The sequence below is a fragment of the Gymnoscopelus braueri genome (assembly GCF_963280865.1).
Source record: "Gymnoscopelus braueri genome assembly, chromosome: 11".
Lineage (NCBI taxonomy): Eukaryota > Metazoa > Chordata > Actinopteri > Myctophiformes > Myctophidae > Gymnoscopelus > Gymnoscopelus braueri.
The window spans coordinates 28,632,231-28,747,023 of record NC_137613.1 but is presented as its reverse complement, the minus strand read 5'-3'; the positions used below and the strand labels follow the sequence as shown (position 1 = coordinate 28,747,023).

At 40.7% G+C, this 114,793-nt stretch overlaps 9 protein-coding genes across 11 annotated transcripts; 4 read left to right on the top strand and 5 right to left on the bottom strand.

Moving 5' to 3' along the window:
• The first annotated feature begins 13,993 nt into the window (after window positions 1–13,993).
• On the top strand, window positions 13,994–28,961 carry laptm4b (lysosomal protein transmembrane 4 beta). The gene is made up of 7 exons (XM_080442477.1): window positions 13,994–14,288; window positions 16,358–16,475; window positions 19,222–19,295; window positions 19,497–19,619; window positions 20,251–20,349; window positions 23,788–23,883; window positions 26,293–28,961. The coding sequence occupies exons 1-7, from the start codon at window positions 14,196–14,198 to the stop codon at window positions 26,365–26,367; spliced, it is 678 nt and encodes a 225-aa protein (XP_080298603.1). The 5' UTR covers window positions 13,994–14,195; the 3' UTR covers window positions 26,368–28,961.
• Window positions 28,962–34,886: 5,925 nt separating this feature from the next.
• On the bottom strand, window positions 34,887–38,219 carry rpl30 (ribosomal protein L30). 2 transcript variants are annotated; one of them, XM_080442045.1, is made up of 5 exons: window positions 38,156–38,219; window positions 37,997–38,045; window positions 36,881–37,026; window positions 35,671–35,801; window positions 34,887–34,987 (listed from the first exon to the last, which is right to left on the bottom strand). In XM_080442045.1, exons 2-5 carry the CDS (start codon window positions 38,015–38,017, stop codon window positions 34,935–34,937), a joined length of 351 nt encoding a protein of 116 aa, XP_080298171.1. In that variant the 5' UTR covers window positions 38,018–38,045; window positions 38,156–38,219; the 3' UTR covers window positions 34,887–34,934. The 2 variants fall into 2 exon arrangements, with proteins under 2 accessions (XP_080298171.1, XP_080298170.1); XM_080442044.1 differs by having other exon boundaries at window positions 38,161–38,195.
• Window positions 38,220–39,971: 1,752 nt separating this feature from the next.
• On the top strand, window positions 39,972–50,678 carry LOC308096046 (uncharacterized protein). The gene is made up of 4 exons (XM_080443312.1): window positions 39,972–40,323; window positions 44,459–44,794; window positions 49,744–49,797; window positions 49,900–50,678. Exons 1-4 carry the CDS (start codon window positions 40,236–40,238, stop codon window positions 49,908–49,910), a joined length of 489 nt encoding a protein of 162 aa, XP_080299438.1. The 5' UTR covers window positions 39,972–40,235; the 3' UTR covers window positions 49,911–50,678.
• A 757-nt stretch (window positions 50,679–51,435) lies between these two features.
• On the bottom strand, window positions 51,436–59,213 carry LOC308096047 (2-iminobutanoate/2-iminopropanoate deaminase-like; the record flags this gene model as incomplete). Its single annotated transcript, XM_080443313.1, has 6 exons — window positions 51,436–51,506; window positions 52,333–52,388; window positions 55,492–55,560; window positions 55,926–55,980; window positions 56,628–56,733; window positions 59,149–59,213. The coding sequence occupies 6 exons, from the start codon at window positions 59,211–59,213 to the stop codon at window positions 51,450–51,452; spliced, it is 408 nt and encodes a 135-aa protein (XP_080299439.1). The 3' UTR covers window positions 51,436–51,449.
• A 1,921-nt stretch (window positions 59,214–61,134) lies between these two features.
• Window positions 61,135–74,277, bottom strand: stk3 (serine/threonine kinase 3). The gene is made up of 11 exons (XM_080441585.1): window positions 74,119–74,277; window positions 72,502–72,582; window positions 71,810–71,938; window positions 71,134–71,248; window positions 70,178–70,342; window positions 69,264–69,431; window positions 68,740–68,877; window positions 66,683–66,808; window positions 66,329–66,530; window positions 65,713–65,906; window positions 61,135–64,044 (listed from the first exon to the last, which is right to left on the bottom strand). Exons 1-11 carry the CDS (start codon window positions 74,139–74,141, stop codon window positions 63,886–63,888), a joined length of 1,500 nt encoding a protein of 499 aa, XP_080297711.1. The 5' UTR covers window positions 74,142–74,277; the 3' UTR covers window positions 61,135–63,885.
• Window positions 74,278–79,569: 5,292 nt separating this feature from the next.
• LOC308095276 (actin nucleation-promoting factor WASL-like) lies at window positions 79,570–82,890 on the top strand. Its single transcript, XM_080442273.1, has one exon. It carries the CDS (start codon window positions 79,870–79,872, stop codon window positions 81,427–81,429), a length of 1,560 nt encoding a protein of 519 aa, XP_080298399.1. The 5' UTR covers window positions 79,570–79,869; the 3' UTR covers window positions 81,430–82,890.
• A 4,113-nt stretch (window positions 82,891–87,003) lies between these two features.
• On the bottom strand, window positions 87,004–91,717 carry LOC308094749 (uncharacterized protein). 2 transcript variants are annotated; one of them, XM_080441562.1, is made up of 5 exons: window positions 91,472–91,717; window positions 89,799–89,927; window positions 89,430–89,554; window positions 88,580–88,666; window positions 87,004–88,170 (listed from the first exon to the last, which is right to left on the bottom strand). In XM_080441562.1, exons 1-5 carry the CDS (start codon window positions 91,714–91,716, stop codon window positions 87,389–87,391), a joined length of 1,368 nt encoding a protein of 455 aa, XP_080297688.1. In that variant the 5' UTR covers window position 91,717; the 3' UTR covers window positions 87,004–87,388. The 2 variants fall into 2 exon arrangements, with proteins under 2 accessions (XP_080297688.1, XP_080297689.1); XM_080441563.1 differs by having other exon boundaries at window positions 88,580–88,654.
• Window positions 91,718–92,626: 909 nt separating this feature from the next.
• Window positions 92,627–95,079, top strand: polr2k (RNA polymerase II, I and III subunit K). The gene is made up of 4 exons (XM_080442819.1): window positions 92,627–92,696; window positions 93,519–93,610; window positions 94,121–94,213; window positions 94,824–95,079. Exons 2-4 carry the CDS (start codon window positions 93,547–93,549, stop codon window positions 94,844–94,846), a joined length of 180 nt encoding a protein of 59 aa, XP_080298945.1. The 5' UTR covers window positions 92,627–92,696; window positions 93,519–93,546; the 3' UTR covers window positions 94,847–95,079.
• A 987-nt stretch (window positions 95,080–96,066) lies between these two features.
• Window positions 96,067–96,960, bottom strand: LOC308095571 (cell division cycle-associated 7-like protein; the record flags this gene model as incomplete). Its single annotated transcript, XM_080442625.1, has 1 exon — window positions 96,067–96,960. The coding sequence occupies one exon, from the start codon at window positions 96,958–96,960 to the stop codon at window positions 96,067–96,069; it is 894 nt and encodes a 297-aa protein (XP_080298751.1).
• Window positions 96,961–114,793: the final 17,833 nt, after the last annotated feature.

Genomic DNA, 114,793 nt, shown 5'->3' with positions numbered 1-114,793 from the left:
CAGCTTTTAACCAAACGTTGTGCAAATTGGTACACAGTATCTCTAGTCATGTGATCAACCCGGATCTGTCCGATTTCCCATATTCCATCCTCATTGGCTAAGATTGGCTTCCAAAGTTTGCAGGATTGGTCCGTTTTGAACAAACTGCCTCAAATCATGAACGCCGCTTGCCATTTCCATACAATTGCACACGCACATTCCCACTAGGCCGAGGAAGAAATGCCACTTGAAAATGTTCATATCAGCCTCATGGTGGCGCTATAACAGGCCGATTTGCATTTTTAACTATAACTGCACCGATCTGCGTGAAACTTTGCACGCACACTCCCTTGAGGCCAAGGAAAAACATCTGCACTGTATTTTTCACATCTGCTTTTTACAGGGCCACCAGGAGGCCGACTTATTGGAGATTATTCCTTCAGATTCTGTCCAAAAAACACGCAAATTGGTACACAGTATCTCCATAGTCATGTGATTCTGATGGATCTGTCCGATATTTCATATTCCATCCTATTTGTCTTCTTTTTATAGTGTCTTACACTATAAAAACTTCAAGAGTACGAAGAGACATACGATGGGAGTGGCTGAGAGATGGTGTAGCGGTCTAAAGATCAGACTCTCAGCATGGAGATAACATGCTCAAATCCGAGTCATTCTATGATTCATTGCTTTTCAACTTTACTAACTGAAGGCTGACATATAAACACTTCAAGACTACAAGATTTATGATGGGAGTGGCTTAGAGATGGGGAAGTGGTCTAAAGTTCGGTGTCTCAGCTCAGAGATTCCATGTTCAAATCCCAGTTGTCCCATACTTCAAAGTTGTAGTACTTTGACATTTTCAAGGCCAAAATACAAAGAAGCAAGTCAAAGTCACAAAGAGACATGTGAAGGGAGTGGCTGAGAGATGGGGTAGTGGTCTAAAGCATAGACATATAAAGGTATTCGGCTCTGAAGCGTCTGTATCTCGGGCGCGCTTCCTGCTTCCGCAGGGCTGCCGTGTGCGTCACACACGCGGAAGTTCGGTAGGACAATCAGAGGCAGGTGGGGGCGGGTCTTTTTGTAACCCAGCTCTTAACCCTTTGAGAGGCAGCAGCTGACAGCTGTGCGCAGCATCTAGTTAGTTGGAACTTGGCAAACTCCACACTCTATTTGTGAAATTCAAATAAGAGACTGGTCCTTTTTCATATCAAGGTCCATTATTTATTCAGCATTTGAGTCACGGAACACCGTTTGATAAGCTTTAGCCTCTCACACCCAAAACATAGAATATGTTATCGTTCGATAAGCTGTTGTCAAAATAACAATTGTTTACGTTCTCTAATTGTGTACTTGTTTAGTAAGTAATGCAGATGTTTAACAATTTGACTCTTGACAGTGTGAAATGTTATACTCAAGATTTAAAGATCTATAAGGGTCCATTTGGTTATTATCAACTCTCCATCATTTAGCTGGGTACCACCTGGAACCCCCTCAATGACCACTGGTGGTTCCCGGACCACTGGTTGAGAACCATTGCACTGACAAGTCCCGGAAAAGACGCACTGTGATTGGCCAGTAGTCAACGCACTGTGAGCGCTGTGATTGGCCAGTAGTCACTTTGAGTGACAGGTTCCCTGCGGAAGACGGAAGAGCCGCCGTGTATTGCGATACAAGTCGCCCCAATGAACTGCAGAGGCCAATGAGGTATCTAGGTTTCTAATATCTATGGTCTAAAGGTCGGATTCTCAGCACAGAGGTTTCATGTTTAAATCCCAGTCGTCCCATACTTCAAAGTTGTAGTACTTTGAAGTTTTCAAGGCCAAAATATAAAAAAGCAAGTCAAAGTCACAAAGAGACATGTGAAGGGAGTGGCTGAGATATGGGGTAGTGGTCTATAGGTTGGACTCTCAGCACAGAGGTTCCATGTTCAAATCCCAATCGTCCCATACTTCAAAGTTGTAGCACTTTAGGCCAAAATACAAAAAAGCAAGTCAAAAGCACGAAGAGACACCTGCTGAGGGCCCAAAGGTGCGTTGGCGCAGTGGTGTGGTGTGCTTGATCAGTTCCCTCTGCTACAGACAGTTCGCAGGTTCAAGTCCCATGTCCTCAACGTACTGGAGGACCATCGGGGGGACTGCGTCCCTCCCCTGTTTCCTGATAGTTAAAGGTGGGGGGTTATGTCTGAAAGAACTCTGCCCAGCTGAGGTTTTACAGAAAGACACTCCAACTCATTCAGTGCCTCAAAGGCTCCGAGTGCCTCTGATGTGTGTCTTTGGCGTTTTCAGTGCTTTCAGTGTTTATCCACCAGATGGCCCTGTTCGCAAACCAGCGATACCATACAAGGCAGCAAAACCATTTGATCCCCCAAAAAACATCCTGCTGGAGGGGGTCGGGAGTGTAATCAGCTCTATAACTTCACGAGACCCAAAATGTCTTTCTCTAAAACGTTAGCTGGGCAGAGTTCTTTCAGACATAACCCCCCACCTTTAACTATCAGGAAACAGGGGAGGGACGCAGTCCCCCCGATGGTCCTCCAGTACGTTGAGGACATGGGACTTGAACCTGCGAACTGTCTGTAGCAGAGGGAACCGATCAAGCACACCACACCACTGCACCAATGCACCTTTGGGCCCTCAGCAGGTGTCTCTTCGTACACAACTAGTACTACAACTTTGAAGTATGGGACGACTGGGTTTTGAACATGGAACCTGTGTGCTAAGAGTCTGACCTTCAGACCACTACACCATCTCTCAGTCACTCCCTTCACATGTCTCTTCGTGTTTTTGACTTGCTTTTTTGTATTTTGGCTTTGAAAATTTCAAAGTACTTTGAAGTATGGGACAACTGGGATTTGAACATGGAACCTCTGTGCTGAGAGTACAACCTTCAGACCACTACCCCATCTCTCAGCCACTACCTTCACATGTCTCTTTGTGCTTTTGACTTTCTTTTTTGTATTTTGACCTTGAAAATGTCAAAGTACTACAACATTGAAGTATGGGAAAACTGGGTTTTGAACATGGAACTTCTGTGCTGAGAGTCCGACCTTTAGACCACTACCCAATCTCTCAGCCACTCCCTTCACATGTCTCTTTGTGCATTTGACTTTCCTTTTGGCCTTGAAAATTTCAAAGTACTACAACTTTGAAGTATGGGACGACTGGGCTTTGAACATGGAACCTCTGTGCTGAGAGTCTGACCTTTAGACCACTGCCCCATCTCTCAGCCGCTCCCTTCACATGTCTCTTTGTGGTTTTGACTTGCTTTTTTGTATTTTGGCCTTGAATATTTCAAAAAGTATGGGACGACTGGGATTTGAACATGGAACCTCTGTGCTGAGAGTTTGATCACTATCCCACTACGCCATCTCTCACTGACTAACAGCAGATGTCTCTTAGTACTGTTGAAGTGTTCTTTTATATGTCAGCCTTCAGTTTGTAAAGTTGAAAAGCAATGAACCATAGAAGGGCTGGGATTTGAACATGGAATCTCTGTGCTGAGAGTCCGACCTTTAGACCACTGCACCATCTCTCAAGAGTCCCTTCACATGTATCTTTGTGCTTTTGACTTTCTGTTTTGTATTTTGGCCTTGAAAAATCTCTCAGCCACTCCCATAATATGTCTCTTTATACTCTTGAAGTGTTTATGTTACAGGGAAATTGGCATTCCAGGGAAAATGAAAGGGGTACGCTTGTTTTCACCACCCCTCAGGCAATTCTGTAGAATCAACGCTAGAGGGCAATGCAAGCCAGACATGAGCCCCACACCACACACGCATGCACAAACGAGCACGCACACACGCATGCGCACGCGCACACACACACACACACACACACACACACACACACACACACACACACACACACACACACACACACAGCCTCATTCCATGCAGTTGAAGCACAAGGGGGCGGGCCTGGCGGGCTATGTTAGTGCAGTGAGTGGCACTTGGGGCAAACGCAGTCCCCACAACATCATTTACGATTCTGTGCCTATCGGTACATAACTCGGACGGCGCTTAAGTCGACTAGCAGACCATCGGCCGGTCGTCGCGGGCACTCGCGCCCGGAGGCGCTCGGGCGCGACTCCTCGGCCTTAAGGTCTGCTAAGGCGGCGCGCCTCCGTCAGGTCCAAAACTATACTTTATCAGCGAAAAAAAAGTAGTCCGCGGTTGTTTGAAAAAGTAATGTCCCGAGCGGGAGTCAAACCCCGGCTCCCAGTGGTAGTGGGTGGGGAGTCCAATGATTATCGAAGTGCGCCACTGAGCCTTGTAATAGTGGTGTAAAGTAACAAAGTAGATTTACTCAAGTACAATTTTGAGGTATTCGTACTTTACTTGAGTATTTCTCTCATATTATCCATTTTATTTTCAGCGTTCCCCTATTGTAGCTTCCTGGTTGTTATATTGTTGTTGTGGTCGTCGTCCTCGCATCAAAGCCCCGCCTCGCAGCACCGCCCCGCGCCTATAAAAGTAGCGCTCCCCTGTCAATTTCCCTGGACTGCCAATTTCCCTGTGACATTTATATGTCAGCCTTCAGTTAGTAAAGTTGAAAAGCAATGAACGGGATTTGAACACGGCATCTCCATGCTGAGAGTCTGATCTTTAGACTGCTACACCATCTCTCAACCACCCCCATCATATGTCTCTCTGTACTCTTGAAGTGTTTATATGTCAGCCTTTAGTTTGTAAAGTTGAAAAGCAATGAACCATAGAATGACTGGGACTTGAACATGGCATCTCAATACTGAGAGTCTGATCTTTAGACCGCTACACCATCTTTCAGCCACTTCATCACATGTCTCTTCATACTCTTGAAGTGTTTATATGTCAGCCTTCAGTTAGTAAAGTTGAAAAGCAATGAACCATAGAATGACTGGGATTTGAACATGGAATCTCCATGCTGAGAGTCTGATCTTTAGACTGCTACACCATCTCTCAACCACCCCCATCATATGTCTCTCCGTACTCTTGAAGTGTTTATATGTCAGCCTTTAGTTAGTAAAGTTGAAAAGCAATGAACCATAGAATGACTGGGACTTGAATATGGCATCTCAATACTGAGAGTCTGATCTTTAGACCGCTACACCTTCTCTCAACCACCCCCATCATATGTCTCTCCGTACTCTTGAAGTGTTTATATGTCAGCCTTCAGTTAGTAAAGTTGAAAAGCAATGAACCATAGAATGACTGGGACTTGAACATGGCATCTCAATGCTGAGAGTCTGATCTTTAGACCGCTACACCATCTTTCAGCCACTTCCATCACATGTCTCTTTATACTCTTGAAGTGTTTATATGTCAGCCTTCAGTTAGTAAAGTTGAAAAGCAATGAACCATAGAATGAATGGGATTTGAACATGGCATCTCCATGCTGAGAGTCTGATCTTTAGACTGCTACACCATCTCTCAACCACCCCCATCATATGTCTCGCCGTACTCTTGAAGTGTTTATATGTCAGTCTTTAGTTAGTAAAGTTGAAAAGCAATGAACCATAGAATGACTGAGACTTGAACATGGCATCTCAATACTGAGAGTCTGATCTTTAGACCGCTACACCATCTTTCAGCCACTTCCATCCCATGTCTCTTCATAGTCTTGAAGTGTTTATATGTCAGCCTTCAGTTAGTAAAGTTGAAAAGCAATGAACCATAGAATGACTGGGATTTGAACATGGAATCTCTGCACTGAGACATCATCTCTCAGCCACTCCCATCATATGTCTCTTTGTACTCTTGAAGTGTTTATATGTCAGCCTTCAGTTAGTAAAGTTGAAATACGTCAGCATATAGAGCTTCATCATGTAACTTTACTATTCTACCCCGAATTTGTCTTTTAGTGCTTTTTAGTTATTTTTTTGTAGTTTAGCTGGCAAAACTTGACAATTGAAACTCTCTGCTGAAAGACTGAGTATTACTACACCATTACTCAGTACTTTTGAAGTTTATAATTTCACATTCAACTACAGTAGGTCTGGGACTGAACATGGAAACCCAGTGCTGAGAGTTTGCGCATTAGTCCACTACACCATCACATGTCTAATGTATAGATGTAGTCTTCCAGTGCTTTAAAGTGTTCTTTTGGACTGACCAGCAAAGACTGACCAGCAAAGCCCAGCTTCCCAGATTGGCTTTGCTGGTCATTCCAGCCAGCCAGCTAGTGCCTTTACACCACTGTTGTTCTTTAAATCTAAATATTTTGCTTGAAGAATTCTGTCACTATAGTGAAATGTGTTGTTTTTAATGTCAATAATTAAAGTAGCTATTCTTCTTCATAATATTTTTTTTTCAAAGTGATATACGGTAGTAGCAGTGACTGAGACAAAAAAAAAGAAAAACAATGCTGGATAACTGAATGCGTGTGAGCGTGCATGCGCATCCGCAACTGGTTGCGGCCCACATGAAGTCACCTTTTGACCAATGTGGCCCACACCCCAAAATGAGTTCGACACCCCTGCTATACAGGGTATCTGCACATTTGTAAAGTGACAGACTATACATTAAAATTGGCAAACATTGGCAAAATTGTCTTCTGTCATTCACAGGGGGAAAACTCTAAATGATAAAATTAGATTAATTGGAATGATTGGATTTGTTTTGACATTTTTTCCCTTTACACCTACAGCTTTTGACCAAACGTCATGCAAATCGGTACACAGTATCTCTATAGTCATGTGATCAACCCGGATCTGTCCGATTTCCCATATTGCATCCTCATTGGCTAAGGTTGGCTTCCAAAGTTTGCAGGATTGGTCCGTTTTGAACAAACTGCCTCAAATCATGAACGCAGCTTGCCATTTCCATACAATTGCACACGCACATTCCCACTAGGCCGAGAAAGAAATGCCACTTGAAATTTTCAAATCAGCCTCATGGTGGCGCTATAACAGGCGATTTGCATTTTTAACTATAACTGCACCATCTGCGTGAAACTTTGCATGCAGACTCCCTAGAGGTCAAGGAAAAACAACTGGACTGCATTTTTCACATCTGCTTTTTACAGCGCCACCAGGAGGCCGACTTATGTAAAATACATCTTTGGAGATTATTCCTTCAGATTCTGTCCAAAAAACACGCAAATTGGTAGACTGTATCTCCATAGTCATGTGATTCTGATGGATCTGTCCGAATATTTCATATTCCATCCTATTTGGCTTACAGTGGCTTCCAAAGTTTGCAGAATTGGTCAGTTTTGAACAAAATGCCTCAAAACATGAACGCAGCGTGCGATTGAAAGGCCTAAGAAGAAATGCCACCCTTTTCACATTGGCCTATTATAGCGCCACCAGGAGGCCACAATAACCTACCTGACCTGGCGGAGACCTGTGCTCCGAGGAGCACTTTTTCTAGTTATATTATATTATTCCTCATTTTGCTGGTTTCCCCTGAAACCCCTTTACTGTTACAGAGTAGAACTGCCTTAGAATCTCTGCTGATGATGTCACAGGTAGTTAATAGCAATCATATCTTAGCTTTATTGAATTTAGAGGGGGTGGGGGGGATTCTACCATTTCATAATTCATTGTCAGTAATCCATCCTATCAGCGTTTTGCGACGACGTCGATACAACATATGCTTTACCCACTGGGCACACACAATACAACGCCCATACGCCGTGCATACGGCGTCCATACGACGTCCGAGTCAGACCTCAGTCAGCTGCTGTTTTGCAAAAAATACGTTGAAACGACGCCGACACACGTCTGACTCGGACGTCGTATGTACGGCGTATGCACGGCGTATGGGCGTTGTTGTATCCCAGTGGATAGAGACGTCTGTTGAAAAGACACGTCTTTGTGCAACTTGAATATGGATTTTTGATTGCATTTTAAGTTTTAGATGGCTTTTCCCAACCCCGTAGCTTAAGTGAACGCTGAGCACCAGTGATATTGTAAGTTTATTAAGTGGAATTCATAATTCATAATTGTCAATTATTTTTTCCCTCCTACCTATAAATGTAAGGCAAGTTTTAGATTCATCACGCGCAAACCTTACATTTCCCCACCAACATAGAAAGAATGCTATCAGTAATTTATCTACATAATGTATATACACAATAAAAATATGCAATGAATTTGTGTTTATAACGATTATTAATAATAATAATAATCATAATACCAGCTAATGTCCCTGCCTGGTTGACATCCTTATTTTTGAACTCTATGGTTGACATAATCATTTTAGCCTGCTTTACTTTATGTTCTTTAGTTAGGTAGTTTAACAGCAATCATATCATCTTAGCTTTATTGAATTTAGAGGGAGGGGAAGGAAAGGATTCTACCATTTCGTAATTCATTGTCAGCGTTGCGACGACGTTGTATGGACGTCTTTTGGACGTCTTTTGGACGTCGTATGTGTGCCCAGTGGGGTAGACTGGTAGACCTCCACCTTACTGTGGACATGTATGCTTGAGATTTTTACTTTGAAATAATGTGTAGTTTTTGAAATATTTAACTTTAAGCGCCCAGTGCATTGTCAATGGCGAAAAAAGTCAGTAAATCCGTGGGAGTCAGATTGCTCAGATGCCGAGGTTCCTGTGCTGGGATTAGATTCCATGACCTTGTGGTCTGAAGTCAAGAGCTATTCCGACTGAGCTACCCAGGCACATTAAACTAAACACTTACAAACTCCACTATTTTGAACCTGCGTGGATCCTGGAAATGGCCAATCAGCATGTGTCTGTCTCCCTGGGGTCTAGTGCTGTAATAGGGATAGACTCCTGTGTTCTTGGCTGTTGCTGACAATAAGCCCACTTGTAAAGTGCATGAGCTAAATGCTTTTAATTAATTTGGGGGAATGACCCATCACGTTCATGTAATGTCAATGTACAAAACATAGTGTGCTTGGTTAGCTCTGTCGGAAGACCTCTGACCTTCAGACCAGAAGGTCATGGGATCAAATCCCAGCACCGGGACCTCTGTATTTGAGCAATCTGCCTCCCACGGGTCTAATAACTTTTTGCCATTGACAATGCATTGTGCGCTTAAAGTTAAATATTTCAAAAACTACACATGATTTCAAAGTAAAAATCTCAAACATGCATGTCCACAGTAAGGTGGAATTTTTAAATTGTGAATCAGGTTTATAGGTTAAAGTATGAAGGAACAGCGAGGTGCCAAAGTTTTCAGATGTACGTTTTAAAAGTTAAAAATCTCAAAAACTACAAAACAGTTCTCAAAGTAAAAAGTTCAAGTATTTGTGTCCACAGTAAGATTAATTATAAAAAGTGTGAATGGAGTTTCTAGGTGGAAGTGTTTTTTGAAAGGTGATATTTGGTCAGCTTTATGTTTTTTTCCTTCAACATACTGTACAGTCCAGCTTTTAAACATATGTCAATCTGGTCCCTGTGTACACAGTACACAGTAAAATCCTCAGTGTCCTCAACTGGACCCCTATATGTCATGGGTCAATATTATTTGGGTCAATGTTCCATTTGTATTCTTTCAGAGTTAAATTAGCACTCAGTATTTTAAAGCATAGTGGCAAATCATGGCAGGAGAGGAAAATCCCCTGATGTGATGATAATGCTGCCTACCTACCAGGGCTTAATCCTGATTTATACTTTTTGCGCCACTGTCTCGTACCAAAAACAGCAGATCTACAAGCTCACAACGTGTCACCATGTGACGTGTTGTGAGTTTGTAGATCTGCTGTTTTTCTAGCATGACAGCGTACAACCAAGCATAAATCAGGCACTAGAACTGCAGGGACTGGACCATCTGTGAGGCTTGGCCTGTAAAATGAACATTTTTACTTTTATCTCTGATGAGGCGGAACCAGTAAGCCATTACATTTTTACAGCAAGGCTTTATAATAATGTCTGTAATTCTGTTTGTTTCACAGCTGTCTAAATAGGCCATTTTATGAAATGTATTTAGACAGCTGTGGAAAAGTCTGATCTATGTCACAACAGATTTAAATTCTATTCTATTGTCGAGTTCTCTGGGTTATCGCAAAATTCATTATGACTTTATTGTTTAAATATTTCCTCCTAGACTGTAGGACTTGGCTTTTGCCAACTTACATATCCAGTCTAGAGAGAATCAGCGGATTCAGAAATGGTCTTTCACAAGGTCACGTTAACCTTGCCATTAGCTGAGCCAAAGTTTAGCTTGCTCAGCAAATACCTCAGGCGTCTGAAAAAGCTTGGCATGGGACCTATGGTTCTTTACAGGCCTTCTACAGCTAGACACCACTGAGAGCATCCTAGCTGGTTGCATCACAGCCTGTTATATACTGACCAGACCTCCACCTTACTGCTTTGCAGAAGGTTGTGAAGACAAGTCTAGCACATCAGTGGATGTGAGCTTCCCTCCATCCAAGACATATACGACAGTGTTGTCGTCAACTGACCCCTAATATAGTATGTTTGATCTCTGCTGCCAAAGCAACCTTGATGTTGTCAGAACTGTCCCGCACCAACTTGGGTGAGTTTGGGGATATAAATAAATATGTCACAGTTTAGACCTTGTAGACTTGGTTCTGTAGTGGGAATCGAAGCACTGGAAGAATGTTTTATGTTGTGTTAGGCATTGGAGTTGTGTTCACTGTTGGTGTCGTGGCACTGGCAGCAGCAGCACTTATCAACCATACTTACTCTTACAGGAACAAAAAAACTAAAAGAGAAGACCTGATGGGCATGGAGGAACTTTACCCAATCTTCACGAAGAAGAATGAATGGGAGTCGAAAAGAAAAATTGAATGAAAGGCTCCTCACCTCTCCGTCTGAGAACAACAGAAAGGTGACACGTGATAGAGAATCAGTCATATCCTCATCATCCAGAATCAGAATATACTTTATTGTCACATCACATGTTTACAGGTGTAAAGCTCCATGGTTTTTGTTGTTTTAAGAAAAGAAGAGGGGGCAGGGAGAGCAAAGGAGAAAAAACTGAAAAGAAAAACATGTCAAGGAGAGACAAAAATCAAAGTTATCTACATATACAGTATACATAGCATAAACCAGCAGGTACATGTACTGTACATGAGGTGGTGGTGACACTTCGGCATAGGTCCACATCAGCAGCAGGTATGTACTTGAGATTATATATTAAGGTGAAGAAGAGTATCAACGCATTGTACATTAAATTAGACATTATATATAAGGTGAAAAACAGTATCACGGCATTGTCAAGTTCACATACTGTAGATTGGAAATCCACATGGTAGATTAAAAAACCTAACAAGGAAAGGTAAAGTTCATGGCCAGCCTAGTGACAGGCGGTGGTCAGGCCTTATTCAACAGTCTAGCCGGGTGGAAGCTGTTCAGAAACCTGGTGGTCTTGCCATTGGCCGTTGTAGGGGTGTGAAATATTTGTGGCTGGGGTGGTGCATGTCCTTGATGACTTCACACCTTGTACAGTTCCTGGAGGGAATGAAGCTCACCTCCCATTATGCACTCGGTGGACCGCAGCACCTGCTGTAGGTATTTCTGTTCGCGGCCGTTGCAGTTTCCGAACGCTTTCAATGGAGCCTGAGGATGCGGGGGCCTACTTCGAACATCCTCAGGCGACAAAACCAGAATAGATGCTGCTGAGACTTTTTCCCCACATGCGTGGTGTGTGTCCCATTTGAGGACCTGCTCGATGTGTAGCCTACTCCAAGGAACTTGACCCTTTCCACTGTCTGAATGGATGCTGTTACTGGGAGGGAGTGGATGGGTTTCTGTAGCAGTGACATACAAGAGGATGTAATGACAGTCTGTTTGGAAAGAATGACAAGTCCTGGAGTATGGAATGTGGATTGGTCTCTGTGGTAACATTTACACTGTCACAATGGGAAATGAACTGTTGTCTCTGTCCTTCCCTCTGACTCCAACAGAGTAGAGTAGGATCTACAGTATCTAGACTGTCCTGCTGGCCTTCTGTCTTTCTGGTCACTGTCTCTGATCATCACTGAAACACCTGTACACCTTCCAGTCCATATTCACTGTCTCTGATCATCACTGAAACACCTGTACACCTTCCAGTCCATATTCACTGTCTCTGATCATCACTGAAACACCTGTACACCTTCCAGTCCATATTCACTGAACCCCTCTCCCCCAGATCTGGATTGACTCCTGTTAATATCCTGTTATATTTTTATACAACTAGATTCTGCCAAGTCCCGGAAAAGTCGTGCTGTGATTGGCCAGTAGTCAGGAAGTGTGCCTCCTCAAATATGGCGGCGCGATACAAACGCCCCAAAGTTGGAGGAGGCGTCTATCTTTATGTCTATGGTCCAAGCCCATTCAATGAATTTGTATCCAGGCGATTGGTAGGCGTGGTGATTCTGGCCCAGGTGCTTGTGTAGGACGGCATGGCTATAGGCTTCACTTGGCAAAATGTGTATTTGGACAATTGCATCAGAAACCTAGGAAGAGTGCATACCTCCTCCGACACTGTGCACCTGTTGAGATAGATTTACACCTTAAATATGAGAGTAATCTTGCACTTGTGAATCAATCGTCTTCATGTGGCCAATCTTTGTTGTCTATGACGTATCTATGATGTATCACTCCATATTGGGCTTCACTTGACTTTCATCATAAATTTTAAAGTTAAATGATTCAAAAAGTATAGAGCATAATGTGGGGAGATTTTTGCCACAGATAATCTGTGAGATTAGCTCCATACAAACACACACTCTTGTAGACGCCTAGCCATGAAGTAAAATGATATAACATCATTAGATGGGACAGTGTGATGCCACAAGTGATGTAATCATTTGCCAGATGTGACTTGCAGATAGCAAATGGTTACATCATTTGTTTCTTAATTTCTGATGTTTTTTTTTTGTGTTTTGACCTTGATTGTGACCTTGACCCTCTTTGTTACTTTCAACCCCAAAGTTAATCATCTCTTTGTGGCCCCTGATCATTCCCTCCAGGTGTCATGAAAATTCACCCACCCGTTCTTGAGTTATTTTGAAAAAAAGACGACAAGACAAACAGAATGGGGCAAAAATATAACTACAACATGCATTATACACTGTAACTGCCTAACAAAATAACCTCTTCAACATGCAGTGCAAAGTTGTCTAAAATAATTAGCCTAATAAATAACCTCTTCAACATACAGTGCAACATTAAATAAAATAACAAACATAATTATAAGTTCCAGAGCCCTAATTAATGAACCATACTGCAGAAAGCCTGATGTTGCTAGGTTAATTACATTCATTAGTAATGTATTAATTAATATGATTACTTATCAATTAATTCATATTAATCATGTAATTATAGCAATAAAAACAACGCTTTTGTTAAACCTGTTAGGCTTACTGCCATATTATCTCGTGGGTACATAGACCAATTTAGACCATTCAAATAAAAAATGTCCATCGCCATCTGATGTAGGTCGAAATCAATCCTCCTTGGTCACGTGTCCCGTTGTGGCACTGAAATGAGTACCCTATCGAATTCTGCGTCTCCAGAGGTCAATCTGTTCGCTGCGAAATGTTTTGGTTGTGTTTTATTTGGGGTTGTTTTTATAGGCCTTTAAATATAGGGTAGCCAACATAAAATATCGAATTAATCTAATGTTTTAATATGTATAAAATGTCTAGGCCTATATACAATACAACTAAGCAGTCGTCGACTCGTCATTGAAATAGAGCGCAACCACGTTCCAATTCAGCATTGCAACACTGTTTACACCACTGCTTAGTTAGGCGGCCCAGAAATTTTATACATATTAAAACATTAGATTAATTAGATATTTTATGTTGGCTATCCTATTCCTATACACTTTTGATGACAATTTTGTACTTTTACTCAAGTAACATTTTGAACACAGGCCTTTTACTTGTAACAGAGTATTTCAACACAGCGGTATTGATACTTTTAATCAAGTAAAACATTCGAGTACTTTTTCCACCACTGCAACATTAGAAACATTTTCCACCTCGATTTATCTCAACATGATTATTATGCTCAAACAATGTACCAATTGCAACAACAGCGACCTCACGAGGCACGGTATTCACTAGGGTCACCAATTTCCCCGTGACACCGGGATGAACCAGATTAACGGTCGCGCCACTGTTTGCCAGTCAGTCGGAAATAATAACCGTAGATCTTCAACACAACACACAGCGAATGTGTCGGTCGTGACACACAACCAAGGCTCCACTGATTCATTTCAGGATACAGTAGCCTTTGTTTTTGTTCCTTTTTTTTCTCGCATTCATGAACTAGCTTTTGGTATTTTTTGGGATAATAAAGAATAAAACAATGATTTCCCCGTGGGACCGGTGGTACTCGACCAGCTGCTGCCTCTGCTGTCACGTACGGACGGGCACCATTATTCTGGGAATATGGTATATGGTAAGAAACGTTATGTCAAATCTGCAGATGTAGATTTTTTTTGGATTTTTTTTTTTACCAGTGGTGGAAAGTAACTAAGTACATTTACTCAAGTACTGTACTTAAGTACAATTTTGAGGTATTGTTTTTTACTTTACTGGACCTATTTCCACTTTTCTATACTTTTACTTCTACTCCACTACATGCATCTCTGAGGACAATATTGTACTTGTACTCCACTACAATTATTTGAAAACTTTAGTTACCTAGTTACTTTGTAGATTTAGATTAGGCCATTTGAAAATTGCCGATCTACAAGCTCACAATGCAATGGCATTGTGAGCCTTGTGGATCTGCTATTTTCTAAAGATTTTATATACATTTTGAACTTGAGAAATGGGAAATTCTGCTTAATGACTACTTTTACTTTTGGTACCTTAAGTATATTTTGATGCCAACATTTTTGTACTTTTACTCAAGTACATTTTGAATACAGGACATTTACTTGTAACAGAGTATATCTACCTAGCACTATTGATACTTTTACTTAAGTAAAACATTTGAGTACTTTTTCCACCACTGATTTTTACAGATTTTTAAACTATTTCAAAAATACATCCATGTTGGGGAAAGAGGGGAGGGGTTCCCCCTGTTGTATTTCAGCAGTTCCTCCATTCTTCTTCTGGCCATTAATGTCCAGTGAATCTCTAAAAAAAACGGATTTAGCCTGTACTTAAATATTTAGCAAATAATTAGCTAATAAATGCATTAAGCATTAGAATGACAAGCAGTAAATGTGTTTCTAAATGAGAGTTTTGCTTCTAAAAATCAGTCTAAAAGCAGACTGGGATAACCCCTGAGTCTTAAAAAGAGTGCATTAATCCAGGTAAATCCTTGACCTTTACGTCACTACACATCCTGTTTTGGGATTCTATTAATATTGGTCAGCAATGTCCTCAGGTTGAGGGCAGAAAAAAGCAGAGAGTAAAGCTTCTCTCATCATAACAAGTGTGGCCTAACATACAACAAACATTCACTGATCTATGTTCATGTTGGGCAGTTTCCATTCCCATGCAGGCTTGTGGGCAGAAACTGTCATTAATATATTTTATATAATATTTCATTTTGGATTTTGGATATGGCATAATTGTCCTTTCCTGATTGTGAAAGTGATGTAATTTTCTGAATTTACCTGGCTGTTTTAAGCTGCTATATTATTTATCTTTATCCACTTAGTTATTATATAGGAATTACTGATGATTATTTTATCAAAAGTCTCATTGTGAAAGCGCCAACACTTCATCACAATATTGATATCAAGGTATGAGGTGGGAAAAAAATCATATTTGATTTTGTCCCTCACCCAGACCCAGCCCTACCTACCTCAAATCATCACACAGCTCAATTGCAGTAGGCTAGCTTTACTTCTACTGAAATTAAATCCATGATTATAAGATCTGTCATTTGACTCTCTTCTGTTCATTGTAAGCTTTACATATTTTTCATCACTAAAGGTAATGCTTGAATGAATCCATGTGTGTGAGACTGTTAGGCTATATATCAGCCTACTACCGAAAACAGCAGATTTTCAAACCAAAAACACAAAGCATTTTGAACGAGTGACATACAATAATGACAAAATGTAAATTAGGTCCAATAATGAATTAACCACCTATTTTACTTCATCGTATTGGTGTTATGTGGTGAAAATAGCAGATCCATCAGACCATCAATGAGACAAAGTGAATAACTTATAATGAGCATTAGTGAGGAACAATTATATGAAGATAGATTGAAAATGGGTGAAGTGGTCCTTTAAGTTATTATTTATTTAAAAAAATGTTTTGCTTATGATAACATTCCCCAAAAAGGTATGGCAGGTTGAAAGTAGTTCAACTGAACAAATGAACTATATCCCTCCTATTCTGGGGGCAAACATTCGGCGAAAATAGCCTCGTCTACAAGCACACAACGGAAGGCCTAGTATAGACCCCTGGGGGACTCCAGTCATCTAAGTATATGCGTTGATGTGGTTAAAGAGTTATTCCACTCCTTTTGACTTCACTACATTTTCTTCACTATTCCCACAGCTCATAAATGCAGTGGTCCTAATTATCCTGTTGTCGGCTCTCAACGACCCAGTCCAGTACCGCTACCATCTGACCAGCACCGAGTTGGGCACCGACATAGATGTTATGGATGATGCAAGTGAGTGTCTCTAATCCCATGCTTGTCAAATGTCAGATCAAGATTAGATTAGGTAAAGAATAATAGCAATCATAATAATAATAGTGTTAATAGTCATTTTAAAGGTCTCCATGATTTATTGTGCAACAAGCTCAAGTTATTGCAGAAATAAAACACCCTACCCAAGTTGTATTGATACTAGAATTCTTGATGAATGTACCAGTGCATGGTTTATGAGTCTGCTTAATGAGTTTCCTAATTGCTTATGAAGGGTACAGTGAAGCATTTTAATGTGTAATAGCAGATTTAACTTAAGAAGTGACTTGGGGCTCTTATTTTATTTGTATTCTTTTCATGTATTTATTCATTTATTTAATGTAGGCCTACATGTGGCTAGGTATGTGTATATGTGGGTCACTGTGGCATGGAATCTGTGCCCTCATTATTGTATACATAACACTCTCTAATATCTCTTCTATTTTGGGACCCATTTTTGGGTCGTGGACCTATTTTTATGAGCCACGACTCACGAGTAAATGTCCCTTTATTTTTACTTCACTACATTTAATTATTATTATTATTTCAAAAGATGTTCAACTTTTCATACATTAAAAACAAATTCAACGTTTTTTCAAAATAATTTCATAAATGAATAAAAATAATAATAATATTCAATGTAAACATTTTGGGGATCACTGGACTAAACCAACTGCCAGCAGTCCAGCTCGCAATACTCCTGATGGCGCTTTAGCCAGAGGGTTGAGAGGAAGACCAGAGGGAGAAAGAGAGTGATGACGTAGTATCTTGGTTTTGTGAAAGGCAGACGTCAGTAATACTCATGATTCAATCACTGTGTTTGCGTGTGCGTGTGTGTGTGTGCGTGCGTGTGCGTGTGCGTGTGCGTGTGCGTGTGTGTGCGTGTGCGTGTGTGTGTGTGTGTGTGCGTGCGTGTGTCTCTGTGCATGCATGTATACATAATAGGAGATTAAGACAGAGGCATATTGTTGCTTTCGGACAGAAACCTCCATATCTCCATATTTCATATTTTTTCATAAATTGTCCTATTTTTTCACTTTATTTAATAGCAGAACATTTTCACCTTTAATGACATGTACCAAAATAGGGACCCCAGGTTGAAAGTGGTTAAGTCAGACTGCGTTTTATAAATATTTAACCAGTATTAACAAGACTAAATAATAACTAAACTGTATCCATTGGAACACAGGTTCTTTTTTCCATTTCCTGAAAACAAACGGTTTTGGACATACAAGGTTTCCTCTTAACAGCAACAAATATCATCATTGGCTCTTGGCAAAGTGTCAGTTCTGTAATTATCACAGTTGTAAGCAGAGGTGGAAGAATGCTCAGAGTTTTTACGTAAAAGTAGTAAATGTAGCAATACCGCAATATAAATACTCTATCTAAGTAAAAGTCCTGTATTAAAAATTTCACCTGAGTAAAAATACAAACGTATTGGCATTAAAATATACTTACAGTATCAAAATAGCAGATCTACATGCTCACAGCTAGTATCTAAAGCTGTCCAATAATTGTAGTGATTTTAAAAAGTACAACATTTGCCTCTGAGAGGTAGTGGGGGTAAAAGTATAAAGTATTAAGAAAATGTAATACTCAAGTAAAGTAAAAGTACCTCAGAGTTGTATTTAAGTACAGTACTTGAGTAAGTGTATTTAGTTACTTTACACCACTGCTTGTAAGGAGGGGTCATGGACTGGTTGGTTCAGTTAGCGCGCATGTGAGTGGGCAACTATTGTCGTTACATAAAGACTGCGATGGATTTGCTCAAATTGTCGACGAGTCCTTATGTTTAGCACACGCAAAACGTCACATATATCGAAACCCATATTTATTTATTTTTTTCTTCTTTTTAATACTTTTTTTATTGGAATTTCCAGTAATATGATAAACACATCAGAGTATAAACGACTATAAAATATAAAACAAGAAAAGACTGACAAAAAAAAAAAAAAATTATAATAGATTTTTCATAAACATATCTACCCCGAGGTAGATATGCATTACGTCATAGATCGCCATCTGATAAGATTGTTATCTCTTGGACCCTAATCTACACTGTAAAATCCTCAGTGTTACTTTAACTCTGAGAGTGTATTGCTATGGGTCCACTTGGTTCCTTTTGTACACTCAGATGTACACTCCTATTATCAATCATTTACCTGAAGGCCCCCTGGAACCCCCCAATGACCCCATGGGGTCCCCGGGCCACATGTTGAAAACTAGCGATCATACTGATCAACATGACTTACTGAACCATACAGTAAGACTATTAGTTAAGGGTCACTGGACACAATTGATTGAGATTTCTGTATATAGAAAGATCAAACATCATTCTAGCAGTGGGACAGCAGGCCGATAATAGCGGATTTCTGAAGACATTACAGATGGCACCTACGTACCTACCTAGTGTCAAATGTTGCACTGTGTGATGTAGAAATCCAATTATGTCTTGGTATCCATAGAAACAGCTCTGTGTGCTGATTTGTTAAACATGTGCAGTACCAAGGCTTACGGGAAGAAAGGTTGCAGATTCACTCAGACAGTTTAGAAAACAGAGGGGTGCCATTAAATGTACTGTAGTCCCTCCTGCATAACAATTATTCACTGTGCCAACTGTGAAATGTCTCTGTTTTTTCCCAAGACAGTTTGAGAGCTACAGTAATAATAGCAAAACAGTTTATGTTTCCTAACATTATTATTATTTTTGCTTTGCTTCTTTCCCCTACAGACATATGCATAGCCACCGCAATATCTTTGCTGATGATCCTTATATGTGGCATGGCAACATATGGCGCATACAAGGTAATGAAAAACACCATAGAAATGTGCAACTTGAATCAAATGCAGATGAAGTTGACCAAACAGATTCTGTAATATCTCTCTCTCTCTCTCTCTCTCTCTCTCTCTCTCTCTCTCTCTCTCTCTCTCTCTCTCTCTCTCTCTCTCTCTCTCTCTCTCTCTCTCTCTCTCTATCTCTCTCTCTCTCTCTCTCTCTCTCCACAGCAACATGCGGCCTGGATCATTCCATTCTTCTGCTACCAAGTCTTTGACTTTGCCCTTAACACATTGGTTGCCATTAGCGTGGTGGTTTATCCCAACACAGTACAGGACTACCTACAGCAGCTGGTGAGTGAGACATTATAAATGATTTAGGTCTAGGTTAATGTGATCTGCACAGTAACTGGCACAATGACCCAGGGTCCCTGAGAACAATGTATGAATAGGTCTGCAATTGATTATCTTCTTAGCAATTATTCTATCGATTACCTTTTCGATTAATCGAATAATTGAGAAGCGCTTTTTAAAATTTTAATATGTTATATATCAACGAATCGAAATCTATTCGAAAGAATTTGAATAGATTTGTTTTAAATGGACTAAATCGATTAGTTTGATTAACCACTTAAGCCCTATTTCATACTTTGGTGTACAATAGTGTTGCGCACAAATAGCGGATCTACAAGTTCCCAATGCATATTTTTGCTATTCTTCTCTATTTCAGTATTCTTTGGAAAATCGGTTATTTATTACAATTTATCATTTCTTAATTATATTTGATTAAAATCTATTAGCTCGATTAACTACTACCCCCCCCATCTGAGAGTAACTCTGAGAGTGCATAAATGTACACTCTCAGAGTTAAATTAACACTCTAGGCTAAGGAAGACTCTTACATTGAGCTGCATTTCATTTAATTTATTGTCTGACAAATCTCTCTCCTTTTCTCTCTCTCTTCCTTAACCATTGTCCGTCCCAGCCGGGGACGTTCCCTTACAAAGAGGACATCATGTCCACCAACAACGTGTGCCTAGTCTTTGCAGTGCTGCTTTTCGTGGGCTGCATCCTTTCCTTCAAGGTAATTAAGTCTCTTCAACCCCCTGCTGTTCAAACCCATCACAGACCTGGATTGTATAATTGCTTATATAATTGTACGTGCGCTTACACACACACACACACACACACACACACACTCAGTCAAGTTTTAATCAATATTATTCCAATACGAACCAAGCAGTCAAATCTCATGCCGTGCCCAATGCCCATCTGGAAGGAACATAAGCCATACAGTGCAGATGATGAATCCGCCGTTGCACCCGCGCCTGTCATCGGTTGCTTTTAATAGGATGAACACAGTACAGTCAAGAGAGCCGGCACAGCAATGACAACAGGAAACACACTCCAGTCAGGCTGATTCCTCTTAATACATGCGTGACTCGCCAGTCACAACTCTGCGCAGGGGGATGGAGATGTGACAGGAATTCGCAGTCATCTGTACAAATCAAATCAAGTCACTTCTCATCGCTGTCCTTCTCGAGTTGAGTTAGAAAATGTTCAATGCAATATTGTCCAACGTCAGAGCTAAGGTTAGGTTGTGATAGGAGATGACCACAGGAAAATAAAAGACGTAGAAAAGACGGCATGGAAAGGTCTATGTCACACAAAGCATAAAAGGAGACCTTTTTAATTGCTCATCGGCTGAAATATCAGCATTAAACATGTTGTCAAAACAACTTTCCTAAAATCTTTAAAAAATATATAAACTGAAATTGAAAACAAAAAGTCTAAACGAAATAAAAACGTATGAAAAATGCAAAACTATAATAACCATGGTACTGTCAGCAATGGGACATCACTGATACCAAAGCGCAACACATAGAAGAAATGAACAACAGAGCCCTGTTTTGGTCTGAGCTGAGTGTGGCTCAGCTGTGAATGCTAAGCAGTGGTGGACAGTAACGAAGTACATTTACTTGAGTACTATACTTAAGTAATTTTTTTCCTCATCCTGGACCATAAACAGCAGTAGTGGACAAAGTACTCAAGTAAAATACAAAGTAAAATTTCTTGTTAATATCAATGCACTGCTGTATTGAAATTTCCCAAACAAACACAGACATTTCAAAATGTTGTGAGCTTACGGTCTGCTATTTTCACTGTATTTCAAATAGTAGTTCATTCATAATATATTTTTGAAAGTTTGGGTCCCAAGAGTCCCTTCCTAGAAATTTAGCAGAGTCAAAAGTACAATATTTCTATTTGAAATGTAACGGACTGAAAGTCTTGAGCTTTAGCTTTATTAAAGGTAGGGTAAGTGATATTTTTGGATTAAAACAAAAAGTATTTTGTTTAAAGGTTAAAGCACTATATTCTGATTGTAATCATTGCTAGAGTGTTTGTTCAGTAACAGGAGTCTCCCCGTCTCTCCAGCTCTTTAATAAACAGAAAATACATTTTCCGGTAGGTGTCAAAATCTCAGCCAATCAGGAGAAAGTACCCATTTTTAAGCTTCATTTTTATAGTGTTCCAGTTCCAATTTTGCCTGCTCATTTCTTAGTGTCATCACTTCCAATTTCACTTGTTTAATCTATATCCTGATTGAGTTCTCTATTCTGATTGTATAAAATTGGAAATGAAACTGAAACTGAAACGAAAATGCATTTTCTGTTTTATAAAGAGCTGGAGAGACAAGGAGACTCCTTTTACTGAACAAACACTATGGCAATGAGTACTATCAGAATATAGAACACTTACCCTACTCTTAAAAAATAAATAAATGAGCATACTCAAAATTTACTTAAGTACTGTACTCGAGTAAGCTACTTAGTTACTGTCCACCACTAATAAACAGACACGGAACCTCGAGGAAGGCCTGGCTGTCAGCACACTTAACTGAACCACAACCAGATCATCTTCCAGCTGACCGCTGAACGCTGATCTAGAAACAGCCTCTGGCCAGGAAGGAGAAATGGAGACAGGAGGGGACATAATGATAAAATAAAATAAGATAAATCTTTCTTGAACCCCATGTGGAAAATTCAGAGCAGCAACAGCATTAATGCCTAATTTATGCTCCGTCGCATGATGGCATCGAACGTCGACCATATCAGACCGACAAGTATGAATCGGTCTTCAGAATAACACACATGATAGGTACAGGTAAGAGTAGAATAGAGCCAAGCCAAGATAGAAGGAGATGCTAAATCAAGGAGCTATTAATGCCTGGATTAGTGAAGAGAAGTATAGTGAAAGAAAGGTAGAGAATAATGCAGAGAGAGGAAAAGAGTGAGAGAGTGAAATATTAAACAGGCTAGATAATGCAGCTCCAAAAGCAGTAGCACTTTGCATTATTATGTCCCAGGATTTTACATAATCAGTCTGGAAGGTTTTTGTTTTTTTGTTTTTTTATCTCCAAAAACAAAGGGGACATTTTGAACAGTTGAGCAGATGGTATGGGGAGTGTAATAATAGAATCCAGGCTGGATTTGTTGGATATATACTTCCTGGTAAAAAAAATGTATTTTTCGTTTGGTTTTGCTTTAGTAAAAGTAGCAATACCACAATATAAAAATACTCAGAATGTGACTTGAGTAAAAGTACAAACATATTGGCTTGAAAACATACTTTTGATGCCAACATGCCCAAAAAATCTGATCTGTAATCTGTAATGTTCTGCTGAGAGAACATTACACTGTCTGGGTAACATCCAACTTTAGTTTTGTGTTCTGAAACCCGGGAGGTTGTCAGTCAAGTGTGGGACTGTTTAAGTGAAGCACAATGCTGGATATTAGTGTCTGAAATGTAAATTGGACCAATTGGATTGGATTGTGGCAAAACCTCAGAAGGTTCCCGTCACAGTAGAGAGGTCACCTCACCAGATGGCACTGTGATTGTCTCTGTCTGTCTGTCTGTCTGTCTGTCTGTCTGTCTGTCTGTCTGTCTGTCTGTCTGTCTGTCTGTCTGTCTGTCTGTCTGTCTGTCTGTCTGTCTGTCTGTCTGTCTGTCTGTCTGTCTGTCTGTCTGTCTGTCTGTCTGTCTGTCTGTCTGTCTGTCTGTCTGTCTGTCTGTCTGTCTGTCTGCTGGCCACTGCTGTTACTGCTGGCAAGGGAAGCAGCCCAGCAGGGTAGTCACACACACATATACAAAGAACCTCCTGTTCTATTGCCAAGTCAGACCTACCTAGCCTTGCTGCAAGAAAGGCTTTACAGAGAAAAGACGGGTACTTGGGACTTTTTGCAGTTAGCAAGTTTTGATAGTTTAAGAACCACACTTTCTTACCATCAGTATCACAGTACATCTGGTAATGAATTATGTGCAGCATTTTCTATACAAAATATACTACTACTACTGCTACTAATAATAATGAAATATAATGAAAAATTCTGCCATTTTTTAAGATTAAAAGTCGAATGTAATTTCTTGGGTCAGTTGACAGCCGTGCTGTAATGCTAACATGCAGCAGTGATGCCATTTCAGCTCATTGTCTGTATTGTATTTCTTCCTCCTCCCGTGTCAGGCCTATCTGATTGGCTGCGTGTGGAACTGCTATAGATATGTAAGTGGCAGGGGCACCACTGAGGTCCTCGTTTACGTCACCACCAATGACACCACGGTGAGTACCCACCCCTCCCCCTCACCTCAAGGACATAACACTGCAGCACCCTCGCCGGATTGTGATATGACGCACAGTCATAGTGTATGTGTGTTTACTGGCCTGTGCATAGAATAGGCACACATGCATGTAGGCATGCTTGCATTTACACAAGAACATAATACTGCAGGCACGTACATGCACTGCAGGGTTAGGGATGTGCATGCTCTCACAGGTTCAGATGTACTTAACGATGCTATCACCGTTATGACTAGTACTATCCAGTTGATTTTAGCTAAAGATGATTCATTTAAAATAAGGTTTTGAAAATTAGCATTAGTGACAAAAGTTAAAAATAAATAAAAAATAGCTACAGTACTAGCAGCAACTGTGAGACTTGTTTGCCTAGCATGACTAAAATAGAGGCTATGTTTATTTTTGCATGTTATTGCAGTTCAATGAGTTGATACCACTAAATGCACGAGGTAAGGATTTTAGGCAACACTTTACATTACAGGATTTTACATTACAGTGTCTTTACTACTATGTACTAATTAATGCATCTGAGTGATCCTCACAGCAGTACACCAGTGCCTCAATCATAATCCTCCTTAATCTTCTAAAAGTAAAAGTAATAAATAAACTAGAACCTCATTTACCCCAAACCTAAGACTGGAGGTTTTAACAGAACTGTCATAAAAGCATTGAAATATATAATGATACAACATTTTTGTTAAATGTGAGCAATGGCTCCTTCAGTCAAGTTATCATATGAAGTTCTTCCAGGTTAGAGGGATAATATTTCAGTTCACCATCTGAACCCCATGGGTACCATGGGGTTCAGATGAGTGAGATTCTTCCAAATATTCACTGTAATGTAAAGAAATGTTAGACTGTCTGACCACAGCTTTTTATTCATAGATTAGGCATTTAGAAATGTATGAGTAGAACAAAATTGTAAAATATATTCAACTTTACAGAACCCACCCCACTCCATATCGGACCCTAGCCTACCACTTTAACCCCGGTGTCCCATTTTGGTCATGTCATTATAGGCGAACATTCGCACAGACAAAACAAAAACATTCTTTATCCGGATTAAGTGTTTAACTACATATTGTCTAAATAGAAATGTTTAGAGATGTTTAACTCTGTGTAATCGCATTTCTTTATCCTATTGGTAGTGGGTGAGGGGACATTGATGTTGTAGGTAGCAGTAGATAGGCTGTACCAATGGGATTGGCTGTGAACGGCTAGGTGGGCGGAGTCACACGTCATCCTTCTTAGCGATGACTCAGGACTTTTGAGAAGGCTTTAGTACGTCACTCTTTCCATCCGTCTGTCTGTCCGTCCAGGTGTAATCCTCCACACTGATATAATACTCTAATCTCTGTCACAGTAACACCCATCTTCACTGTTATAGATGGAGTCCCTTACCGTTCACCCTTGCTCATGGCAACCTTCAACTAGAGCCCGACCTATGCCAGATTCCTAGACCTAGACCATAGCTAATTGTTTAATAGTATTCACTACTGTACCACAATATGGCTATATACACTGTATCTCTATCTACAGTATGTTATGTCACAGTGTCGTGTCATTATGGCACAAGAGTTTTGAGTCAATACAGAACGTCCTCTGTGTCTAGTTACCCAGGGTGTCTAAATAGCTCCCTGTTGCCTCAAACAATAAGTCGCTGCTTCTCCACCGTGCCTTTTTATATAAATGCCATTAACATGCGTAGGCTCGGGTCTCACTCTCTTTTTAACATCACTATCTCTCTCTCTTTATACCCTGCCCCCACTCCTCTCTTTTTCTCCATCCTCTTCTTTTCTGGATGCATTACGTAATAGCCTGTGTTTGTCCTCCTAGTGATGTTAACCCGCTTTCACTGCCTGGTTCACAGTTCTGTCCCCTGGGAGCATGTTCTCTCTCTCTGGCACACACACACACACGCACGCACACGCGCACGCACACGCACACGCACACGCACACACACACACACACACACACACACACACACACACACACACACACACGCTGTCTTTCCATCTCTCTGATCACTAAATAAACAAATAAACAGTAACAGTAACAAACTTTAAACAATAAATATTGTATAACAGCATTGAAGAGGACAAACCTTTTACACAGCAACTCTACTCGACTCTTCCACTCGCCTTTTTTAAAACAGTATTTTCTTTGTACATTTCTGTTTTTTTTAGTTTTTTTTAAGAGATGTTTTTTCCCCCCATTTTGGGTCATTTTTTGACCTGTTTTTTATGGGTCATGAGAAAATATCTACTTTTTTTTTACACTTCCTACAATAAAGGAAAAAACACTTCCTAATAGGAAGACAGTGGCTCCATAAACCCTCTAGCTCTTGAGGGGCCAAACAGTAGAACTAACTCTCCTCTGATGTTGGGGTTTCAGGTCCTTCTGCCACCATATGAGGAGGCCATCGCCATCCCGCCCAAGGAGCCTCCTCCACGGTACATAGAAGCATGAGGAGACGCCCTCGCCTCGCCGCTGGATCCTATACCTTGCAACCCTACCGCGTCCCCAGGCCCTACAGACCTGCATACTACATCTCTTTTCCACTGCTGGCCCTCAAGCATTGCAAGCAAGTCCAAATGTCCTCAACACTGGTGGTCTCAGGTCTCAGACTTATGATATCACCAACCCCCCCTTCCTCGCCACTGGTAAACATGAGGATGGTAATCTGACAATACACTAGATTAGGGCAGCTCTGAGCCACTGTCGTCCTCTACTCTGTCCTTCCTTATGCTTCTACCACCCCATCCCCCCATCCCACTCCTGACACGTGTCGTGCCACCCACCCCCCCCGACACCCCCGGTATCGCAGTGACTTTGAGATGCCCTCCTTGGCTCCCTCTCAGCATTCACTGTCCCGCCGCAGGGTGAAGCAGCTGGACACGCCAGTGAAGTCCCTTTGGCACAATCCGCCCCAGTTTCAATTTGCACTTTTCTGTGTTTGAAATGCCCCGTTGGTCTGGCCAATCAACTTTTTAACCCCCGATACTGTGAACCTTCCTTGTGGTCTCGTCTAGAAAACTAAACGCGAGAGAAACAGCAGCGATTTAACAAGCGTCAGAGAGAGAGAGAGAGAGAAAGCGTGATCGGTTATGCAAGAGCACTTTTGTTTTTCAAAGTTGACGAATTCCCTCTATGAATGTAACGATGGGGGTATTTTTGTAAGAATCTTTTGTACGTATAATAGTAAAAAAAAGAAAATGGAGGGGAAAATAATTGAATAGTGAGAGGATATATCCTGTTGTGATACAATATTCATTTGCATAACCAAGTAATACTGTATGTCCCATAGGAAATGGAAAATCTTGAAAAGAGTACCTTGACTTATAGCCACTAAGACGTCTTCCATTTGTACCATGTAACACGATGTCTGTAAACCCCGCAACACACTGATTGAAAAGAAAAATCAGTCACCCAACGATTGCAACTAATCTATTCCAGTTAGCTCTCTTGTCATTTTCAGCACTGTTGCAAGTGCAAACAAAGAATCAAAGAGTTGCAAATTATTAATGTTTAAGCCTAATTTATGCTTTGGCGAAAAAACGGAGCGCAACATGCTGCCCGCACAATACTTTTTCTCCTGTGCATAAATCAATTATCTTTATGTGTTGAAGCACTTATTACAGACATCTTTGATTTACGCCGACATTCAGATTTTAAATGCACATGCAAATCCCAACACACATTCAAAGCAATAGACCGTGAATAAAAGTATTACCGTATATATGTAAATGTTCAGAGGTAAGAATGTGTCCATTTTAGATATCTGTCCCATGGACTTGTATTCACAGCAATGTCATTTGTGTCTTTTCTTTTTACATGGAGGTGTTTAATCTGATCTTTAGCAGGACTGAGGGCAGGACTAACTTAGCAGGACTGAGGGCATTTTGTGTGTTAGGTCATGATGTTACTCCAAGGGTCTTTGTCTGTGGAGACATTTGTTTTGCACATGCAGTGATATCATTTGGTTTTTAGTTCTGTGCTGGCGAGCTTTTGAAATGATGGGATAGGAATCTTAATGCTTTATTTACTGTAGTGTAGTACGTAGCACAAGATGCAGCTAGTAAATTACTGCCTAGAAACTATTTGGGCAAATGGTCCAGCATTACTAAAACTATGTAACAAATACAATTAGCTATATATTCTATAGCCAATTAGTTTCCTTAATCTCCAAATAGTATTGGCTCTGTGTGGACAATAATATTACATTAACAATAAAAACTCAAAAAGCTATGCAACCAAGAGCTCCTTCAACAATTTGTTAGGCTTAGTAGTAATACAAGTACTGTAGTGGTATTATGCATTTTAAATACGAATATTATAGTTTGTAGCCATTGGTTGAGCCCTCTTGTCATTGTACCAGTGTGAATTATGACCACCGCTTCTGCAAATCCAACAATGTTTGAACAAAGCTGTAGACAAAATGTGCACTTTAAAGACCATGTGAGCTTATTGAAAATCTGTTTGCTGTATATTCCTATTTTATTGATTTTCCATCGTGATGCTGTCGCTAGCTCACGACATGTTTTACCACTTAACCCTAGCGTCCCTATTTGGGGGAGGCGAACATTTGGAAATAACTGACCTACAAGATCACAACGCGGTGCGTTGTGAACTTGCTATTTTTGGCAAAGATATTTAGTGTCAAGCCCTTGGGAATACGGTCAAAACATTATTGGGTTTTAAGTGGTTAAAGACCATATGAGCTCATTGAAAATCTGTTTGCTGTATATTCCTGTTTGGTTTATTTTCGATGGTTCTAATGTCGCTGGACAGCCTGGCCTGGGTGGGCTTCTAAACTATGAAAGGAACAAGTGTCTAAACATTTCATATACATTATCTAATCTAATGTGACTGACGTGCTCTTGACATTGTTTCCGATGTGATTGAAGGTTAATCTCAACCCAGTAGGTTTGTGGCACTTCCTTTTAGAATCACTTAAGACTGTTCTCCATCACTGTCCATCCATTGTTGATTGCCACACACATCGCTCTTGTTGGATCTGCATGGGCCCATGTCTACTTCAATTCTGACAAATAAAACCCTCAAGCAGTAGATGTTGGCCTTATCTCTTTGATTACCAGTTCATTCATTTTTGTTGCTGGTTGGAAATGTGTGAGAGAACCACGTATGGAACAGAGAGAAACAACAGACTCATGAAACACATTTAGTTTTGTGTATCTTTTCCCAGCCAGGATGCAGTCATGATTAAATGAATAGCCTTGGAGAGACTGACCACTAATGAAGTTGGGTTTTGGTCTGATCTTCTTGTTCTGGACTGTTATAACAAATGTAATGTCTCTAAGGCAGGCATCCAGATGCATAAAACGCAGGTCACCAGGTATTGGAGAGGACTTTGTCATGTGACTAATGTCATGGGGTTTACTATTTGTGTTTCACTGATAGCCGCAGTGGGCTGTTGGATGACATCTTTCCCATCAGGAAGAAAATATATATTTTTTATCATAGTGTGGAACTGAGTTAGAGATTCTAATTTATGTTAGAGATTAATAGAATGTCCCAGGCCCACTCAAGGATGATTTAGAGAAGGATTCCATGGCAAGAAATTCAGCACATAGCAGTTCGCATTCACCACAACCACTCTGTTCGGACTTCACATTTCAGCTTAATCTTCGACATTAATCACATTCCATATATATATATAGTATATACTCCACATAAGAATGGACTTTGTTCAATCCATATAGCTGCTAAAACCACTTGACCTCGTTCACAAAGCATCACTATAATTCACAGTAGCTCTGTTGGCCTGTATACAGTATAGCTAGTTGACTCCAGTGGTCCACTTCCACAGAATGATGAATTGAGAGTCGTCAGCTCATCCGCACGTGCCCGCCTGGCTGCCCTTTATGGCTGACAATCCCTGAGCCGGCAGAGTAACGACAGCGCCAACGGATCAACAGGGATTTAAGCTTCCATCTCTTCTGACACAAAATGGAGCCTGGCATTACCTTGGGCCTGACAGGAGCCAGACACACTCACCTACTTTCTGCCAGCGTAACTGGAGAATAGAAATAAGTAGGTCACATATGGGCCATTCTCTCTCTCTGAGATGTTTGTCCAGCAATGGTCAACCCTGAGCTAGTTCAGAGTCGTCTGTGGTCCTTGGAACAGGCATCAAATTACATTTACTATGTTCAGTACTTCTTCCCAGACGCTATAAATAATATACTATGAATAATAGATGATGTAAGCTCAGGGGTCATGTTACCCAACAATACAGACACTAAATATTATTCACAAGATCTATGAACTACAACTGTCCTCCTGTCCAGAATAGAACACTGCTGTCATAGGACATCACAGTTCAAAACAGTTCATAATCAATAATGTAATTCTTTGTGTGTGAGCACTGAGCACATTACGTCCACACTGTCCAGTGAAATGTCAGCTGAGGCATAATCAATAACAATCATCAGTCAGTGTTGTGTATGGGAAACGTAAAGTTTCCAGTATTAAACCTAGTGCAGTAATCTATATTCCATGCAGCATACTGTAGCACCCCGGGATGTTATTACACATTGTGCTGTGCTGGGGATGTCTGGACCCACTACTATACAGAGTATAGTATTGTAGAAATAAAATGGGAGCCGTAGGCCTATTATAATCATTATGGTTGCTATTGATGTTGTTTGTTGACCCTTGCCAAGTCAAACACTGTTGAATGTACTCTGTCACAGGCAACATCAACATCATTTGTGTTAGGCAGTGGTAAAGTACTCAGATGTTTTACTCAAGTAAAAGCAGCAATAGCACAATGTAGAAAAACTCTGCATTCAGCATTATTTGAGTTCAAAAGTGCTAGCATCAAAATATACTTTAAGTACTCTTTATGCAGAATGGCTAATTTCCTCAAGTACAGTAATTGAGTAAATGTACTTACTACTTAGTTACCTTCCACGACTGGTATTGGGTATCCTCTGCATGTGCTCAGATCATATGGGATGATCTCAATTGATTTAATTGGAAATCAAGAAACAGGCTTACTGTAGGTAGGTAACGAGTGGAAAAACTAGGCCAAAGCACTCAGTGGATGACGGTGAGCTTATATTATCTCTAACTGTCACCGTGTATTTTATTTGCTCCCTGTGGGGCAGTCAGGGTTTCAATCTAGGGAGGAAAATCCTTGACGACTAATCCTGAAAACTTTGAATTCCCCTGCAGGGATCAACACTGTGGCAGAGTCATGAAAAGAAAGACACCAAGACCAAGAGTTTAAAAGCCCCCGCTAGCAACCTAAGTAACCAGACCAAAGTGGTTTGAACAGACTGACATTGCCATCCTTGAGAGAGCTGACTAGCGAAGGGGAAAAAGGAAAATGTAAGATTATTATTAGTGACGGAATTAAGGAGAGGGGTATACAGCATCACTCAATGATTAACATGTATTCTAACAGTAAAAAGTTTAAAGTACAATAATAACAAGAAAATAAAATAAAAACTACAAAGTGCAATTTGACCTAAGGGTGGCACTAGAAGAAAAAACATGGGGTCACCAAAATCAGTATAGGGGCATCATTTGGGGAATATTGAGGTGCACAGCAAATTCCATTGTAATCAGTCAGTTGTTTTTGAGTTATGTTTCGCACAAAGTGGACGGATAGACGCACGGACAGACAGACAGACGTGGCCTTCCTTAAAGCCCTGCCCTGGAAATTTGCAAGATACAGAAGTTTGTGAGACTCCATTACTCTTCAGAACCTTTTGGTATATTCACCATATAAAAAATAAATAGACTAATCTATCCCTTTCTAGAAATTATAATGGTGGTTCATATTGAACAGCTTTTTCAAATACTTTTCAGCAGTAGACAGAACTGATTTTTTTCTTATATTATTTTTCTTTTTTATGCATAAATGGTGTAAGCCGGTCTTCTTGAGTTGCCAATTTGTGCTGTGGATCATGCATACTGTATCTCTGGGGAAAGTGATAAAACTAATATCCCTCAATGTGTCATGGACAAGGTAAGCAAATCATTCCAGTAATCACCCTATTATGTTACAAATGTACTAAGTGTCACTGTTGTACTGGCAGGAGGTCCACATGCCATTTGTACCACAGATATGCCACGAGGAGCCCTCAGGGTCTGTGCCTGCCAACTAGCTGGCACAGGTATTATGCAACTGCTGCTGTGATTGTAACATTCCAATAGCTCTGGCAGCTTCATACCAGAGGGACATCATTTGAATGGGCCAGTCTATGGTCAGTTTAGGGCTAACAGTTATATATACACAAATGAGTGACAAATTAAAGGAACATCTGAATAACTGAGTGAAGAAACATAACAAATGCATTTGCTTCCATACGCTGCACGATTAACATCCTATCATGCATCAATTTTGGATCAAGATGGCAATAGAAACAGATCTAAGTGACAATGAAATAGGGTTCATTATTCAGACATGGATGGCAGGAGTTTCAGACACAAAACAACTGAACTGGCTTAGTGTTTCAAATAGGAACAGTGATATGTGATATCTGTATTTCAATCTATTGGAAAGACATTAGTAAATTGGGTTGGATGGAAATCAATGATGATGATGCTCATGCATTATTATGATATAGTATTTTTGGAAAAACAGAAGAGCAACTCTTCCTCAGGTGATTGAGAATGCCGATGCAGGATGTGATCAGACCGTCAGCAAGAAGTCAACTACTTAGAGAGGGATGTTATAGTAGGGCTGCAGTGCATTGTTATAGAACTTTTTGAATGCCAATCGGTTCAAAAATAATTTCTGTTCTAATTGTATTTGGAGTAGGGCTCTTGTCACAAGCTCCTATTGCTGTCATTAGGATCTAGTCAACACTCAACAGTTGTTCCGAGGTCTATTTTCCGCTTCACTATTATCTTTCTGGCTGGTTCAGCAATACCATTGATGTTGTGTAAAGTGTAACATGCCTGTACATAGAATATGACCATTCAAGGACGGCATCTGTTAGAGTGGACAACTATAAGAAGTGTCTGAGATTGGTACTCTGGGGTGCTTCCGCCCTGCTGGGGCTCGAGGAATGGCCAGGCCAGGAGGCTTGGGTTATGCTGCTGTAATGCTGTTTTTATGCTTGAATCTTCTTCAATAAATTGCCTACACCTCACCCTGAGTGGAATATTAATATTTACCATAATAGCGTAAGCCCCTCATTACAAATTCTCATTTGAGAGTTCAGTGGTACAACCATAGGCACTGGTCTACACAGATGTGGAAAAAAGAAATATAGTCAGATGAGTCATAAAGATAAAGAAAACGTCAATTAAATATATCAAATGGAAATTTGCCTTTGCCACAATCCTTCACCATATTCTCCACAAGTGGGTGAGTGCATGTGTAACGTACACCAAGATAATGGTACAGGTCTGAATGCTTGGTCCCTATGAGGGGGTCTGGTGTGCCCATTTATAAAGGGGTATAGTGAGCCCAGAACCCATGCTGACAAGAGTTTCTCAGTTCTTTATAGTAACAGATTATAAAGGTGCTGTGAGTGGTATTATTTATAAAACAAATGTTAAAAAGTTGAAGCTCTACATTCCGATAAGATCTAGTGTTTGTACAGTAACAGGTGTCTCCCCCTATCTCTTTAATAAACAGAAAATAACTTTTGAGGTGGAAGTGTTTTCAAATTTTGGTGCAGTGGTCCACTTCCAATAGTCTGCTCATATATTAGTTTCATCACTTCCAATTTCACTTGTTCATCCTATACGTCATAGGAGTTCTCTCCTGATAGGATGAAACCTGAAAAAACAAATTGTGTTTATTAAAGAGCTGGAGTGACGTACACTCCCGTTAGCCATTTAACACGTTTCCACAAAGAATGTACACACTGTGAGCAAGTCACTGACCATGTACATCGTTTGAGTACACTTAGCCCTTGCAGAGACCAAGGACTTTGATTCTTAAGATGTGTATGAGGGACAGTTCAGGGTTGACCATAGCCCAGTAAAGCTCTCAATACCTCTAAAAAGGTGTGTCTTTACTCCTTACTCAATTACAGTCAACATGTAATACTGTAAAAGACGGTCATTCACCAGGTGTTGTGTCGCAATATCTTCTGTATTGAAGTATCGACACAATATAAGTATCCAAGTCTAAGTATCTTCTACAGAAAAGTTGTGCAGTGAAAATAAACGACCTACAAGATCATGTGTAGCACTGGGAGTTTGTATATCCCCCTCATTTTCTTTCATCCATGACATGCCCAAAATAAGGATGTCAGGTTAAAAGTGGTTAATATATGGATTTCCCAGTTGTTCCAAAATGTTCTTATACAACAGTTCTGCTGTCAGTTATATGATATCAATGTGATATTAATTCCCTGACTTTGCAAACAGCTTGGCCAAGGCTGGAGGACACATCAGCTAGCTGCATCAGAGGAACCAGGTCTAACGAAGAGAACACTACTGCTCTCTAGTGGACATGCTGCAGACTGACTAAACAGGAGGTAAACAACAGTCTTACATTTGGCAAAACAATGTACAAATGGTAGATCCAAATTTCAGCTTTTATATAAATTTGTTGAACATGGATCATCTTTTATAGACCACCCAATTTTAAGATAAACAAAAGTATTGAACATGTGACTGACAACACACTGCCAAAGGATTTAGAGTCTGTCCAAGTTGATCACTATTCACTTGACTAGACCAACCCAAATAAGTTTAAACAACTAAAAGAGCCTGCAGTAAAAGCATGACAACAGAAGAATGAAACAGCTGTAATGTCCATGGGTTATTGCAAGCAAAGGATATACTACCAACCAAGTATTAGATGTGATAAGTTATATTTACTTTCATTGTACTTTTTTCACCCAAGCATTGGGTGGTCTGATACCAAAGTGAAAGCCATACAGTTCAAACACCATCTGCTATTCGAAATAATGTAATTGTAATACTTCAAATGACCATGAGGACTTAGGGATGGAGTCTTTAAAATTATTTTATAGAAACGACAGGGCAATAGATACCATTTCACCAACTTTATTTATAACAACGGCAACGGGGATACAGCTCTACTGGGGAGGCTGCTGCTGATCTGGCATGCTCCTGATGATGTCAGAATCACCTGCAGGAGGAAGCAACGGGAAATTGATTAATAATAGATAAGACAACACATATATACTACATATATCCCATCTTCATATTGCAGGCCATATTCATGGACGTGGGGTGCCCTTGTGAGATATGGGTACAATGTTGCCAATGGAGCTCTGGTGAACTGACCAAACCGTGTGGTCAGCTCAATTGAGCTCCGACTGGCTTTCATATAGCGAACCAGTAGTGCCGAACTGGACCATTTTGTTTAGGTCCGTCAGCCCTCCGAATTGATTCGCACAAAAGGAGTGACAGTAATAGGATTCTTAACCAATGGGAAACCGTCCCAATGAAAAACTGCTGGAACAGAGGTTCCCCAAATATTCTTCATAGGAAATCAATTCAAAACTGCATTACTACATGTTTTGGCCTAAATATCATTATGAGCCGAGTCTTGGTATGCTAGCCATAACTGATCTAGGGTGGGATGGAACTTTCAAATTCCAGGTTATATGTATAGACCAATCCTATTGTGATCAGACTTCTGAAAATGTGGAATAATGTGGAACCAGTCCACCACTTTATGTAGATGCCATTTCCTCGTTGATGACATACAACACAAAACTATAAAGCGTAACTTCTTTCAGGATTGCATGGTTAACAACTACCACATGTAGTCATGTCTACTCCACACACTTCCAGAAGGGAACTCACCGGGGTCAATAATCGCCAATGTGCAAACCCTGTAGTATTTGCCGCAGGCTGTGCCAAGCTCAATGTTGTTGCCACTGTAGTGGTGCACGCCAGTCTTGGCCAGCATAGCGTAGTACTCAATCTCAGATTTCCTGTAAGGACAAAAGATTTGTCTATTAGAAATATTAACTATTATTATCTCACTGCTAATAATACAACACGTATATCCTATCTTCATATTACAGCATAGATTCATGGACGTGGGGTGCCCTTGTGAGATATGGGTACAATGTTGCCAATGGAGCTCTGGTGAGATATGGGTACAATGTTGCCAATGGAGCTCTGGTGAACTGACCAAACCGTGTGGTCAGCTCAATTGAGCTCCGACTGGCTTTCATATAGCGAACCAGTAGTGCCAAACTGGACCATTTTGTTTAGGTCCGTCAGCCCTCCGAATTGATTCGCACAAAAGGAGTGACAGTAATAGAATAGGAACCAATGGGAAACAGTTGGGAAACGAAAATACTGCTGGAACAGAGGTCCCCCAATTATTCTTCATAGGAAATAAGTTTAGAACTTCGCTGCATCATATTTTTTGCATGAATATCATGATGACAGTGATACGATGTCAAAATAATGTAAAACAGTGCTAATGAAACACTGCCGGACACTGTACATATAACTTTTACTGCCAATTTTATAGTTAATTGATTTAATCTTAAAACGTAGTGTTAGTCGTTATTAAAATTTTACTGGAATAATTAAATGTTATTGAGCGGTTGAGTCATGATACCTGAATATAGTTTGTAAATTTATTTTCTACAGGAACTATTTTTGCCAAAACGTTTCAAGTCAGCACAGGCTTTAAAATGCATGGAAAAACGAACATAACATGGACAAACAAATAACCTCCATATAAAGCAATTTCATGTCTGCAAGTTCATTTTCATATGAATGGAATCCAAAGACTTCCTCTACAATAAAACCACAGTACTATGCTTTGTAAAAGGTTCTGCAGTAATGTCAAATTAAAAAGGCTCAACATGCCAAATCACCTTATATACACATATATATTATTCATTTACTGCCCTCATATTCATCTCTCAGAAACATCTACACTGTATATTCATAATTGGGTTAAAGTTTAACCATGTGTAAGTGCACATCCTTTAACAGCTGAGTGTTCATGTTTATTGATACCGATTACTGATGTTAAACTGCCATTAGATACCTGAGGGCAGGACAGTTGTTGGCCAGGATGACCAGCTTGGCTTTGCCCTGGCGGATCATCTTCTGGGACTGTTTGTATCCCAGCACGTATTTGCCACTCTTCATCACTAGCTGGAGTCTGGAGTTGATAGACTCCATGGACTTTTTCTAAAGACGGGATGAATAAATGGCTCAGTCAGTACCATGAGAGATGCTACCACATGATGGTCAACAGAAGTCAGATCCCTACAGCAAGTAAAATCCTCAGTTTTGATATATCCATTATATATCCCATCTTCATATTACAGGCTATATTCATGGACGTGGGGTGCCCTTGTGAGATATGGGTACAATGTTGCCAATGGAGCTCTGGTGAACTGACCAAACCGTGTGGTCAGCTCAATTGAGCTCCGACTGGCTTTCATATAGCGAACCAGTAGTGCCGAACTGGACCATTTTGTTTAGGTCCGTCAGCCCTCCGAATTGATTCGCACAAAAGGAGTGACAGTAATAGGATTCTTAACCAATGGGAAACCGTCCCAATGAAAAACTGCTGGAACAGAGGTTCCCCAAATATTCTTCATAGGAAATAAATTCAAAACTGCATTACTACATGTTTTGGCCTAAATATCATTATGAGCCGAGTCTTGGTATGCTAGCCATAACTGATCTAGGGTGGGATGGTTACTAGTTCATAAATGATACTATGATATACATGAAGAAACACCCCTTGTGTACCATGCAATGTCATCGTTCATGTTAAACTACTCAAGTCTGTTTTGCATTTTCCAATTAACAATGCAACAACTTAGTCTAAACGTGTTAATCTGGCAGTACATCCACTTAGTAAGGAACGTCACCAATGCCATTGATCAACATTAGCTGCAGGCTAGGCTACTACGAGCTAATATCAGCGTGCATTGCTGCCTACATCGATATTAACTTTTTTGAACACTTGTCGGTACAAGTAATTCAGACACAACAAACATAACCGGCGTATCAACACAGGGGTATGAATGACACGTTTTAAAGCAACGTGTTTAGCTACGGAGCTAACATGCTAACGGAGGGCCCGGTAGGCAACAACGTTTCCACGTGAAGCGAGGCGGCCATTGCCTCGACGGAGCGGGGGACTCACCGCCTTCTTTGCAGCCACCATTTTTGCGGTTTAGTCCGATCCGGCCAACCTGAGTTTAACACAAATGGAAGCAGAAATTTGTCGTTAACACATAAACACCGACAGAACGACAAGCTGGACAGATATGGGGGTAGTTTTATCTTAAAACTCAGAGCTCACCTTACAGTGAAGTATCCCCAATATGGCCTCGGAGAGAAAGGAAGTACCGTGGTGCATTGCGAACATATGGGCCCACGCGAGGAAAGCCTGGTTTCTATTTGCTGCTCAGTGTGCAGATCCGGTCTGAAGCCCGCCTACTATATCCGGTAATGTGCGCGATAACATATATGTATGCATACAGTCCTGTTCCGTATCCGCACTACACCGGATCTGCAGCCTGTAAAGATAGTTGATCCCAGTTGTAGTGTTCACGTTATACTACTGAGTCTGCGTGAACGAGAACTTGGGCTCGACTACTAGACCAGTGGTTCTCAACCTGTGGCTCGGGACCCCCAGGGGGTCCCCACATGATTTTGGAGGGGTCCCCAGTGACAATTTAAGTACTTACTTTTAAGACCTTTTTAATACCTAAAAAGAAGAAAAAAGAAATGAATTGAAAAGAAGACTATAGACCCCTTAACAGACGACGTCACACTGATAAGAACCAGTATGCGCGCGCAGGCCGGCACCAAATGAAACCCATTCTGTCATGTCTCGCTAGGACGCGCCTCACTAGCCAAGAGGAGGCTGAATGAACTGAAACCAGCGGCTCCTGCACGCATCAACAGGTGCGCATATGAGCAATACAAGGTTTTTCTTGCATATACCTTCTCAGACCCGCGGGAGCAGACCAGTGCAACAACCAGTTATCTAGCCTACCTACTGCCTGATTAGCCTGGTAAACCCTCCCTCCGGAAATCTCAATTCCATTTCATTTCACTCCTGAAATGAAATGGAATTGAGATTTCCGGAGGGAGGGTTTACCAGGCTACTGCCTGATAACCAGTAGTGGAAAAAGTACTCAAATTTTTTCTTAAATACAAGTATCAATACTGCAATGTAGAAATACTCTGTTACATCCGGAATTCAAAATTTACTCGAGTAAAGGTACAAAAGTATTGGTATAAAAATGTACTTAAAGTACCAAAAGTAGAAAGTATTATGCAGAATGTCCCATTTCACAACTTTTCAAATGTATACATCTTTTTAAAATAGCAGATCAAATACTCCAGCAAAGTAAAAAATACATTTTACTTAACATTTTACTTAAGTACAGTACTTGAGTAAATGTACTTAGTTACTTTACACCACTGCTGGTAACTAATAACATCCTGAGTCTGAGTGTGACAGACAGTGTTATTAACTCTGAGAGTGTACAAATGGATGAGTAACTCTGAGAGCGTGACAATGTAGCTACACGTTTGTGTTTGTACACACACACACACACACACACACACACACACACACACACACACACACACACACACACACACACACACACACACACACACACACACACACACACACACACACACACACACACACACACACACACACACACACTCAGAGTTAAATGAACACAGTGTTGGAACAGCACCAGTGCTTCCCAAACCTTTTGGCTCGAGACCCAAAAGAGAAAATGTATGTCTCCCCAGGACCCAAAGCTAGTGCAAATAGCAGATCTCGCGTTGTGAGCTTGTAGATATTTTCACTGCTTCTTAATCATTTGGTTTCTAATTTATGGGATTTCTTTGATTTTCTTTTATGTATTCATGAAATTATTTTAAAAATTATTTTGGAATGTTTTTGTTTTTTTTATGATTTGAAATAATAATATTTAAAAACTAAATGTAAGAAACAAAAAGTTAAGGGATATTTACTCGTGACCCATACAAATTGGACCGCGACCCAAACATGGGTCCCGACCCACTGTTTGAGAACCACTGGTCTACACAGCGCGCACACTAGTCAACGATCCACACTTGCGTGTCAAGCTGTCGAGGCACCTACACCTAGGAGCGTGTCCATGTTGAACACACCTTACATTCTTCCTATGCGGGGACCTCACGGGACCAGTGGAATTTAACGAAAGCAGTCTTATTTGTCCAGTGGATCTGAGGACCTTTGCATTTTTAACTGACACTATCATCAATGCAGGGCGTCATCAGGAAAGCTGCCAAGTCTTCCTCTCAGCGCTAACTTCTACTTTTCTTTTTTTAAAGCTGCACCTCCACTTCTCTATGTGCTAAGAGACAGAATAATGGGATGCTCAACATCTACAGCTACAGCGGTGGATACGACCCGGCCGAGCACCAAGCCAGAGGAATGCAACGGCGCCAGCACCACAGGTAGGACCTACTGTACTATGTTTGTTAAAGGACAAGTTGTTGACTAACTTCTATTTCGATTTCCATGAGGGTAGAAAAGTTCCACATGCATTTCAATAGGCTATCATAGTATAACATATTATTAATAGAATGCAAATCAATATTAAATGTAAAAAAATATATATATATATATATATATTTTATAATTTATTATATATATTATATTATTATTATATATTATAATGCAATTCTTTCTACCTCTTTGTCCAAATTGCGATATGGAAAGGGTGGGTTTTGGACAAGTTCATCGTCATTTTCCATATCACCCGTTTTATTATGGAACACTATTCTCATGAGGGTGGCACAATTTAATTACTAGTCACCCATATTTAAGCAACATTATGGAATTCTATTAGCACAGCGGGGAACCATGCAGTAATAATGTAGATATCCACAATGACAGGATGGGAAAGTCAACTGTCATTGTTTAGTACATTGGTACTGGGTCTGTCGTCCCTGGGAGGGACAGTGGCGTTCAGGGTATTCGGTGACAAGCTTCGATTTCAAAGGGAAATAGAGAAGCCACTGTAGACACTAACTTCCTTGTACTGAGACAGAGATGGGTAGGTTTGGGTACAAATTAGCACACCTCTCAAAGGTAAACCCCAAACACTGCATCTCTTGGGAGTGTTTTGCAGCATCTACACACTACAGCATTCCATTTCAATTCAATTTAGGCATTTAACAGATGCTCTTATCCAGATTGACAAAGTGCAAGATCAAAGAAAATGGTGTGAATCCTACTGTATATAGTCAACAAATGACAGGGTAAATGTCCATGTAAGTACAGTGCAAAGAAATTAATGTAGTGCTTCAAAACTAAACATCAAACCTAGCATCTGTCTAAATAAACAACATGCTATCTAAATTACATTATTTGCATCCCTATTTTGGGCATGTCATAATATGCAAACATTTTGCAAAAATAGATGAAGATTTGGCCAAAAATTGCAGATCTACAATCTTACAACATGTCGTGTTGTGAGCTTGTATTGGTTATTTTTGGCAAAGAGATTTGGTGTAGAGGGAAAAGAAGAGAGGACCAAGTGTAGACCGCTGGGTGATTGTGGTCAGCAAAGTATCTAGGGTTTAAGTGGTTTAATGGAATCAGTATGGATTTATATACCTCTCATCATGTCCATGAGAAAAAACACATAATGAGTCCATGTGTTTTCTGACAAATTAGTTTGAGGGAGTTGAGGAATATTTTTGTGATTTACAAAGCTTCCTAATAGGAAGTTCCTATCTCTCCACCTGCAGTATAATAAGAGAGATAGGAACTCTATATAGATAGGAACTTAGATAGTAAGAGATTACTATTTTCATAACGTCTGCAAACACACGCACGCACGCACAGACAAAGAAATATAAGCTTTTATCACACCAGATGTCTGACAGAAAAGATAGAGAAATAGCTTGAAGCCCCTTATTCTGTCCTTCTCAAGGTTTATCAACTGAATGAAATTAAGTGTAGGCTACGTGATTATGTCCTGTATGTAATGTAATATTCAGTGTGCACCCTATTTCATTGGGTAGGTAGACGTTAACTCAATGATAGAATGTATAACAATGACTATTCAGATCAATAGTTTCTTTCTTCCCACCTATCCACAAGTTTCCTAGGGAATGGTGGGCATCACTTCCTGTCGATTTGATCAGGTATCAGGGATCAAATCGACAGGAAGTGATGCCCAACGTGTGGATAGTACTATAGAAAGTTGTAGAATTCTGTACAAAATCTAATCTGATAACAGTCTTCTCTTATGGGGGTCCCTGACACCTAATCTTTTCAAATGGGGTCTGCAGTCTAATTAATACGTATCAATTTGCGCATCTTTGACAGGAAAATGTTTGAGAACCAATGGCTTGGGCTGTGCTATAACTAATTGGGATCTGAATAGATAAAGTGCTTGTTGGATTGGAAGGTGTCCATGTTATCATTCTTGAGAGTCAGCTGGAAATTTGACTGAGATATTTTCTTAGCTTTGCATGCAAGCTCCTTGTGAAGGATCACATTGTTCCACCTGTAACCCTCAAGGCAGAAGACATTAACCTTTTTTTCATTTATATGATGTCATGAAACCACAACTCATTATGACATAGCGTTGGTGTTAGCTGAAAATAAACATCAGGCAATGTACTGTAGTGATCTAAGATGGTCACTTCTATTTCAAGCATACTTTCTTTCTAAGTGCTGAAGTTTAACCTGTTGAAACTGTTGAGAACTATGACGCCTCTCTTTCTAACCATAATCTACCTGGTATGATTAAGATACAGTTCTTTGGGTAAGATTCCATGCAAATATTTATGAATGCAAAATGGTGAGGATATATAATTGAAAAGGTAGTGATCATAATAAAGGGCGGCGGCACTAAAAAGATATTGCTTGCTACAGTAAGTCAAGTGGATGGCGGTGTGGCGGAATAACGATAATGGTGAAAGTCACGATATGGTTATAGTCTACTGTATAGTGCTTGGTGTAGACACCCCTTAACCACCCACACCCCCACACACGCACGCACGCACGCACGCACGCACACACACACACACACACACACACACACACACACACACACACACACACACACACACACACACACACACACACACACACACACACACACACACACACACAAACACTGTTTTTGGAGTTTTGGGTTGTGAAAAATAGGAGAATGTGTTAATGAGTCTAAAAGTTTCACTCAGCTTATGTTTCAGATGGGGTGAATTGGGCTATGCTGTTAAATAATCACATACTTCATTCATGCACTATATTTAAATAAATTAACAACTCTATATTGCTAACTAACAGAAGTATAGAATTATTTCCCCTTATTTGTATACGTGTGTACTGTAAATATGTTCCATATCCGCATAATGCTAGATAGGTTTCTGTTGTTCCTTAATTTATACATTTGTAACTCTGAGAGTATACAAATGTAACCAAATGAACAGGCCCATTTGGTTACATTTGTACACTCTCAGGGATTTCGCTGGTAGTTTGACAACTCTCTGCCTGTGCCTCCTGAGAGCCAGCGGGCAGCAGTGTCACTAACAACACATAATGATCAGTAATGATCTGCAGTCAATACCACAAGAAATACAGTACATATATAGCCTACCTAACACATTATGTTATTTTTTATTTTTGCCATGGCATGGCTATTTTTGCTGCGCAACACTGTAGTACAATAAAGTATAACATAGGGCTGGTTATTAGTATGTTGTTCCAAAGGGTTAACAACTATTTTATTGGCAATAGGCCTCCATGGTGACCAAACAATAAGGAAAAAAGCCAAGGTTACACAATTGATGCCCCATGCTTTCTCAGTTAAACCTTGAATAGAGTTTGGTATTTGATACGTATCTGACAGAGAATATTTGTTTACTGTTTGCTGACCGTAGTCACCATTATAATCCTCGCCTAGAGAGAACCACATAACATGAGAACATGAGGCTGTTGCTCTGTGTTGCCACGAGGCCATCGTGAGGGAGATGTCATAATATATACTCACAAGTCAGTCTCTATATGTTTCACTCAATAGAGACTGGAGGACAATCTCCCAGGAAGTAGTGTTTTACAATTAAATCCTGTCTCAGACACGCACTCACTGAAGTCGGGTTTGACGCAGGGCACGCAACTCAGATGGGGTGTGATGTCACATTCTCAATCAGAGTCAATCAGAGCCAGACTAAAGACATGGTCAATAAGGAAGTATGTTTGTGGATGTTTAGGTACAAAACAAGCGCTCCTCCATCCCCAAACAGCACGTCTAATGCAATTGACAGCGGTGTGTTTGGTGTTTATGTACAGATGTTCTATGTAAATACTTGTTGGATTATGCAAACTCATTGGAGTTCTGGATGATAAAACTAATACAGTACATACTGTTTTCACAGTCTACAAAATGAAGGTAAAGATAGAGCAATGAAAGAGGTACCGTATAGCTCTTTAAGGGACGTTTTGGGGGAAGAAAAATACTTGCTATGTACATTACATTTATTGAACAGAGATTATTTAAACCACACCAGGGGACATATGGACAGGGACTCTAAGAATGTATGGACAATGTGAAAGATCCTGCACTCTCGACAGGGGCAGCCAGCGACAGTGGCAGAGTAGCAGAGGACAGCGTAACGATCCCCGACCAGACGCCGGCTGCAGCGGAAGCTAAGCCTGCAGACGACGCTGCTGCCACCAGCGCCACGCCTGCAGAGAGTACGAGCGCCATTCCACCAGCTGCAGAAGCAGCGGCAGCAACGGAGCCAGCAGCTGACAGCCCCCCAGCTGAGAAGCCAGCGGACTCTCCAGCGCCTCCGCCTGCAGAGCCTGCGCCTCCGCCTGCAGAGCCTGCGCCTGCAGAGCCTGCGCCTGCAGAGCCTGCGCCTGCAGAGCCTGCGCCTGCAGAGGCAGCACCTGCAGCCCCAGAAGGTGGGTGAGAGTGGGAAGAGTAGGAGTCCAATGGTCACAAGTGTTTTCTGTCTTTTGGACAGTCAGCACAAACCTCCTAAACATATCTTTTGTTTGTTTGTTTGTTTTCGTTAGATAATGTGATCATTGACCATGTGAATTTAGACCATGCAGAAAATAGTTCTTATTGTAGCTCTATTGTATACCTGGGTTTTTAGAAGACTGTGGGCTTGTGGAGACAGTTATTGAAGTGAAACTGTATTTTAATACCACAGAATGTCCAGGATGAAAGCTAAACGGCCTCAAATCAAGACCTCGGCCCCAGCAAGGTTCAAGCCCAGCCCAGTTTCCCATGGAAATGACATCTGTGTTCTAGGCTTAATCTCCTAAATTAAGACTGGACAGTTGACACATGGATTGAGTTCGCTGACCGCTTGGCAAAGTTGCAAAGTTGATAAGGGGAACTGAATACCTGTGTGTGTGTGTGTGTGTGTGTGTGTGTGTGTGTGTGTGTGTGTGTGTGTGTGTGTGTGTGTGTGTGTGTGTGTGTGTGTGTGTGTGTGTGTGTGTGTGTGTACAACCAGCCCTGGCTCTCCCCCAGAATGTCCTAATATGGTGCTGGTGTGTGGGGGTGGTGTATGTGTGCATATGCGTGTGTGTGTGTATATATTTAATTCATTATACATAGTGAGTTGAACACCTGGAAAGTATCAGAGCCCTCAGAGATTCTACTGGCACACTGCATAGCCACTGGCCCTGAAAGTTCACCACCTTGCCGAAAACAGCTGTCACCATACGCTTTAATAGTAGACTAATGACAATATAGACGCGTCATTGCGAGGGAAGGTGAACTCATTTATGGCTCCATTGACCAGCGGTAACCTGAGTGGTGTTTCCACCTTCTGCTCTGTGACCCAATGAACACAGAACAGCCCCGGTGCCCCGGTGAATTATGTCCCTTCCATCTTTCCCTAGAGTAGACCCTCCCAGGGCCCAGTGTCATTACAGAGGCTGTAACCAGGGCAGTATCCAACACACAGACATTGTTTAGGGCTTTTAATGAACACAATGGCAGTGGTGGACAAAGTACTCAACCCCAGTAATTTAGTCAGTTAAAGTACTGGAATAGTTGCTTTTAAAAACACTCAAGCATTCAAAAGTACAAACTTTGTCTTTTTAATATCAATGCATTTCTGTATTGATATTTAGACACCTCCCCCCCCCTGCCAAAAAAAACAAACCTCAACAAAACTCAAAGAATGTAACAGTACAGTATTCAAGTGAAGGCTACTTCATCACTGTCCAGTGTCCATTGCACACCTGGGTAGGTACACGTACGCTTGTGTTTGCAGGTCACTTCATTTGCTACACAGTGACATCATGGTGGCCAATGATAAAACTTTAAATATAGCACTTAAAATGGCTCCCCTTAACAGCTTAAAATTGCACAGTCAAGGTGCAGTATGGCAACATGCTTGGCTGGGTTACGTTTTTTTTTACGTTACGGAGCTAACAGGGCAGCCTCAAAGTCTTCCCCTGAGGAATCTCTCTGGGAAACATGTGTGACTATTTGTGCAGTAGCACAGCTACAATGTATTCATTGTGCAAAATTAATATTTTTAAGACAATGAATAATTGGCAGCAGGAAGGAGAGCAGCTGTCTAGGGACCTGAGGGTCCCCGGTTCGATCCTCAGCTCCTCCTGGTTTCGTGTCGAAGTGTCCAAGACACACAGTAACCGCTCCTGATAAGCAGGTTGCTGCTTTGCATAGTTACCTCTGCCGTTGTAAAGCACTTTAGATAAAGTTGCTACTATAGTAATGTAGGCCATTTCTAATGCAGTGGTTCTCAACCTGTGGGTCGGGACCCCCAGGGGGGTCCCCACGTGATTTTGCGGGGGTCCCCAGATGACAGTGAAGCGACAATTTAAGGACTTTTAAGACAAAAAAAGAAAAGAAAAGAAAAAGACCATTACTGCATCAAAAGCAATCAACAAACTATACTATAAAAACTGGTCAAACATTGGCCAAATTGTCAAATAATATAAGAAATCCATTGACCAAAAGCATTTTGAAAATAGCCGATCTACAAGCTCACAACGCCTTGCATTGCGAGGCTTGTAGATAGGCTATTTTCACAATATATATTTGTGGAACCGAGTCAAACAAAATTTCATGTCTCAACTCCTACTTGGAATTGTAGCCTACAATTCCAAATGCTTGTCAGAGTGGGGGGGTCAAATAATAGTTCAAATATAATTATTTTGGGGGGTCACGGCTGGAAAAGGTTGAAAACCACTGTTCTAACCAGAACAGCTTTTCTCCATAAACATCCTCTTGGCAGCACAGGGCCGGAAAATGTCCACATGGTCAGATTCGAGAGTGTGTCCTGTCCACGACTTCACATCACATGCTGAAGCTGCTCCTGGCAACCGCTGTTCAGACACAGATGTTTTTAAAGATGTATTTTAGGCAGCAGTTTTGCTTTTTATTTAGACAACAGTGCAGAGAGACAGGAAATTGAGCAAGGGCAGAGAATGTAACACAGGTCTCCAGACAGAATCAAATCGCTATCATGTGGCCAGTGATATAGTCAGCTACCATAATCATAATTAATTTCATTTCATTTAGAGTCCAAAGGAACTTGTATGTGTCTGTACAGTGGTACACAACTGACCAAGCACCTTTTCCATCTACTCAGGCCATAACTCTATACAGGGAAATGCTTAACAAAGGATGATTGATGCTGTCATACCACTGCTATCAATTCAGCAATGCAAATGACTAGCAGGCCATTGAATCAGGAAGTTGACCCATTTTCCTGTTTGTCTAATGCAAAGTACCTTTGTGGGTCATTATAGCTTAGCAAGGACAGCAGTCAAACCTAGAAACACTGTGATGACTCACTGCATTTTCAAGGTCTAACTATACAGTAGTTTCAATAAGTATGAGAAGTTCTGATGGGTTTGATGCTGGGCGGTGGGGGGGGGGTATGAAATCTTAATGCAAATTATAGATCGTTAAATTGAGAACTGGTGCAACTATTTAGCATTTCCAGCCGATCAAATACTGCAGTCTTGAAAAATGTTTCTCCACTTCCGCTGGTCATGTCTTGATTGTCTCCGCCAGGCCGAAAGGCATGGCGAGAGAGTATGTTTTACCCCCTGTCCGTCCGTCCGTCCGTCCGTGTGTCCGTCCGTGTGTCCTGTCTGTGTGCGACCAGCTAATCTCAGGCACCGTTGGCCCGGCCGCTGTGAAACTGTGCACACACACTCCTTGGATGCCAATTCAGAACCTCTGCCCCAATTTTTCACATGGGCCTGTTATAGCGCCACCAGGAGGCCGATTTGTGCAAAACCCATTTTTTAATATTACTCCTACAGATTTTATCCAAACGTCATGCAAATCGGTACACAGTATCTTTATAGTCATGTGATCAACACGGATCTGTCAGATTTCCCAAATTCCATCCTGATTGGCTAAGGTTGGCTTCCAAAGTTTGCAGGATTGGTCCGTTTTGAACAAAATGCCTCAAACTATGCACGCAGCTTGTGATTTCCGTGGAATTTCACACGCACATTCCCACTAGGCCGAGGAATAAATGCCACCCTTTTCACATTGGCCTGTTATAGCGCCACCACCAGGTCTAATTTAGCAAAACACTTTTTTGGAACAGAATGCATCAAATCATGAATGCAGTGTTCGATTGGCGTGAAAGGTCTAAGAATAAATGGCACCCTTTTCACATTGGCCTATTATAGCGCCACCAGGAGGCACAATAACGTACCTGACCTGGCGGAGACCTGTGCTCCGAGGAGCACTTTTTTCAGTCTTTCTACACTCTGGGCTTGAATCAGACTTGCAAACTGGTCTTTCCTTATTGGTAAAGACCAATTTGCAAGTTTGATTCAAGGAAAGTCTGTGGGCTGGGAAGTGTCTCTCTTGCCTGCACTTTGTTTGTCAGCGTAGTGTGTCAATAAGATGCAATCTGAGTCCAGAGAGAAACTGGAGTAAGCCAACACACACTGACTGGGCTGCTACTGTATACGTCAGGCCTGGCCAGCCTCCCTGACTGTGTTTCACAGCCAATGAGGAAACAGGATAAAGTCTCTGTGTTAAGTGCAGTGAGCACTGAGCCTCACAGCTCATCCAGTGTTGCATTGAAAATAGACGATCTACAAGCTCACAACATGTTGACAGGGGGATATTTTCGGCGTGCCACACTGGTGTGCAATGAATTAAGCATGGTACTCGGTAGAAGTAATCCTGTATGAATCTAAAATCTTAAATGCATATAGCTGGAAATTAAGACGTGAGTTTTTTATGATGTGGTTCCGTAGAAGGCTAGTCCTAGAAGAGGGTCCACATAAGCCACAGTGTTATTAGGCCCTGTCTTGTTTTTCTGGGCATAGTTTTTTGGTCACATAGGTTAACATCATTGTGTCATCATAAATCACTTACCAGTTACTTTTCCATTCCCTTAGTCTGATTATATAATACTAGGCCGGTGCCCTTTGGGCCCCGGTCTACTCGGGCACCACGCAAGTCAGGAACGATGAAATACCTGGGTAATCTGTGACACATACGCCAAGTCAATCGGTGCCCGAGTTATGCCTGGGACAGACAGACAGACAGACAGACAGACAGACAGACATATATGTGATGTATATTTAGTTTTGTTTTGGGGTATTAACCAAATATTCGATTTTTTTGCTGTGCAGTTTCCGTTTCCAGGAAGTGAATGTGATATTGTTTATTTATGTTTTTGGTGTGAAAAGAAATCCATTAATTCATTCATACATACACAAGTTCCTGCAATTTATAAATACAGAATAAGTACAGGCTTATTCATTCAATAATGACGGAACTCGTACATGTTCATATACAGTACAGAGTACAGCGACATGCTATTATTCACACGCACCACTCTCTTTCTGTCTTTCTCTCCCTTTCAATCTCTCTTGGAAATCAGGAGCCAGTGAAGCCCCAGCAGCCCCAACAGAGCCCAAGGCAGAAGATACACCAGGTGAGCAGAGATGCAGTTACAACATTACATAACCACATAACCACACATTACATATTCATGTCCATAATCTGACCCTACTCTGTTTCCCTCTGTGCTTTTCAGCTCCCACCTAATGAGCGAAGTGGAACTATAGTGCACGTGGCTCAACAGATGAATTCTGCGTGTCCCATGTTGTCTTTCCGTGTGTAAATATACTGTACTTATGAGTGAGAGAGAGAGCGATATGCCTGATTTATGCTCCATCGCATGGTGGCGGCGCACGCTGCAAATAGCCGATCTACAAGCTCACAACATGTCGCCTTGTGAGCTTGTATATCGGCTATTTTCGTCATGAGACACTGGCGTACGATGAGGTGTAAACCAGGCGATAGAGAGAGAGATAAAGAGAGAAAGACATTGCCATGTTGCCAAGATGCAGACCCTGTGATAACTATGTCCATTCAGGGTCCCTCAGTCATCACTGTGCCTTCTGTCCCTTATTATGGTGTCGTATGGTTGACATTTGTGCTTGCTATTTGCTAACTGTATAGAGATGCTTTCTGGTTCTTAGCATGTGTGTTTATCTAAAAGAAGATATACTCAGTTGAGAAATCTTATGTTACCGAAACATAAATCTACCCCTTTATCATTGTATAAAGTTAATATATTGCACATTTTGTGAAGTATTCGGTATTTCCTGTGATACAATCCATAAACCAAAATCTGTTTCTACTGAATCTCAATGTCTGTTGACACAGATGAGGATGTTGAATGATTCAGATCAGTAATATCAATTTCAGATGAACATCCATGAGATGTGAGAAAAAACCATTGTAATTTATTTTTTAACTTTCAATTAATAGTTGCTGCCGTGTCATTTTTCTCTCTCTAGCAAGCAAGAAATCTTGTCAAAGATGTAATCATAAAATGATACAAAATCATGTCCAGAAAATCTTTTTACTTTATTGTGTAGCCTACTGTATAGTAACATCACTTTAGAGTTGGTACTGTAGATGAAACTTTCTAGTATCTAGGAGTTTGGGCTGGTTCGTTTTAGATGTGGGGTTTGTTCCCAGAAGGAATATGAAGTTCATATGCTGGCACATCTGGTCATTATTGACCATATTCACCCTGTCGAGGTGGGGTTTCCCAACTCCCATCCCAATAACGTAGCCCTGAGTTAACCACTTTCAACCTGGTGTCCCTATTTTGGGCATTAATCATTATAGGCAAACATTTTAATTTATTGTAAAAAATGCTCAAGAATTTTCAAAGATGAGATGATAGAATAGAAGATATACAAGCTCACGTGTTGCATCGCAACATGCTGTGAGTTAGTATGTGGTTAATTTAGTCAATGGCCAGGGAATGTCTGTGTGGCTAGTGCTGGGTACAGTGCCAGCAGGGTGGTGATAAGGTTTAGCAATATCAGGTCATCTTAGTCACTGTTTGGAAGACATTTTCTGTCTAAATCCCTTGGAGTGGTATAAGAATATATGGTTGGTTAAGCTTTGCACTCCACTAGCCACTGAGGCCAATAAAACCAGTTTGTTTCCAGCAAGAAGAGTTTGGTCATTGTGTGTGTAAACAGGAAATTGTAGAATGTTTCTGTGGCAGAACCTTAAGGTCACTTAAAGGTTGTACTACAACTTGTGCATGCCTCGACCAGCTAGTCAGGAATCAGAGAATGGGCCAAGTACTGCAACTGCTTCTATTTCAACAAGGCCACCCTAGTGAGAGAAAAAAAAGAGAGAGACCAGCAGAGAGATTAGAAGAAAGCAACAAGTGTGTAAGAATGAACCCATATAAAGATTACAATGTGAGGTTCTAAAGGTGTGATCACATCAGAGGAGAAGATGAGAGAGGGGGGGGGGGGGGGTTCTGCATTTATTGATAGTCCACAGTGAAGATTGGCGGAAGAATGAGCCGGGGAGTGCCACTTCGGGAATCGAACCCGGGGCTCGCTGTCAGACATCAGAGCCTGTGGTACGTGTCTTAAGCACTCAGCTATCGGTATCCCACATTTGTGTGATTTTGGCCGCTGGGACAAATGGGTTCATTTTCATGTTCACCTATTTGCGCAAATGACACTGTACACACACTATGGAAATGCTATAGTACCAAATACTAACAGAGGATCACATTGGAAATAAGTATTTCATTATACTTTGTTATCCTTGGCATGATTTATAATGTGTATGTACTTTCAACCAATCGAGCAAGAAATCAATCAATCAAAGTTTTAAACTAGCTAGTTAAATACTCACCTCCAGTGTGAACAATAATAATAATACTGATTCATACAGACTGCTCTCTGTCTCATGTCGCTACCAATCTGTCTTTATGCCTATTAGCATTACAAAGGCATTCATTCATATCATTTTACTATTTTGTTTCTAACATGGCTAAAAACATGACAGGCTATTCTATTTTCTTTTTTTGGTTCACCAACAACCCAAACAAATGATTTGGTTGGAGTGAGAATGTACCTTCATTCAGTGAGTTATGAATACTGAAGGCAGGGTAATGGTGTGTTGTATGACACTTTATACTTACTCTTGGGAGAGCAGCGACCTGATAGGCTGCTCTGGCAGGGAAGTTACTGCTGAAAACTAGAAGAAAAACAAAAAAGACGTTACAAAGACATGACGTCCATCTCAAAGTCCCCCGTGGCCCCCTGTTCCAACACAGCTAATGGTAGTGATAGGACGTCTTGGCTGAATACAGTGACTTTAAGAAAATAAAATTTCACTACCGCATAATAATAGTTGAGTTGAGTTGGAAACTATTGATAAAGTCCAAATAATAATAATAATTCCTACAAGTTACGGGGTTACTCCAAGTTCACTATGACAGCATCTTTATTCCTTCGGGGAAAAAAAATACCATTCAGTTTATTCATCTGTTAGACTTAAAGGGTTAGTTCAGATTTTTTTTTAATTTTCTGTAGGAAATACTTACCAGTAGTGGTTGCAAAGGTATTAATTGATTGCCCGAGTCCCGTGGTCCGAGTTCTGGTCCGGTTCTGATGACTATGAAGTAATTCCGGTAGATTAGTAGATTTGGTGGGGGCCACTCATTAAAAATAAATTCATTAAAAAAACTAGCATCATTTGTATTGTTGACCTATTTCTACCATATATTGCAGGTTTCGTTCAACTCCGACCCCTCTGTCACATGGTACTAATGTTTGTGTCCAGAATCACTGCGCCGCGGCAGCCTACTCACTCACAAAATATATGACACAAAAAATAGTACCATGTGACAGAGGGGTCGAAATTGAACGAAACCTGCACTATATGGTAGAAATAGGTCAACAATAAAAATGACGCTAGTTTTTTTTAGTAATTTATTTTTAATGAGCGGCCCCCACCAAATCTACCAGAACTACTTCATATTCATCAGAACCGGACCAGAACTCGGACCACGGGTCTCGGGCAATCAATTAATACCTTTGCAACCACTACATTAATGGTAAGTATTTCCTACAGAAAATACAAAAAAAATCTGAACTAACCCTTTAAAGGATAATACTAATATAAAGAAATACAAAGCTCACAGACCATTTTATTATTTACCACCACTTTTAATTTTGAAACATGTATTTCTTTTGGACACGCCCATACTGAAGAGAAAGGGAAAGTATTTTATGGTCCACAGACGAGGGGAAATTGCTTTTACATCTTGATCCAGCAGATGGCTGCTCAGATGGCTTTGATGAGTAAACAGGGAGAGCAGTTAATAGTTACGTGTCTTTGGGACACTTCGATGTGTGAGACTGGGCGAGCCAAGGGTCGAATCGGTGACCTTCCCATTCCCAGACGGCCTCTCTACCCGCTCAGCTAAGGCCGCCGTTCCCGATCTCCACACTGATCTTGCCAGTGAAAACCCATTTGAATTTGAGCCATCCTGTGTTCCATCCTGGCCCAGGGTCATGGAAAGTTCCCTGCTCACACTGAGGGGTTACAGAGTGGTTGGGTGGGGAGTTAGAAGCCAGGCACAGGTAGAGGGGTTGGCTATGGAGGGTTGGGTTTCACCTATGTGCCTGGTCGGTGGTATCTACTTACAACTCACTGGGCACCGCGGCTTCCATTACACCTGAGCATTGTGAACGAAGAGGAAATGCCCCGGCCAAGACATGGTGGCCTGTGTTTATTCAAGAGTAGATGACTGAACTGCACTTTGACTTGTCTTTCACGATGCAGTGGATGATGAGGTGATTAAACAAGGGAGACCAGGTGAAGACTGTGACTTATACTGTACGTCGCCGTACGCAGGTGGTGTCGCTTGGTGAAAATAACTGATTTTCAGTTATTTTCAATGAGTGGCACTGTCGCGCAACAAAGTATAATTCAACTATCAGTACGTTGTGAACAGACACTTTTTAAAAGGAACCATGGCAAATTCCCCTCCAGACCGGTGATTCTCCTTTAATTTCAAGGATCCCCAGTTTGATATGCATATGGCCACGGACCCCCATTTGATGATTTTCTTTTCTGGGACCCCAATCTACACTGTAAAGTCTGCAGTGTTAATTTAACTAAAATGGAACCAGATGGACTGGTTCCATTTGTACACTCAATACGTTACAGCCCTGTAAGTGTCCATTTGGTTCCTAGGTATCAATCATTTAGCTGGGGGACCCCCTGGAACCCCTCCAAGGGCCCCTGGGTGTCCCCAGACCCCACATTGAGAACCACTGCTCTAGAACATGAGCAGCACTCATCAGGGATCACTTTTACTTCCTGAATTATAACAAAGGAAGTGAGTCATTGATCTTCTACACACTGACCCACGTGTGCCTGCCACCTATTATAGTGACACAAATAAAGAATTGAATGTAGAATTCTTTCCAGTAAAAAAATCATGTCTGCGGCACAAGGTGGCATGTAATAGCAATGTGTTTGTAAAGTGAGACTTGCAGCCTGTTAGGGAAGGTGCCATTACATTATGGCAGCCAGGCACACAGCTAGTGTTGTGGAGTTCTATGTTGTGCTGTTGTATTGTCTGGACAAAGGGCGCCCTCATGTGGTCACTTTTGGAGCTGTTTTTTATTCAACTTTTCAAGGGAAATAATACCATCCATTCCATCAGGAAACAGACTTAGAGAGAGCTGCAACGACCAATTATTTTATTAGCAATTAGTCTATCGATTATATTTTCGATTAATAGAATAATCGAGAAGTGAATCGACACGAAAGAAATTGAATAGATTTTTTAAAATTGCCTAAATTCATTAGTCTGACTAACCGACTAACACAACGTGGTGTCGTGCAAAAAATAGCTATTTTTGAACATCTAGATACTTACTTACTTACTTACATATGAAGGAGGCTACTGAAAATCTAGTTATGCAGTCTCAATAATGTATGGGGCGCTTTAAGGCCTGCACATCTAGTAGTGACATCTAGTGTGATATTTATTTTGATTTTTTTTGGCCAATCAAATCCGGATGTTACGTTTGTGACATTTGTTGCCAATCAAATACGGATGTTACATTTTGTGATGCCGTTTTGTGACGCCTACCCACCCACATAGACATACCAATTATTTTACAAAAGTCAATATATTTTTTTATAATCAATAAGTTTGATTAACTGTTGCACCCCTAAACAGAACAATGTCATTATCTGGGGTGGGTAGGTGGGTGGGGGAGGTGTGCAAGATGGCCTCAGAGGGACCATGAGATGATGAAAAATCTACAGGTTGACTTACATGTCTTATAGGTCTCATTGACGCTGTTGAAGTCATTCATGTCTGCCAGCAGCACTGTAGTCTTCACCACTGAAATAGATAAAAATTGTGTGTGTGTGTGTGTGTGTGTGTGTGTGTGTGTGTGTGTGTGTGTGTGTGTGTGTGTGTGTGTGTGTGTGTGTGTGTTCGTTCAGTTAGGACAGGACAGTCAAAGCACATAACATGAATAGTGCTGGGCAATATGGACAAAAAAAAATAACACAAAAATGATTGATCTTATTTTTCAGAAATAACTAAAATAGCAAATCTTCAACATTGTGAGCTTGTAGGTCAGCTATTTTAGCTATTTCATTCATCCATTTTGGAAAGTATAACCCTTATATGCCATATCACGATATTGTGATATCCAAAACCGGACAGATGAAATAAGACATGACATGATAATTAGATCTCACCGTTGTTATAGTCACAGCCTGCCGCCTTCAGGATCTCTCCCATGTTGATGAGTGCCTTAAAAAGAGAGATGGGGGGGGGGGGCATTTTACTCAACCAATTACTTGGTAGTTCAGCTAATATTTTACTGTTCCGTTCAATCAGTTGCTAAATGTCTATCTGGTGAATATGTCAAACAAATCCTCTTAGAAAATATGCTCTATTATTGATCATCTTTTTTTTTAAAGTGCTGTCAGTGACCAGACCATCTACCATATATTAGAGTCTAAACAATACTCTAAACTTTAGAGCTCTCAATGTCAGGTCCGGGGACCACTAGGGGTAACTATGATGGTAACTCTGGTGGTCCCTGGACCGAAAGGAACCAAATGGACCCGTAATGGGTCCATAATGGTCCGTAATGGGTCTGTAACTCTGAGAGTTTACATTTGTACAGTCACAGAGTTAAATGAACACAGAGGTTTTTACAGTGGGGGTTGGGGTCCCAGAGGTGAAAATGTGTATCAAATGGGGGTTGTGGCCTAATGCATGTCAAACTGGGGGTCCTTGAAATGTAAACATTTGAGAACCACTGGTTTAGACCAGTATTAGTGAACTATTTCAGGCAAGGATGACGGTGTCGGTGATAGATGCTAGGTTCAAGGTTTCCTGTTCTAGTGGTATTTGAACGTGGTCAATTCTAGTGAATGGCAGGACTGTCTTACCTGTTTGGCCTGAGCCTGCACCCCTCCAGCAACCAGCTGACCAGAGGCTGTGTCCAGACCCAGCTGACCTGAGATGTACATGGTTCTGTCCACCAACACCGCCTGGCTGGACAAACACACACACACACACACACACACACACACACACACACACACACACACACACACACACACACACACACACACACACACACACACACACACACACACACACACACACACACACACACACACACACACACACACACACACACCCACCCCACTCTTTTCACAGTTTCTGTCTGGAACTAGTATAAACAACAATACAACAATCACCATACATAGGCCTACATACATCCCTGTTTGCAGTGGTGGAAAGTAACTAAGTACATGTACTCAAGTACTGTACAATTTTGAGGTACTTTTACTTTACTGGAGTATTTCCAATTTTCTATACTTCTACTCCACTACATCTCAGAGACAGATATTGTGCTTTTACTCCACTACAATTATTTGAAAACTTTAGTTACCAGTTACTTTGTAGATTTTCATTATTATTACAAAACATACATGAATCACTTCAGCCCTATATACATTTCGGCCATTTGAAAATAGCCGATCTACAAGCTCACAATGCATTGCGATGCGACACATTGTGAGGTTGTATCTGCTATTTTCAAAAGATTTTTGTACATTTTATACATTTGAAAAGTTGTTAAATGGGACCTTCTGCAGAACGAGTAGGCCTACTTTCTACTTTTGGTACTTAAGTACATTTTGATACCAATACTTTTATACTTTTACTCAAGTAATTTTTAAATTCCGGACTTTTAATTCCTGACTTTTACTTGTGAGTATTTCTACATTGCAGTATTGATACTTTTACTTGAGTACTTTTTCCACCACTGCCTGTTTGGAAATGTGAGTTGAGCAGCTGAGCTTTACTATCTCTGGCCTCCATTCACGGCCTGGCAGCTGATTGGCTGAAAAAGTAACACCCCTCATTAAGCTTGCTCTAGTAGTCAACAATGAATAGGCCTACTAGTATCTTGGCTATGTGCCAAGAATTAATTAATGAAGGAAAACATTATGTTACTGAATAGTAGCCTAAAGCTACTATTTGTTTACATTTTAGTCAGGCACATTTCTAAATGAGCATTTAGATCGTGAAGTCTGGAAGAAGTACTCACATGTTTTACTTGAGTAGCCTAAAAGTATCTGCAATGTAGATATACTCTGTTCGGAGTATTAGAAATGTAGGCTACTTGAGCAAAAGTACAAAATAAAGTAGAAGTAGAAAGTACTCATTGTGCAGTATTAGCTTTCAAATGCGTACAATCTTTTGAAAATAGCAGATCTACAAGCTCAAGTTGCATTGCCAGCTTGTAGATCGGCTATTTTCAAATGGCCTAAATGTAGCTATAGAGCTGAAGTGGTTAATGTATGTTTTGTAATAATAATCAAAATCTACAACAAAGTAGCCTAGTAACTAAAGTTGTCAAATAATTGAAGTGCAGTAAAAGTATAATATTTGCCTCTAAGATGTAGTGGAGTAGAAGTAAAAGTACTGAAAATCGGAAATACTCCATTAAAGTAAAAAAAATAAAAGTACCTCAAGATTGTACTTAAGTACAGTACTTGAGTACATGTACTTAGTTACTTTACACCACTGTCCCTACCTGTAAACTCCCTGTCTGATCGGGGCTTTTGGTGTGTATGGAATCTGCCGACGAATTGCTGCCATTGTGTCTGTGTTAGAACCACGTTCTCTAAGCTCCACAGTCCGCAGAAAACCTTTAACAGTGAAAAGCTATTTCAACAGACTTTTATCATGCAGGTACTTTGACCGGCCTCAGTCTGGACAAATTGGTTACCAGTCATCAGTGGTGTAAAGTAACTAAGTACATTTACTCAAGTACTATACTTATAAGTTATAAGTACAATTTTCAGGTATTCTTACTTATTTCAGGTATTCTTACTTATTCCAATTTCCAATACTTTTACTTTTACTTTTAATTGAGTGTTTCTACATAGCAGTATTATTGATAATTTTATATTTAGTGTTTTTCAACTAAATTGTTTTTATAACTATAAAGTGTTTTTATAACTATTTGATGCTGTTGCTGCTCTAGGTTCCACCAGCATGTAAAATAATCTACTCTAAAACATTTTAATAACATTTAATAACATTTTAATAATTAAATAAAAATAAAAACATATATATTTTTTAAATTTATAAAATATATATTTTAATAATTTCTCATTTTTTATTCAATAATATAGGGGGGGGGGCTTAGCCCCACTAGCCCATTGATACCAGCCGCCCCTGCTTTTACTTAATAAGTAAAACATTTGAGTACTTCTTCCTTCCACCGCTGTACTTTGACCCGCCTCTGCATGCTCTGACCAAATTGGTTATACCAGCCATGAGCCATCCCTATGCATTCATTCAGAACGAGCACAATAATGCACACATCGATCTGTTTGGAAAAATCCACTTCACATTAATTGATTAATTCGTTTTGAGGCTTAACCTTCTCACCTGTATGGTCCAATAGCAGCCGGGGCGGAAGTAGTATTGATGATCTTTCTAGAGATGGTAGACATGATGTTTCCAAGTGTCAGTCAGTCACCAAAGAGCTTGTGAATGAAAAGGACAAGATTCCTTGAATGGGCAGCTTTCAACTTCAAGTCCTTACCGTACTGTCTATCAATAAGAGCATTGTCATTTCTGCAGTGCGATGCGAGAGGCACTTAGTTTTGAAGCGCTCCCTGTGGAAGAAATGTGAAATTAATTATTTTCCATAATATTACATTTAAGTTGAGCAGTTGTCGTTCAGAAATGACTTATTTGACCAAGAGAGTTTAAGCGCTGGCCAAATTATTAATTCAAATGATTGCGTCCATATTAGACTATTTACGGTAGAAACAGGTGTTTGGGTTACATACCAGATTTATGACTTCAGTTCTGACCCACAGACAGTGGTGGGGAAAGTACTACTTTTTTACTTGAGTAAAAGTATCAATACTAATTATACTCTAAAGTAAAAGTCCGGAATTCAAAATTTACTTTAGTAAAGTACAAAAGTATTGGTATCAAAAAGTACTCAAAGTACCAAAAGTATAAAGTACTCATTTAAGCAGAATATCTAATTACACAAGTTGTCAAGTAACTAAAGTTTTCAAATAATTGTAGTGGAGTAAAAGTATAATATTTGCTTCTGAAGTGTAGTGGAGTAGAAGTAAAAGTACTGAAAATTAGAAATACCTCAAAATTGTACAGTACTTGAGTAAATGTACTTAGTTACTTTACACCACAGCCCACAGATAGGCCTCAACCCAGCAGTTGGACAAAGATAAGCTCAAAGGGACATAATGCAGTTTCATAGCCTATACATAACCTTTATTTGCGCTTTTACAAACCTTTATTAAAGTGTAACAAACAAGAGATAATAAATTAGAGTTTTAAACATGGTTACATTCCACTCCTCACCCTCAATTTTTACATATAGGTCTAGCAGGGAAAAACATTAATTAAATGAACCATGAAATCATAATTTAAAAACGTTTTTCTAGATCATGAGCCTGAATATTAGTCTGGTTAAACCACTCCCTCAGGAAATCTCATTTGTATTTGATTTCCTGAAATCAAATGCAAATGAGATTTCCGGAAGGGGGGGTTTACCAGGCTAACTGGATATGGCATCTCCAGTCTCTCATAAGTTTGTTTTTATTGGGCTCATTGTATGGAGCACATAGTGTCCTTCAGCTGAAAAGACAGCCACCAAATTTGCTCTATTTTGTGTAGTTAATATACCATCATTCCACTACACAGCAAACATAATCATAATAAACATGCATAGTCTAAAACAAGCATAAATCAAGACACATATTTGACAACGGGAAGAAAATATTAACAGCCAAATTAGCTACAATATTTAAAACCAGTGTCACAATAAGATAAACAGCAAAAGAAAGTTTAGATTATTAAATAAATAAACGTGAAACTTTTACAAGTTGCTAATGCACAGCAGACCACAATGTAGAGAGAAAAGCAAAATTTCATGCTTAAGATCTTAATTTCTATGAAAACATTGGTCAACCTGGTCCCATATTGCTGAATGTATGAAAATGTCAACAAAACAAAAAAACATTAGACGGAAGTTGTCTTATTACTGTAAATATAGGTCTTGCCATGTTTAAAAATGTAACACTTTTAGATTAAGCCGTTGAAAATATTTAGTTCAGTTTGGTCATATTGGTAAATGGTGACTTTGCCAATGTTTTACCTTCAGCAGGAGCTATTTCAAAGACAAGAGGAGGCTGAGGGGTCAACATTTACATTACTAGCAGTGAAGAGTGATGATCACTTCATACTACTGTGATGACATGTGGAAATTTGACATAACACTTAATATAATTAGCCACAGGATTAGTCACTGCAACTAGATATTTTTCTTAATGATGAAAATCGCCGATCTACAAGCTCATAATCACGCGTTTTGTGAGCTTGTAGATACATTTAAAAAAAACGTTTCACCTATAGTGACTGACAATGTTGCACTCTGCTAGATGATCGGCAAAGTTTCCATTTAGCCTTGTACTACACATGGAAGGCATGCTGCTAGCACGGCAGGCCACTAGCTGCTTAGTTACCATTCCATTAGTACAATGGCCAAAACTAAATATTGACATTCATAAGTATATAACATAAAGCAAGAGGTCATAACACTTCACTTCAGGCATACATCCAGCTAGTATCATATAATTCATTAGACTATGATACATCATTATTCTTAAAGTCAACCAACGATGCAATGTCCCTGCAAATAGAATAGTTATCAAAAAGATCTCAAGTCATTTCATTCATGATCAGATCCCAACTTCAGCAGATAGTGGAATAACATATTCTAATGAGATAGTTCGTTCTCTCAGACTGGACTGATTAAAAGCCCACAGTAATGTTCCACTGATGTCTTAAGTAAATTATCGTGCATCAGATTATCATACATCAGTCCAATCTGGAGTCAAAACAGTTCCAACAGTTTTACAGCATAGCCCAGGCGGCCATTTTGCTCTACGTCACACTGGTGGTGGTGGTGGGAAACCCCTCTCCACCCAGAGTCAAGAAAGTTAGAAAGATCTCATGTCCGTCAAGTGAACAATGGGGATATGGCACATTAAAACCGTTAACTTAATGCCTAAGTAACATCCCATGTCAAAAATAGCAGATCTACAATCTAACAATGCATCGCATCACAACACATTGAGATTGTAGATCAGCTATTTTCGGCGCAAGACACCATCGTACGGGTACAAAACAAAGTCACATAGCTCTCTTTTATAAATTGGTAAGCAAAAGATTGGCCTGTGGCATCTATCATATATGGAGCATTTCTTCCCTTCCCCCAAAAGTTAGTCCTTACAGCCAGAAAGTTAGTCCTTACAGCCAGGCTAAACACAGACTGCACCAAATTACACACTGATCAATGCCAAGCTTAATTTTCAGTCATAGCCACATTACAGGATCGCAGGTTCAGTTACATAGGCTATATACCCCACATTTTCCACAGGACAATGATCCATCTAACCTGCTCGCCCAGTGTGACTTAAGAGAAAAATGGCTGCCGTGTGAATATGTTCAGTTCCCCAAGTCCCAGAGTGTCATCTACTCCTCCATTACAGTTTTAGAGTCATGGGGGGAAAAAAAACTAACTTTAGGAACATAGTGGACAAAGTCTTGTCATAGTTCTGAACTGTTCATATCATTCAATAATATATATTCTTTTTAATTGGCGAAGACTGTCACGACTTTTCAAGCATAATACATTTTAAACAAAAGTCCTGCAGGGATTAAAAAAGGTATATATCTGCTATATAAAGTTTTTCAATCACTGAACATAAACAATACGTGTATTCTTCAAGATGACTAGAGAATCGGGACACGGCTGCTGAGGCACTAAGATTCACAAAGATAAGAGAAGAGAGTCTGTCTATAAAACCTGAAGCTTTGAATGAATGAATGAAGCAGTTCAGAACATCATACATGACAAAACACAAATGAAAAGACAGTCTGATTAACTTTGATTTTACGGACCACAAGCTGTTGAAGACATACATGATCTGCTCTTTCCCCACATTCAATCAGTGTTAAAGGGATCACACTCCACTTCATCTTATTCCATGTGAAGAAATGTATTTAATTGTCGTACTATTCTGGCTTTTTTTTTTAACATTGCTTCTTTTTTTAAGGCATTCTCAACTTTATCAACGTCACGATTGTCTTTGGTCATGGATTAACCTCCACAGCTTTTGTTGCGGCCATTTCTGTAGTCAATTATATACTATATTTACATTATAAGGAAAGTGTTCAAGAAGAAACAAAGACCACAAGGTGATCAGTGACAATGCTCCTGTAGAACCCATCTGCTGATGCGGCGGCTGCTACAGTAGATGTTAGATGGAATGTAGCCGTAAGCCCAAAACATACTTTCAGTAAGTACGTATGCAAACAACGTCCCTGTGAAGGTAATAAAGCCACACAGAGCTACATTTGACAACTAGCCTGAAAGATAGAGCAGGAGAGCACAAATCGAAGATGATGTTGCTCATCACTGCTAAGATTGAGACTGCGCTTGTGTTGAATTTCACGTGACACATTTTATAAACACAACGTCTGTTGTTCTAAACTTGCATAAACTATGTTTCGGGTCTTATAGGGGTCATGGTGGATATTAATATCCTACCTTCAGTGTTTTGGTCTCACTGAGTTCAGCATGTGTTCAATGAAAGGCAAATAAAGTAGGAAAGCAAGACACATTTAAAAACTTTAACTGATGATGGCAAAGGCTTGGTTCACTCAAAGACAAACCACGAGCCCCCCCCCCCACCCCCGCCCCGTGCAAACAGGGATACGAATGTTGAAATATGTCTTCTTGGGAATGGGGTAAGCAGCACTCTAAGGAACAAAGTCCTATTACTGTGGATTTTTACAATGGGGCGAAAAATGGTGGACAAAGCCCCAAAAGACACTTAAATCTTCTTCAGTAGCTCATCATAAGACCATTGTTTCCTCTCTTCCTTCATGATCAGAACTTAAGGAGCAGTCATTCAGCGGTGGGTCAGAACAGCACAGGGCTTCCAGCGAGAGCACTATGGTCACCGTGGTTCTTCTAAGTCAGTGGAATATAAATCACGTTAGCACCCAGTGGATGGTTCTGAGGAAACTTGGGCGATGTTTGAGGGCAGATGGATGGCGATAGGCAGGGGAGGGAATCACTTAGAAGTTCTGTTGCCGTCGTTTCTTGGCGTCCATGGCGTCCAGGATGGGCTGTCTCTTGGCAGTGTAGCGCAGCCTCAGCTCCTCGATTTCCCGCTCCATCATGGGATCAAGGGCGCTCAGACGCAACTGTAGCTCCTCGAAATCCAGGTTCTTCAACTGGGGGGTGAGCACGTAAGCACAAACAGTACAAACACACACAGATGAGGAAATATGTTGTGGCATATCAGACAAAATCTGTCATCAACATGTCCGTACACGGACAAACGTGTCCGTGGCAAGACTTGTCCATGTCCGTGGCACATTTTGTATTTTGATTATAATGTGATCCTAAATATTTTTGAATAATTAGATTGAATAATTTTGGTGACTCGTAAAGTGTCGGGATGACATGCTCATTAATATGTTGTAGGAGATTTGTCGTATTTGTACCCATACATAATTGCATCAGGTGAGGATGCAAGACAAGACAGACAGCTAGAAGTAATGTTTGCTAATGTTTGTATGTTTTTCTCTGTCTCGTCTGTATTTTCGGTCTTTTTTTAATGCTAACCCTGGGAGCTAAGCTCCAAATATCCTGTACAAATGGCAAATAAAGTCTATTCTAATAACTGCCTTAATTCTTTCATTGTTCCACTGGCGTACCTTACATCACACCACCTACGCATGGTCTAAGACTTTCTCATCGACATTGAATACTTGTTCACCTTAAACCACAACTGTTGAAACTACAGTACCTTGACAAACAGAAAACAAGTTTAGCTCGTCCACTGTGGAGCAATTTGAAAACCCTGACAAAAGCATTCATATATTGTGTGCACCTTCCAACCATGCTCAGGTTTGCTGGTTTGAATGTGAACGCCAAGAAAAGAGTGGGGCAGTGTGCTGTGAATTAACACAGGATTGACCCTGGCAGCATATCAAAAGGTGTGTTACCTGTTTATTATTCTACTACTATTTTTCAACCACAACTAATGAGCCAAGACATCAGTAGAATGAGTTTTGGAACAGACGTCATGAGACAAAAGATGTACAACAAATTATTTTTGATGGGAAAATGAATTGCAACAACTATGCAGTGATGGTGAAGAAAGGAAACTTGGAAAGACACTTGCTGAGAAACCATAAATCATTTGACTACACCTTTCCAGCAGACAGAGAACTGAGAAAAATAAATAAGGAACTGAAATCTCAGCCATATGTATTTGTGTACCATACTGTGCATGGAACTACAGAGATGTCATCAGTATTCTAAGTATTTGTCTCATCAGCAAGAACTGCACAGTGAGTGATTGTGAAAATAAAGGAAGACACTTTCTGACAAACCACAAATCATTTGACTAGACATTTCCAGTAGACAGAGAACTGAGAAAAATAAATAAAGTAAGGAACAGAAATTACACACACACACACACACACACACACACACACACACACACACACACACACACACACAGTTTGGGCCTCTGTGTTTCTGGTAAAATTATATACCAGTTATTTTGTATGTCTGTGACAAAAATAAAATATTGATGAAAATGTCCATCACAAGCTGGCATGGTGATGACCCGTGGAATACACACCTCACTTGTTGGGGTAAGGAAAGAACAGAACTCAAATACTCCAGTGCTCAAATGATAAATTGACTGGCGTTTCAAGCCTTGGCTCGGGTTTGATCTATTCTTATGTGGAGGTTAAAATTCTTCCTGATAATCAGATGTGCCATTTTCAGAATTGTCTTCCAATATGAATCATTTTCTTTACTGTAAGAAATCTTGATGTCTAGCATGTGTAATCGCTCTTAACATGTGAAAGTAACTTGCTACTCACAAAGTCAAAGTCTCCATCCTGAGGCACCTTCCAGTTATCTGGGAAGACGTTCTTGGCCTGGATGTGGTATCCGGGCTGCTCTGGAGGCTGGTTGTGGTTGTAGTTCTCCTGCTGCTGGGCAACTTTGTTAGAGTCCTGCTTGTCGAAGTAATCCATGAAGGATGGACGTAGAGGCTGCTGGGGGGTAGCATGTCCTGTGATAATTATTGAAAAAAATATATTTGTATGGGGGATTCCAGACTTCACGGATGCTTAAGAGCACTTTGTCGTTTTTCATTCTGATCTCCACATATTGGTCCTCACCAATGCTCACTCTTCTAGAGCTGTTGTTACGTTACAATGCTACGTCATCGGTCAATTTTGTCAAATAAATGTATATGCTATAATGGTAAATGTGTAAAATCTACAGACAATAGCCGTCTGTGTTACACGTCAAGCCTCTGATTCCAGAATGCCAACATGCTATGTAAAAGCACACACAGGGGCGGCTTTGTTTGGTTCCGTTTAAAAAAAGCAAAACCGGCATTAATGAATTATGGCGGGATCTCTCTATAAAAGTGGCAGCCGATCAATAAAATGTAAAACATAGAAACAAATAAAGCAACATTGAACTCACTCCTCATGGATCCCTGATCTTCATCCTCCTCTTCCTCATCACTGTTGATGACCATGGTACCCAGGTCTGATTCCAGCATAGTGCTGCCATGTTCAATCATGGTCTGGGCCCCATCGCTCATGGTGTTTGAGGCCCTCATAGTCCCGGCACCCTCCGAGCCCGACTTCAACATTGTGTGGGAGTCCACCTCCGTCTCCTCTTCCTGGACGACACAAGGACAGTCTTTTTTTTTGCAATTGTATTTATTGGGAAATTGAAAGAAAGCATTACACTTATTTTGTATGTAAAGTTGTAGGGGAGGGTGCATTCACTGCATTGACAGCTTAGTTGGATTTATAGCTCATTGATACTTACAGAGTTGTCGTCGTCCTCTTCCAACTCTCTCTGCTGTTCCAGGTGTCTCTTGACTTTCATCTCCATGGATTCAGTGATCAGGTCCCTCAGGATGGTCACTGGTTTGGCCTGGTTGATGAACGGGTGCTGGAGAGACATGCAACACCCAGGGCATGATAATTACGCACACAATACTACTACTAAGTTGTACAGTAGTAGTAGCCTAGTGGTTTGCTGTAGAGTTCTTCACAGGTCCAAAATGATGACCCCAACCCTAATGGACCGTGAATTTTGTTCAGAGACTGGTTCAGAGATTTTTTTCAAATGACGGACCCGTGAAATTGGTTCAGAGATCCGAGTGGGCCCGACATTCTTTTTTAAAAGACAGACCAACATCCGATTTGTTCCGAGATATTACAGACCCAACCTATTATCTTATGGTCCCGACATACGTAAAATACCGTTCTAACAGGCTAGATGTTAATTATACTCCATAATGAAACGTAGCAGCTACGTAGCAGCCTAGTACAATAAGAGACAATATGACATTAAATTGCATGTTTTCACCTCGATGAATAAGGAATCCATGATTGCACACGCCACGCGCGCATTTTGACTCCATGGAGGTATTTGATTTGCTCCGAGTCTGTGTGCTGCAGTAGTCTGATCCCAGTGTAATCATCGTAGCACTTCATGCTTTTCTCTACCGATCAGCGCTGAGCACGGGTCTTCTCGGATCCACTCGGGTATTATACATACAGTAATAACATAATGATAAACAGACCTGAGGTCCGACATAATAGAACCTGAACCAACCCGGGTCCGAGTGATTATGGTAAAACACAGATCCGGACCCGTACGGGTCTCGGGTCGTATCGTTTTTTTCTTCGGAATCGGGGGGCCAGTGAAGAGCTCTAGTTTGATGACTAGAGTTCATGCTTACTCTGCTTATTTTGATCTTGCACTTCTAAGTCAAGGATAAGAGCGTCTGCTAAATGCCTAAATTGTAATTTGACAGGACAATGGAGAACAAGCCCTCAGGGCTTTTTGTGTTATCCTTTTAGCATTATTATATAACTGTACCTCTGTACTTTTTGCAAACTGTTAATAAAGTGTTCAATCATTCAATCAAAAAAGATGATGTATGGTGTGTCTTCTACGCTACGTTGCACTACAATACAGTATGTTATGTTACGGTACTGTACGTTATGGCACGTTACGTCTCAAGTTAAATCAGCACTGGAGGATTTCACAGTGTAGACTAGGGTGTAAGATTAAAATCATATCAAATGGGGTCCTAAATCGTTACATTATGGCTGAGAGAGCCAGAGCGTATTTCATCCAATATAATACAGATGACAATAGAAGACAAAATGTAAAACCCCAGGAAAGTGTTCCTTTGTGAAGGAATGACAGCCAGACCTCACTCGAAAAAGAGTAAAAATAAACAACCATGGGCATTGGGTGTGGAACGGGTGCGTCTAAAAATCTGACTACAGTCTTGGTGGGTTCACACATTTTGACATTCATCACCAGTAAAACGTCAAATTGCAGCACACACACCCTATGTGGCAACCAATCTCCATGCTGATTTGCACATTGATAATGTGTTGGTTTTTGTTATGTACTTTGTAGGTAGTACTATGTAGGCAGAAGTACCATGTGTACTATGCTCTATATTTTACCGTCTTGTGGAGACCAGATGTCCCCCATAATGTAAACCATCAGACAGCCCAGTTTTTGATTTATTTAGATGAAATAGTAGAGAGACGGTAAACTGATTGAGGAGAAAGACATGCAACACAGGTCTCCAGCCGTAATCAAACGAAGAACATTGCGATTACGTGGTTCACACCGGTATGTCACAGTGGAATGTTAATTGACCAGGACCATTTCTTCAACTTTAGGGGTTCAGAGTAAGGGTATGTTCACGTTATGACTAACGTGTGTGTGTGTGTGTGTGTGTGTGTGTGTGTGTGTGTGTGTGTGTGTGTGTGTGTGTGTGTGTGTGTGTGTGTGTGTGTGTGTGTGTGTGTGTGTGTGTGTGTGCACACACAGACGCAAGCATGAGTCCCAACCTGTAGTAACTGTGTGGCAGTTGCTCTCTGCTCCGGGTTCTTCACCAGACACTTCTTAACAAAGTCTGTGAATTCATCTGTCCAATTCTCTGGCTTCCTGAACGTTGGAGGAGGGTTGGTAGGGATCATGAAGATGGCCTGGTGGAGCAAAGTCCAGACAAAACATGGAGTGAGGAAACAAGCTAGAGAAAACCAGATCTTCTACTCTAGTCTAGGGCACTGATTATCAACATGGCGTGAGGGGATCCCCAGGGGTCCTTGGGGGGGGGGGGGGTTCCAGGGGGTCCCGCAGCTAAATGATTGATAGTTCGGAACCAAATGGACCCTTACGTGTCTGTAACTCTAATAGTGTACAAATGGAACAAAACTGACCCTTGGCGGATGGATGATTTCAGTGTAGATTGGGGTTCCAAAGATTTAAAAAAGCATATCAAATGGGGGCCTAAATCTGTCGCCTATATCCAACTTCACTGAACTAGAGATCCTGCAGGTAAAGAAAACCTCAATGGTTTTGTTCGACTCACTCTCATGGGGTGGATGTCCGCGTAGGGAGGTTTTCCCTCTGCCATCTCTATGGACGTGATACCCAGGGACCATATGTCAGCCACACAGTTGTAACCAATCTCCTGGATCACCTCTGGGGCCATCCAGAACGGTGTGCCGATCACAGTGTTCCTCTTAGCCATCGTGTCCTTGAAAACAGCGAGAAATGGTTGTGGTTTTAAATCGTATGTCACGCCTTAGCAACACTATGGCAAACAGGCGAACTAGCAAGGTGATTCAAAGTGGACATGTCCGCAGATAATGGATACATCCCTTTTAGCCAGATACAGCTTAAACAGGAGTTACATTTTTTAACCTCACACTCAAAATGCACGTATTTGTGAAAACTCATTCATTGCATCTCTGGAATAAATGTAAAAAGATGTTAGAAAGGCTTTAAATTCATGCAGTCCTCATACATAGAAAGTGGCTTATAAGTCAACTGCATTTGCAGACATAAAGCCACAAAGACAATATAAAGTATTTAAAGTTCACAGACAATATACAGTATTTAAAGTCCACAGACAGTATACAGTATTCAAAGTCCACATTGAATATTACTAACAACTGGATAAAAACTACATTGCTGTACAAGGTTCCATTTGTACACTCAAGAGTTAAATTAAAGCTAAGCCTAACATTTATATTCTTCCTGGGACTCAGGCAGTACTACTTGTCAAGTAACTAGTATTCCTACTCAAACACAGGGTCTACATTTCTCAATAGATGAGTAGGGAGACCACTTACAACCACTGAAGATGTACTAGTCATATTATTGTATAAACATACTCTGCCATACAGATTCATTTGTCAAAATATCATTTTATTTACACAAAAGCGTTGCAGACTGCAACTTTAACAGCAGTGTTTTTACTGTGTAGATTCAGAATATTACCGTTAATTGTCCGGCGACTCCAAAGTCTGCTAATTTGGCGTGGCCCTCTGTGTTGAGCAGGATGTTGCCTGCTTTGATGTCCCTGTGGATCTTCCTCATGAAGTGAAGGTACTCCAGACCCTTCAATGTGGACTTCAGGATGGTGGCGATTTCATCCTCTGTCAGCTGAGGTGAGAGGGAAGGAGTGAATGATGAAATTATAGAATTTGAACTACTAGTAATGCTATTCTCGGGTCCAAATGACAGACCCAAACCCTAATGAACCTGTGAAATTCTTCCGACATCCAACTGGTTCCGACATTATTGGACCTAAACCCTAAGTGGACCCATGCCATTTGTTTCAAGGGCTGATTTGTTCTGAGATATTACAAAATCGACCCTGACGGTTGGGTATTATGGACCTAACAGATATGGAAATTACGTCAAATGCATGTTTTCACCTCAAAGAAAAAATCCATGATCACGCACCTTTGATCCCAGGGCGGTATAGTTTGATCCGCTCTCCCAACGCACTGAACTCAGTTGGCAGCCTGGCACACATGTGCAGCTCACCCCCCACCCCTATTTTGCACTGCAGAAATCTGATCCTAGCCTAATTATCACTTCATGTTTTTCTCTCTTGATCAGCACTGAGTATGGGTCTTCTCAGATCCACTGTCGTTTGAGTCATTGGTAGGCCTCCTTAAGCCTAGTTTATTTATACTTAGTTGTGCGCCGGTGTCGCACACCGAAAATAGCAGATCCACAAGCTCACAACTAAGTATAAAGTCATGTGTGTTCTAGTTACTAAGTTACTAACAGACACCTAGTTACTCAGGCTTTTGGAAATTCATTTGTTTATTTTGTGTACTGTAAAGCGTCCTTGGGTTTCAGAAAGGTGCTATATAAATTCAAGTTATTATTATTAGTTATTCTATTGGCCACCAATGTTGTGTTTGCTGTTCTTCTTCACCTACCGTTTTGTTGCGCAGTCTTATGATGTCAGAGACAGAGCCAGCCCCGCAGTACTCCATTACAATCCACAGGTCTGTGTTCTTAAAGTAACTGCCATAGTACTTCACCACATAAGGACTGGGAGGAAATGACAAATTAACAAAATGAGTGTGCATCAGGAACAATTTCCATTTTAGGGACAAAATAGGAGAAGTGAGACAGACACCACAAATGTCATGTCATCTCAGTGGCTTTATCTGTGACTGCTGGCAAACAATACCTCTGTTGTTAAATACAAATGAATGAATTAATCTATAGCCATTAGGTGCAAACAAGAACTACTGAAAAACTAAAGGCCCTTTAAGGATGTTTTCATTTCTGAGGATCCACAAAATGCAGGAGAAACCAGACGTATGCTCATGTTTCCTTTTCCAATATTTAGGATTGTTTTATAGGAGTTGAACAAAGATTTGTTTGAGGTCCACGAGCACACCAAATCCTTTCTATTTACAGAAAGGTGAGGACACCCAGTTATTCTGGTGTTTATTTATATCATAAAGAAACATCTAACACATAAAACATTTGTATAAGTGAGTATATTGCCTCCCTCCCAAATGTTATTCCATCTTTCTTTTAAATTAACTTGGAGAAGTGTAAGGGTCCATTTGGTTCCATTTGTACACTGTGGGGTATGCGTACCTGTCACACTGTTGCATGATGGAAATCTCCTTGATGATCTCCTGCAGGTCAGACTCCACAGGAACCTGCTTGATGGCAACAACCTGACCCGACTCCTTATGGATAGCTTTGAACACGCTGCCATAGGAACTAAATATACATACACACATGTACACACATAAGACACAGGGTATCAAAGAAAAATGTAATAGAAATTAAGTCCTCCCTTCCAAACCTAATATTTTATAGCAGTGGTCCTCAAAAATATTTTCATGTCAAGGATCCCCAAATTGATATGTTATTTGGCTGTGTGGACACCCATTTGAAAAACAAATTGAGCATGGAAGATTTGTCATTTTGTCAATATGTTTAGAAATTAACCGATCTACAAGCTAACAACGCATCTCATTGCAACGTGTTGTGAGCTTGTAGATCAGCTATTTTTGAATATCTAAAAAATTTAATAGGGCTTAAGTGTTTAAACTGTTCCTCATTTGCTGGGGGTCCCCTGGAACAACCCCCCCCCCAGTAATAATCAATACAGGAGGAGTGTTATGCCAGTTGTTTGAGACGCATAAGAGTTATGTTTTCCTGGTTACATTTATTTTATTTCCAGTCAGTAGGACATACAATTGAATCAATTTTCAACAGTGGTCTGTTGGCCAGTAACCCTGTGGGACATTTCAATAAATATAAAGTACATGGAGACATACCCTTCTCCTAGTTTCTCCAGAACATCAAACACTTCCTCTGGTTGTTTAGTCAGACTGTCTTCACTCAGCTTTTTCAGCTTGCTGTAAGAAGGTAAAAAGTATCCATATACACAATTAAAACGGACAATATACTATGTTGATGAATTAAATACATAGGACCACAATGGAAACAAGTCCCCAGGACTTTTTTGTGGCATCCTTTTAGACTATATGTCTGACTGTACCTCATAATGTTTGCTTTTCTGACTAATAAAGTATTCAATCAATCAAAAAGCACTTGGTTGGTGCTTCCTTCAATTCAGACAAAAAACTGAAAGACATGATACAGATATGAATGCAGCCAATATTCGCTCCATCTGCTTTATATTTAAGCATAAAATACTTTGCTCAAAATGCACAAAACCAAACCAAGATGTAATTTAAATATGGACAAAGCAACTGACCAACTCAACAACAAAATTTGCTCATTTGATAAAGTGTATCCTCAATTTAATACCATTTTAATTTTTAGATATGATTTGTCCGATATGGCTTTGTCATTTGGTCCATAATTCCGTTACAATATTCCAAACCATACATAAGTACAGAGATAAACTGTGATCAGTACAACCATTCTTGTACTATTTATTTGTACATGTAAAATACTGGTTAAGAAGATCAACTGTCAATCATTTAAATGGGGACCCCCTGGAACCCCCTCAGCCCTCAAGGATTCCTAGGGGGTCCCTCCCTGGGTCACACGTTGACACCCGGTAAAGTTAAAGTCAACTTTCAATCCAGATAAAACCACATCAAACAAACATGGATGTGAATGGATCACATAATGGAACTGATGCAAAACACAAGCACACTGTTCAAAAACTGTAGAAATAGAAAACAATTAAACAGCTTACAATCAAATGCCTGCGTAGCTGAGAAACTATATGTCCAATTAACTATTTAATGACCAATTAACCAACTCAAGCAGTGGTGGAAAAAGTACTAAATTTCTTTACTTAAGTAAAAGTATCAATACTGCAATGTAGAAATACTCTGTTACAAGTATAAAGTCCGGAATAATTAAAAAATAAGTACAAAAGTATTGGTATCAAAATGTAAAGTACCAAACGTAGAAAGTACTCATTATGCAGAATGTTCCGTTTCACAAGTTTTCAAATGTATAAAAATATTTTAAAAATAGCCAATCTACAAGCTCAAAGCAACGCATTGTGAACCTTTAGATCGGCTATTTTCAAAAATCCAAAATGTAATGGATGAAGTGGTTAATGTATGATTTGTAATAATAATCTCTACAAAACTAGTAATAACTCAAATAATTGTGCTGGAGTAAAAGTACAATATTTGCCTCTGAGATGTAGTGTAGGCTAGTAGTAAAAGTATTGAAATTTGTAAGTACTCTAGTAAAGTAAAAGTAAAAAAACTCAACATTGTACTTAAGTACAGTAATTGAGTGTTTACACCACTGCTATTAAGCTTGGAAAACGCCAGCTAAGATAACTAGCTTTAGCAAACAAGCCCAGACTGCTGCTGCTGGCATCCCATGTTAGCATGTGAGCTAACCGTTAGCATGCAGACTGCCCTGCTGAATCCAAACGGACGAGGAGGAGGAAAACCCACCTTTTGGGCGCAGGGTTTTCCATGGTTTATCTCTTCAAAGAAGTTCAATAAAGTAGAAATATGACAGACTCCACTGGGCTAGTGTTCAGGATGTTGATAATGTGCTCATTATTTATCCACCCAGTCGTTGTTGATGTAAAAAACTAGTCGCCCTGCACTGTCTTCTTCTACAATCCACATGATAGATATTAGATCTGTTGTTGTAGGATGTACACAACAGCGCCCTCTTTTCACTTGGAGTGTATTAACCACTACCTTAGCTAGTAAATTCCCCAACACTGATAATACCTACTAGTCCTGTAGCAAGTCCTCAAAAAAGCCCTTAGTTTTTGAGATACCCCCACCCGAGTTAGAACAAAACACAACCATGTTTTTTCTTATCTTTAGGGTCTCCCATTAATGAAATGGATTGTTGTGAATTTTTATTTTGGGGCAAAATTAGTTTTTTGGGCTATTCTTTAGAACTACCCCAATCTCCAAAAAAGGCAAATCCGAATAGGGCAAAGGTGACCAAAAATGCTATAACTTGAGAATGCTCACTCTTATCTTCATCAACTTTGCTGAGGTATGAACCAGGTGTCTACCCTACATCACCAAAGAGTGTAATTTACATAAAGAAATACTGAAATATAGTCCTTTAAACATACCTTTAGTTTAGGCGGAAATTGTACTTTTGTAGTGAGGACTCCTCTACTTTCCCTCATTTAGAAAAAAAACATACATTTATGTCAAATAAGCTGTTACTGCATATCCTAAGATGCTATTAAACAATAACCAGTGGTTGTGTGGAGAGATCTAGTACAGTTTTATTGCAAATGAGACTTCTTTAGACATACCCCTTCTCTGGAAATAAAACATTATACTGTAGGTGGGTGCAAATATGGTTTGACCCAAAAATAATTAGAACAATAGGTTTCTCAATGGTTTATTGTAGTATCAGGTGTACTTAATAACATATCAAAAGTTTACTAAAATCTGATCATTAGAAATGTCAAATTTCCAAGATGGCCGCCGCAGTTCCTTAAAAGTCCATTACTCCTTCATTATTTGCCCTACACAAGTAATTTTGGTGCCTAACCCCATGTTTTGGTGATCTAGGAATCCAATTAGCATATATAAATTATAGTCAAGTGATTTTAAGTACAATTATACATTAAAGCAATTGGTTATAATCATATTTAACCATGTAATTTGACATTTCTCCCTTTTCTACATGCCATAATGCCCAGGATTGGTGAATTCATCAACAGTAGATATATCATATGTAATTCACATTCTGTTGAAGCTTTCAAGATTTATTTTGATACCAATAAGGAATAAATTAATTATTACTGGGTGGTACTGTGACATTTGTAAAAACATGGCTGCCAATGTGATAGACTGGCTATAAAGAATACATCACATGGATGCACCTGGGATGTATCATCAGTGTTGTAGCCTGGGGTCATAGGGTGTTTCGGGTCTCGCAACATACACCCTCGGCCAGGTGACCCAGCCGGGGTTGATCAAGCCCCAACTTACATCCCAGGTAGCTACCCACGGTCAGTCCTATAGGGAGAGACAGGGCCACTCAGTCCGCTTCTCCGGAAGTACTCTGCCTGAACACGGGGAGGCTCTGGCATGTGGAGGGACTAGGCTCTGTGGGTTGTCTCCTGGCCGGGCTCCTCCTTCGTCTCACCAGGTCCAGGACCTGAGCGCTGCGCCAGATCCGGTGCACCGCCCCGATCCAAACATTTCCTTCTGGCGTGATGGTTCCTTGGGTCGATACCACTAGATTGGGCCGTCTAATGGTATTAGCTCCACTTGCGGTTTGCTGGAATGGCCCTCCTAAAGGCCTCACCGTGGGTTTGTTGTTTGTTGTTCCTCACGGAAGACACAGCCTGGGGCGCTAACCCATACTGTTCCCGGTATATAATACAAATCTATACAATGGTTAGCTTGATGTGCAACATTGTTTTCTCACTCAACAGTAAACAAACCAACATACAGTATAAGTGTATACAGGGTATCTGCACATTTTAAAGTTACAATTGAAGTACTCTTAAGACTCAATATTCTCTCAAATATTAGGTAAGAAAGAGGCAAACATTGTGAAAATAGCCGATGTACAAGCTCACAACGCTACACTCAAAAAAAGGCAGGGGTGGTGGAGGAGTGTGACGTGGATAAGGTGCAGATGTGCTTGTCACAAACATCTCCTTATTCCTGAGACTAAGAGGAGAGGAGAGGGGAGAGGATGCTCTGAGCCATAATGATAAGTCACTGGGGGCCCCTGGGAATATTAATGGTCAGCCACCACCGACTCTCCTGTGAGCCAGTCCGACATACACCCTTGTCTGCCTGACACACAGTCATGCACCACCACGTGGAGGTCTTACAACCACCACTATGGGGGGGGGCCGACCCTCCTCACGAACGCCTATGCCCACTCACGAGTGCCTATCTCGGGCATAGGAGCCAGCCAGACCCGCCAGGAGGCCCATTTGGGGCCAGCATACATACATATGTATATAACACAGTCTTGCAACATGTGGAGGTCTTAAAACCACCACCGCTGGGGACTGTCCTCACTACCTATGCTAACTCAAGAGAGCCTATCTCGGGAGTGCCTATCTCAGGAGCCAGCGTGGAGGTCCACTTGGGACCAGTGGGACTATCCAGTGAGCCAGGCGACATAGGGACACTTCTCTCAGCCTCACGCATTAGCTAAATTCCAATACCTTAATTTCTGCCTCCTCCTCACTCCGTCCTCCAGAGTGCCGTGACTTAGAAATCGTTTGTATCCCAAATGCTAATTTGCTTTTGGAGGAGCTGAGAACGAGGAGAGCGCAGGCTCCCTAAGCCACTTGGAGTGAGATCTGGCAAAGATACAAGTTTATTTTTCATGTATCGTTTGCAAAACTGTCTTCGTTGAAATGGTGAATCATTTCTGTTGGAGGTTTTGCACGTCGGACATGGGGGACAGCAGAAGCTCAGGGTCTCCTTGGCTCCTAACTTTGCTCTTCTGTGCTCCAAGTGCAGGGAGCAATCCAGTGACCCCCATACTCCCCTCTACCCACCTGAGGGGAACCCTAGGCCCACTAAACTCTAGACCAGACCCACCCCCCATACTCCCCTCACTAGGCACCCAGTAGATACTCGGTTCTGACAGCTCTACACTAACCTCCATAACCACCCCCACCCCTCTTTGCACACTCACACTGATTGCCTTCCTAATGTGTTAAAACATCTATTTAATGTTTTTCAAAATCTTGTGTCTACAAGATGACACTGCGCTTGTCCACGAGAAAAATAAATATTCTCGTGTATGTAGGGGAGGAGTTATGCAGTTGGGTAGGTAAGGGGAGGGATCCAGAGAGATTGGTTCATAATGCAAGACATTATTTTGGGGTGGGGTGTATAGTCAAAGATGAATTTAGTTTGGGCAAAATTTGATCCACAGAGCTATCCAAAACCTTTCAATATTGAAAACAATACTATCTATCAACTGACAATATTCTCTGCCACCACCTTCTGAATTACTGCAAATTGTGACTATTAGTTTTGTTGTGTTTTGAGGATATATAATATCTTGAATCCTTGTTCCAGTAAAAAAGAAATATAAGTAGTTGGAGATTTATTATATAATTAGTTAAGCGGGTGACCATTTCAGAGTGCTTTAATAGAGTCACAAAATATTGGATTTCACAATGATCTAATTGTATCTCTGCAATTTGGTCCAGTGGATGGATTCCCAGGCCCCCAAAACATGGCATTAGACACAAAACGTACTTGTCTAGGATACATAATGAAGGAATTAAGCTATTTTAATGTTTTTAATCTGTTTTCATCTTGAAAATAACACCTTAAAAGTGGTCAAACTTTGGTAAACTTTTACACCTAATACTACAAAAAGTATTGGAATAACACTTTACTTTTTGTACTTTATATATACCAAATAAAAGTCCAAATCAAATTAAAAGTCAAATTCCTTCTCAGTTGGCATTGTTTAACCCTCCCTGAATATCTATTCTTGTGATTTTGGGGCAACATTTCAGGCAATGTTGAGGCAATTATGTATGTGAGCAAAGTACAGCACCATATTCAATCACACTCACACATGATTGCTGTGTGTGTTTCATAGTTTCATAGTGTGGAGAATTGCAGTCCTCAATACAGAGAAGCATTACACAAATGGAATACTGTGATTAGGGGTATGTCTAAAGAAGTCTCATTTGCAATAAAACTGTACTAGATCTCTCCATACAACCACTGGTTATTGTTTAATAGCATCTTAGGCTATGCAGTAACAGCTTATTTGACATAAATGTATGTTCTTTTTCTAAATGAGGGAAAGTAGAGGAGTCCTCACTACAAAAGTACAATTTCCGCCTAAACTAAAGGTATGTTTAAAGGACTATATTTCAGTATTTCTTTATGTAAATTACATTCTGACTCTTTGGTGATGTAGGGTAGACACCTGGTTCATACCTCAGCTAATTTGATGAAGATAAGAGTGAGCATTCTCAAGTTATAGCATTTTTGGTCACCTTTGCCCTATTCGGATTTGCCTTTTTTAGAGATTGGGGTAGTTCTAAAGAATAGCCCAAAAACCTAATTTTGCCCCAAAATAAAATTTCACAACAATCCATTTAATTAATGGGAGACCCTAAAGATAAGAAAAAACATGGTTGTGTTTTGTTCTAACTCGGGTGGGGGTATCTCAAAATCTGAGGGCCTCTGCTACAGGACTATACAAATAGACCCCTTAACAGACGACGTGACGTCACACTGGTTGCAAGCGTCATACTGGTTGCAAATGAAACCTATTCTGTCAGGTCTCGCTAGGGCGCGCAGCACAAACCAATTTGTCTATATAAATAAAAGAAAAAAAGGTGCATTAAAGGGTTGCAACATAATCTTTATTTGTTTTGTACAGTATTTCCACTGAATAACTTTAAATCCATTTTTTTTTCTTTACATTTCTAATGCTGTTTGTATGATGTTTGTAAAATGTTCATGTTTGTGTGTCAGGTTCAGTTTAGGTGTATCAGTTTCTCGTCACTCACTCACTCATTCATACCGTCGGTCAAGTCACAGTTTAAGATGAAAAAAACATAAAAATCAACATTGAGAATTGACGTTGCTTGTTGATATTGCTGAAACAGATACGTGTATCAGGGCCGACATTTCAGATTATTTACCTGGCAATAAATCTGGGAACCCAGAGTTAAAAAAGGGGGGGAAACAGCGCCCTCTGCTGGCAACAGGCACAACGTGCTTTCGGCCGTGTGGAGATGTCGCCATGACAACACTTTATCCACCACAAGCCTAGTGTTTAATGTTGCGCGTGCAGAAAGCATCAGCCAATGGGCAACGGGCAGCCAACAGTATATAAAGTATAAAGCAGTGCAGGACGCTCACAGTTCATTCCTTTTTTCTTGTAACAGAGAAAGAACAGAACCGGTGTGTGTTGGGGAGAGTTCCCAGGAAAGAAGTGTTGTCGTCTTCCATAAAGACGTCGTCCCTGCGACGTTTGACCTGATTCTAAACGGGGGGGAAAGAAAGTGGGACATAATATTCTCTTTGTGCTCGTTTGGAATATTTAAAAACCCTGACACGGATCTTGTGCGTGAATCTATATGTTCGGCTGAAGGAAGGAGGCCAGGCCACACGGATGCCAGGAGAAGAATTGTACCCTGGACTTGTTTATCATCTGCCTTTAGTGATACTTCTTGTTCTGTTTCGTTATTGATCATAACATAGTGAATAATGAGCGGACACCCTGCGCTCCAGCGGCGGCAGGGCTCCAACGTGGGCTCCATGCTGCTGACCCCCCAGGAGAATGAGTGTCTGTTCAACCACCTGGGGAGGAAATGCATCACCCGGTCGTCTGCAATCGTCCAGGTGTTCCTGGCAGAGAGGTCGTCTGCGTGGACCAAGCGTTGCTGTGGGGTGGCCTGTCTGGTCAAAGACAACCCCCTGCGCTCCTACTATATCCGGGTCCTCGACATCAAGGATGGAAAGACCACGTTTGAGCAGGAGCTGTATAGCAACTTCAACTTTAATGCACCCAAATCTTACTTCTTGACGTTTGCTGGAGATAATACGCAGGTGGGTCTGAACTTTGCCAATGAGGAGGAGGCCAAGCGTTTCAGAGGAGCCCTTTCAGAACTAATGGGCAGAAGACAAAGGAAAAGTGGTCAAGTTGCGTTGCCCATGGCGACCGTGGACATCAAGAACCCGGAGATCAACAACGCGCCGCGTTACCACAACAACTCTCAGGTGAACAACATCGTGCACTCGCCCTTCCCCAAGAAGGAGAAGAAGGTAAAGACCAAGAAGAAGAAACTGACCAAGGCGGACATCGGAACGCCCAGCAACTTCCAGCACATTGGACACGTAGGATGGGATCCTAACACAGGCTTTGATTTGAATAATTTGGATCCGGAGTTGAAGAACCTGTTTGACATGTGTGGCATCTCTGAAGCCCAGTTGAAGGACAAGGAGACGTCCAAGGTCATCTACGACTTCATCGAGAAGAAGGGAGGTGTAGAGGCCGTCAAGAACGAGCTACGGACACAAGCCCCACCACCCCCTCCCTCCAGAGGAGGCCCGCCCCCCCACCACGGCTCGGCCCCTCCCCCTCCTCCTCCCCCCGCCCGCGGCGGCCGGGGAGCCCCGCCCCCGCCTCCCCCCTCCCGGGCCCCCACCTCGGCGCCCCCGCCGCCGCCCCCCTCCCGGCCGGGCGTGTCGGCCCCGCCGCCCCCTCCCCCTCCCAGCCGGGTGTCCCCCTCCCACCCGCCCCCTCCTCCCCCCGTCTCTTCCCACGCCTCCCTTCCGGTGGCCCCGCCCCCTCCTCCCCCACCCCCTGCTCCGCCCAGCATGGGCGCTCCTCCCCCGCCGCCCCCTCCGCCGCCCCCGCCCCCCCCCGGGCCCCCGGGGCCCCCTCCCCCACCGGGACCCCCCGCCATGGTGTCGGAATCGGGCGGCGGCGGCGGCGGCGGCGGGGAGGGTAAGGGTGCGGCCGGTGCGCTGCTGAGTCAGATCAGAGAGGGCACGCAGCTCAAGAGGGTGGAGCAGAAGGAGAGGCCCACCTCCACCTCCGGTGGTGGACGGGACGCGCTCCTGGACCAGATTAGACATGGCATCCAACTCAAGCCTAAAGTGGAGGGAGAGTCCTCTCCCGCCAACGCGGCTCCGTCAGCGGGCATCGTAGGAGCATTGATGGAAGTGATGCAGAAGCGAAGCAAGGCAATTCACTCCTCAGATGAGGATGATGATGACGATGAAGATGAGGACTTTGAGGATGATGATGAATGGGACGACTAGTGATCTTCCTGACCCCCCCCCCCCTCCTATCCCATAGAGATGATAATGACACTAAACTGTGTCCTGTCTTTGAATCTTAAATAAATGTAAGTAAATGTTCTGTTGACTTGCTGTATATTTTTGTTGCCTTGCCTTTGCTTTTTTTTATTAATCTGTGCAATACCTCATTTAATCTGTAGATGTATTGTCATTCTCATATCTCACCGTTTGTTTCCTTTTCTCGTCTTTCTCCTCCTATTGTCTGTCTTTGCCACTTTTCTCCCCCACTCTCATATTCTCTCTCTCTCTCTTTTTCCTGTTTCTATACGTGACCATCACTCACTCTCTTTCTCTCACTTCATTTTAGACGGTAATCTTTGTGTCTTTCACTCTTACTCTTACGCCCGACTTATGCTTGGTTGTGCGGCGGGATCTCACACCGGGAATGGCCGATCTTACGAGCTCACAGACGCATTGTGAGCTCGTGGATCGGCAATTGTCGGTGCGTAACACGATGCACAACCAAGTATAAGGGCACGGTCACACGTCGGCGCCAGAAGCGTCGCAGCCGACACATGTGGAGGCGTTAGGGCGGATCAATTTCCCGCGTTGTCTCGTGGGTTGTGGTAGTGGTTGGCTCACTGAAAGAGAAATGGCTGCCGAGTGGGGTCAACCCGCAAAGCCTCGTTCTTATTTTGGTTGATGCCCAGTCAAAGTTCACCAATGCTGAACTCAAGGCTTCACACCCGTCAACGCACCACACTGGGACGCTCCACCCCTTCGAAGTGAACTGATTATCGAACTCCTTATTTATCCCACTATCGATCCTTTACATTTACTGGTAGTTGTTGACAAATTGGTTCTAGTCTGGGGCTCTCTATCGCTTTTTATTTAATTTCCACAGACTATCGAAGGTAGAGCATCACGCCTTCAACTTATGCGCAACATTGAAGCGACATGGGCATGCAAGCCATTAAATTCATGTTGCTTGTTTTTACCGGCAAGAAATTGAACAGAAGTCAAAAAGCTTTATTAGAACGACCTATGTGCCAGTGATGTGCTTTCTATGACATGATGTCACGTCAGGTCCACTAAAATAGATAAGAGATTTGATAAGCCAAAACCTTAAGGATTTCAACAACTTCGGAATCGATTCTCGATCCCCATCCCTCGCGACCGTGCCCCGAACGAGGCTTTATGCCGTCTCTCTTTCTGTCTACATCTCTCTCACCCAAATCCACCTCCCTCCCTGATTAACATGTGCAATTTTACATCAAGTTCTCTCTTGATCTGTAGAGTTGAATGTTTTGTTTCTCTTTTTGCTCGGTGATGGAAGAAAGGACTTCAAGAGAAATTTTTTAAACTGACAAGAAAAGAAAAAAAAATTATAGTTTGAGAGGAAAATGAAACAAAATGGAGAACACTATTTTCATACCTGATCGCTCTTTCTCTACTTTATTTTTTACTTATTAAAATGATCTATCTAAAAAAAAAAAAAAAAGAGAAAGAACAGAACCCAAGCAGCAGAGAAGACGACTCATCCATTATTATGGCTGTAGTTACACTGTTGTGGTCAGACCTGGTGGAGATGGAGGAGTGCAGGGAGGAGTGGAGGATGAAGAGGATGAGTGGGAGGCCATTCAGGAAGAGAAGGAGGAGAGGATGGAGGAATGGGAGTCTCTTAAGGCTGACTTCTTTTCTCTCCGGAAGGTGGAGAAGGAGACTCTGCAAGAGACTCTGGTGGCTGAATGGGAGGCCATTGAGGAAGAGAAGGTGGAGATGGAGGAATGGGAGGAGTCAGCTCTGGCAAACTTCTTTTCCCTCATGTGAGATCTCAAGACCCTGCACCCCCACCCCCCCCCCCCTCCCCCAACGGTCCTTTTAAGGACCACCTTCCTCTCCTTTTGCTGTGACCTTGCCGTGGTGGAGAGGCTTAGTGATTCAGTGATCTTGGGTCCTATGCTGGTGAAGGTTGATCCTGATAGGTTTAACCACACTGGATTGGTCACAGGAGAGAGTCCAAACTAACAACAGCAATATCTCTCTTTAGTGAAGTCTGACCTCCTCACTAATATAAGGAGCCATGTTCCCCATACACCTGATGTCCCAGCTCAGTCCCCAAGTCTTGAACTTTACAAATCCGTAGAGTGGAGAGGGAGAGGAGGATAGGATAGCCCAGGGCTCCCTGGGCTCTGTAAGCAAAACTACGAAATGTAGATGTGATCATTATTATCTGAATTAAATTATACAATTCTCCAATCTTAGTGTTTGTCTTGTAACATTGAGTGGTTTTACCCATTACCTGTGCTTCAGTGATGGCCACACATAATGTAACTTCCGGAGGGCCTGACAGCTTCCTTCCTCAAACTGACCCAATCCACTAGTTAGAATGAGTACAATGTTCAAAGATATAAGTCAAAGAGATTAAGTAAAACTAATATATGCTGCTCTTGATGCACTGTGCATATTTTTATATTTATTCCATTGCTTTTCAGATTATACAATCACCCCTTTCCATCAATTACTGTAATCAGTTAAAATGTGAAATGTACACCTAAGTAAAATGACAATATATTTATAGACATAGACATATTTATAGACAAACAACATTACATTACATTACATTACATAAAACAAAATGGGCAATTACATTAAACATTACAAGACAATCACACAAAATAACAACAAAAGGACCACACACAATGACAATAACAACAGCATCAGCAGTAGGACTACTCCTCTCCAGGTTCTTCCATTAAATGTGACAGATTATTATTTTTGATATATTGTATAAAACAACCCCACACCTCCTGAAACAACTCTTGTTTGTCCTTAAGAATATACGTATTTTTTTCCAGAGGTAGACATAAAGACTCCTTGAACCACCGTGCAATGCTTGGTTTGTCCGGCCTCTTCCAGGTTAATGCTATTACTCTATTAGCTTATAAAAGACATATCTATAAACATTTGTTCATTGCGCTTTATTCTGTGTCCAACTGGATAGAGCAAGCAGAAAGAATTTTGGTTCTGGTACAATATTAATTAAGATCCTCTGTATTTACTGCCCAACCTCTCTCCAAAACTCCTTCAATCTTGGACATGACCATAGACAGTGGAACAATGTACCTCTATCTTCACCGTATCTGGTGCATAAGTCCGGAATATTGTTATTACATTTCTTAAGTTTCATTGGTGTGATGTACACTCTCATAAGCCAATTGTATTGTAGAAGTTGTAGGCGTTTATTCCCGGTCTGGGATTGAGCTTCTTTACACGCCGTACACCATTGTTCCACTGTTAGATCCTCCTGTAGGTCTGCTCTCCAGGCATTAAGCTTATATTCAGAAGACTCCGGAGAAAATGACATTAACAGATCATACAATTGTGATATTATTCCCCTTCCAAATGGGTTTTTAACCAAAACTTTCTCCAACACAGACATGGGAGGGGCCAGCAAGGAATGATCCTGGTTATCTCCGATAAAATTCCTCAGTTACAGGTATTTGAAAAAATGATTACGAGGGATATCATATCTAATGACAAGCTCCTCAAATGATAGCATATTCCCATTAAGACTTCCAAATACATCCCTCAATTGACCCACCCCCCTATCAGCACATGGATGCAACTGGGACTGGGACGTATCAATTTTTCGTCGTCTTCGTTCATTTTATGGTAACAACACATGTGCGCCCTCTACTGTCTGCCATCCACTGATGTGGAGTATTGTACAAACAAAATACACAGTGTTGGGTTGACGCAATTACACAGTTATACTGTCACGACTGAGTGACAAATTGACAACTCATAAGAAATACTGGTTTACTGGGAAGGATGAAATGCATAACAAAACGTAAACAGCTGAGCTAGCTTGCAAGCTAACAGCAGCCTAAAAAGAAAGAAAGAAAGAAAGAAAGAAGGTAAATAATATAGGGCACTGTTACATAGGAGGTTGACCGTTGACATACACCTGCACGTCATTGCAGATTTTTTACCTGGCAACAGTCTGTCAGGCAGCAGGCACAACGTACTTTCGGCCGTGTGGAGATGTCGCCATGGCAACACATATACACAAGCCTATAGTGTTTAATGTTGCGCGTGCAGAAAGCATCAGCCAATGGGCAACGGGCAGCCAACAGTATATAAAGCAGTGCAGGACGTTCACAGTTCATTCCTTCTTTCTTGTCACAGAAAGAACAGAACCCAAGCAGCAGAGAGGACGACTCATCCATTATTATGGCTGTAGTTACACTGTTGTGGTCAGACCAGGTGGAGATGGAGTGCAGGGATGAAGGAGGATGAGTTGAAGGCCATTGAGGCAGAGAAGGAGGAGAGGATGGAGGAATGGGAGTCTCTTGTGGCAGACTTCTTTTCTCTCCGGAAAGTGGAGGAGAAGGAGACTCTGCAAGAGACTCTGCAAGAGTGGGAGAAGAAGGTGGATGAATGGGAGGCCATCGAAGAAGAGAAGGTGGAGATAATGGGAGTCTGCTTTGGCAAACTTCTTTTCTCTCATGTGAGATCTCAAGACCCTGCACCCCCCCCCCCGGGCCACCTTCCTCTCCTTATGCTGTGACCTTGCCGTGGTGGAGAGGCTTAGTGATTCAGTGACCCTGGGTCCTATGCTGGTGGCGGTTGACCCTGACAGGTTTAACCACACCGGTTTGGTCACAGGAGAGAGTCCAAACTAACAACAGCAATACATCTGTAGCGTAGTCTGACCTCACCCTCTCTACAGTATATCCCCATGGAGCCTATGTTCCCCATACACCTGATGGCCCAGCTCAGTCCCCAAGTCTTGAGCTTTTCAAATCCGTATAGTGGAGAGGGGCATAGGATAGCCCAGGGCTCCCTGGGATTCCAGCCCCACCTCAAACTTTTTCATGTCAATGACCGCCAAGTTGTGTGTATTTCACTTGTTTCACATTATTTCTAGATTTTTTTAAAATAGCACATAAACAAGCTAACAACGCATTGTGGCGCTTTGAGTTTGTAGATTCACTCTTCAAATAGTCAATGTGTATAGGTTTATTGTGGTTATAAAGTGATTTTGATGCTATCTATATTAACTCATTTTAGTGGACCCCCTGGTAATTTGATGCTCTCAAATACCTGGATCAAGACTTGTAGAGGTAATTGTATAACTAATAAATCATACCCATTATGCCGCTCTGTAAACACAATGTAGATATACTGATAATTAATATCTGAATTAAATTATGCAATTCTCCAAACTTTAGGCTGTGTTGTTAATCAATGCTAGTGCTTGCCTTGTCCTGTTACTCCTGTAACCTCATCGAGTGGTTTTACCCATTACCTGTGATTCAGCAAAGGCCACACCATAGTGTGGCCTTTTAACACTTCCTGCCCCAAGAACTAATTTCCTCAAACATACAGTTATATATAGAGCTATATCCTTCTGGAGTTTCTTACCATCTCACATTCATCTTATACAAAATAAATTATACTTCAAAATATCGTTAAAGACACACTTGTTGACCACATGACCGGAATCTTAATCTTGTGTTGTATTTAATTTTTGTATAATGTAATGCAATGTAATTATGTATTTTCCATGTTTTATTTTTGTATGCATCTTATATGGACCCCAAGAAGACTAGCTGTCGCTTTGGCGTCATCTAATGGGCATCCATTCAATAAACAATAAACAATAAACAATAGTATAAGAACATGCCACACACATAATGTAACTTTCTAACTGGGCCTAACTGCTTCCTTCCTCAAACTGACCTAATCAACTTCAATAGAATGAGTACAACATTCAAACAATAAGTCAAAGCAGCAAAACTAATATGCTGCTCTTGATGCACTGTGCATAATTTTGGGGACATAATGTGCATCCATATTTGGGCAAACATTTTAGGGACATACATGACAAACGCTGTTCAATACGGCTGATCCCTTCTGTACTATGATGCAAACATTGCATTTAGTGTACAATCCTTGTCACTGGTTGACAGAATTAGAGACATTTTGAGCGCTGAAGTTCTGTGACGGCAGTGCAGACCTCATCCATGGGCTGCATGGTCTCCTCAACCTCTGTGGTAGTCAGAATGTTCTTGTCAACACCAGGGTTGAAATTAGTGGGCTTCATAAGCCTCTGCAGCGTACGGATAGAGGGCATAGAAAATATGTTCATCATCAGCCTGTAACACTGTGGACTGGCACGTAGCAAGTCCAGAAAGAACACTTTGTCATGATCAGTCCACCGGAAACCACGCGCTTTACGCTGCGCCACGTTCAACTGCGTTCTGAAGAATTTATAGGCTGTGGCTGGTAGGAGTTTCTTCATCAGCTGCAGGACTGACTTCTTAGTAATTGCCACCGTGGTGCTCTTCTTCAGGCCCTTCAGCTCCCTCACCTTAGCCTTCAGCTTGCTCACCTGTGACTGTAGATTCCTGACCTTCCTCTTGAGGGCAATCTCTCTGGCAGCAGACTCAAGTTCTGGCTCTGATGTCTTTGGCTGTGATGTGTTTGACATTGGCAGCCGCGACTGTGATGTTGTTTGCAGTGGCCGTGGCAGCAGTGGCTGCGTTTGCAACATTGTTGGCAGTGGCCGTGGCAGAGGTGACTGTGATGTCTTTGGCAGTGACAGCGGTGAGATCAGTGGTGTGGGGTGCCCTGTTATGACTATGATGTTGTCAGGAACTGTGATATTTGTCTCTGAGAGAGTAGGTTTTTGATCATGGTCTGTGGTGTAGGAGTCAACAGCACTGGACTGGTGAGCGTCACAGTTCTGTTTACCTGAAACACAAACACATATTTGGTAAGTACTATGCACTGAATATACACTGCTCAAAAAAATAAAGGGAACACTTTGATCCCTTAATTCTTTTGAGCAGTTTGTTAGCATTATGTACACAGTTCATGAAAAAACTCAAAATAATTAAGGGATCAAAGTGTTAAAGAAAGTCAGCGATGCATTTTGACCCTAAATCATTGAGTGATTTAAAGACGATCACCAATCTTTAAAAATCAATTCTATCCCTCACTGGAAAACAGTGCAGAAATATGAGAATTGGTGTAATGTTTTTAGCTTCTAATTTGAATGATAGCAGCTGCGTTCTGAATGAGCTGCAGTTGTCTGGTGGCTTATAATAAATAATAATAGATAATGTAAACATTCAAAAAAATTATACAATTAGAACCTTACTGTTCTTTGGTAGCAACTCCTGACACTCCACTGATGGCTTCCGCCCTGACCCACTGTCCAGTGTGGGTGATGAGTCTGGACACATGTCTGGCAGAGATGGACACATCACCATTAGCCGTGTACAACAAACAGACACTCCATGTTGAAAAACAAAGCGATGATGTGGCCGTAACTCTGAAACGACTAATGTGAAAGTTTACTAAAATTATCCTAATTATAAAATGAAGAAAACTGTCAGTACCCTATTATAAAATGAAGAAAACTGTCAGTCCAACATAATCAAAATGTTCTCCTCAGTGGGTTGACTGACAGTTTGCACATGGGCATCGAACATTTCCATTTGCACGGAGTGAGCAATCAGATTTGAACTTTTCCTAAATTTAAGCTCACTCATTGCCATGGGTTTGTATACTTGTACATCTGCTATCTTTTAGGTTCAACTGGTTAATACACTGTTTTTGTTGAACTGAATAGTGATATAGGAAGCATTTCCAGACAGGCCTTGAGGGAAGCCTCTCCTGCGTGATCAGCTGATAAAAAGCGTTACACGTCATATAATTGCATTGCTCAAAAAGTTAAACTATTTAGAACTTTTGAAAGCATTTCACTCAGCCTTCTAAAATTGTCTGCCTTTTGGTAATTTCACATAGGTTTTAATGTAAAAAGCCAAAGGCAGTGCCTTTTTTAAACATACCCTTATAAAAGGAAACCACATAGCAAACAGCAGAAGCTTTAATTACTAATTGACTAATGGCATATAAACGGATTTAATTAAACTTTTGCTTATTTACACTTTTTTACTATGGGCTCTGTACAGTTGTGGTCCCAACTAGTACAATGAAAACCTTACTTTTCTTTGGCGGTAACTCCTTATGCAGAATTGGTTGCTTCCTCCCTGACTCACTGTCCAGTGGGAATGGTGGGTTTGGAGCATCACCTCTACTTGGCACTGCATCCCAATTCAATCCAGCATGGCTTCAATAAAATAAACATCCCATATGTATACTTTTAAATATAAGAAAGCAGCAGCATCATTTTTTACAAGTTTGCAATTGTCAAATGACTGTGTATTGCTGTATTAAATTGCAATGTGGGGATATCAATGATGTTGATGTTCTGATTTAATAATATTAAAACATAAGGATGTCATTATGTGGTTCTCAAACCCATTTCAACTTAAATGGGACCATAATTGAACCAGTGTAAAGTAAATACCTACACATCAACTGCCCTCTTGTACTGGCTGGGGTGGAAGTGTGCACTGCACACCCTATAGCTATCATGGAGACGCTCAAAGCTTATATCCTCCAGACTGGAGTTACCAAGAATCTGCAGCCACTTGGAACACCTGTAGGCAATAGATTTAACAAGTAAAGATTTCATTTCATTAATTTGTTTATTTGAGAGGCATAGAATATATTAATGAACAGTGCATTCAAATATAGTACAGTATTGTACAGTACAGTTAAGAATGGGGTGTAAATATAGGATTAACAAGAGTGCTGCTTTAAAACAGACTAAAATACAGTGGCATTTAAATAAAGAATACTAGTTACATGAAATTAGAAAACATTAAAAAATAAAGGTAGTACATGAACCAGCATCATTGAACTTCTTGAGTTTAAGTAATATTCTATTGCTATAGAGTACAGTAGATCCTGTTATATGTGATGGTACTGCGTTGCCATTTGCCATGGGAACAGCTTAGGTCCACGTTTATTGCTGTCAGCTACTACTGACATTCAAAAACACTTTTAAAAATAACAGGAAATAAACATAGAGCAACTTAGAATGTGTATGTTGTCAAGTGTTAAGCTCTCTGACTACCGTTTGTGAAAAGAAAGACAAACAACTTCCTTTGACATTTTTACTGCCAAGTTGCAAAAATTCAGCACACCAGTATGTGAAAGAAAACAAACTTAAAGGTAGGGTAAGTGATCTTTTTTTGTTAAAATAAGTGTTAAAATGCTCTATATTCTGAGAGTCCTCATTGATAGAGTGTTTGTTCAGTAGTGTTTGTTGAGTCAGATTATACGTGTGAAATTGAAAGAGGTGACAGAAAGAAATTAGCAGACAAAAAATTGGAGCTGGAACAGTACTATAAAATGTAAGTTAGCAACCCCCCTGAAAATGTATTTTCTGTTTATTAAATAGGTGGAGAGATGGGGAGGATGCAAGAATAGTGGACACCTCAATGTAAATGTATACAATGATGCTAAAAGGATAACACAAAAAGCCCTAAATGGCTTGTTTCTATTGTGGTCCTGTGTATTGTTTAAAGACATACAATAACATACAAGATGATTTCCATGGGAACCTTCAAGACTCCAAACTATAGGGATGGACAATTAATCGGTCATCATATCGGTATCGGCCGATGTTGGTCTTAACATGCAATATCGAACAGATATCAAAATAATATATTGGTTTTAGCCAATATTTTATTTTATAATAATTATGTTGAAAAATAAAATAAAAAGCCTGAAAAAGCCTTTTGTGATGATGAAGGCTGTAGATTCTATCAGTGTTTTCTGGGGAAATCAATCAATCAGCTGTTTATGTTGGGATATGGGCCATCATTTTAATAACGGTGCCCTATAGTTTTGGAAAAAAGGCATTGCTTTTTTCAAATTCAGTGTTTGCCTTTATCAGAATCATAGAGTTAAAAATAACTCAGAATGGACAAAATTCTTATTCTTTTTTTTTTAGATACTGAATGAGATCATAATCGACAACGGTTTATATCGTGTATCGGCCATAACAGCAATTATAATATAGGATATCGATTATCGATATCCGACAGAAGTTTCATATCGCACACGGCACACCCCTACTCCAAACTCGTGGAATAAGTCGTTTTGCAAGCTCACAGTGCAAGGAATGAATAAATACCTCTCGGGGTCTTTGGGGAAACGGTGGAAGGCTAGCTGGGGGTGTTTAGCGACGTAATGTTTACAGTGAATGGCAGAGCAGTGTACTCTGCTCTTCTTCTTCCAGCGCTCTCGCTTTGTTGTGCGTACATGATGATCATCACTGCCATCATCATCATCATCACCATTAGTGTTCCTATTGCTTGTTGTTAATGTTGTCTCCTTCTTCTTCAACTTCTCCAGTCTATTTCTTCTCCAATCCTCCATTGTTGACATGTCTCTTCTACTTCTAGTGCTGCGGGTTGCAACCATTGGCACATACTGCCCCCTACTGTACGGGACATGTATCAATAAGTAAAATTGACAGTGGTGGAAGAAGTACTCAGATATTTTGAAGAGTATCGATACTGCAAAAGTATTGGCATCAAAATGTGCTTAAAGTACCAAAAGTAAAAGTACTCATTGTGCAGAATGTCACATTTCACAAGTTTAAAATGTATTAATAAATATTTTGAAAATAGCCGAAATGTTTATAGGTTAATGATATATTATATGATGATGATGATGCAGGCTGTCTCCTGTCCCACACTCCAGTCCAGTTGGCGGCGGTAATGCGCCGTCAATAACGCCCCCCCCCCTCAGGAAAATAAGTCTCAACCAATCACGAAACGTTTTGTTGCGAGGTTGGTGAGGCGATGCAACCAGCGTTGCCATGTCGGCTTATTATAAGCGATTTGGGGATTCTTGTTCTGTAAAGTTGCTTGTAAATGTTGGTTAGTTGCTTGCGGGTTGTGGTTTTTTGTGCTTGTTTCTAAAGTGTTTGCTTATCTGGGCCTGCTTCCTAAATGTTGTTTAAACCAGTGGTTCTCAAACGTTTTCATGTCTTGGACCCCCAAATTAATATGAATTTGTCCACGGACCCCCACATCTAAAAATGTTTTGTGCCAGGGATTCCCTTTCCAGATTTGTGTTGTTAAAATGTTTAAATATTTTGCTTTTCTTTCTAGATTTGTTTGAGAATAGCAGATCTACAAGCTCACAACGCGTTGCTTGTGAGTTTCAAATAGCCAATGTCGGGTTAGAGAGTGCTCATGTGGCCTAGTTGCTTCTTTTGGGCCTGTTTTCCTTTCATAGACCTGGTTGCTTATTGTTCTCTCAGAATCTGGCAACACTATCTGCAACAGACTACGCATGTGCCGATTCAATGTGGCCACAAACAGCAGCTCGTGAACATTTTACTTTTGCAGGTGATCTTGGTTTTGTTTTGTTACCTTTAGGTTTCACTGTTTCATCATTCATAGGTTACATTTGTTGTTTGCTGTTTACGAGAGTTGCTCGATAACTATTATTATTACTTATTAAGTATATGTGTTAGCAGTTGTGGCTAGTGCTACACGGGCATTACCATCATGCTTTGTTCTGTAATCTAATAGAAAATTATACTGAATTAACAGGCCTATCTATCTAGCTGTCAATGTGATTTGAGGCAGTAGGTTAGAGATACTTATAGCTAAAACACACAAACTGTTCTTGGCCACTGAAAGGATGGTAATGGTGACCAGTGGTTGAAAAGTACTCAAATGTGTTACTTAAGTAAAAGTATCAATACTGCAATGTAGAAATACTCTGCTACAAGTAAAAGTCCGGAATTCAATATTTACTTGAGTAAAAGTACAAAAGTATTGGTATCAAAATGTACCCATTTCACAAGTTTTATAATGTATAAAAATCTTTTGAAAATAGCTGATCTACAAGCTCACAATGCGTCGCATATAATGGCCAAAACGAAATGTATATAGGGCTGAAGTGGTTAATGTATATTTTGTTATATTAATCCAAATCTACAAAGTAACTATTAACTAAAGTTTTCATATAATTGTAGTGCAGTAAGTACAACATTTGCCTCTGGGATGTAGTGGAGTAGAAGTAAAAGTACTGAAAATTGGAAATATTACAGTAAAGTAAAAAATACCTCAAAATTGTACTTAAGTACAGTACTTGAGTAAATGTACTTAGTTACTTTACACCACTGATGGCGACTCTGACTGGTTGCTCTGTTTCCATTGCAGGAAGAGTCTAATTTGTTTGAAGTCAAACATGTCCGACGCTCAGAAAGCTGTGCAGCCTCCTAAGCAACAACCTATGATCTACATATGTGGAGGTAAAGTAGTTCTTGCTCTCAATAGCCGTGATTCTCAACCTCTTTCAATGATATTATGCATTATTATCAGCACGGATGGACCCCCATTTGATACGATGTCTATTTGTGGGACGTCAATCTAAGAACATCATGTATTGTTGGTCCAGGCCTAGGATACCTTACAGTGAAACTCATAACTATTACAATTTATTATAGTGTGTTCTGTAGTTACATTTACATTACATTAAATAATGGTGAAGACTAAACATCAATCGATTAGCGGGGGACCCCCCTGAAACCCCCTCAAGATCCCGTGGGGGTTCTCGGGTGCCACATTTTGAACCACTGGTGTTAGAGTTAGTTTTGGTGAAATGCAGCTTGTTTATAGCGGAAGAGTTATAGTTTTCTGAATATGGGTGTCAGGGCAAGGCTATGATGCCACTTCACATGTATTTGTTCAAGATCAAGGTTCAGTTGGTACTATGATTGCATATGTTGTTAATCATAATTTTCTATACTATCTCCCTACAGAATGCCACACTGAAAATGAAATCAAGGCCCGTGATCCCATCCGATGCAGAGAATGTGGTTACAGAATTATGTACAAGAAGAGAACAAAGCGATGTATCCTTTCTGTGTGTGTGTGTGTACTGTACCTGTGTTAAGAGCGAATAATAAGAGTGTGTTGACTTGTCAGCTATGTAGGGAACTTATTAGTGTGTATTGTCATATGGATATATCACAAAGACATACTATGTCTATGATGTAATGAAACATCTACAGAGGTTGTTTAAAAGGCTACTAGTACATTATCATCGATAAACATGATTTTTTTCTGGCCATGGGCCAATCCATGACTTAAAGTGGTGTCGAACTTTGGTAGTGCCTTGGGGTTGTGTATCGCTACCTGGTCATGATATGAGTCCAACTATTGTCCATCATCTTTATCTATCGTGTCTGTGCTCTGTGAGCGAGGAAGCAGAAGTACTGTAGCTGTACATTTTATACTTCTCACTATACAATGAGATTAAATGGAATCTCATTCTCAGCACAGAAGCAACAGATAAAGATGATCGACAACATTTGGTCTTATATAATGCCAGTAGTGATATGTTCAACCAATGGAGTATATTATAAAAGTATAGGTATTTTTATATGATTAGTTATACTTATTTATTATGTACTGTAATGCTAATCAATCATTTGTGTTTGATCCTTAACGCTTTCATTCCAGTGGTGGTTTTTGATGCACGGTGAAGAGGAAAGCAGTGCTGTTGATTGTGTTAATTTTTGTTGTGTGCCATTTTTGTAGTTTCTGAAAATGTAAATAAACATCAAGACAACTCCATTAAGAATACTTTGCTACCGACCTTTGGATTTTGGACAAACAATGGCCACATACCTTGGATACCGACAAAAGCAGTGTGACTCTAACATTTTGGTTCATACAAATGTGAAATAATTTTATTATAAACAAGATTTTCTCTGAAGTTCATTTTTCTAGTTTTTTGTTTTATCCTTCATTAGTATAATAAATTCACCCTGCATACTACAAGTGTACAACACAATTGTACACTTGACTAAAATTAGTCCGTCCGTCCGCCCGCCCGTCCTCCCTTAAGCCAATCAGGGAGAAAATAATTGGTCATTTTAGACCTTGGGCTATATAGGATAAGGTGTTTTATAAGGTGTTTGGTTATACATACGGTAATATGTATATTATCTTTTTGTTTGGTTCTGCATTTAGTTTGCAGATTCATGGATGTGAAGCTGGCTTTGGATTAAAGAATGTATGCATTTTCAACATTGCATAGTAGAATGTTATACTTACTGCAAACAAGAAGCATCATTTGAACCATCAGTGCTCCAAGTATAAACTTTATTTGATAAAAAACAAATGTTAATTCATTGCATCACCTTGTTTATATTTTTCAAATGTTCTATTTTGAGTACCATAATTAAATAATTTTTAGTGTGAGACTAGTACTTGGAGACCAGCTTATGGTCACACTCTGACTTCTATATGGCCATTTTATCAGAGCACTGATGTTAGTGCTGACACTGTGTCTTGTTTATATCGGTACGCAGATCACAGAGTACTTGGAGTCCAGTCTATGAGGTTATGCAAAGGAGCAAGCAGTGTTAATGTTTGACATAATATATTGGTTGATGTTGGGAATTTATTTTGTATTTTTTAAATTGTTATAATTATCAACTTTTACGAATGACTTGCAAACCTCACACATTGCCTACTCTGTATCGATATGCTGGTATAATTAGGCATCCTTGGCCACTAACTGTGAACAATACATAAAATGAACCCCAGGGTTGTTTCTAGCCACACCCTGAGGTCTGAGGAAGACCCATGTGGGTCAAAACCAAACCAGTCAGCATTCTTTTTTTATTGCCCGTAGACCGTTGATTATTCTCAGAGAGCATGGGATCTGGGGGCCACCTTCCCCGGCACCCCAGCTAAATTATTGATACAGCTCCTTCTGAATCCATTTCAGATACTCGTGGACGTTGTCATGTCCGTTATAGCGGGCCACGTTCAACAGGGTGCCTGTGGGGTAACGGCCCTCCTTCTTCCGACAAGCGCTGCAGTTACAAATGCCCCTGCAAACGGGACAGCACCATGTCGGGTTGAGCAGCGCCGTGCTAACCTCCTCTCCATAACGGTTCCTCAGGCATGGCCCACAAAGCTGGCCTTTAACCCCCACGCAGAAGCCGCTGCGGCACATCGTCTTGGAGTCCAGCGTCTTCTGTCTGCACTGGTGACAGTAACTGCCCAGCTTCATGTCCCAGATCTTGTCTGAGCTGCGGTAGGCGATCTTGTCCAGGTCCTCTTTGGTGATCTCCTCCATTGATTTCACTGCGCGCTGGGGCCACCTCTTAGAGGAGTAGCAGCTCCTCTTCTTATTTGTTTTGACACACTCCTCGTCCAACAGCACCAGGCTGTTGATTTCTATGGTGGTCCTGGTCCCTCGATGTGTCTTTGCCTTACGGGGAGGACCCCTCCTTAGTGACCCCGGCTGAATCGTCCGCTTCCGCAGCTTCATTTTCTGCCTGGTTGGCTTCTTCTGGGGTGTCAACTCAGCCACCGTGGTGCTCAGCTCAGAGAGCAGCTTCGCCAGCATGGCTTTGTTCTCCTGGATGTTCTTCTCTCGCTCCGTCAGACTCTGAGACAGAAACTCCTGTTGCTGCCACTCCTCCTCCACCTCCTCCTCCTCCTCCTCCTCAACTTGTCTCTTCTGGGGTACCTCCTGTGTCAGGGTGGTGGACAGTCTATTGGTGGGGATGCTCAGGGCCATCCACAGCCTCCCCCTGTGTGGAGAGGCATCCTCTCCATCGGAGTAGAGGCCTATGTCCATGCAACTGTCCTCCGACTCCACTGTATTCCAGGTTAAACAAATAGTTGTTTATGGGATCTGTATTTGTAGGGCCACCTTTGAATTTAAAAGTTGACCATCTGATGTATCCCTGTTAATGAACTGGTGTACTGCTGTGGCTGTTGCTCAAACTGAGCAAATCAACAAATTGGACAGTTTGTATAAAAAAATGATGCGCCATATATAGGAGCTTATAAAGGACCTCATGTCTCCTTCACAAGGGCTATGTCACACTGACAGCCGTCACTCAGCGCAGAAAGCCTGTGCTGATTGGCTGTTTCAGCCGAGAAGTTCACTAGCCAACGTTTCCATGGCGACATGATCATCAGATGACACGCGGTTCAATGACATCATGCGCCATCACAACTTAATTCATGTATGTGAAATTCCAAATATTTAGCATACTTATGACATCAGTGTAATGGCATGAATGCCACGCACCGTTGTCCTACAGAGCATGCATACTTATCTTTTTTCACCTGCATTCTGGAAAGACCTCGTTCGTTCCCAGCCTTTACTCATCTGCAAAGAGAAAGGGAAAGACCCACCCTTACCTGCCTCTGATTGGATGAATGGCAGGAAGAGTAATAATGCGCCCAGCAGCGAGTCACGCCCACATGTGTTCAAAACTAATATCAGACAAAACACAGACAGATGGTGTGAATGTAAAATCAAACATAAAAATCTGAAATGAACGGCTGTTTCGTGGGTAGGATGATAGAAATATTTAGCATGACTGCAGAAGTCAGGACAGGGGTCATCACCATGCTGGCTTGTACTTTTAATATTTACAAGAAACCTTACTTATAATAAGCAGACATGGCAACCCTGATTTGTTGTTCTTCTTGTCTGGCATTTCAAGGATGTTGCGTCCAACTCCAATGAGCAGGCGCGCCGCCTACTGGGCAGGAGAAGAATAAGAAAATGTGGCACTACAGATTCCCAAACTTTTCAGACGTGACCCCCAAGATAATGACATTTGAAATGGGGACCCCTCACCCTGACAACTTAAGCACTTGGCATTGTAGGAGTTGAGGTATTTAGTTAGCATTACATACAATTAGTATCCCAACCTGAAACTGTAGCTATCTTCTATTTAATAGAGAGCTGGAGAGACACCTGTTACTGAACAAAAGTGGGTTTCAACCTTTTTCATGCCAAGGACCCCTAAATTGATATACATTTGGCCGCGGACCCCCATCTGTAAATGTTTTGTGCCAGGGACCCCCAGAACTAGAAGCAATAATTTGAGTTAAAAATGTTCGCTTATAAATATAAATATTCAAAGATATGCACAAATGTTCAAGATTTTTCAAAAATATAGCAGATAGCGCGGCTTGTAGATCTGCTATTTTTGTCGTTATCAGTGAGAACCAGTCATAAAACAGGTTTATCAAGCTATGGGCTAGCACACAGGAGCACATTGAGAATGTATTAAAATGGCATTAACATTAACATTGAAGTTCAACCTGGACTCGACTAGTGTCTCTCTCACAACAACTGTGGATGGTCGTGACCGGCAGTCCTATTTTAGACATGTTATTAATACACAACCACAACAAAAACAACTACTTTTAAAGAGGCTTTGACATGTTTATTTATTGAAATTCAGCATCTCAACATCTAAAAAGCTATGAGGTAAAGTTTTCAGGATGGATGGGGGCTGGGGTTGGTTGGTGGAGGAGGTATCTCTCTTCAGTTATAGCAGGGGTCATCACCATGCTTTCTTGTGGTGGACATTTTGGTCAAAATTCAATTTTTGCCACGGACATACAAAATGAGTGGACAATAATATTACCAGAAACACATAAAGAGCCCTGAATGACCTTATAACAGGTCTGTAACTCTGAGAGTGTACAAATGGAACCAAATGGTCACGGTGGTCCTTGCAAATAAAACATTTAAGAACCACTAGTACTAGTAGGACTCCTAATGTTCCTTACATAGTGTCATAGTAAATCAGAGTCATACATATTCTGAAGAAAACTAAATAAGAACATTATAGTGGTGTGTAAATCAAAAAATTTGCCACGGACAACACCAAGTCTTTGCCACGGACACATTTGTCTGTGTACGGACATGTTGATGACCCCTGGTTATAGTCTTGCTTGATCTCTTTTTTTTAAAACATTTTTAGTTGGCAGCCATGACCTGGTCCTGTTTTTTTACCAACACACAGACATAAAGGGTGTTCAATGGCCCTGATTTATGGAAAAACATGCAAAAGCGTCAAAATGATGTAAGCTGGTTTCTGCAGGACAGCATAATTGTTATCGTTAACACTTGAAGGGATATTTCACTTAAAAAAAAACTTTGGGTCATTTTATCGTCTTACTCAGGCTTTTGGGAGCACCCCGGACAGTTTTTAAGTTGCTTGATTCAGTATTTAGATATTTGATATTGATTTTATCAGACACGCCCCCTTCCTATACAAACCCATTGTAACTACAAACTCCATTTTAACCATGTTAGATTCATCGGAAACACCCGTCCTTGGTTCTGGTGACTGATATTGTCCTTCTAATATGTGAGGAGACTGTTTTTCATTTATTTTTGGGCGGTGAAACCGCCCCTATATGTGAGGTTTGGATATTTGCACCCCCCAATCCTGCGCTGTGATTGGCCACCAGTGTACCCCCCTAACCCTGCACCGTGATTGGCCAATCACAGTCTATTCAGGACTGTGATTGGCTAGTGAAACATGACACATGTGCATAGCCCTATAAATAGGACTATGCACTTTAAAAAAAAATATTTATGTTTTATTTTCTTTAAAAAAAACTCATTTATGGGTTTTTTTAAGTGAATCACACATTGTGGTTCACTCTTTCATAAAGAGTGTTTCAATAAATGTATTTATTTTTTGTACATGATTGGTTGACTCCATTCAGTATTGTGATTAGCTAGCAAGACACCGCCCACTTCACACTGGGTGTGATTTTTAATATATTCCTGGTTGGTTAATATATATAAAAATGGAGAAGAGATCAACGCTGGAGCAACACAGACTTTTTAAGCCTTTTATTTATTTAGGTGCAAGTATAGTCTGACGTTTCGGTCTTTCGACCTTCCTCAGAGTCAGCTGATTAAAAATAAGTTTGAAGTTATAATGGGTTTGTATAGGAAGGGGGCGTGTCTGATAAAATCAATATCAAATATCTAAATACTGAATCAAGCAATTTAAAAACTGTCTGGGGTGCTCAAAAAAGCCTGAGTAGACCATAAAATGACCCAACGTTTTTTTTTAAGTGAAATATCCCTTTAAAACAAATTAATGTGAGGATTTAAAAGAAGAAAACAAAAGAGCTGGAGAATGTCTCTAAAGCAGGGGTTCTCAAACGTCTTCATACCACGACCCCATATTATGAGGGAATTGTTTGGCGACCCCATCACCCTGGTTGTCTGTCTGTGAGAATGATCTCCCCGCTCGGTAATGTTACATCGCCATCTGTAAATTGAACGGTTTGTTGACTCAAATGCCGATCGGAGACTTATTTTGTTTGCTGGTTAAACTATACACAGTGACGTGGTCCATGTATTTGTGCCCTCTCGGTATCGGAGAAGGGCTTTCACGACTAGAGATTTTTACTGGTCGACTAATTTGCCCCAGTGGTAGTCGACTAGTCGATGTTTACCTATTACCATTGTTTTAATGCCAGGCCCATTACTATTATTATTGTCCTCCTGCCTTTATTTTTATGCCGTTTTAAGGGAAGTGCTTCTGGGCACAGCAGCGTCTCCAAGGATCCTCAAAAGGGGGTTATTGCCGAATAGGCTATTATTGGGCTAGCCATGGTTCACATGACGCTTGTATACAAGCGTCATGGAGCCGAGAGTTCCTGGTTTAGAGTGGTGTTTGCCAACTGTGTGCATGGGGTCCTCATCTTAAACAAGCGTAATGCTTAATGAGGGTTTCCAGTTTAGTAGACCTTGTATTGTGAATTTGTACTTCCATGTACTGTTATGTACTGTCATGTACTATTCTCATGTCTTTCTAAATAAACTACATCAATCAATCAATCAATCAATCAATCAATCAATCAATCAACTCTCACAAGTACATAAACGTTCATATTTCAAATATAAAGTGCTTACCCCCGAGCCACGGATGTTACAAGTTGATCCGTTCTGCGACAAGTACCCGTATCTCCCGTATTGTTCAATAAAAAGCATTTTAATCCGATCACCGGCCATTTTCTCCTTAGCTTTCAACCATGCGACACTAATGGTTGGGAGGTGTATTGCACTCTAATGATAGGATTAAAATGCTTTTTATTGAACAATACGGGAGATACGGTTGAACGGATCAACTTGTAACAACCGACACTCTGTGTGTCGATCGTCCTGGAGCAATATGTTCTGTGGCTCTTGAAAGGTTGGTAAAAATGCTCTGGCACTGGCTGATTTAATTCATTAATTAATTCTGGCACTCAATGAGTTAATATGATTTTTTTTTTTTGAACTACTTTAGAATGTTTGAACATGAGCCGGGTCAAATTTACCCAAAGACTTAGGTGTGACTAAACTAGAAAAAGTGCTCCTCGGAGCACTGCCAGACCCCTAGTGGTTGAAATCTGAATGGCCGGACTTTGCATGACGTGTGTGCAGAGGAAAAGAGGGACAGACCGACCGACCGACCGACAAAGCCTCCTGTAGGCCGACCCCCTGGGTCTGGCAAAAACGAAGACTCTAGGAGGATCAATTTGATCCTTTTGATGTGAATAAGCTGATGTATTTTAAAGTAACCTGGGTGATTGAATCTCTTGTCACAATGTTGACACTTGACAGTGGAAAGACAATTTTTACAGAGAAAAGCTTTTTCTCCAGTGTGGGTACGATTGCGTGACTTCAGTTCACCTGACTGAGTGAAACTCTTGTCACAATTTTTACAGAGAAAAGCTTTTTCTCCAGTGTGGATACGATTGCGTGACTTCAGGTCACCTAACTGACTGCGACGTGACAAGCTAATTATTCGCCCTGGTCGCCAGCAGGGGAGAGATAGTGGGTCTGATTAGAGGAGGTCATGTTGTTATGGTAACAAGTTGATTTACTATGTATCATGGTCTGTACTCTGGATCATTTTAACAGAGAAAAGATAGTTGTTAATATTTACTATTACATTTTCTATTTTGGTAATTTCAAATGTATTCAATGTGGCCATATTTTTGGCAGGTACTTGGTAATGTACGGCAGTAATTTAAATAATTTAAATACCTGTGTTAAGGGAGGCTGTATCATTTCACATTGTTATGTCTAAATTTCCAACAAAAGGCCTTATAATGGCTCATCTAAATGTATGTAGTCTTAGAAATAAAGTTCATGAGGTACAGCGCCTGGCTTCTCAGCAAAATATCCATATTTTTACTGTATCAGAAACCCACCTTGAACCCGCATTTGGTAATGCAGCGGTGTCAATACAGGGTTACAATATATTCAGAAAAGACAGAAATAGATTTGGTGGTGGTGTGGCAATATATATTCAAAGTCATATCCCTGCTGAACCTATGAATGATCTAACTAAAGATGGTATAGAGGCATTATGGGTCCTGGTACATTTACCACATACTAAACCATTTCTTATAGGATGCTGTTATAGACCCCCCAGTGCTGATATGAGCTATCTGTCAGACATGTGCAGTATGGTTGATAAAGCCTCAGATGGAAATAGAGAAGTATACTTTTTGGGTGACATGAACATTGATTGGCTTTCTGATAAGTGTAATATGAAATGCAAGTTATTATCTATGGCTCAAGCATGCAATATGACACAAATGGTATCTCATCCGACACGAAACTTTACTAATAAGAATGGTAGTACTTCTTCTACATGTTTGGACCTTGTATTTACCAACTTTCCAGAACGCTGTTCTAAAGCAGTTTCTATAGCAGTAGGATTTAGTGATCATAATTTGGTTGCATTATCTAGGAGTGCTAAAATCCCTAAAGGAGGTAGCAGAGTTATTAACAAGAGATCCTACAAGCACTTCAATAAGGAAGTATTTGTTGGTGAGGTAGAACAAGTAGACTGGTCAATAGTGAGCAAAGAGAACAACCCTGAAATAGCACTTAATGTGTTTATGAATCTGCTCATGGAAATAGTAAATAGACATGCACCATTTAGAAAATGTACTGTTAGGTCCAAAGGTGCTCCATGGCTAGATAAAGAAATCCTCGACTTAATGACTGCGAGGGATAATGCAAAGAAAACAGCAAATAAACTAGGTTTGAAGATAGATAGACAAATCTACTGTCAATTAAGGAATAAAGTAACAAGGCTAAATAATAAGAAAAAAAAAGAGTATTATAAACATAGGATTAGTGAAATAAAAAACGATGGGAAAAAACTATGGTCAACACTGAACGAAATAATGGGCAGGAAATCTAATACATCTATTTCATTCATACAGTCTGAAGGGATCTTCATAACAAAACCTTACGATATTGCAAACTACTTCAATGATTTTCTTTTACATAAAGTTGATAAATTAAGAGGAGGTCAACAAAGTAGTGATGGTTCACTATCACACGCACTAATAAAGAAAGAGATAACGAAAGACAAAAATTGTCTCTTTAACTTTAATCAGATTGACAAAGAAACAGTTCAGAAATTAATTATGTCACAAGCAGATTCCTCTTCCTCTGGTATAGACAACTTAGACAGTAGAATACTCAAACTTGTGGTTAACTCTGTAGCTACTCCCATATGTCATATATTCAATCAGTGTTTAATCAGTGGGGTTCATCCAACAGTATGGAAGGACGCTAAAATCATCTCACTTCCGAAAGACAAAAATAAAACATTTAATGGTCCAAACAGCCATCCCATCAGTATTTTACCGTTGCTAAGCAAAATAATAGAAAAAATAGTATTTAAACAGGTCATGGACTACTTTTCCAATAACAATCTACTGTCTGACTTTCAGTATGCATACAGGGAAGGCCATTCCACAAGCACTGCCCTTCAGCAAATGAGTGACGACTGGTTATCATGCATGGATAATAAAAAATTAGTAGGCGCTGTTATGTTGGACTTCAGTGCAGCATTTGATGTAATTGATCATACCTTGCTTGTAGATAAGTTACAGTGTTATGGTTTTACCTCCAATGCATTGGCATGGTTTGTTCATTATCTCTCAGGGAGACAACAGAGAGTCTTCTTTAATGGCAGCTATTCAAACTGGAACACTATTAACTGTGGGGTTCCGCAAGGTAGCTGCCTAGGGCCTTTGTTATACTCCATTTTCACTAATGATTTACCGTTGTGTGTAAAGAATGTTAAAACTATTATGTATGCTGATGACACAACATTATACAGTGCCGCAACATCTGAGCAAGTTGTAACTGACTCTTTAAGAAGTGCCTTAATAGACATCTATAAATGGATTGAATGCAACAAGTTGGTGTTAAATATTTCTAAGACAAAGGCCATTGTGCTTGGATCAAGACACATGTTGGGCAAGAATCCTCTGTTAAAACTGTCAATTGGTACCACACAAATTGAACAAGTGAATACAATAAAACTTCTGGGAGTAACTATTGACAGCTCTTTATCTTGGTCCAAACATATAAACAATATTGTCATCAAAATGGGAAGAGGAATAGGGATGACTAGGAAGTGTTCTTGATTCATCACTCCCTCTATAATGAAATCAGTTATTCATTCTTTAGTTCTGTCCAATTTAGAATATTGCCCTGTAATCTGGTCGTCAGCTACACAAACTGATTTGAAAAAATTACAGGTTGCTCAGAATAAAGCGGCTCGTCTGGCACTAGGATGTTCATACAGAACAAGTATAAGCTATATGCATGAACATCTGGCATGGCTGATGGTTCAACAGAAATTATCGGTGAGTCTTCTAATGCTACTGCGGAACATTATTAGCACCAATAAGCCGCCTAGCTTGGCAAAACAGTTACACATGACTTCAGAACATGGGTACAACACCAGGGGAGCAGCTTCTGGTAATTTAAGAACAAAAACACCCAAAACGAATTTTCTAAAACTCACTGGTATATACAGGTCAATAGAACTCTGGAATGCTCTGCCCAAAAACATCTTATGTACAATCCATAACAAAATTACATTCAAAAAACTAATTAAGAGATACCTTGCAAGTAACTTGTCAAGTATATAACTGTTATTTGTTTAATTTGACTGGATTGTTGGATTTGATTTTAAAATGTTAATTTGTCTTTTTGTATTAATTTTTATTTGTATTGTTTATTTTTATTTTTTTATTTGTATTGTTTATTTTTATTTTTAGTTGTACATTTGTATTGTATTTGCTTTGTTCAGGACCCCAGGAAGACTAGAGGCTCAGTCATGTGACTCTAATGGGGATCCTTTAATAAAAATAAACATAGACAGTCTGTCTGTCTGTGGACACACACACACATACATGTGTATATTTAGGAAAAAAACATAGCTCGATCTGCTATTTTCACTCCTTTAAAAGAAATATATATTTCATTTTATTTTTTTTGTAAAACATCTTTTAAAATAATTAAAAACTAAATGTAGGAAACAAAAAATAAAGGGTTATTTACTCACGACCCTTAAAAATTGGTCCGCGACCCACATATGGGTTCCGACCCAGGGGCCTCATACTGGGGTTTGCCTAGGGCCTCCTGATCCTTGAGCACGCCCCTGTACGCTGGTGTGTCTTTAGGTCACATGACTGAGTGAAACTCTTGTCACAATGTTCACACTGGAATGGTTTTTCTCCAGTGTGGACACGCTGATGTCTCTTCAGGTCATATGACTCACTGAAACTCTTGTTACACAGTTTACACTGGAATGTTTTTTCTCCAGTGTGGACACGCTGGTGTCTCTTCAGGTCGTCGTAGGGGTGTGCCGATATATCGTCCCGCGATATATCGCGATACGTTTTCATGACGATATGTATCGTTTTGAAAAAAAAAAAAAAAAAAACCTTTTTTAATCAGGCATGCAAACAGCCCCGAGGTGAAAAGGGTAACAACATGTTGTTTTTTTCGGGTCAGGTGTCACACTATTGCCCTATTTGGATTCAAAACGGCTATTCTTGCTGAAAAGCTACAAGTTTGCGTCTGAATAATGCAAAAACAGAATTATTTGTTTGCATTTTTTCTCCCCCATATATTTTCATAATAAAAAAGTGCGTATCGTATCGTATCGAAATCGTATCGAAGTTGTGAGCCAAATATCGTATCGTATCGTTTGGTGAAATTAGTGTATCGGCACACCCCTGAGTTTACACTGGAATATTTTTTCTCCAGTGTGGACACGCTGGTGTGTCTTTAGGTCACCTGACTCTCTGAAACTCTTGTCACAATGTTCACACTGGAATGTTTTTTTCTCCAGTGTGTAAACGCTGGTGTATCTTCAGGTTAAATGACTGACTGAAACTCTTGTTACACAGTTTACACTGGAAAGGTTTTTCTCCAGTGTGGACACGCTGGTGTCTCTTCAGGTAACCTGACTCACTGAAACTCTTGTTACACAGTTTACACTGGAATGGTTTTTCTCCTGTGTGGACACACTGGTGTGTCTTCAGGTCACATGACTTAGTGAAACTCTTGTCACAAAAAACTCTTGTCACAATGAATAGTTTTTCTCCAGTGTGGACACGCTGGTGTCTCTTCAGGTTACCTGACTTAGTGAAACTCTTGTCACAATGTTCACACTGGAATGGTTTTTCTCCAGTGTGGACACGCTGGTGTGTCTTCATATGACCTGACTGACTGAAACTCTTGTTACACAGTTTACACTGGAATAGTTTTTCTCCAGTGTGGACACGCTGGTGTGTCTTCATAGGACCTGACTGACTGAAACTCTTGTTACAATGTTTACACTGGAAAGGTTTTTCTCCAGTGTGGACACGCTGGTGACTCTTCAGGTAACGTGACTCACTGAAACTCTTGTTACACAGTTTACACTGGAATGTTTTTTCTCCAGTGTGGACACCTCCACTTGTCTCACCCCAATCATCACTGTCTTCCGTGACTTCAGTGTCAGATTCAAGCTCAACTTCAACTTCAGAGCAGTGTGAAGAGATGTCTTCATCAATTTCACTTTTCACTGCTAGTAATGTTAACATTGATCCATCAGGCTCCTCTGGTCTTTGAAGTAGCTCCTCCTGTTCCTCTTTAATGTGTGAAGGCTCTGGTTTCTCGTGGAGCAGACTGGGGCTCCTCTCCTGTTCAGAAGAATCCTCCTCTTTACACACAACAAGGTGCAGGATGTCTAGGAGCAGAACAATAACATGATATTGAACAATAGATTTATAAAATGTAACACTATTCTTCCTTTGTCCATGTAGAACAGGGGTCGGCAACCTTTTCGACATGAAGTGCCATGTTTTTATCTTCTTGATAGTCAGTGTGCCTTAAGTTGAAGTATGACACCACATCAAAATGTCGTATTTCCACCTGATTGTCCATAGGCTATACATAACAAATATTAGACTCAATGACTCACCTATCTCCCAGACTGCCTCCCAAGTCAGAGTTATCAGTTTGAATGAATGTAGAATGATGTGCAGGGTGTAATTTGTATATAGATGTGAGGAGACTTAATTTAACTGACTAAACCTTTTTTGAATATTTAATAAAAAAATAATACAAAACTCTCTCACACTTATGTCAGTGTGCCAATGATCACCCTCCCCTGCGCCAATGTTGGCACTCGTGCGTAAGGGTGTCTACCCCTATTGTGTAATAATTCATTGTGGCCCTTTGATGTCATCAGTTTCGTAGGCTTGCCTTCCAGCTGACCAGGGAGCATTGTTGTAGCCAACAGACCAGCACCACCTTCCCCACAGGAGTCGGCACCAACCGCCAGTCCTTCCCGCTCTACTCCTGAGGCCCACATCACCGTTCAACTCTACGTTACTCTGCAGGCTGCCATCGCTCAAACCCAAGCTACCCTGCAGACCAATGCCAGCGTTCCAACGCCACACTACACCGTTGGCCATCTCCGCTTAACTTCACGCTATACCAATGTTTTCTCTATACTTGCCTACTTGAAACTTGCCACTTAAAGTTGCGGTTGAATGTATAGACCCCTTAACAGACGACGTCACACTGATAAGAACCAGTATGTGTGCAACCAGTATGCACGCAATGAAACCCATTCTGTCAGGTCTAGCTAGGACGCGCCTCACTAGCCAACACACAAGAGGGGGTTGGGGTGTGCTGAAACCAGCGCACCCCAAAACAACAGGTTGGGAATTGATTGCATGAAACAATCACCTGTGCGTCCAGTCTCAATGTTAGTAAACAAATAATTGGTCTATAGGCCAGGGGACGGCAACCTTTTTGACATGAGTGCCATGTTTTAATTTTCTTGATAGTCAGTGTGCCATGTCAACATTAAGTTTAATTATGACATAATTTTGATTGTCCATATACTGTACATAAGTTTTTTCTTCTTCTTTATCTGGATGTAATGATCATTAGACTCAGATCAATAACCCACTTATCTCCCAGACAATTTGCTAGTATGTACCCTCTACACCAAATCTCTTTACCTAAAATAGCTGATCTACAAGCTAAAGATCTTGTAGATCAGTTAATTTCAGCAAATGCTCCCCCCCCCCCCCCCCCCAAATAGGGATGCTAGGGATCAGTGTTATTATTGTAACAGCTCTACAATAAAACAGAAGAGATGAAAGAAAGAGAGAGTATATGAAACTTACTGAGGTGTGGGTGGTCTTCAGGTTCCTCCTGTTTAATAGAAATGTCCCTGGCTGAGTCTGGAGAGTTCATCTTCACCTGCAGTCTGGACTCCACACACTGGTCTGAAATGAAGCAATTGAAAAAGGACGTTGTTAACTGAAGACCTTAATTAGACCCTCCAGAAAAATGCAATTATGCGATCACAGAATTTACCGTTTGCGTTTTTTCAAAAAGGCTGCATCGCATAATGTGCGCATATACATACATTCACATATTTCAAATTTTTCGCAACTTTTCGCATATCGCATATTTCGCATATTGCCGCATATTTCACTACTTTCCGCATATTTTGCAACTTCCCGCAATTTCACCGCATAAAATTGCAAACAAAAAACGCATATTTCAGCGCAAAATCAAGGATTTTAGCCCGCATAATCAAGATTTTTAGCCTGCATAATCAAGGATTTTTGCCCTGGAGGGTCTACTTAATGGTCTCAAAATAACAATAATAATTGCAGAAGGCAAAGGCAAAATGGCAAAGCCCAACTCTCCAACATATGAATCTTGGGTGCAAAGATTATAGGATTCATATATTAGGGAAGAAATCCTTCGTAATTTAGGATTACACAAGGAAGAATGTGTCAAAAGATGGATTCCTGCGATATATTTGATAGATAGATTACATGCAAATAATGGTCTTAAGTGAATAAGCTGAAAGTAGCCAATCAGTTTTTCTATGTTTCTGCAACCAGACAGAGTGAGCAATTTGTTTTAATCATCAGGATATTATCATTGTCATGATATATTTTGTCATGATTATTTCTTAGTAAAATTAGATATTGTGACAGCCCTACAACAGAAGAGAAAAGAATAGTGGGCGGTCCCTGTCCCTGGCTGAGTCTGGAGAGTTCATCGTCACCTGCAGTCTGTCTTGTTATGGACATGACAAACCTAAAATGCTGTTCTAACACAGTATTGGTGAGATGTCAGCTATACTCCATATGAAATATCAAATCTAGCCTAGCTGTAGCCCTGAAACATGACTGTCATACCATGACAGTCATGGGCCCACTAGTTCCTGGTTTGCGATTTGTTTACATTTACAACGGCCACATCTACATAAACGTCCAGATTTCAAATATAAAGTGCTGACCCACGTGCCACGGATGTAACAAGTTGAGGCGCAAAAGGTTTAAGTACCTGTATCTTCCGTATTGTTCAATAAGAAGAATTTTAATCCGATCGGCGGCCATTTTCGATAAAAAAAAAAAAGTAATGTATCAGAGTGCAATACACCTCCCAACCATTAGTGTCGCATGAATGAAAGCATCGGAGAAAATTTGGAGAAAATGGCCGGCGATCGGATTAAAACGCTTTTTATTGAACAATACGGGAGATACGGGTACTTATCGCGGAACGGATCAACTTGTAACATCCGTGGCTCATGGGTCAGCACTTTATATTTGAAATCTGAACGTTTATGTACATGTGAGAGTTTTAAATGTAAAACAAATCGAACACCACTCTAAAGCAGGAACTCTCGGTTCACATGATGTGAACCATGGCTAACATAGATGCAAAACAACCTGAATGAGTTGATCTTTATACCTGCTGTGTTTCAGTGGTTGAGCTGCTAACAAACGTCCTCCTGCTGCTTAACGACGACACTGTTTAGAAACGACACGTTTTACTTTTCTTTGCATTTGACTTTGATATAAATCTATGGTATTTTAAAGTGTCAACAACAGTCAGTCAACACACCATCCTGTTTTCACTACTGCATCGTGGCACTAGCTTTGTGTTGCCAGGTTTTGTGAGAGAAATAAGCAACCAGGTCTAGGAAAACAAGCCCAAAAGCAGGCCACATGAGCACTTTAAACCTATATGATATATCTAGCCTATTTGAAAAGAGCCAATCTACAAGCTCACAACACGTTGTGACTGTGAGCTTGTAGATCTGCTAGATCTTCTATTATTTTTGAAACATTTTATCAACACAAATCTGGTGGGGGGTCCCTGGCACAAAAAAACACAACGCCGCAACTATGGACATTTTCTTCCAACCTCATTTTTGCCACAGACATATACGATATAATTATATTTATATATATATATTACCAGTAAGTAAGTAGCCATATGTTTTATTACCAGAAACACAAAACTATAACGTGTGGGGTCAATGTGCCAGTGTCTGTCTGTGTTACACAATTTGATGATAGTATTTCTGCATGAATTAAATCAGTGTCCTACCTACCCTCACACGTTTTAACTACATTGGGTGGACTAGAGGCGTAATGTCGACTCCATAGACAAATTGAAAACAGAAAAAGTACCAGAAATGCGGCACTGCCTCTTTAATATATTTTTGATTCCTTTAGATTGGATTTAAGTAATAATAATAATATATTTATAATAATAGCGTTAATTTATTTAGAGCTTTTTGAAATAGGGTTACCAAGTGCTTTACAAAACAAGATAAAAGCAACAAGATAACAAAGGAATTTAAACAGTAAAGTAAAAACTAAACAATAAAATAAACATCAATAGAGCACCGAAGTCCTGACGTCACTCGTTCATCCCCAGGTTTGCGGAAGTAATTTCTCTATGGAGAATAACATTGGGTCATCTTAGAATCGTCTCATATAAGAATTGTGGTCCAAAAATAAACACCGCGTGTCGGCGTTATTGTCAGGGAGGAGGTTCTGTATCGTTTATGATAGTCAGTCACTTATATTTGATACAGTCTGTTTCTGGCGAAAATGTAACTAATTCGGCGGAAGTAACATTAGCGTTTTCTCACCGTCAGTTGATGCTTCATATCCATAAGAGTCAACCCGCCGTGGTCATTTGTTTATTTTTGGAACACAGTTCTTATTTGACACGATATTCAATACGTCTATGGGATTCAGAACGGGGGTGGAAAACTGCAAACCAGGTAGACAAACAAAGGATGTGTAAATGACGTCAGACTTCGGCGGTCTATTAGAAATAAGTTGCATCAAGAAACAAGTTAAAACGCACATAGGAAAGTAGGCTACTGCAGTCGATAAAAAGGCCTTGATTTAAAAATCTTTTCATAAGTGAAAAAGATGACTTTGCTAACCTTAGTGCAGCCTCAGGTGGGGCGTTCCAAAGCCTATACTGTAGGTGCCCAGGCCGCAAAACCCTGATGGCTCATTTGGGCCACGGCCAGAGCCTTTTCTGGTGGTTCTGGACAACCGCCAATCCGACCGACTCGACGCCAGGCACTGCACTCCCTCAGGTCGTCTGTGACGTTTGTGTCGAATTTGAAGTCCGTCGGTCGAACGGTTCTCAATATACGTGGATACGTACTAGAGATTCAGTGCATTTATTGTAAAATTCTCTAATAACTTCTGCTTTTCACAAATACAAATACATTGATTGCTGCCTACAGTATGTATACAAATACGTATACATATATGGGCATATGAAGGGACAAGGACTGGACAGATACAGAAATCTCCATTTATGGGCATAAAAGGGACTCTCCATATATGGGCATAAAAGGGACAAGGACTGACAGATACAGAAATCTCCATTATGGGCGTAAAAGGGACTCCATATATGGGCATAAAAAGGACAAGGACTGACAGATACAGATATCTCCATATATGGTCATAAAAGGGACACTGACTGACAGATATAGAGATCTCCATATATGGGCATATCAGACACATCGACGGGGCGACGTAGGTGTGAGGGCTGCGTAGCGGCCCGAACTCTAGATGTGAGGGACCTCTAGTTCTGTTAATTTGTGCAGTGTATTGAAATGTATAAAATGTTTATGTGTACAAAATGAAGGTGATTAAATACGCTGCACAAATGTAATAGTATGGCTCTCTGACTTCTTTTGAACAGTTTCTAAATATGATAAGAGTCATTAGGCTAATGATAAAATCCATAGTTACCATATGGCCAATACTTGTAAGGTACTTTGTTGGTTTGGTTCATTTCAAAGGATAATTTAACGACAATGAGCAAAGTGATATGAAAAAATGAAAAAAAGGGCTGTATTCTCCTTTATATATATATTTATATTTATATTTTGTAGCATACAGCGATGAGCTGAAGGCACGAATGAAGTTCTGGGTTGGATGGGAGGCTCCCACCAAGTAATTCAGGGAAGACTACCAAAGTCAGCCACTACCCACTACCAAGATTTTGCGACATTTAAGCAAAACCTGATCGCATGCGTCAATACACCTGACACTGGATGTGGGCTTGGTTTTGGAATCTTAGATTTGTTTATGTAAGCTGCTACTGTAAATATTGAGCTTGATGGGATAATCTATATATTTGGTCTGAACTTTGAACTCTAGGGATGTTTTGGTTTGCATTGACTGTATTTTGAAGTATTTGTGAGGTGCGGACACTCACACACACAAATAAAAATGTATCTGGAAATGATCCTAAGTGGTATTTTTAATAGTATACCAGGGTTAGGTTACAACAAAGTCTTATGCACAGCTGATCAGCTCAGAGACGGGTACGTAGGCAGGGATCAGACTTATATAATAAAATAAAATGACCCGCACGCACCATCTACACTTGCACAATAGGGACAACTTTATAACTTTATAAAGTTGTCCCTATTGTGCTAGTGTACTAAGTGTAGATGGTGTGTGGGTCATTTTACTATACAAGTTTGAAAGTTCCAGTTTTTAACTGGCCCAAAATGTTTAGCAAATTTTATTCTATATTTAGTGTAAGCCTACACAGTACAATGCTCAGTGTTAATGTATCCATTTGTACAAACTTGTACAACACTGAGGATTTTACTGTGTAGTACTGACTCTGAGCCATGTGATTGGGAGTGACTATGTCATCCCAGTTGTTCATCAGATCCTCTTCCACAATGCCGACACTGTCCTGTCCGGCATTTGTCATGTTCCAGTCAACTCAGTTGACTTCTACTGCAGCTTGTATGGCACCTTGGGCGAACCCAACCTTCAGTGCCCATGTTTCCCATACCTTAAATCCTACCCCACTTTCCGGTATCTCAGTTTGGGGTGCAGGTTATGATTAAAACCCATCTGAATTATCCTTACATGCCTGTCAGGACAATCCACGCTGCCATGAAGTTCTACTCAGGATGCTGGTGTTCAAACTGCAGTCTCTCTAATACTGAGGAAATCTCTGTCTTCCTTGCCATTAACAACAGGTCTGCTCTCATATCCAGGCATTCCCTCCTGGCACTATGCCAGGAGTCGCCATGGGGCGCTTCTTCCCACCTGACAGGGAGGAGTTTACTATCTCTCTCTCTCTCTCTCCCTCCTTTTCGTAGAATATGTCACCCTGAGTCCCGTTTGAAGCTGAATTCCTACATGGTCTCCGAGCCTTCCTAACCTTCCTTCGTTTTTTCTGAATGATAACCTCCGTCGGAAAAGGATCAGTTTCAAAGACCTTAGCTCCAATCCTTATGTATACAGGAATTTCTGGGAAGTCCTTCCCTGGAACCCTCACGCCAAACGTGCTCTCACCATCATGAAGGGACAGACAGTCAGAATGCTGGTTGCTCTTCTGGGTCCAGCCAGAGCTTTCCTCTGACAGATTAGTCGTGAAGTATTCAGGCTTCTGCCAGAAAGGTTTAGATTCAGTCCACAGAGGACTGTAGCTTGCTGCATATCTCAGAGACTTCTCTTCCTCTGGAGAAAAAGATGTGGGTGGGCCATGGTACTTGAAGCACAAAGGGGATAAACCATTTATTGGTTCAACATAAGGAGCTGAGTGCACAACATCCAGTGGCTTGTACGATTTGTTGGCCTTACCCTCACACTTATCTCCCTGAATGATGGATTCCTTTGGATGAGCATTTGCATCTGATTTCCTGCATCGTCTCTGAGCATTCCTCGTATTCCTAGTCTTCCTTCGTTTTTTCTTTGACCTGCCAGGGTGACTGATGGACACAGAGAATGAACCATTCATTGGTTCAGCATAAGGAAACATAAAAGTCATATCTTCCTCCACAGCATACTCGCCATCATCACAGCAGCAACATGTATTCACTGGCCAGGAAGGACCCTCACATGTATCTTCTTGAATGATAACTTCCTTTGGGAAAGGACCCATTTCACCCCCACACTTATCTCCCTGAATGATAACTCCCTTTGAAGGAGGACTCATTTCACGCTCACAC

Bases quoted from the DNA above. Each gene is read 5' to 3' on its own strand.
- laptm4b (XM_080442477.1), top strand. From the start codon at position 14,196: ATGATTTCCCCGTGGGACCGGTGGTACTCGACCAGCTGCTGCCTCTGC. The intron at 14,289-16,357 runs GTAAGAAACGTT...CTATTCCCACAG, and splicing joins TTCTGGGAATATGGTATATG to CTCATAAATGCAGTGGTCCT. The intron at 20,350-23,787 runs GTAATTAAGTCT...CTCCCGTGTCAG, and splicing joins GCTGCATCCTTTCCTTCAAG to GCCTATCTGATTGGCTGCGT.
- rpl30 (XM_080442045.1), bottom strand. From the start codon at position 38,017: ATGGTGGCTGCAAAGAAGGCG. The intron at 35,802-36,880 runs GTATCTAATGGC...TTGTCCTTACAG, and splicing joins AACAACTGTCCTGCCCTCAG to GAAATCTGAGATTGAGTACT. The intron at 34,988-35,670 runs GTGAGTTCCCTT...TTCCTCCTGCAG, and splicing joins ATTGGCGATTATTGACCCCG to GTGATTCTGACATCATCAGG.
- LOC308096046 (XM_080443312.1), top strand. From the start codon at position 40,236: ATGGGATGCTCAACATCTACAGCTACAGCGGTGGATACGACCCGGCCG. The intron at 40,324-44,458 runs GTAGGACCTACT...CACTCTCGACAG, and splicing joins CAACGGCGCCAGCACCACAG to GGGCAGCCAGCGACAGTGGC. The intron at 44,795-49,743 runs GTGGGTGAGAGT...CTTGGAAATCAG, and splicing joins AGCACCTGCAGCCCCAGAAG to GAGCCAGTGAAGCCCCAGCA.
- stk3 (XM_080441585.1), bottom strand. From the start codon at position 74,141: ATGGAAAACCCTGCGCCCAAAAG. The intron at 70,343-71,133 runs GTAGGTGAAGAA...CTCTCACCTCAG, and splicing joins TAAGACTGCGCAACAAAACG to CTGACAGAGGATGAAATCGC. The intron at 66,531-66,682 runs GTAAGTATCAAT...TGTGTCGTCCAG, and splicing joins AAGAGGACGACGACAACTCT to GAAGAGGAGACGGAGGTGGA.
- LOC308095276 (XM_080442273.1), top strand. From the start codon at position 79,870: ATGAGCGGACACCCTGCGCTCCAGCGGCGGCAGGGCTCCAACGTGGGC.
- LOC308094749 (XM_080441562.1), bottom strand. From the start codon at position 91,716: ATGGAGGATTGGAGAAGAAATAGACTGGAGAAGTTGAAGAAGAAGGAG. The intron at 88,667-89,429 runs GTAAGGTTTTCA...CATCTCTGCCAG, and splicing joins GGAGTTACCGCCAAAGAAAA to ACATGTGTCCAGACTCATCA. The intron at 88,171-88,579 runs GTAAGGTTCTAA...TTTGTGTTTCAG, and splicing joins GGAGTTGCTACCAAAGAACA to GTAAACAGAACTGTGACGCT.
- polr2k (XM_080442819.1), top strand. From the start codon at position 93,547: ATGTCCGACGCTCAGAAAGCTGTGCAGCCTCCTAAGCAACAACCTATG. The intron at 93,611-94,120 runs GTAAAGTAGTTC...ATCTCCCTACAG, and splicing joins TATGATCTACATATGTGGAG to AATGCCACACTGAAAATGAA. The intron at 94,214-94,823 runs GTATCCTTTCTG...CTTTCATTCCAG, and splicing joins CAAGAAGAGAACAAAGCGAT to TGGTGGTTTTTGATGCACGG.